Here is a 144179-nt window from a genome sequence, read left to right as displayed (position 1 = left end):
TTCAGTTTAAGAGGCCATGATAGAATGTTGATGAAAATGTATTCTGTTATACCAGAGATCTGGGTTCTCAAACCATCTCTTCAAAAAGCACTTGTGTCTACTAGTACAGTTGTACCTTGGAAGTTGAGCAGAATCTGTTCCGTTCCGGAAGTCCATTTGGCTTCCAAAACGTTCGGAAACCAAAGATTGGCTACAGGAAGCTCTGCAGCCAATTGGAAGCCACGGAAGCCCTGTTGGACGTTCAGCTTCCAAAAGAACGTTTGAAAACTGGAACTCACTTCCAGGTTTGCAGCGTTCGGGAGCCAAAACATTCGAGAACTAAGCTGTTTGAAAACCAAGGTATGACTGTATATGAAATGTACAGCTTTGTTTAGGTCACACTAAAGAAAGAATTGTGTGATACATCACAGCAAACAGTGATGTTCAGTTCCCTTTTTCCTTATGGGAGTAAATAGGTTTTCTTTCTAGAGGGGAAGTCAGTTGGCTATGATAAGTTTAGGAAACCCTACTATTGCAGTATGGAAGGCCCACTCCAAAGCTAAGACTCCCACAAATCACACTTTTGTTTAGTAGCATTACGTAAGTGCCAAATAGTTTCTAGGGGCAATATAGATAATGGAAACACAACCACGTAATGCAAGGAAGGTGCAGCTACACAAGCAAGACTTTCTGGAATTTATCAGAACAGAATAGATGTCAAGAACGGATGCAAGCAGAATTATATGATCCAGAAACATAACACACACAAACATGCCAAAGTCCTGAAATAGCATTTTACTAAATTTCATCCTCGGGGAAAATAGCTGCAAACTTGACAGTACTTTCCCAGGAAAATTCTGAATTTCTGACAAATCGCTTTGTTTGTGCAGCTGCTCTTCTTCCGTGACCAAGAACTAGCACAGCCAAGCCAGAAGCATGAGAACCTAGTTGGTCCACAGTCAATGTAAAGTGCCACAAACCCAATCATACTGGGCTCAACATTAATGTCAAATATAAGATAAGGGCAGGGGTTCAAAATATATTACACAAGGAACAGACATTAAAGTTATCTGGATGCTCATACTTACATACTAAGGGGGAGGTAGGGCAACACTCCAATTTAATGCTATTTGGGGGAAAACAGGCACCAACTCTGCTGTAACAACAACAACAATGGCTTGGAAAAAATAGGCTAGTTTTAATGTTCAACAAACCAAGTACAGTAGAACCTCTACTTACAACCACCTCTACGTGGGCCCGATCCAAGTTGCGACTGCGGCAAATCTGGAAGTAAATACCGGGTTTGCCGTGATTCATGCATGCACAGAAGAGGCTGCTGTTGTCTGCACATGCGCAAAAGCGTGCTACCGCCAAATGCGCCTGTGCACAACAGCGCTTCTACCAGCAACCCAGATCAACTTACAGACAGACCTCCGTAACTGATTACATCCCTAATTAGAGGTTTCACTGTACAGTGGTACCTCTGGTTGCGAACAGGATCTGTTCCGGAACCCCGTTCGCAACATGAGCAGGACGCAACCCGCTTCTACGCACGCGCGGGTAACGATTCAGCGCATTTGCGCATGCGCGAACCCGGAAGTAACCCATTCCATTACTTCCGGGTTCGGCACATTCGTAACCTGTGTTGTACGCAACCCGCAGCATTCGTATCCAGAGGTATGACAGTATGTGCTTGCCAGGGATAGAAGGTAAACTATATTGTTTCGTTTATTTGAAGAAAGAAATGAGTGAATGAAACACTCCATCTTCATGTGTGGAAGAAAACCATGCACTTGTAACATATCAAGTTAAACAGCAGGGCCGTCTTACCCATAGGCGCTAGGGGTGTGGGGCATGTGGGCGCCAAGTCAAGACAAGTTGAGTCTGGGGGAGAGCCTGCCCGTTGGTCGGAGCGCCACAGTGGGCTCTTCTGCTGCGGCAGCTCTGCACCGCGAGTTTGGGGGCAACCGAGCCAGCCGGCCGGCTCCACCCTCCTGCGAGCCTGGGAATGGGAAACCGGGGGGGGGGTTGCCGGGGGGATCTTTGCACCTCAGCGCTGCATATGCTTAAGACAGCCCTGTTAAACAGGACCAATGTAACCTAACAACAATGAAGGTGGACCACTGGATAAAATGTAAACCAGGGGTCAGCAAACTTTTTCAGCAGGGGGCCGGTCCACTGTCCCTCAGACCTGTGGGGGGCCGGACTATATTTTGAAAAAAATATGAACAAATTCCTATGCCCCACAAATAACCCAGAGATGCATTTTAAATAAAAGGACACTTTCTACTCATGTAAAAATGCCGGGCAGGCCCCACAAATAACCCAGAGATGCATTTTAAAGAAAAGGACACATTCTACTCATGTAAAAACATGCTGATTCCCGGACTGTCCGCGGGCCGGATTTAGAAGGCAATTGGGCCGCATCCAGCCCCCGGGCCTTAGTTTGGGGACCCCTGATGTAAACGATTCTCAGCTGGTATTTCAGCATCCCAAAGGTTTGAGTCATCGCTGAATGCACGTAGTAAGGAGTTCACTATTATGCATCAAATTGAGTGGGCTATAGTTTTGTGCATTTAAAAATTCAGATTATACTCTCATGCTTCAGTAATAGGCCACAGGGAAGTTACCTTACACAAATAATGCACTGAGCCATAACAGCCTGTGCATTTTGTAGCCATGATTTTACTTGCAAAAACAAGTTATTTTTAGAAGGAGCTTGTTAGGTTTTTTACCTTCCTAATGTTCTAACTCTGAATGCAAGTTTTAATCAGCTGAGTCTGTTGATAAATCAAAGTTGGGGGGGGAGGAGACAATTTTAATCAGCGAGTCTGAATGTTAAGGACACTTACGTTTATTTTTCAAGGCACCTTGGGTTCTGATACGTTACTGTAAGGGGAACCATTTTTCAGCTATTAAAAGACCCTTCTTAAGTAGTATCTCTTGTTCGTCAAGTCATACATTATATTAACACATCCTTTAGTATCTCAAAAGGCACCTTTGTGGAGGGTTTGTTAATACAAAGCAACTGGCAACAAAATGTTGCAGTGTAGCCTTACCTCCGAATAGGAGTGCTCCTGTTCAGCTAGGCAGCCACCCTCCTTTGGGATACTCTATTCCATTCCCTACCCCATCTTCCCATCCCACTCCCCAAATTTTTAGGTACAGTGGTGTCTCGACTTGCGAATTTAATCCATTCCGAAGGCACCTCTGTAGGTCGAAAAATTCGTAGGCCGAAAAGCGCCATTGGAAACGCGATTTCCCATAGGAATACATTGGAACCGGAAAAATTTGTAAGTCAAAGCAACCCCATCTAAAAATTCGCAAGTTGAAAAAACCCTATCTAAAACTGCTGCGGTTTCCGTTCGGATGTCGAGTAATTCGTAAACATGCGGCCATTTGCCCCATTCGTAAGTCGAAAAATTCGGTTGTTGAGTCGTTCGTAAGTCAAGGTACCACTGTAATCGACAAACTGGCAAACACAAAAATGATAAATCAGTTTTTAAAAAACCTTTAGCTGGCTGGCAACCCCAGCTGAAAGCATTCCCATGGTGAAAAGGGTTCACATGCTATGAAATGTGTTCCTGTAGAATTTGTTGGGTATTTATTATCATATTACCAAATACAAATATAAATATTAGATTTATTATGACATGGTGCAGCACTCTGAATATATTAAAGAATTTTTAGATACTGAACTACATTGCTTGTTTTGGGAAAACATATACTAAAGGTAGACGACGATAGATCTGGCCAAAAAGAGGGAAATGTCATTCTTAAGCTACCTAAAGCCATACCTTTCTACGTTACGTTATCCATCTTTAATCTCTATGTCTGCTCACAGAGCTGAGCAAAGTGGGAAGGCTTAAAATCTAACTCATTATTATTCAGGAGACGAAACAATAATGCTGTAACCAGGCAACCAGAGAGTCTTTTGAAGAGATTTTCTGGTGTGTTGCAGATAAGAATGGAAAATACTTACCGGGAAAGCACACGCATGCATACGCCCTGACAGACTGGACTGACAGTGGAGCAGGGTCACAACTACAGATTACTAATTGCCATGCAGATAGCTAATCCAGGTTCTGCCATTTTGCAATGCGGTAGTATTGGCACTGACGGGCCCCAGGTGGCGCTGTGGTTAAACCACTGAGCCTAGGGCTTGCTGATCAGAAGGTCAGCGGTTCGAATCCCTGTGACGGGGTGAGCTCCCGTTGCTCGGTCCCAGCTCCTGCCAACCTAGCAGTTCGAAAGCATGTCAAAATGCAAGTAGATAAATAGGAACCGCTACAGCGGGAAGGTAAACGGCGTTTCCATGTGCTGCTCTGGTTTGCCAGAAGCGGCTTTGTCATGCTGGCCACATGATCTGGAAGCTATACGCCGGCTCCCTCGGCCAATAATGCGAGATGAGCGCGCAACCCCAGAGTCGGTCACGACTGGACCTAATGGTCAGGGGTCCCTTTACCTTTACCTTAGTATTGGCACTAAATTCCTAAAAAGGCTGCTATGCATAAAAATGCACCAGGGCAACTAGCAATCCTGGCCCGACTGCACTGGCCGTCGACTAGTTTCAATGTGCTGGTGTTGACCTATAAAGGTAAAAGGGGTACCCCTGGATGGTTAAGTCCAGTCAAAGGTGACTATGGGGTGCAGCACTCATCTCGCTTCAGGCCGAGGGAGCTGGCATTTGCCCACAGTTTTCTGGGTCATGTGCCCAGCATGACTAAACCGCTTCTGGCACAACGGGACACCGTGAGGAGTGCCACAGCGCAGCGAAATGCCGTTTACCTTCCCACCGCAGTGGTACCTATTTATCTACTTGCTCTGGTGTGCTTTTGAGCTGCTAGGTTGGCAGGAGCCAGGGCAGATCAACGGGAGCTCACTTTGTCGCGTGGATTTGAACCGCCAACCTTGCAATTGGCAAGCCCAAAAGGCTCAGTAGTTTAGACCACAATGCCACCCACTCCACTATAAAGCCTTACGCAGCTCAGGACCTCAATACTTTATAAAGACCGCCTCTCCCCATATGAGCCATCCTGGATCCTGTGCTTGTCACCCGAGGCCCTTCTCTAAGTCCCCAGGAGATTCAGAGGGTGGCAACATGAGAATGGGCCTTTTCTGTGGTGGCTCCATGTCTGTGGAATGCTTTCCCTAGAGAGGCTCACCTGACACCTTCATTACATGTCTTTCAGTGTCAGGCAAAACATTCCTCTTTACCCATGATGTTGACCATTAAATAATCTATGGCTTGTTAAAACTTGGGGGGGGGAGTGTTTTTATGGTTATTTTATTATTATTATTGTATTATGCTTTTTATTATGTTTTTAGTATTATGCTCTGTAAAATGTCTTTTTAATGTTGTACATTGCCCTGGAATCTTTTGATTTGAACAGCTAAAAAAAAACCACCGTATTTCAGACAGAAGCTGTACTATTTTTGCTTGCTCAGATTCAACTTCTTATGGAACTCTCACCCGACATTTCTAGTTTGTGATGGTCACAAATCTAATTTAAATGGTTATGATCAGAGTTCTAGTACTATTGTTATTTACTGCATTCACAAAAGAAAAGGAACGCTAATTAGTAATGAATCAGGTGCACCACTTCATAGCTGAATGGTGACTAAAAATAGGGCCTTTTTCACAGTGGTGCCCTGCCTTATCTCCAGAATGCTCCATGGGAAAAAAGAATTTCCACTCCATGGGAAAAAAGAATTTCCACTCCATGGGAAAAAAGAATTACTGTATTGAATTAGGTTTCACTGGAAGAAATGTAAACACTTGCTTAACTTTCTCACTGAAATAAACAGGTCTTCAGAACCAACCCTGGCTGGATTGCGCACTGCATGTAATAATAATAATAATAATAATAATAATAATAATATAATAATAATAATAATTATTATTATTATTATTTATACCCGGCCCGTCTGGCTGGGTTTCCCAAGCCACTCTGGGCGACTTACAGCACATATAAAAGCATAGTAAAACGCCAAACATTAAAAACCTCCTGATACAGGGATGCCTTCAGATGTCTTCTAAAAGTTGTGTAGTTCTTTACACCTGAAGGGAGGGCGTTCCACAGGGAGGGGGCCACTTGCCAAGAAGGCCCTCTGCCTGGTTCCCTGTAACTTCACTTCATGCAATGAGGGAACCGCCAGAAGTCCCTCGGAAGAGGACCTCACCTCAGTTAACGATGAGGATGGAGACACTCCTTCAGGTATACTTGGCCAAGGCTATTTGGGCTTTAAAGGTCAGCACCAGCACTTTGAATTGTGCTCGGAAGAGCCAGTGAAGATCCTTTAGGACCAGTGATATGGTCCTGGGGGCTGCTCCCAGTCACCAGACTAGCTGCTGCATTCTGTTCATGAAACAAAGGCATCCTACCTCCGATAAAAACTTTTGTAAATAATAATGGGGCGGAATAACTTTCGGCACAGAATCTCTTTTGAATAAGAGTCCATTTGCACAGTTGTTCAAGGAAAGTCTGCCACATCTACATTTGGATAATAATCAACATCTTATGTTTTCAATTTCAATTAAAGAAGAACAGCCTTCAGAAACAAGGGCCCACATCACGACCATTTGTTTCCAATTTAGAATTCAAACTAGTAGAGCACCCAGACAGCTTGCCAAGTTTCTAAATATAGTCATTTAGGTAACTAAATCTTCATTTGGCCGTGCACAATTACATAGTTTCCCACTGCAGAAGATAATCAAGCCATTTAAACAACTTTCTTCAGCTTCCAAATCAAGGAATTCCCTCTAGATACCTTGCTGCATCGTGTTACAACGGAATTGTCCTTGACTGGAATATGGAATACACATTACTCATTTCTTCAGAGAGAAAAAAGTCAGGCAAATTCACAAAACCTTTGTCTCCTAGCCACTCGGATATTGTGAAGATGAGCGTTTATACATACCGCTCAATGAAGCTGCACTCAGGACATGAGTATTGATGTGAAAAGAACAACAATAGTTGCTTATAATAAGAAGGAAAGTTAGCCTTTAGAACAGTTAGCTGTAGTCAAGGGAGGAAGTAAACAGAACAAACTGTTTCCCCTTTTAAATCAACATTGGCTACTTTAATCATAAACAACAGCTGATAACTTGATGTATCCATATGTATCTAGGATTGGAATGGATAACTACAAACAAAAACAAAAAACCCACAATGGGATCAGGTCCTGTTTGCAACTGAATGCAGCACTATCTAGGTAAGAAGAACTGAGGCTCAGATCCAGAACTTTCTGAGAATCAAGACTGTTCCCCATTATTTATCTTGGAATTACCGATTTTTCTTTACTAGCTTCTAAGACATGACTGAAGTAAAAATAGAGCACATTGGCATACATCCCAAATTACTACCATTTCAGAAGAAACTACAAACCCAGGTTACTTGAAAGCTGATAGGTGAAGTCTTTTTAAAAAATGCATATATAGTAGACCAGTTAACACCAAAGATTAAGATATGCATATACTTAAAACAGTTGTCGCTTTTTACCTACGAACCCCAGCACAGAAAATAATAAATGTAAGCAGATTACTTGTTTACACTGTTCATGGAAAAGAGGCTTAAAATATATCGGTTAAGTTCCATTTGGAAAGGTTCACAGCCAAAAGGCCACTCACTAAACGGGTAGAGAAAACTAAACTAAAATTTTCTCGCGCAGTAGACCCACTGAAATTAATCAATGTTACTATGTTGTCCAATCATTTCAATGGGTCAAATAATTCGATTCTATGCTTTGCTGTGCATATTAAAGGACTGGGTCTCCAGAATCTATTACAAGATTCATTGCCGATCTTCTATGCCTCTACATAAAACTAGCAGAAGTCTTCACCACTACTGTTTAGACTCAAGGGGAGGCTGTCTCCATGCAGTACTTTACAGGGCCGTCTTAAGCGCCCCTGGTGCCGTGGTGCGACGGATCCCTCCAGCACACACTCCCCCGCCCCATTTCCCAGCGCGGTGGGCGGGCGCAGCGCGGCTGCCACAGGCACTGCTGCGCAGCAGGCGGGCAGGCACAGCGTGGTTGCCGTGGGCGCAGCTGCGCGGCGGACCAGCGGGCCAGTGCAGTCGCGGCGCCCCCCTGGCGGGCCGGCGCCGTGGTTCCCTGCGCCACCCAGCCTGGCCGTAGGGCCGGCCCTGGTACTTTAGTGCTGCAGAAGTGTTTCTTCCAGAGTAGGGACACTGCTTGGTGCCTCTTAGAACTCACCCAAAAGCCCCAGGAGGAACATGTCTACAGTTCCCAGTACATGCAACGGGAACTGGCTTTAAAAACTAGAGCAACAGGATTTCCCCTTGGTTTCCCAAAGGGGGACCGTGGTGTCTACCCACAAATTAAAATGAAGATAGTAGAGGAAAATGCTGACGTTTCTTTGATGTTTGCACCACATGCTGATGGAAGCATGCACACAAAAACCCAGAGCTTGCCTCTTCAGCAATACAAAGCAGCTTCAGTGGATGCAGCAAACCAATTCTGGATGGAGTATACTTACTCCTTTACACACAGATAAGCTTTACAGCCTTAAAAGAAAATAAGGGGATGCTCGAATTTTAATTCAGAGGTTTTTAGAGCACCATTCCCCATAGCAACCATAATGGAAGAAATGTGAGCCACAGGACCAGTCCACAGTGTAACAGTGTTAAGGGGGTTTCTCCATTCAATGCATACAGTATTGATCAAGAGAGAGAGTCCATCTCTGCTTTGCTTGCTTTGCAAAGCATGCTATGCTACTTGCAAGCTTGTGTTTGCTTGTGCTGAATGACAAACATGTCTCTGTGTTTGCCGCAACTGGGGGATAAAAAATCATGTTGCCAGTGAATCTGTAGTAAGGGGTAAGCAATTCAGATGGAAAATAAAAAGTGATTTTAGCTACGTGGATCAAGTATGGCTATTCTTCCAGGACAACATTTGCTTATTCAGTTTCTCCTACAGTATGGAAACTATTTTTAACTAAAAACATAATTAGGAAATGAAAAAAACAAAACAAAACAGTTTAAAAGGTAATAGAAGTTTGAAGGGTAATGGAACTTGTAAAATAAAGCTTACCTCAATTGCTTTGCATAATTCTGTTCAATCTCTATCCTTTCTTTAACGAACTTTGCGTATTTTTCCAGGAAGTCTATACCCCACTGTGTGTGCTTGTCTAAATTGTCGAACTGATCCTGTAAAACACAAGCCAGGAAAAAAAATCTAAATTGAACAGGATGACACGCACCAATATTGTTTTTAGATACTACGTTCTGTCTTCTACACATTTAGAGAATTGAAAATACTGTATCACACAAAGGAAGAAAACAGACACTAGGATACGGTACTTCAATACAGAAGGTTCTTTTTTGTTTTTAGAAAGACACATTCATAAGAGCAGTCCTGCTGAATGAGATTGACAGTCTATCTAGTTCAGCATCTTTTGAAAACGAGGTCCAGCTGGGGTTGGGGGTCAAGATTTAAGGAGCTGAACTGTGGAGCTTGCAGTATGTATTTGAATCCCAGGCTCTGTTACTCTTTTGCTGCCGACTTAGCTCCCCTGTTCCCCGGAAGAGCCATATTCTTTTCCCACCCCCTTGCTAGAGACTAAATTCTCATCTCTAGTTCAGCAACCCAATGTCCATCCTACACTAGGATGTAGTCACTGGAGGTTTCTGTACCAAGTGTATCTATTTATTTTATTCTATTTATTGATCAATTTTCTATACTGCCCTTCATCCAAGGATCAGAGGGCAGTTTACAAAATAAAAACACAAAAAATATGTAACATGCTTAGAAACAAAAACAGAAACACACACACCCCAACACAGTTTTAAAGGCCATAGATTGTTTAAGTAGCCAAAGGCCTGGGAGAAGAGGAGTGTTTTTGCCTGGCACCTAAAGATACGTAACAAAGGCACCAGGTGGGCCTCTCTGGGGTGAGCATTCCACAAGTGAGGAGCCACCACAGAAAAGGCCTCTTCTCATGTTGCTTCCCTCTGGGCCTCTCATGAAGGAGGCACATGAAGAAGGGCCTCAGATGATGATGACAGGGTCCAGGTCTGTTTATATGGGGAGAGGTGGTCCTTGAGGTATTGTGGTCCTGAGCCATTTTAGGCTTTATAGGGGAGCGGGGAGCATTTTAATCGGGCCTGGAAACTAACTGGCAGCCAGCGCAGTCAGGCCAGGATGGGCGTTATATGCTCAAACCTTCTCACCCTGGTGAGCAACCTGGCTCCCACACAGCACTTACATATCTATATATTATATAGAATTACTACAGATTATAGTACATCTTTGAAACATACTCTAGGATTCAGATAGCTGAGCAAGAAGGAAGCTTCTATTGTGGTGTTCCCCAAACCTAGGTTTCAAGCTGTTTTCGGACTACAATTCCCATCACCCCTGACCACTGGTCTTGCTAGCTAGGGGTGATGGGAGTTGTAGTCCACAAACAGCTGGAGACCCAAGTTTGGGAAACACTGTTGTAGTGCTTTCTGAGCTCAGACAAAGTCCCTACTGGATTTTCTCCTTAGTAATGGCGGTGGAGTTCACTTTGGCAGATAACTCCTTACCTGTGTCCCCCACTTTAGAAAAAAAACACCCAGGCCCTACAGTTTTGGGAGAGTTGTGGCTGCTGGCTCCCTCAAACTCTACTCATGCTTATCTCCTGGCCTCAATGTGCCCCCAACTGTTCTAGTTTTAAACACGCCACAGTGTGGTGAAGCTGAGCGGGCTCAACAGAGAGGAGCAAACCGTATACAGTACATGAAGTAAATAAACCATGGCTCTGCAGCTACTGTTTGGGCCACAGAGAAGAGGAAGATGAGACAGTGGGAAACCTCAACGCTTCAATGCACAGAGACTACACTTGAACTGTTCAGGATCGGCAAGAGGCTTAGTTCTAAAAGCATGCCCATAATTGAAACTTGCGCTTCAGGCTGATTTCATTTTTATTAGTTTGCCTTGTTTAAGACAATTGCTTCAACTGCAACTTTAGCTTTAATGTTCAACAAACCTGGTAATTAACTGTTTGATATTCAAAACATGCGCATAGTCTCAGACTGCCATTAAAGGCATTTTACATTACATGCAATATATTTGAGGATATATATAACACCTGAAGATTAGACGATACATAAAAATTAATGGCAATGGTAGATGGTAAAGCGATATGAGACAGCAAATGGAAGCCAAAACTCAGCCTTAAAAAGAATGAAGGCTATCAGGTTTCTATTATTATCCTCTCGGTCATATCCAGCTTACTGGGTAAATATTGCCATATATTACATCCCAACCACATTATAATTCATCTACTTCTTCATTGCAACCCAGTATGTAGACTAACACTGCATCAATGAGAAGGAAAGTGAAGATGTGCTGCTGACAAACTCAAAACACTGGATCCTTAAAGACCAGCTTGGCCACTGTAGTGATCCACTCTTCAATAATATTAAGCATTTCTAACATGAAGAGGTTAATAATCCATGAACCTTGTTCTTTGCAAACAATGAAGCATTTTGGGGGTGGGGGAGGAACAACAACATAGCATCTCCATAAATCCATAGCCTCAACCACACAGAGATGTGATACATCTGCATCACACAATGTAAGCGAAAACCTAGCTTGAAATATAGCCATATTTCTGCTAGAGAGCCATCCATTCTTGGACAACAGCCTTGTCTGTGCTGTGTGAAACGGTACTAGCACATCACTATGGATCTTAAATCATGAGTCCCAGTATGCGCTGGGAAGTAGGCAAGGCAATGTTTGGGTGGGGAAAAGTGTAACGTCGCATGTACAGCTTTGAAATAACTATCTCATCCATTCATCATCATGCATTTAATTAAGTTAATAGTTACTAGAATCTGGCTATTCTCCATTTTGTTCTGCTTTATCCATTTGCTTTGACTATTTCACCCTTGCACTGAAACTCCAATAAGGTGCTCTGGAACTGAACCAACAGTTAAGAGACATTAGAAAAAGCTTCCTGCCGTGAACACAAGAACAATGCTTTTGCTGTCCTAGTTTGGGCTTCTTAGTTCACTGTTCTGACACACTGCCAGATCTGTGGAAAACTAGTCAAGTGCCATTTTTAAAAACATTGCTAGATTTCCTCACAAACAGAACTCAAGCAAATTGGAGGGGGGGGGAGGCAATGTAAGCAATTAATTTCCTACCACTGGATCCCAAAGTGCAACTTGATCAAGACAAATTTGATTAATGGAGTAAAATCTTATACCTCGTAACTCTCAGAATCCAGGAGAATTCTCATCTCATGTCTTTTCCTCTGAATACCAGTTGTTGGGGGACAGCAAGAGAGGGCTATTGCCCTCGAGTCCTGTTTTGGGGCTCTCCAGAGGCAACTTGTTAGCCACCGTGAGAAAGAGGATGCTGGACCAGATAGCTGTTTAGTCTGATCCAGCACTGCTCATTTTACATTCTTTTTGTTAAAAGTTGACGTCACCAGGCTCACTTGGCAGCAAAGCAAAGATCAATCTACACTGCACCATGCCGAAGGTAACTACTGAGATAATATTATCACAAGATGAAATATGTATAGTGGCTTCGTCATTTGTTAGGGTTCACTTCCTACTCTCAGAACTGGTGTTCAGTTTTATCCCCAAACAGATTCCATGTTCCCTTGTGATTAGAGATATTAGATCAGGAGCAGCTAACCTGTGGTCTTCTAGATGCTGTCTTACTACAGCTCCCATTAACCTAGACCGTTGGCCATGCAGCTGGGGCTGATGGGAGTTGAAGTCCAGCAGCATCTTGAGGACCACAGGTTGGCCACCACCAGATGAGACTGAAGGAGGACTGGGTATACACATATTAGAGTTGAGACACCGGCAATAGAAAACATGTTTTAGAATTTCTACAGCCAAACATGGCATTCATTACCATCGAGCAGAAGAGGGTGGCATCTTATCACAGTTTTCTACTGCGTAGGAAATAAGCATGGCAAAGTAGAAGTAGAATATACCCATTATCAATATTACAACCACAAACTGAAATAGAATATAAAAGCAAAGTCAACAGGGATTGGCATATTTTCCAACTGCAAGTACAGAGTATTGCTTTAATGCATGTAGGAAGACTAGAGGTTCTCAAACTATCAGAGAGTGCCACAGGGCCATCCTATATGAAAATTGAATATTAAGAGCTTCCCTGTGAGTTTCAAAAGGAAGTACTATAATTGCAAGGCTTTCTGTTTTTATTCTTAACCAGGATGTAGGAGTTCAGCCTGTGCTGAACAATGCTGCGTTTTGCCTTTCTGGTGGTGGTGATCAATCTTTGTCTATAGCAGTGATGGCCAAACTTGGCCCTCCAGCTGTTTTGGGACTACAACTCCCATCATCCCTAGCTAACAGGACCAGTGGTCAGGGATGATGGTAATTGTAGTCCCAAAACAACTGGAGGGCCAAGTTTGGTCACCACTGGTCTATAGCTACCCAAGTGGTATCTGTAGTACAAAGCAGCTTCCATCAACCCTATTATGGATAAGGATGATCTTGCTGCAACGATTCATGTTCTTGTAAGTCAATGTTAGGTTGCCATTATGTATAATATGTAGCGCTGCCTTCAAAAAGGATCTCAACCTTCACTTGATGCCAAAAAAAGAAAAGAAAAAAGGCAGCAAGGTAATGAACAGTAACCAAGTATAGCCATCGTATTACAATAATATAAAAATATTTGCAGTGGTAACCTGTTTGTACACATCCCTAAGATGCTAGTTAGGCCAAGGTACACACAATATAAGTATTTACCACTCTCCATAGAACCTAATAATGAGGCTAAACCCAAGATGGTTAGGAACTCAAGCTTGGATATTTTATTTCTGGAAGAATTTCTCATTGGGTTTATCTAATTCTAACTCTTATCCAACTAGGTCTATCTAACCTACTAGGCCTGATCCTTGTAATCTTTTCCATTGTGTACCTCAGTTGTCACAGATACGGTAAAAGAAAGGACTCATAAAGAATGACAGGGATATGCACACCTGCAGAGTATTTATGATCCTGGATGGCTGATAACCTCTGCAGGTGTGGCTTTTGGCCCCCCTTTTTAGGTCGTCCCCAACATTAATCCTCAAGGAATTTAAGACTTAAAAGACAATCATGTTCTCTTGGGAACTAAGTTAAATGAGCACAGAAGAAGCGGTCCATTCACCTGTAATACTTTCTTGAGTGCTGGAGCAAACAGCAACCGGCAATTCACTAACTCTGACAACACATAGTGACTGAAGTATCTATTTTCCAAGAACTTAAATCAGCATGAGGCATGTGAAGGGTGCCTTTCATGAGCACCAAAGAGAGGGTGGGGGGGGGGAGAGAGAGAGAAAATGTGGAAAATATTGCTAAGATTAATTATACAGTGGTACCTCGGGTTAAGAACTTAATTCGTTCTGGAGGTCCGTTCTTAACCTGAAACTGTTCTTAACCTGAGGTGCCACTTTAGCTAATGGGGCTTCCCGCTGCTGCCACGATGCTGGAGCAATTTCTGTTCTCATCCTGAAGCAAAGTTCTTAACCTGAGGTACTATTTCTGGGTTAGCGGAGTCTGTAACCTGAAGCATTTGTAACCCAAGGTACCACTGTACTTGTCTGCTATTGCCAGAGTTAGAGCACAGCACCTCCCCAGCTAATACAACACTTATTCTTAACAATAAAACTATAAATTGTATGACTTGTTAATTAATGTTGCATTTATTATTATTAAGTCACTTGGGCTATGATGATGAGCCCTAGCAGATATTTAACTTCAGTTTAAAAGCAGAATAAAGCTCAACGCTTCCATACCAGAAGAGAGAGTCATAGTCTACTAAGGCCTATAATGAATCGCAGAGGAGCATTCAGAAGGGAGTACTTTAACTCAGAATTTACATTTCTGCAGCTGTTTAATCGTTTTTGGAAAGGACACGCTTAACTGTCACTGTTCCACAATTTAGACTGTTTGAAAATGTACACATGGAACTAATATGCACAGTCCCTTTATGGCTCACTTGTTGTCATAGGGAGTAACTATGTTGAAAGTGTTCCAAAATACCAACATCTGCCCATCCAAGAAGACACCCCTTTCAGGAGATACTATGAACAGAATACAGTGTCACCACCAAAAACGGTATTCCTATTATCATAAGTTAGTATACTTGATCATGTGTCCCAGCATTACTATGTGTGCCTTCCCTACATGTCATTGGCTGAAAGATGCCCACCTTAAATGACACCAAATATAACCAGTAAGTTATATCAGCACTCCACACAGGGCTGCCACTCTTGCCTTATGTAGTTCCATCTTATTTCAAAAACATCTATACGAAGTACCCCGTGCTTAAGTTTTCCAGAAAAGAAAAACATTTTAGTTTTGCAAATCACTTTTTGATAATTGTGTTTTTCTTGAAGCTCAGATCTGGACTATCCAATGCATAGGTCGCTTGGATGCTCCAGAAAACGTTTTATGGGTGCTCCTGTTCAAGATGACCAATCCAGAAAAAGTGTGCGGTAGCCCAAGTACTGACTTCTTAAATATCTAAGATAGGTTTCTAGATCTGTCCTGTTCCTTGACTTCAATAAAACATTCAAAGTGTGGTAATTAAAGGCCCTGACACCTTCTTCCCTAGTGGCCTTTAAATTTGCATCTAACTATATATACTATATGTAGGGGACCCAGGTGGTGCTGTGGTTAAACCACTGAGCCTAGGGCTTGCTGATCAGAAGGTCGGCGGTTCGAATCCCTGTGACGGGGTGAGCTCCCGTTGCTTGGTTCCAGCTCCTGCCAACCTAGCAGTTTGAAAGCACGTCAAAATGCAAGTAGATAAATAGGAACCGCTACAGCGGGAAGGTAAACGGCGTTTCCATGTGCTGCTCTGGTTTGCCAGAAGCGGCTTTGTCATGCTGGCCACATGACCTGGAAGCTATACGCCGGCTCCCTTGGCCAATAATGCGAGATGAGCGCGCAACCCCAGAGTCGGTCACGACTGGACCTAATGGTCAGGGGTCCCTTTACCTTTTTATATATACTATATATGTTGGGAAATGGTTTGTGCTCTGTCTGTTTGGGTGACTGCCAGGATATCATCACCAAACTCAACATAGGGATTTCCGAGGCATATGACTTCAGTGTCATATGGACACTAGGCACCATGCTGAATCAATATTGTGGAGTGAAATGTCACTTTGGCATGACTTCACCTGTTTTCTGGCATAGGTTCAACTGCCGAATTTGGCATGAACTGAGATGGGGAGTGCCAGGTGCCATTCTGAATCAAGATGGTAGACCAAGCGTTACCTGTGTGTAACTTGACCTGATTTTTTACATTACCACTACTATTATTATTTATTGAATTTATATACTGCCCTTCATCACAAAATCACAGAATAAAATACAAGATAAAAACACATTACTTGAAAAGGTAAAAATTCACAAACTATATTATCCCTTTAAAAACCACAACTTTGAGGCTTCTAAGAATACCCTGGCAGCACTGGGCACTCAGTCCCTGCTAGTATTCAATATTAGTTAAAACTTTTCTAATTGTACAATCATTCTGTACCGTACCAGCTCTCATGAGTCAAATCCTACTTTTCTAGATCTAAGACACAACAAATGAAACCTCGCTGCCAGATTCACTCTCTTTCTTTGTACACTAAGTGCTTGAAACATCCAGAAGTCACTAGTGTAAACAACTGTATTATGTAGGCTTCTCAAAGTTCAGATAGTTATATGTTTAAGCGGAATCCCTCCAGGTCTGCCTGTTTAAACTTGCACTCTCTAAAAAGCCAAATGTAAGTCATTGTCAAGCACTTATGTAAAACCTTCTATTATGGAAAGCCAGCTGAATTCACATTTTGTTTTCCTCTGAAATCTGCTGACTGACCCCCCAATGACACCACCTCTGTTACAGAATATGTGAACCACAGCCTTGCCAGCTGAAAACCAGGTCAGCTACACAGAGTTCTGGTCCTATAAAGTTGTCTAGTAGGGGGAAAAAATATTCTTTTTGAGAGACTGTGATGATCATTGTGTTGTCATTTTATACATTACGTTGAAGTGAGTAAGATCTGTAAACTCCTTCCAAAATGTCATCTTTGGAAAGAAGACCTAAATCAGGGATAGCTTCTTATGCTGGCTGTTTGCTCATAGTTTCTCAGTTCATTAATCACAATTTTCCTTCACGTTGTTCAGAGGATAGCTATCGCTACGGAAAATTACGCAAGTTATATTGTTTAGTGGTAAAACTCCTGGAGTCAGCTCCCCCCCCCCCGCCCGCTGAACAATATAACTTACTCTGAGAAATCATATCTCAATAAAAAAGGTGCCACAATACAACAATTACTCGGTCAGAAACTTGTTAAAACGATCCATATCAGCGCTGCGACTGCTGACAACTAATCTTGCATAACAGAGTTTGTTTTGAGACATACCGTAGTTAATGGTGGCTTGGATTTATTCTCAAAAGTATTAAGTTTTTAGGGCTTGTTCAGATATTACCTGGCTCTCCAAGGTGAGAAGTGTGCATCTTGTTTTATGCTCCGTTCATAGGGGTGGGAGGGAAGAAAGCAACACATTCAAACAAACACAGGATGCCTGTACTGTATTTAAACAAAACACAGAACCTTCCATCTGACCTGTAACCTTCTTTCCAGAATGAGTCAAGAGTGAGAAGGGATTATAAAGAACCACTGAGGTCCACTCTCAATTTTACCTCCAGGCAGAATACTGGGGGTCAGTATCTGAACGTGCCTTCAACATCTTAGCCACAATGTGGTGAAAACGGAAAATCATCATTGCCCTTAATGCGTACTGAGAAATTCATAACCTATTTATACATGCTAATCTTCTTAATACCAATGCCAAGAGTGAAGAGAAAACACCCTTTGAATCACCTGTGGGAATTACAGCACTTACAATAGAGTGTAAGAATCTGTTATGTCAATTTTAATGTTGTTGTTTTTCTCTCCCTAAGTGGCAAAGAAGCTTTACTAGCCGGGAATAAGAGCAAATACACCAATTCCTGAGCGGTCTGAAAGTTAAAAGAGAAAGTGAACAACAAAATCATTTTTAAAAAAAAACAAATTGCAAAAATGCTGATGTAAACTCTGCTAAAAGGATAAGGGCTGCAAATGGTCGAAATATTACATTCATCAACCCATTGTACTAAGAAAAGCTGGTGTGCTTGTAAATCCCAGTCAAGCATTTAATACAATCTTTGGTTCAAGGAATTAGAAGTGCCGCTTCCACACTTGCAGAGCTCCACTTCTTCTCTTTCCTCCAGCAAAAAAATTGGCAGAGTTATTTCAGTGTTTCTTTCCTTTCCCCCCCCAAGTACCCTTGGGTTCTGCTTTACTGGACTGAGGTGTTGTTCTCTGTGCCACAGTTAGCATTGCCGCAATTACACCATATCAAAGAGAAAGAAGGGAATTGGCAGAGGCATATTGGATAATCTTTCGTAATATAGCGCCCTATGTAAGGCCAAAATTTGGCGCCCCCCCCAAATGCATCTTCTTAATTAAGGATCTTCTCGATTTTGCACCCCCCTCAGCTCAGCACCCTGAGTGGGAGAACTACTACCCTCCTGGCCTTAAATCAGCTGTTTCTGTATCAGCTGCTAAGCAGTTGGAGGTGGGGAGATTTAATCCCTGCAGCTCAGTTGTTTGGGAAGAAGCTGAGCAATGGCAAAGTGGGAACACACACACACACAGCCTGACCAAGGGGTGAGTTTCAGTGGGCGTGCAATGCTTTACCTTGCATGCTTTTCTGTAACTTCCTCTCTCTCACCCCACTGCTTGGTTGGGGAAGGCAGAAGAGATTCTGATTTGCATTTCCAGCAAGCTAAGGGGAATGTGTCAGAGCAGTTCCGGACATGTTAATTGTTCTGTCCGTACCAATAGCCCTAATAATGCAAACAGGAAAAAAACACCCGTATTTCCCCAAGTATGACTCTGCTTATGCTGAGTCATTTGAAATGCTTCAGCCCTCCCCCACCACCACCCACACCCCAACAACATCCCTCCATCTCACCCACAAAATTTTGCACAGCCCTAACCAGCATTCCTATATTTAGCAGTTTCCTTTCCAACAGCTGGTGCTTTAGCAAACACTCTTCACCCGTTGCTCCGTTTTGCTTGCAAACTTAGTAGGGATATTTCTGGCATTTCTACTTTTTGAACAATTACGTTTCCAAAATATCTTGCAGACTTCCTTGTCTGCAGCAGAAGTTGCAGGAAACTAGCAAGGGGAATAGAAGCTGAAGCACCCAAGTTTTAGCAACAGGGCCAAGGAAGCCAGGGCAGTAATCACCCCACCTCTTACAAACCCCAGCTTGCCAACAGGAACAAGCTCAGCAACATAAACTAAAAGCAAAAGCAAAAAAGCAAATTGTGACCAAAATGATTGGGGAAGTTGACGGAACCAAGGAAAATTAAAATGTTTAGGGGCTTTTTCGCTGAGCAAAAAAAAAAAGGATGAGTAAGGAAAGGCATAACAGATTTATTTATAACATTATGCATGTTGTGAAGGAAGCTGATAAAAAAAGTACCATTCGATGTTACTGAATGGTAGGATATTCAAGACAGATTAAAAAGAAGTGCTTTCTTTACACACAGCACGTAGTTAAAAGTGTAGAATTTGCTTCCAATAAGATGAAGTGTCTGCCTCAAGTTTAGATGGCTTTAAAAGGGAATCAATATGAATTCATGGAGAATAAGGCTATTGAAGTGCTACATTCAGGATCAGAGGTAATATTTCACTGAACGCAAGTTGATGGGAGACCACAAAGGGAGAGGGCCATTGCCCTAATGTGCTGCTTGAGGACTTTCCATAGCCCCGTTGATTGTGAACTCTGAGAGCAGGATGAAGAACTAGTCCAAGCCAGCAGCACTTTTCTTACATCCTTTTTTTTTTTTAAAAAAAGAACCCTATCTGCACTTTTCTTCCCAACATCAAAGTAGCTGACAGCAGCATTTCTTAATTAGAACGTTGACTACAAGTTCTACTTATTCTTAGCCACATGGCAAACTTTCCATAGAGTTTACACTTGCACACATCAAGTAACGAAAATTCTTACTACCACCACTTTGAATGCCAAAATATTATGACGATACAATGTACAGCATGAAAGAAAACATGGGCAGGCCCAGTGACAACAACTACATCACTGAGGATGAAGCCCTGTTAAGCAAAGGAAAGTAAATAACAACCGAAAGAAAAGTAAATGACAACCTGTATTGTATGATGTAACATTCTCTTTAGCTATTGTCATACTACTCAGAAGCGAAGTTTTGTACTTTGTATTATCACCTTGCATTGTTTTCACAACACTGGTTGTTATGAAAAAGGCTAGCATCTACCATAAAGACATTCCCAGATAGGGCAGTCAAGCAAGCGTATCGATTTACTAACTTTTTCACAGCAAGGACAAGTCTGTTGTAGAAATCAGAACAATAGGTTAAGAATATTTAGTAGACAATGAAAAGACTAACCCACGTTGGCAGCTGTCAAATTCTGAATTGTTTGTCGACCAAGATTTTCCAGTTATTTCAGAAACTGAAATAAATTACTAAAGCTAGTCATCTATTTAATCAGCCATATTTCATAAGATGCTTCCGTTCATGAAACTATCCATTGGTAGGTGTCACGGAGCACATAAATTATACAAGACAGTCTGGCTGATGTGTCCAAAACTTTACCAGCCTACTGGTATATTATATATCTGGACAGAAAAGGGATGTTTGAGGGGTGGAAAGGTGTTTGACATAGCAAGCAGCTCACTTGAAGTAATTGTTATTTGGTCCGTCTGGGCTCCATTCAGCTTATATACAGTCCTAGTTTGGAGCAAACATAACTGAAAAATTTAGCGTCACTCACTATTCCATGACACTTTCCAAGAGAGATAAACTCTCAGCACCAACTTAGGTATGTCTACTCATAAGTAAGTTCCACTGAGTTAAACAGAAATCACAGTGCAAGCCGAATCATGTCTACTCAGAAGTAAGACCTACACAATTCAATGGAGCCTACTCACGGGTAAATGGATTAGTATTGCAGCCTTACTCCTAGGTAAATGCATTTGGCTTGCAGGACGGCATTCCTGGTCAATTTGACATCATGACTGAAAGCATCTACATAAATATTAGAGGTATCCCCACTTACAAAGCAATCCAGAAGTGTTAAACTCATTTTTATCCCAGCGGTTAGGGACAGGGTGGGTCACTTTAACAGCTGCAATGGTGTTCTATCCTCCCTGGGCCACAAAGTTAAGGAAGTGCCTAATATTTCTTAGTCTCTGGGACTAAATACAGCAATGCATCTTCCACATTCCTTAGTCTGCTGATTTTAAAGCATTCAGTAAGCCTTAAAAAACAACAAAGCCAGTAAGTTTGCTCTCCCAACTCCACTTGAGCATGGTCTCTTAACTTAAAAAAATAAAGCTCTTTAGAATGGATGCAGGTGGGAACTCTCATTTTTCCATCCTAAAAAAGCAATGACTTTATATGCAATGCATATAACAGTGTGGTGTGTTGTAGACTTGAATGTGTGAAGTTTGAATCCACTTAGTTTCACATCCCACTGGGTGGCCTTATCTGAACCTTACCCAAATGTTGCAAACCATTTCATGCCCGACGTTCCAGGCACACAAGCAGAATATTACTATATTATGGTGGCCTGCCTAGCGATACTCCCATCATAATCTATAGGTGGAGTGAGGAGTACAATGGGCAGGACTTTGGTGTGTGTACACACTAACCAAGCTACCATGTAGTGCAACCAGGCAATGCCATTTCTCCATATTGGCCTAAATGACTCCAGTGCTGCTGTTTTCATCCCAGTGCTATTGAAGTTGCTTAATATACCGGTATCAGGAGTAGAACAGAGCAGACATGTTGCCCAACTCCTCCTGTGTCTTACATCAGGCTTTGAAACTTGTAACCCACCAAGCTAGTGAATCACTAGTCAACGTATGCCAGCCTCCTAAGTTCACAAAAGCATTATTATTATTACTAGTGTAATTCAGCCCGTTGAGTAAACGGGCGCTAGAACATCCCGGGGTTCGGAGAAGCGTTTGCTTTCTCCTCCTTCCTTCCTCTCCCCCAGCCGCCGACAGGAAGGAGACATCCCGGGGTTCGGAGAAGCGCTTGCACAGCGCTTCTCCGAACCCCAAGACCTACGCCGGGGAGGAGAGGCTCCTTCCCTGCCCTGGCGGCATTGGGCTCCGGGGCCGCGGCGGCGGTGGGAGCCGGACTGGGCTCCTCAAAGGCACCCTTCCTCCCCCCATTCACCTCTGTCGGCCTCCACCCTCGCTTCCCCGACGTGCCCTGCAGTGAGGCGGTGTCCAGCCGGGAGCGGCGGGTGGAGGAGGCAGGGGGGGGGAGCACACGTGCATGCAGTCTCTGCGCTCCAATCCCTGTGTCCGTGGGGCACATGCACAGTAGTGCGGACACAGGGACTACTGGACGCAGAGACAACTGGACGCAGAGACACTTGCACTTTATTATATAGGATGGCTGCTCATGTAATATTGCAAAAAGTTGGAGTACTGTAACTTATACCAATCATATTTTATAGCCAGATGTCTTAGTTGGCTTCTTTAGCTGCAGTCCTACCCATTTCTTTCCCAACCAGTCTCTCCCACAAGCACATGGTAGGCTAGCAGGCTTCTGACCCACTGGGCCAAATGATAACCTATCTTAGATCCCCACCCCCACCCCAATTTGGACATCAACAGCTATGTCAAACACAGATGACATGTGGTGTCATTACCGGGTAGTAGTCCCAAGGATCTCTTCCTTTCTTCATTCTTCAAAAAAGCAAGGTGGGAAAATACTGCTACCAAAATCAACATTCGCCCAGAGACTATAAACAGTTCCTTAAAATATAAATTAAGATTATGCTTTGGATTAGAAACAGCAACATGACATTATCTTCCTTACCAGTCCCATATCCAAATAGAGTGCTAAGGTGCAATCATTCACTCCTATCCATAATTTAAGGAGATTCAAATACCTTTCCTTAAACTACAACAAATTAATAATAATCACATTAATATATAAAAATGATATAATTAAAATAGGTACCAGGTACAAAACTAAAACTGGCCAACTGTTGAACAGGGTACCTGACCAGGAGTACATAGAGACCAGGGCTATGCTTCCTCAATTTTAACTTGGTGCTATATCTTGAAACCTGGTGGACACAATTGATACAGGCTTAATTTCCCATCTAACAGATTTCAGTAATACATGGGAGAGCAGAGACTTCTAATGCTCACAGTTAACTATCAATTTTTCCACTTTATCTAAATGTGTTAAGACTTTCCTGGTTCACAGTGGGAGTTCTCATCTGCCTCTCTTTGGCAGCCCATCTTAACATTGTTTTGGAAGATGTCTACAAGTCTGACAGAGAAGGAAGTGGTACGTTAATCCACGTTGAGCAAATTTGTATCGATCATGTTTTTTGAACAGTAGATCCATTTCTTAATGTGGAGCTAAGTCAGCATACATAATGCTTGAACCAGAAGTTCCATTTAATATTTAATCAACTGCTGTGATATTAACTATGCTGCCACCAATTAAACCCAACAACAACAACTGTAGGATGAGTTGCTTACATTTAACATATTTGTACAATTGATTAAAACAGGCTTAAGCTTGTCGGAACAGGAACACAGGTGGTGTTCTAGTCAAGAATTTATTAATAGCACAATGTAAAACTCTGTAGGGGTTCTGAGACTCAAACATTACAAGTACAACACACACAAACACAAATACATGTGTGATTCCCATTTTCATATGTTTGTCCCCACAGCACACAGAGGATTTCCCTGGCTCATAGAACAGACTAAAGGGACCCTACAAGCGCAGAGGCTGTATGTGCTCATTGCAGCCAATGTGTCCATTTTTGAATGTGGTCTTCAAGTGCACACCGACAAATAAACCCAAACCCATGAAATGCATGCCCTGAAATTACCGGTGCTGGCAGGACCATCTAAGGGTAAGCTTTGCTTTGCCAGGAACACATTTACACCTCCAGTGAAAAGACTCCCAAGACCTATATTCTCTTCCTCTTATGTTGCCCTCTCCCACTGAGCAGCAGAAAGCTGTATACTGTACAGTACTTGTAGCTGCTGATCTCTGTGCTCTTTCCGCTCAGTAATGGGGGCGCAATCAGCATGCAACACTGTGCTCAACTACCAGCGATAGAACCTCCCAGGATTGTGGAACTACCTAGCAGTGTAAATTGCGGTTTCTGCAGCTATTGCAATGATGTAGACTCCGCTGCTGGCTGAACAGCCCTGTGATTACATTATGCCAGCATCAGAACTGGGTAGCAGCTGCCAAGAGTACAAAGACCTCAGAGTTAGTCTTATTACTTATGTAATAGTTAATGCTATAAATATGTTCGAGAGTGCTTTATATATCTATAATTTAGTTATCAATGGCCTCCTCTATTAGCAGTTGGCAATTTGCCTCACAATGGTGGAAACATGCAAATCCATTAGAATCTGAATGGAACATTCACGAAGCGTTATTTGTTGCGCCCCAACCTCTGCCATATTCCCTCTCTCTTCAGCAAATATCTGATAAGCATAAGTGTTAAAAGAGCAAACACTATGTACCAAAAAACAAACCAGTTTATTGAAACAGATGATATTTTCAATGGCTGGTGTTTTACAATGTGTCTTTTACGAGAGTATCATACAAAGCAAGTGTTTGATTCGTAGAACAATAATACCCAGTGTGATTTCACAGCACACAAAACAACAGCAAGCAAGCAAGCAAGCAAGCAAGCAAGCAAGCAAGCAAGCAAGCAAGCAAGCAGTGTTTTGGAACAGAGATCCAGGGGTCTGAAGTTCTTCATATGTTGGACTCTTAACTCCCATCAGTCCCAATCAGCATAGCCCACAGTCAGAGGGATGGATTTGCAATCCAATAACGTCTGGAGGACTGCAGATTCCACATTTCAAAGTTAAGGAAAATCTATGCATTTGAGTAACGTCTTTCATTCACCAAACTTTTGATTTTTATTTTTTAAATGAGGTACCATTTTGGTGATTGGACATGTGAGGAACCCTCTGCCTAATACTGCTGTTTGACAGCCTTCATTTCATCAAGGATCATCCAGCTGCTGCTGAGCCACGCTTATTATAGATGGAACTACAGCTACAAAGATCAGCCAAGATTCTGTACTTTGGGGGGGACCAATTGCACTTTGGGGCAATAAAAGTCAGTACGGAGGGAGAGCATTTAATTACTGTGTACACCCTTCTGCTTCCTCCCCTCCTTTTCAAGTTTTTATAGAGCTGGGAAAAAATGACAATTGCCTGAAAGGATGAGTACACAAACTTTTTGCAAAGGCACCAACAGAGCTCACTGATAAACAGCATGTGACTCTGCAAAAATCTGGTGCCATTCAAATGTTTTGGACCATAATTCCCATTTGCTCCAGCCAGTGTGAACAGCATGGGCTATACTGCATAAGCCTGCTGCTTCACCTCATGCATACTGCAGAGCTCAGAAGGGGGGAAACTTTGGTGACTGAAACTGGATAAAGGGTACTATGCACTAAAAGAGAGCATTCTGTACAAACAGCATAATACAAACATTAAGAGAACAGTGCAAACTCCAAACCACTTCAAGTGTACTGTCAGACACGAGTCCCCAATAGCATCTCCCTACATCTATGGAAAGGAGGACGAAGCACTCCACACAAGTAAGCAAGGTAGCTCCCATGCCTTCCTCTCTCTGCAGTGTATGAAATCTGCATTGCCACCATCACTAAACTGTTCAGTTCCATGTTTCCAGGCTTTGATTCTGCAGTTGTGAGTATGTGGCCAGCAGTAGCAGTGGTTGGAATAGTGTGTGTGCATATTACCTGCTTGTGAAACTTCACATGTCCATCAGCTTCCCCTCCCCTCCTTCTGCACCTTGCATGTTTACCTTTGCACTATCTCTGTGGGAGGCATTGGTACTAGCTGTTAGAATCATAGAGTTGGAAGGGGCCATGAGGCTCATCAAGTCCCTGCAACGGAGGAATGTTTTGCCCAGTGTGGGGCTCGAACCCATGACTCTGAGATTAAGAGTCTCTGTCTCAGCAGAGCTATCTATCCCAGTGAGAGAGGATTGTCCCACCACTGCACAGAGTTTCATTGCACACAAAAGGAGGAGAGCTAAAGTCTCTCCACCGCCACCAATGGCCACATTCTCCCAGGGGAAAGTGGTTGGAGGCTGCTTACCTCAAAGTGGGTGAAGCCGAAGCTCGCATCCCATTCTCACACAGAGAAACTTGGTTCCCCTTTAGTCGACACACAGCTCAGAAATACTAGGCAGACCATGGAGGAAGAGAACCGTGTACTTGCCCCCGGTCAGCTTCTTTGCTGTGCAATGCTGAAACGGATATCGCTGCGCAGCATGGAACTGCAACAAGGTCCCTCTAACCCACTGTTCACCTCCAGTTAGCTGATCCATGCCATGACAAAGTTCTCAAAGGTATTTGCATAGCCTGGGTAGCTCAGCTGGCTAAAGTATGGCGCTGATAACACCAAGGTTGCAGGTTCGATCTCAGTATGGGACAACTGCATAATTCTGCATTGCAGGGGACGGGGGACGACGACTAGATGATTCTCAGGGTCCCTTTCTAACATTACAATGATCCCATGAACCAGAACAGCCACCTAGGTGCTCAACCTCCATCAAGCTGCTTTGTGCCTACAGGAAATACTCTGTTGTTGCTGCTGCTGCTAGTTTAAGCATTTATAATTTTACTTGATGAACTGGCTTTAATCCAGTAAACCATTCTGTGATTTTTAATGGGGCATAAATAAATGGAATAGTAGCCATTACAACCACCACCTAGGCCACTCCTTTTCTCACTACATACACATGAAGGGATGGCTTATTTCCCCCTCTTCAGGATGCAACTTTTCGCAACGCAATGGAAACCACTCAGGTGGGTTGCCTGGCATTCAGAACCGACTTTTCAGAGCATACAAAGAGCTTTGGTGATCATGGTGGGGGGAAGAGTTTGAAAAGCTTCAGTGCACATCCAGAACACTTTGTGTGGCACTTTGGACCCCAGCCAACGTTCACAAATCCCGCTGTCAGGATGTGTTATTTGTGTTTCTGCTATACCATGGTTTCAAGCTTAATTTGATATTAGCCTCCCTCATTCTTTCACCCCCAGCTGTGATGGAATAATTGCACTTCAGTGGTCTCAAATATGCCAGATATTTTGACAGGTAGGTTCTTATCAGAAATCTTTTAATTCCTAAGAAGCAGGGGGTTGTTAAGTGTAGACAATCTAACTTAAAAAAAGAAGAAGCAAAAAATGAAGCTACGTGGTTTTTGTAAAGTAAAAAAATGGAGACAGATGGTATTATTTTGAAAAATAATACCATGTCCACTTTGCAAATAGTTCTGGGAACTACTGAGCTAGATAAACTATAATTGAAGAGTTTTTACTTCAGCAGATAAGTTAGAATAATTTGGTTGAAAACCACTGGAATATCCCTGTCAATCTGGAAGATTTAACTAATGGAGAAAAACAAAAACCCTCAGGATCAGTGATTCATGTTCCCTGGAAACACATGTCCATGGACTCAAGACTACTGCTGGAAAAATATTGACTAACAGGGTGAAGAAAAGCAAAATTCAGTTGGAACAGCAATTGGCCCAGCAAGTTGCTTTCCCCCCATTACATTTTCATGCGTCAACAAACTTTGCCATTCTAGAGTAAGATAGCATTACAGTTAGCCAACTCACCTGTGGGAAATAGCAATTCCTTCCAGGCAAGTAGTAACTCACCTAACCTGTCACTCCAGCTGCCTCTACCGTATGAGCAGGAAAACTGGTAACATTTCTGTGGGCTTTTTGTTATCTATCCATGACAATGAAGCTAAGGGAGTCCGTTCCATTATGGAACTTGCAGAGGAAAAGCCCTTATCTAAGAATCGGCTCAAGTCCGAAAGCACCCACATGAAATAAATAAATAAGAAACACGGTTGAAAAGGTAAAGCACTCACTCAAGAGCACACACACAAACTTGCATCATAGTCCAGAGTCATAACGTTTTGCAATACGTGGCCGAGAAATCTATCTGCCACAACCACATTCCATTACAGCTTCCTACTCTTAAGCACAAGAGAGCATTCCAAAAGAAATTAATAGATAGAGTTACAGTTGCTGCATTTTTCTTTTCCAAACACACTGTCGGAGGGGACGGGACGGGACTAGTGAAATGTAAGTTAAGCTACAAGTCAAGGATGAATTCCTTAGGGGTCTCTTCAGGACCCTTTCAGATGCCCCATCATGGAGGCAATTTATTTACAGTGGTACCTCTACTTACGAATGTTTCTACTTACGAATGGAGCTCCGTCCGCCATCTTGGATGTGGTTTAGATAGGATTTTTTTCTACTTATGAATTTTTAGATAGGATTTTTTCTACTTACGAATTTTTTCTCCCAATGCATTCCAATGGGATTATACTTACAATTTTTTTCTACTTAGAAATCTGCGTTCGGAACGCATTAAATTCGTAAGTAGAGGTACCACTGTATTTACAAAGGATGCTGGGTCACCTTAAGCCTAGGTTAAGGTCCCTGCAATAGAATGTCTAGGAAGGTGCCTTTTTTGCAATGGCATTTATTATTATTTTTCATTTCATTTCTACAGTACACTGCTTTATATTTTAAAGGGGGGGGATCTCAAAGCTGTTTGCAACACATTGGAACATCAAATAGAATAATACAGAATAAAACCAATTCAGGCTTCAAGAAAAATATTTCAGATCATTCTCTAAGTGACATTTTGCTTTCACCCTATTTATTTACTTACTTACTTAATTTATATAGCTGCCTCATAGCAGAATAACTCTAGGAAGCCAGTGTGGTGCAATGGTTAGAGTGTCGGACTAGGACCCGGCGAGGTCAGGGTTCAAATCCCCATTCAGTCGTGAAGCTTACAGGGTGACCCTGGTTACAGTCACAGCCTCTGAACCTACCTCACAGGGGTATTATAGGGATTAACTGGGGTGGGGTGGGGTTGAACCATGTACTCCTTGGAGAAAAAGGTGGGAATCTACATGCAGTACTGTAAAGAAGCTGTTCTGCAGACCTTCTTAAGATAGATGGAGGAACCAACTGGCGGAAAGTCCACCTTGACAAATGTTGAATTCCTCCCAAAATAAGGTAGTCAAATCGAGGTAATGAATATACATCATTTGATGGTACCAAAAAAACCAAAAATAAAAACATGGTCCGTTGGGGGGGGGGCGAGTGTGTACAACACACCAGAGATTAAGCCATTTCAAGGAGTGCCTATAATCTGCAGGCACACACATCTCAAAAGAAGCCTTGAAGCCATTTCCCTCCACTATAAAGCAAAAGAAACAGATTTATCGCTTTCCAAAGGTCAGCTGCGAAGTGTATTATCATCATTTTTGGAACATACCAGACTCCAATTCTGTATCAAAAGATACAAAAAATATCTTAAGTATTATGAGCACAGTGTAAATCCTTACACATGAAACAGTTGTTTTATAAGTAATGTTATGAGGCACAAAGAATAGCCAGAAGAACAAATTCATAAAGTGCTTTTTAAACAACCCCCCCACTAATCTACAATAGATATACAATAGCATATACTAATAGAAATACAGATACAAATTGAAATTTATCCGTTCTCATTGCAATTCTATCCTAGACAGTTATTTAAAGACAAGCCAGGTTAAAAGCTTGTCTGCCACGGGAATTCATGACATGTCTTCCTTTGCCTTCAATCTTATCAAAATCTGCAATCCTTCAAATGTCTAATTCATCATTATTTGTGCAAACAGGAGCTAATCCTAAATCTCAGGTGCACAGTGGGCTTTTTCTCGTTCATCTCCCATAAAAGTGTTGGAACAGCAAAAGAGCCCCGCGTTGGGCAAAAGAGAGCCCCATGTTGCAGGGGGTTGGACTAGATGACCCCCGTGGTCCCTTCCAACTCCACAATTCTACAATTTTCATAGCAAGACTTGAGAAAAGCTATTTCTTTTACATACTAGTTCTCTTCTTTACTCTGCAGAGGGCCTTTAATGCTGCCCCCAGATACACATGCTTATCCCCATCAAAAATCAATGAGACACACCTGCTCATGCAACTGTCTTCAGAGCTAAAGACTTAAAGTTACCATGATATAAATTAGATCAAAGATGACATGTTTTGCCAGAAACCTCAATCTTTTGCCAACACACAAGGGCTCAGTGAGGGGGTTACTACAACTCCCCTGTGCTAGAAGAACATGGAAGGAACAGGCTAGGAACCCGGGGATATTCCTTGTTCCAAAATTGCCACTCGAGGCACAAGTATTTCCAGCTAAGGCCAGTACTCCATACTCTAGTAGCTTCCAGAGAGTGGATTACTGCAATAACCTACATGGATTACCTACATGGAGCTGCCCTTGAAGACAACTCAAGAACTCTGATTGGTTCAAGATGCAGTGTCTAGATTACTGGGTGGTGTTGCTTTTTAGAACTCATGAAACCCCTGTCCTAAAGCAGCTGTGTTGGTCACAGCTCATTTACGAGCCCAATTCAAGATGCTCACGTTAAGGTGTATAAAACTTTAAATGACATAGGCCCCAAATTTCTGAGACTGCCTTTCTTACAGACCCTCTCTCTCTCATGTGTTAAGATCAGCAATGGGGTGGGGGTTGGGTCCACTTGGTAGTTCTACTGCCCTCAGAAGTTCAACCCAGGAAAGGACATTCTCTGCAACAGTCCTTAAGCTGTGGAACACCCTCCCCAAAGAGATGCATTGCTATAGAGCAGGCACATCCAAGAGGTAGATCAGGATCTACTGTTAGATCACTGGACATCTGTGGCAGATCACCGGCTCCCCCCAAAGAAGCTAAACAACTTTAGCTCCCCTAAAAAAGTCCTGCTTTCCTCCTCCCTAAAAAAAATCCCAAAACAGGCTTTCCTCCTCCCTAAAAAAATAGCTCAACAACTTTGACCTTAAACCCCCCCCCCCCGGGCTTTCCTTCCCAAGAAAAGCTCAACAACTTTGACCTGAACCCCCCCCAAAATTCATTCATTTAACTTTTAATGGCATCATTTCCAAACATTTAAAATACATAATCCAGTGCGATCTTGTCGCCAGCTTATCGGAACAGTCACTTGCCAAAGGGGAAAGAAGGCCAGCAATTTATTTCACCTCTATGGGTATCCAATGGGGGCAGGATCCTGTAGTGTACTTTGATGGCAAAAGATCAAATAGAGGAATTTAGCTACAATCTTGAACCCCCCAAAAGGGGGTAGATCACTGCCAGTTTTTAACTCTGCAAGTAGATCGCAGTCTCTTGGGAGTTGACCACCGCTCCTATAGAGCTTTCAGCAAATGCTGCATAGGCTCCACTTCGCCCTGACATTTGACACCTGAGCTGTGTGCATTTGGCACCCTATTCTTGGTACTGCAATCCATTTTAACTGTTTTTAACACTTAGTACCTCTTTTTCAATGCTGGATTTTAAATTGCTCCAACGTTCCCAAGAACCTGGCTGAAGAAAGGGCAGGTACAGTAATGAAGTAATACTAATCCATTCCTACCAGCTTTTGCCACTAGTCCAAAGCATAAGCTTCCTGGGCTGCTAGATGGTCACAGTAGCAATCTAACAGTTAACATCCAAGGAAAACATAGGTAGTTCCCCAGGAAGTCACACCTTGGTTTGCAAAAAGCCTTGCGAGTCGAACATTTTGGCTCCCAAACGCCGCAAACCCGGAAGTGAGTGTTCCGGTTTGCGAACGTTCTTTGGAACCCGAAAATCTGACGAGGCTTCTGACTGGCTGCAGGAGCTTTCTGCAGCCAATCAGAAGCCGCACCATGGTTTCCGAACGTTTTGGAAGTTGAACGGACTTCTGGAACGGATTCCGTTTGACTGCCAAGGTACCACTGTACACAAAAGCAGCTGTGGCACTGGCAGCAGGAGAATCTGCATTCGGCGGGTGATATTACAGATGCTAAACTCACCTAGCAGATTCAATACTGCTTTCTATTAGAATGGTTTCATTTACCCTGGCCTCTGGCACTTGAGGTACCGGTATATATATATATATATATATTCAGGACCCACCCTATTTTTTGTGATTGCATTTTTAACTGTAAGTTTTAAAACTGTTGCTAATGATGCATTTTAAAATGTTGTGATCTACCCTGGGACCATAACAGGTGAAGAGTAGGTGATAAATAAAAATTATACAAGCGTAAATATACGCCCATTTCTACTGGCTGTGCAGAAGTATGCTTTGTTGCCTTTGCATAAATATTTTTTATCTGGTTCCAATTAATACTGCATATGCCAGAATGGTAGTGCTACTTATGATCGATTTCCAAAGCAACTACTCTATTCTGAACTTAAAAATGGAAAGCGTAACGCTGGTGGTCAACAAAAGAGGTTTAAAGCAGGCATCCCCAAACTGCAGCCCTCCAGATGTTTTGGCCTACAACTCCCATGATCCCTAGCTAACAGGACCAGTGTCCGGGGAAGATGGGAATTGTAGTCCAAAATATCTGGAGGGCCGAAGTTTGGGGATGCCTGCTTTAAAGACTGTCTCAAGGAAAATCTTTTAAAATGTAGTATAAACACTGACAACTGGGAAACGCTGGCCTGTGAGTGCTCCAGTTGGAGAACAGCCTTTACCAAAGGTGTCATGGGCTTTGAAGACACTCGAACTCAGGACGCAAGGGAGAAACGTGCTAAGAGGAAGGCACGCTTGGCAAATCCACACTGTGATCAACTCCCACCAGAAACCCCCCGGTGGAAGGACGTGTGGATCCAGAATTGGCCTCCACAGTCACTTACGGACTCTTTGTTAAAACTGTGTTTATGGAAGACAATCTTACTTGGCTATGAGTGATTGCCAAAGAAGAAGAAGCTACTTGCACAACTGCCCAATAGCAATATATATTGATAGAGAAATGGCACATTTTCCCCTTCAGAAGCTGTTACGACTCAGGAGGCATAGAACAAGACAGGACAGGGTTTTAGAAAGGAACAAATCAGCAGATCATGTACACAGGTCAAGAGGGTCTGACAACCTGAAACAAATGGCGCCAAGTCAGCAGGAGGAATGGTAAGCATTGTTTTTTCGGCAATTTAAAAGACACAGGCTTAGGTTTATTTCATACAGAAAGTCAAGGAATAAATGTAGGCCTAATTTTAAGAATAAACCAAGTGTTTTAGAATGCACTGAAAGTTCAGGCTTTTTATTTGTATCTTCAGAGGATTTTCCAGGTCAGCTTTAAATCCAGAAAAACAAGAAAATGAGAAGAAATCCTGAAAAATCTGGTAAATGACATATTAAAGAGCATTGTTTCTTCTGAATAAAGCCTGCCACTATGTACTATACTGCAGTCAGGTACACACGAAGACACACAGTAAAAAAGATGAACTTTTACCTAGGGCTACTTCAAGTAGCATATTATGGCAGAATCCACTCAATCAGACTGTAATCAATCAGAAGCAACTTCTATTGAGTTCATTGCAGCTAACTCCCAGACAGGGTTAGGATTGCAGATTTGCTTGTCATACTCTAAATGCTTAGCCTGATTCCTTTACCTATCCCTCAAAAAGAGGGGTTATGAACAGACACATTAAAAACTTTATTGATGCTTTCCGCATTCACATAAAATATGTATTTTATTTTCAAACCAACAGGTTCGAAAATACTATAACCTGGCATGACACCAACAGGCTATAAAATGTTAAGAAGCTTACTCTTCGGAAACATGAATTCCTTTTGTAGCTAATGTAGTTTTGTGAACAAATGCATGTACAGTTGCACCTTGGATCCCAAACGCCTTGAGACTCGAACGTTTTCGTTCCCGAATGCCACAAACCCGGAAGTGAGTGTTCCAGCTTGCAAACGTTCTTTGGAACCCAAATGTCAGGTGTTGCTTCTGATTGGCTGCAGGAGCTTCCTAGAGCCAACAGGAAGTCACGCCTTGGTTTCCGAACGTTTTGGAAGTCGAACTGACTTCCGGAACAGATTCCATTTGACTTCCGAGGTACGACTGTACAGTATTTCTGTGTCTGTATTTTGCTAACAGTATGTATAAACACTTGACATACTACTAAATTTTGTAAAAATGCTTATTGGAATTTTGTAAAAATGCTTATTGGAATATAATGCACATGGTGACGGGAAAATCTCTGTAGTCTACTGAAACCAACATCAAAGTACCACTTAAGCTAGAGCCAAGCATAAAGCACTGTATGACAGGGCTTGCTGATAGCCCATACACACAACAAAAACATATTTTTAATCGCTCTGTCATTTTTATTAGCAAAGACTGTCATGCACCAGCAACTATATGGTTCAGAATTGGGCCTCAAAATTATTTCTCCAACCTCAAAACTTCACCATGACCCTCCTCCCATTTATTGAACCAACAGAGGGAACGCTCATCTGTACAACGGACCAGTGGCGGCTGGTGCCTTAGGCACTATGTCATGTTGCTGGCTCCATGGAGCTGTTTTTACTGGTACCTTGGCTTTCCTCCCCTTGTTGCAATCAGCAAGCTCTAAGTAATGAGATTTTCAAGAAAGGAAACTGCGTGCTCCTGAACAGCAAAATGAACTGCTTGCCTGCTTTTCGACCCACCCAAGGATTTGTCAGAAAGCACTGTAGTGCTGTGCACAAAATTTTCTGCACCAAGGAGCAGCGTCTTAGAATGTTAATATATGGGTTTCCCAGTGACTCAGACTTGCCTGCCTGACCTGCATCAACAATAATACTGCAATTCCTCTTACTTTAGCCTTAGAGTTCGAATGAACGCAAATAAAGGCTGGATCTGCAACTTGTCTTCCAAACGGGGCTTGCAGAGCCCTCAGCAAAAGCCCCTCGCCTCGTCTTTTTCGACTCCGCCAGCACATCGCTTTCTCGTCGTAGCCCTTCCCTAGTGGCCCAGTATTGTCTGAAACTCTTTAAGCAGGATCCAAGGCGCAGCTGACTCACACCAAAGGGAAGCAATCAAACCTGAAAGTCATTTTCACCTTTATTTTCTTAAGCGGGGAGAGGGGAGGAGAGGGGTTCGCTACATACACAAACTGCGTGCAGAGCCACCGGCTTCTCTCACCAAGCCGTGCATTCAATGTGCCACTGCTAGCTTGTGTCCGAACACCTTTCCTTTGTTTAAGAAAGAAGATAGAGAAAGGGGGGGGGGAACGACCCTGCATGGCAAGTAAACCAGAGCAAGCCACGCACCGCCCATGGAGGAGGGGGGCGCTGATGCGGGGTCTCCCCGGCTTTCACCGCTCCCAGGGTCCTGAAATGAGGGGCACCCCGCTTTCTACGCCAGCAGGGGAGATTGGGGTGGAAGAGGAATAAGGGGGTCGCCTCCACCAGGATGATTGCAAATGAGGATTTGTGTGTGTGTGTGTGTCCCCCTTCCCCAGCCCTCTGCTCGCCTATGCAGGGGAAATTCCCCGACACCCCCCTCCAAAAAAGACTAGCCTCCCCTCGTAGCCACCCCCCTTTGGGCGCTTCCACACAACACTTCCTCCAACAAAGGCGACCCGACCACCCGCGAGCATCCCCGGGCACGGCGCGCTCCGAAGGGCGCCTCCCCAAAGAAGCTTCCCCCCCCCCGAAGCCGGCCTCCCTCTTTTTTTCCTTCCCTCGGAGGGAGGACCCGACCTCCCCCCCCCCCAGCCACAATGAAAGGGCAGACTACTCACCCACAGCTCCGTGCCCCAGCTCATGGCGACTCCGCAGGCGGCGCAAAGCTCCGCCGCCGCTGGCGCTCCTTTGTGGCGCTTCTCGTCAGGGCGCTTCTGCGGCTTCGGCTGTTTCTTCGCCGGAGAAAGCGCGACCCCCGCCGCTCCTTGTTTGTTGCCCCCGCGTCGCCCCCTCGAAAGAAGCACCGGGAGGGAAGGGGGTGGCAATCTTGCTTTGGGCGCCTGGACGGAGAGGTGGCGGTGGTGGCAGCCAAAGGTTCAATCTCCAGCTCCGCCTTGCTTGGGGATAGGAATTGGGAGAGGAGGAGGAGGAAGGAGGGGGAGGAGGAAGGCGGGCAGCCGCGATGGAGGCTGGGAGAGGGGCGGGCTCGGCCACCGCCACCGCCGCTCCTCAGGGAGGCCCTGGGACAAGACGCGAGCCGAGGCGGCGGCTCCGTCGGGGGTGGCTTGGGTGGCACGCTTCCTGTTCCCGCCCGAGGGACGCGCCCTCCGCGCGCAAAGCAGCGCACGGGGGAGGCGCGGCAGTCGGAGGTAAGAGGAGGAGGAGGCGGCGGCAGCAGCTGGGTCGCTTCAGGTTGCAGGTGAGCGCAGGCGAGGCGCAGATTGCTCTCCTGCTGCGAGCAAACCGCTCTTTGAGCATAGGAACTTAGCGCGTCCAGCAGCTGATGCCTAGTTAGCCTAATGATGGTACTGGGTGTCACATCCAGGTTCTAGCACACAGACGGTTCCCTGCCCTGCTACTTCCCTAGTTAGGTGGTTTGGGGTTCTTGTTTTTAATTAAAGGGGGCATTCCAAACATTGAGTGGTAAAATCCACACTACGACCACTTTAAACTTGGCCACCACGTTTTATTTGAGCACAGCCAGGGACTTCAGTAATGCCTCAAGGTTGAAGGCAGGCAGCCCTTTTCAACCAAGCTCTTGGCCGAATTTCAGAACAGGAAGTACAGGTTCTAGCCATTCTTGGAGGGTAATGCATCTGTTGTTGTTGTTTTTTTTTAAAAAAAAGACAGAAGCTGGTAATCTTCCATTTCAGAAAGAAAAGTCACTCTGCACATGCTTAGAAGCACTCGGTCTAGAATTGTTTCCAGCAAAAGTTGCCAAGCTCAAGCTCAAGGAGGAAGGAGACGGCCAGGAATTTTTTGTAGCTGATGGAGCAAAGTGAAGAAGCAAAATGTTGGCTGCTAATTATTGTTTTGAGTGTGGAACCACTATCTCCAATGAAATCTAAAATTCAGTGCACTCAGTGCATTGCTTAAGATAAGCAGGGTCCCTGTTCAAAGTGGCTTCTCATCTAATAGCCGTAATACCAGAGATGAAGTCCCACTTTGAAAAACACTCCATCATCGTATACCTTATAAACCACCTCACAAATTACTAGAGTTTGCTTTTGATTGCAGTGAAACATTGTTATTCCAGCAATAACTGTTTGAGAGAAAGTAGATCCTCCTGCCTTCCCCCGGTCAACATTCGTACTTGTGAATGAGGGAAGATTGTAGGAGCGCACACTTCTTGGTTTGCACTCATTATACTCCCAGGTCTGACCAGTTCTTCTGTTCAAGGAATGAACAGAATAGGAAGCGGTTTCTTTATGCTACTCACTACACATCTGCACTATTTTAGTAATGTCGAAGGCAGCCCATCTTCCTGTCCAATGAGCATGAGCAGTCCAACTGAACATTAGCAGTCAGTTGTGTGACCCTGACTCCATGCAGTTGCATTTCAAGTGGTCACTCGGACCACTGATTGAATGCATGGAATGACTTGGTGGCTCATGAGAATTAGAGCGTTAAACAGCATAACTGTTTGTGTGAATGTAACCTTATTCTGTAAACATCAACATTCAGTTCCACAGAGGTCAGATTCAAGGTGCTCCAGGACTAGATACTGTATAGTAATCCTATCCTATATAATAAAGTCCAAGTGTCCCTGTGTCCAAGTTTTCCCGTGTGTCCCTGGGTCACTGCGCATGGGCCCCAGGGACACAGGGATTGGACAGCAGAGACTGCACGCATGCTCTCTCTCTCCACCCCCCTCTGCCTCCTCCAACCGCCGCTCCCGGCCGGACACCGCCTCACTGCAGGGCACGTCAGGGAAGCGAGGGTGGAGGCCGGCGGAGGCCTCCTCCTCACAACCCTTCCTGGCCCGTAAGAGGAGCGGCAGGAGGCCGCGAAGCAGCGGCGGCGAGGTAGGCATTTGTGTCCCCCGTCCTTCCTGTCGGCGGCTGGAGGAGAGGAAGGAAGGAGGAGAAAGCACCGCTTTCTCCTCCTCCGTTCCTGTCCCCCTGTCGCCGACAGCAAGGACAGGTCCCAGGGTTCGGAGAAGCGCTGCGCAAGCGCTTCTCCGGACCCTGGGATGTCTCCTTGCTGTCGGCGGCTGCGGGAGAGGAACAGAGGAGGAGAAAGCAGCGCTTTCTCCTCCTCCGTTCCTGCCCCCCTGCCGCCGACAACAAGGACAGGTCCCAGGCTTCGGAGAAGCGCTGTGCAAGCGCTTCTCCGAACCCCAGGATTCTAGCGCCCGTTATTGAACGGGCTGAAATCCACTAGTGAGTGAATAAAAGGCCCCTCCAGATGTGTTGCATTCTTGATACAATAGCATATTAGTGGTGGGTTTATTCTGCTTTATTAGTTGTTCTGTGATGCTTCCCCAATTTTACCTTTTCACTGTCTGAAGAGACTATTGTGCAATGAAAGCAGGGCAACACACCCACAGCACATTTGTAGTATGAAAAGTTACAGGATTTCAGCATTAAAAGTTATAGGATATGCACTGATTGGAAGTGAAGCAGTATGATAACTTGAAAACTTTGCATTTGCACAACCATCCTGTGCAATGGTTAGTCTAAGACAGGCATCCCCAAACTTCGGCCCTCCAGATGTTTTGGCCTACAACTCCCATGATCCCTAGCTAACAGGACCAGTGGTCAGGGATGATGGGAATTGTAGTCCAAAACATCTGGAGGGCCGAAGTTTGGGGATGCCTGGTCTAAGAAATAGCAACTGATGCAGGGTCTCTAATGAACTTCATGGCTGAATGGGGATTTGAACCTGTAGCCCACAGTCGTCCAGTTTTAAAGATTGGTCTTGAGGTTGATATTGGTCATTCATTTTTATGGCCTGTGTTCTCAATTTTATTTCTGGTTTAGGCAAGTTATCTGAAATAATTTGTTGTGGATTTATAAGGATTTTATACCCTTTCTGGACACTCTTAAATCTTGTCACAAACTCTTATCCCCAAATGCTCAGTTTATCTAAATGTGGTACACGCGAGGGGAATTGTAACATCTAATACAAAAGTAAGTAAAAACAAATCAAAGCTGACATTGTATGAGCCACACAAGGCACAGTTAGCACCCCTAGATTTTTTTATTATTACTTTTAACCACCGGAAACACAAAGCATGAAGAGCAGAAATACAGTAATGGTTTTAACTGTTAGTGGAAATTCTTTACATGGCACTTCTTCAGGGAAAAAAAATCAAAATACTAAGTAGTATGGATTGTCTTCTACAGGTGAGTTAATGGGCACTTCCATTTTCTTATAACAAAAAAGGAACAGTGTAGTAGTGAGATTCTTTAATGAATAAATTAGAAAATACAGCAATTGGGAGCCATGTGAACAGACTGGTAATTAAGTAGAACGTGCTTAGGTGCTGTATCTTAAAACAGCCATATTTAAACAGCCTATTAGCAATGGCCATGACTCGAATTAACCACGTTTGTTACGATACTGCCCTGGCATTGACTTAAATGTAGAGGAATGTATCCTGGGCCTCTTGTGACCTTTTGAAGAGAAGTGGGACACTTCTAGCCTCCAGAAAATTGAGATACCAGAGGGTAATACAAACATTAGAAAGGGTTGGCAAACTATAGGACATTATCTATCTATCTATCTATCTATCTATCTATCTATCTATCTCTATCCATAAAGAAACTCTTTTGGTTGTGCCCAAAAGTTGGTCCTACTTAGAGTAGACCTATTGAAAATAGCAGACATGACTACCTTAGGTCCATTAATTTCAGTGGGTCCTTTCCCATGTTGGATTTCTGAAAGAAAAATAACAAGATTTGTCTGAAGAAAGTTCTGTTGGCTTTCGTGGAGTTAACTTTCAAGCAGTAGCGTAGAGGTTAAATCCTGGAACGCGGGCACTTCTTGAGAACCCCTGCAGCTATCCAAAAGGGAATGGAAGGGAAAGGTGTTGCCAATGGCAAGAGGAAAGCAAAAGCAACTTGTCTGCCCAGCACCACCTCTGGCAAACTGGTAGAAAATATATTGAAAGGAAAATCCTCTCAAATGAAAATTTTACAAGAAAAACGTCTTCAGCGTTATCAGTAACATCTTTTCATTGCTAGGCGTCCATAAGCAAAAACATAGTTCTCATATCATTTTCTCCAAACTGTTGCTAGGCTGAGAAAAGATGCCACCTTGCTTACTCTGTGCATTTAAACGAGGGGTAGATTGCAAAACAGGAAAACAAACGACAGGTAGGTTGAGTCATAACAGAAACTTGTGAACTACTCAAGCATGAGTAGATAATTAGATGATGATGAGTCAATAGCTAAAATTAAGTTGTGTGATTTGCTCCAGTGGGGCATATCTGGGTCATATAGCTTAATGGCTCAAGTAAAATATGCCCATCCCCCATCCTGAACTCTTATGACTGGCTGTCCTCTTTTCAAGACAAGTCACGTATTTCCAACAGGCCCAATGTGTGCCACAATTTGGCCTACTTGTAGCTGTGCCGCAAACTTCAAGCCTATCCATCACCCAACCGCTTTCCAAGCCCCTTGTTTTGCCTTGCTGGATATCTTGGGAGAAGAAAAGGCTAAGGAGTAAACCCTACACAAATCCAGAGTGGAGTCCCTAAGACAGCTAGATGACGCCTTATTCACCTCCTTTTGCCAACTGCTGCAACCCAGGACCTCTGATTTTCTTTGAACGGCATTCGTGAGGCCAAGATGTGGGTCTTGTTGTCTGGGCAGCCCAGGACCTTCATACACACTTCCCGGGCTTGTGCCTAGGAGAGATCACGACATGCTGCTAACGCAGCAGTTTGACTTCACTCCCGGAGGAGCACTCCATTGTCTCTTGAGGCAGACGGATGCCAACAAATGTTCTTATAGGCTTTCTTCTCGAAACCCACTTCTTCTGTGGTCATTGGTTTATTCCCTTCATCCACATTCTGAATGGCAACTAAACGTCAGCTGCTATATTTGCTCATTTTCATTCATCCTTACCAGTATCACTACTTTTCTTCCTTTCCCCCCCCTCCCCATCACCTATTAGATTTTAAGCTCCTTGGGGGACAGGAACCAGGGGCATTGTTGGGGGTTGCCCAATGGGGCCCAAGCCCAAAGTCTTTTGTTCTGGACACCAGATCTTACGGTCTCTTCCTCCCCCTTTTCAGCCACTGCTTACAAGGTGGCTGGGCACACTACAAAGCACCATGCCAATGAGATCCCAGCCACCTGAATCTTCCCAGAGGTAAAACTTTGTCCTGTGCCATCCCAGATCTTTTAATTACCTAGCAGCACCCCTGGTAGAAACCCCTGTAACTCTGTACGGTGCCACTTTATAGGCTTGGACAGATAAAACATAATCATAAAACAAAGCAAGACACATCATGTTTTTAAAGAGAATAAATAATACCGGTAGATGCAATGAGGGAGAAGTGAATGGTAAAAAAGAATCATGAGTCTTGTGTGAAATTTAGCACCCTTAAAAAAAAGGAAAGTTGCATTTTTGTACAGCATCTCCGTGGAGGGCTGGATCAAATCTCATAAAGTAAGGAATGTGAAAACAAGGACATTGCTAACTTGGGAGGAAGACCTCTAAGAAAAACAACACATTGTGCAGACTAATTAAAGGAAATATGCATTGGGGAAGCTAATCCCTTGGAAACATGCCACAGATTCAAGCACACCTACACTGGAAGAATATTTTTTTAAATAGGAAAAGATCAGAAAAATCAGTACCACAACAATACTTTTGTAAAATAGGAAAAAAGGAGAATAACTGAAGCCCCTGCTGTGACATTGTAGAAGTGCATTAAAAAAAAAGTGTTAGCTGTGTCAATTCTAAAGAGGTGCTGTCTCCCTTTGGTCTTCAAAGTGTTCTTAAACAAGGGGTCTTTGCTCACACAACCTCTCTCTTGCTTACTCTTGCTCCTTCCTGCTGCTGAGGCTGGCGGGTTGTGCTCAATCTTCATTTCTTCCGAGTCTTGTCCCTCACCTTTCTGCTTGAACCGTTTTCTTCTGGGACTGAACAAATTGGCTGTTCTAACCCCTTGCAAACGAAAACTCTGGAAAGTTCTGGCACATCTGAACGTTGGCAGCTTTTCAGGGGCAAGTTATCACCAGGATACACACTGATTATTCTTTCTGCGAGGCTGCCATTATTTGGCAACCTTTTGTTTACAGTGGAACATTGCTCAGGAGCACAGGCGATGCGGACAGCTCCTGTTGTTTGCAGAGAAAAGGAAGCAGGGCGAGAGCACAGCCACCTCAACCCTTTCCCATGCAAGGAGGAAAAATGAGGGGTGTGGGGTGCCATGCTTCTTTTCAGTTCTTCTTCACAACCCATATACCACACCATTAAAACAGATAGAGTAGCATACAGTAGAAAGGTGCCATTTTACGCGGAGGGGGGAGCTGAAAATGCACCTCATCTTCCCATAACAATCTGATGATTCATAACAAGGGAATCTCAAAATCCTGATGATACAATTTAAGTATGCTTCCTGCTGATAAGATATAATTCTCTGAGAATCAAGGAACTGGAAGTACATTGTTTATGTGCCTGGATATTGCTGTCATTACTGGATTAGAAGCCTGCTCTGATGAAATTAAACTGTTTTTGCTGCTTTATTTTTTGTTTCATGTTGGCGTTTTAAGGTTTTAATAGTGTAACCCGCTCTGCAGTGCCATTTTGGTCATGAATAATGGCCTGCAAATATTTTAAATAAAATGTATGGAACCGCTGAAAGTGGGAAAAATATATAACTTCTTCCTCCTTTTCTTAGATCTAGCTCTACTCCCAGGTTTCTCAAGCAAAAGCACATACACAACACTCGCTTTGAAATGCACAATCCCCTTTTAAACTGTTCTTTTAACACTGGTTCGCATATGGAGCATGACATCAGCTGTCATGCTTTGTAATTGCCATGTTTGATGTAGATGTATGGATGAGGAGTTCAGAGGCCAAGATGTCAATCGCAACATTGGATTAGCATAATCGGCGCACATTTCTTGCTATGATTTGCTTATAGCTTTGTGCCAGAAAGCAGGGATTTGCATGTGGTATGGTTATAAGAAATCTCTCCAGGAGATGATGGAAATCCCCAGTTGCCGAGGCAAAGTTCAGGAAAATGCATTAATGAGAAGCAGGCAATTATAGATCAGTAAGTAAATAGATCACAGTAGTTTGGCTGGCAAAGGACGTCCAGTATAAGCCATGCATGTTTTTGCAGTGCTGCCAAAGACACAGAATGTGTCCAATATGTTGACACCCTAAGAATCTGTTCTGGGGGTTTGGTGCAGCCTCCGGAAAAGATTTTGGGAGTGCATGGGGGGAGGGGTTCCAGGGGAGAGGAGAGGAAGGTGAAGTTCTATTGTGCTAGCGGAAGCCTACTTTTGCAGTACTGTATCCTGTCCCATAAGCTATGCTAGCCATATATCTGATTCTTCATTATTAGAAAAAAATTATTTGATAATCAAAATGTATTTAAAACACATAGGCTAGGGGCCAAAGATGTCTGTGCATAGGTGCAAAGATATTCTGCAAATGTACGGGGAAACAGCTAACCACTAATCCTTTGTCGAATTTTTGATTTATTTAATTTTTATACCCCGTCCTGTATTGTAGATCTCGGATCAAGAAACCAAATAAAGTGAGTGCCACTCTGGGGTAAGAATAGCCAGATCAGTCAAATTCTAGGCTGTGTCATTTTCCTATGGACTCACCCATAAGTCTGTTCCATTGCACCTTCATATTAATTTGCAAAATAATAATAGAATCATAGAATTGTAGAGTTGGAAGGGACCCTTCAGGGGTCCATCTAGTCCAACCCCCTGCAATGCAGGAAAAAGAGTAGTGTGCCTGAAGATTCATATGTACAGGTAAAACTCAGAAAATTAGAATATTGTCGAAAAGTGCATTTATTTCAGTAATGCAACTTAAAAGGTGAAACCAATATATGAGATAGGTGCATGACATGCAAAGCAAGATATGTCAAGCCTTTATTTGTTGTAAATGTAATTATTCGTCGTTAGGCGGGTCAATTATATTAGATGCATATTTGTAAACATGTTTTCACTACCAAATATATATATTTCATTTCATTTCCTCTGTGACTGTTCTTCCTTTTTACCCTCTTTGCCTAAACTAAGGGGCATAGGATTTGGCAAGCCATTCCACCAACACAGCAGTGCTATTTCTCTGCACTGGTGAACGCCAAGTATAAGATTGCTCAACCCACAATCCCCTGGACTTTGTTCAGTGTTTCTGATGCAGATTTCAGCTTTAAAGAAGTATCAAAATGCATTTAGAGAGGATGGGTGGCAGTGACATAGCTCCAAACCTCTAATGAACAATAAATATATAATTGCTTATTTCAGTGATGGGCAACCTTTTGAGCTTGGTGTGTCAAAATTCGCCAAAAAACCGAGCATAACTCGGGTGGTGTGTCACTTCGAGAACCCCCCCCCATAAATTCATGATATTTATAGTTTAAATAACAAAAATGTATAATTGTAATATATAACCGTATTTAATAAACCAAAAACCAATTATTTAACCAAACCAAACCAAAAAACCCTTATTTATCACAAAGTGCCCAGAGTTGTTGAGCTTTTTGGGGGGAGCTGCTGACCAAAGTTTTGGAGGTTTTTTTGGGGGGTGCAAAAGTTGCTTTGCTTTTTTAGGGGGATGCCCCAAAGCTGCTACGCTTTTTTGGGCGGGGGGAGAAGAGAACAGAAATAAATGACGAATAATACCTTCACTGGAACTAACACGCAGCACTGACATAGTCTGCCAAAGCGCCAAAAAACCCAGCACAGAACGGGTTAAAAAATGAACGCTGTTACACCCAATCATCGTCTGCCAAAGCGCCAGAAAAAACAGCACAGAAAGGGTCAAAAAACCAATCTCTGGCTACCAGCAATAACAAAAAAGGATCCGGGTTTTAACAGGGGAGACAATGGGTTTTAACAGGGGAGACAAGCTGTAGCGGAGACAAGCTGTAGAAGGAGCGGGAGAACAATTGGGGTGGGGGAAACAACAGCAGAGTGAATGGGCCGATGGGGCGCGTGCCAGCAGTGAGGGCTCTGTGTGTCACGTCTGACACGCGTGTCATAGGTTTGCCATCACTGGCTTATTTCATTATTGCATAGGATGTGGACGTGTGTATCAACCTGGCCTTCAGCTTATCACTGATTTTAATTATGTTTTAATAGTTGTTTTTAGCTTTTTTATTATTATTACTGCATTGACATTTTATTACCATCAAGCAGTATATAAATCTCATGAAGAAGTGTGCATGCACACGAAAGCTCATACCAAAATATAAACTTAGTTGGTCTTTAAGGTGCTACTGAAGGAATTTTTTTATTTTGCTTCGACTCAGACCAACACGGCTACCTACCTGTAAATAAATCTCATGAAATACAGATAAATTTCAATTTCTTACCCATCATTCAATGTGCAAAAAAATCAAGAGAACAAACTTAATAACTATAGGGCTTCCACCTCCATTTGCAACTAATTTAGTGGTGGAACTACCAATTGGGCCCACTCTGACTTTTAACACAAGGGCCTGTAGAAAACGAGTTGCTTTCGGATATCTGGGCCCTACATTGTTAAAATCAATGCTGCGATTAATGCACATAACATTTTAAAATACTCATACTTATTACGAAAAAATATCCCTGTTTTTCTTTAAAGTTAATCATCAAACCTTTGTAATAATTAAAGGAGAGTTTCCTTAAGATAGAAAGTTTCACTATGAAACGTCATTTCTCAGGCAGCTACAATAAATTATTGTGTTAAGCATGAGCACCACCTAGTGGTACCTAGTGGAGCAACATTCTTACAGCTGTCCACCCACCAACCCTCCCTCCCAAAAATAACTAAATTTGGAACACACAAAATAATTTTTCTCGCATGAGTAGATGACAGTAGTTATGAGTTAGTCTCTGGGGAGATTGGAGGCTCAGTTGTAACAACCAAATCACTTTTGCTGTGCAGCACATCCTGTAACTTTAAACTCTGCAGCAACAACACTGCAGCACGAAGTACTCCCAGCTCATTTCCTGGTTCTTTGTCGTCATCCTCGATCATTTTAGAATAACTGTGCATAGGGCCAATAGCTTTCGAGTGTTCGGTGGGAACTAATTGCACTCAAGACATCCACAAAACGACCCCAAACAATTTTGTCCTCCAGGAAGCTTGTGCGAGTCAAGATATTTCATGAAAGCGTTTGCTCTTTTCAACAGACATAGCAGCTACTTGAGCATTTCCCTCTGGAAAACTGCTAATCAAGTACTAGCAGCTCACTGAGTAGCACAGTGTTATTTGTATATTAATTATAGCAACGAACTTACAGCATGACGTTGTGGAATTAAATTTATGTGTAGCAGTGGTCGCAGGAAATTGCTCAAAGCAGGAAAGAAACGTATGCCCTAGTTTCACACTTACTTTCTAGTTCACCGCTTTTGAAAACACAGGCTGATCACTAGGTGGAGCCCCTTTGCTGAGTACTTTTAAAAGAAACAAGACAGGGGGAGGAGACACAGAAGCCAGTTAATAACATGTACCATATATTGAAGAACTAAATAAATTTAGGGGGACGCGGGTGGCGCTGTGGTCTACACCACTAAGCCTAGGGCTTGCTGATCGGAAGGTTGGCAGTTTGAATCCCCGCGATGGGGTGAGCTCCCGTTGCTCGGTCCCAGCTCCTGCCTACCTAGCAGTTCGAAAGCACGTCAAGGTGCAAGTACTGTAGATAAATAGGTACCGCTACAGCGGGAAGGTGAATGGCGTTTCTGTGCACTGCTCTGGTTTCGCCAGAAGCAGCTTAGTCATGCTGGCCACATGACCCAGAAGAACAGTCTGCGGAAGCGGACAAACGCCGGCTCCCTCAGCCAGTGAAGCGAGATGAGCACCGCAACCCCAGAGTCATCCGTGACTGGACTTAACGGTCAGGGATCCTTTACCTTTACCTTTAAATAAATTTAAATTTTATTTATTTTTAAATGCATGGATTTGAGTGTGATTTTCCTTGAGCCACCCTTGAGAAACTGAAAGCAGGGTAGGGGCTGCTTAACTCTTCCCCACCCCTCTTGCTGTTTGTGTGCTGAAAATTATTCACCCACCCTTACGCATAAAACAGCTGCTTTCTGCAAAGGAGATAAAGGAAGTCTACAGCATGTCTCGCTTGGTTCTTTGTGGTGAAATTTGTGCTGCAGAACACACAGCATTCCTTTGGTACAAATTTTTGGTCTTGCTAAGATTACACAAGCCATTATACTCTACTTCAGGAGAAATGGGGCCCACCGCTGCAGGAGACAGAAAACCAGATTGATCCAGCAAGGAATTTTTTATATTAAGTAAAAAATTCTGATCCTCGCTTCTGCCTGCCTGTCTCTGTACAAACTACCCCCTCAAGGCTTGGGCAGGGAACAGAAGGAAAACAAAAACAAATTAAATTGAGAATTCATCTCATCTAATTTGGGAATAAAGCTTTTTGTTGTTGTTAAAAGGCTGCTTGCTTGGTAATGCACATATTCCTACATTAAGCAGAGAAAATGCCCTCCTGTGGGAGAACAAGACAAGGGCTGGAATCCAAAGAGCTACTTCAGGCACACCCAAGGATTTCGGCACACCCAGTGGGATTGTTGCTGAGTTGTTTTTATTGCTTTCTTTGAACAGGAGCCTCCCATTGAAGACAAAAAGGAAACTGCTTCTGAAAGTCCTGAGTTTGCCATGTGGCAGGGAGAGGTTCTGTTTGAGGAGAGCGAGTCCAAAGGCCTCTCTGAGCCCGGAGGAAGTACTTGTGTAGCATTTTGGATCCCAGCCAAGGTCTTCTCCTATGCAAGGCAGCGTCATGCTTCCACACCTTCCCAGGCCCCAAGTTCTCCTTTCAAAGCATGCTTGAGAACATTTAATTATGCCATCACCACCCTGGGTCCGATCTTGCATTAACCTTTGCCTAGTGCGCTGCAGCCAGAAAAGCTGTTATACATGCCAAGCAGCAAATATTAAATGCACACCCAACTTGATTTATTAATATAGTAAACTGCTTTGGAGACGGATGTGGAAACAGCTACTAACCTGAGCCCAAACCACACAATAGCATTACTGCAATTATCACTAACATTACTTAAGATGGAAGTTCGGAGTAGTGTAGGAAAATAACTTCAGGACATTTTGTAATTTCTTACTTTGTGATGTCTGGGCCGTGCAGGTCTTTCTGTGCTCTTAGCATACTTCTAGTTCTTTTTCCAGTTGCAAGTGTTGGAATTCCACAACCAAAAAAGGCCAATCGTTTTCATACTTTAAACTCCAGAAGCTGAGAAATTTTAAAAAGCAGAGCAAATGAATACCAGAAAGGAAATTTTAAATAGGTGATCCAAACAGAACATTTGCACACAAATGTAAGGGGGCTGATTACTTTGGCGGAAACTGGAGATTTTAAAATCCTGACAGTCTCTTGCTTCTATTGTAATTTTCTTTTAACGCAAGGCTATACAGTAGCTGATATACTTGTTGAATTATTCACAAATCCAATATTTATTTGACATAATGTTGTATTTAACAGAAAACCATTAAAACTGACATGAAAAAAGTGATCTATCTTGCATTCTATACACAATGAATTTAATCCTGCTTGTGATGAAAATACAGCACATACATATTTCTGCATACCAGAAATTTATCATGGAGAAGAATGGAAGCTCCCATCAGGGGAAACCTCCATATATGTACTGGATTTTTGGATCACAGCCAATAACTCATATCAATAACACTTTCTCAAAATATCTAAATAGTCATCTCAAACTATAAAAGTAAATTAATGTGGTTCCTTAAACAGATTAAAATGTACTCACTTGGACAGATTTTTTTTTTTAAAAAAAAGCACACCATGTCTACTTGGAAGTCCTGTTGAGGCTGACACCCAGGTAAGTGTGTTTAGCGTGGTAGTCCAAAACGTGCTGAAATGGTACAGGATCTACGAGCAAACTGTATGTGGTGCGACTAGACAGAATACGTTCTGTCCCTGGAAGAAAATTATGCAAATTGCAAAGAACCAGCCCTAACACGAAGGACGATTATAGCCATCTCTTTGGTGAGAACATCTTGATCCCAGGAAGTTTGCAAAGTTGGTTCATGGCAGAACAAAATTAAATTTCTCTATTATATGACAAACCATGAAAGTTGGATATTGAAACATGGAATATAAAAACACAATTGAATTTTATTGCTTGAGGAATACAGCATATGAAAAAGCACAAGAATGTCCAAAGGAAAGGTCACAGGGATTCAAACATATTATGATACATACCAGATGCAGTAAAATATTAACCTGAATTCTGCATCAGAAAAGAAGTGTGAAAATGTATATCTTTCTTTAAAAGAAGAAGACTTATTTCAAATAGGAAGGGCAAGGGTGTTACAGTACAAATTAGAAAAGCCAACACTGCACATTAACATGGTTTTACTAGCCTAGTGTTTCTACCTTTGGTACTTCAACCTTCATGAAGACGATCTTTCACCAGATTTTGCCTCAATACTTTTCCTGCTGAACCCACAAATGTGTTTCAGCTCAACATTCAAACTTATTTATCTCTCAGCTACCAGTGTATAAATAAGGGTGCAAGTTATTTCAGGCGAAGCTCCACAAAACTCAACTAACTGCAATTCAAGATCGTAATTTGACTCTCAGTTTGGCTCTCTGCTTCAGAGACAAGACCTTCTCCATTCATTCTCATCTCTTGCATAATTTTCTATAGCCATCAAGGCTGTGCTAGAAAGTTAAAAAAAATGCAGTCTTGGTAATGCTGCATGGTGCATTAATATGCAATGCATGAGATTCTACCTCCCTGCAAGCAAGTACCAGAAAAATATGCTGATGTATCTTCAAGTATATTTTCAGATTCTAAAATGGACTCTACTGTTCCTTATTACCAACACAAATAACAATCTAAGCATTGTTATATATAAAAAATCCACACCCATAATACCCCAGAATAATTAGGTCTTGTTGGTCAGTCTTGGGGCTCAGTCAGTCACCAAACTGAACTTGGAATTGCAACACTTAGAACTAGTACCCTACTAGTTTTTAATGTAGAAGCAGCCAGTTTCACAGATAAAACTTCTCTATTGGTACACTAGTCTTGAAAACGTCGTGTTAATATTGTGCTGACAAAAAAAGTAAATTGGAGTTAAATGAAGATTCCTCTCATTGCAAGCATGCTGATTAGTTCCAATATTTGCTTTCATAGGCCTGACTATTTCAGCATTCTGAGTCAAAACAGAATTAAAACAACTCTGTTCCACCAAACTCCATTTGAACACTTGGAACATGCACGATGCATGTTAATACCACCTATAGTTAAAATTAAATGGCTGTGAAACAGGAACAGATTTAATTCTTCAAAGCGGACAATATTTGAAATGAAATATTAATGTTGCTCATGACACTGAATTGATGACATAATAAAGTATTGGGTTTGTTTTCACCTCTATACAAAAGAAATTCAATCTGTACAACTATTAAACATACATTTTGCTAGTTTGGCAAAAACGTATCATTTCTCAAGATTGGTGGTATATGAGGACAGAGTATATATTGCCAAATATATATCATTTTTGAAGACAAAGAATTCAATTATGCCAAACCCTTTGCTTGGCTGTTCCGTTCCACTAAACCAAACCAAAACCCAAATTAAAAATTTCTACATAAGATTCTATGGTTAAAAGGGAAGAGAAATGCAAATGTGAATTTAGAGCCTCTGTATAAATTTTGCTATATTTTATAAACTTTATTGTAACACTGTTTGTTGATCAAATAAGTGACACACTGCTATCTAAAATTTCCATAAACACCATTAAAAATCCAAAGTTGTATGATACTGAACCTTAAGTCTTCAAGAGTTCAAAGAGACAGTTTTGACATGTACAGCACACAACAGCAGACATCCCTAAAATACCAACGGCCGGTCCAAGATGCAGACAAAAGTTACGGGTAAGCATTCATGTCCTGCACAGCAAAACCAGCGAAAACTATTTCCTTGCGGGGACTGAAACTCAGGCCAAAAGATTTCAGATGTCGTCCTCATCATCTTCATCTTGAGAAGAGCCTGCCTGGTTGGATGCACTGGCCGAGGCAGCAGCAAGCTGTGCTTGTTGGGCCGCTTGCTGCATTTGTAGCCATTCCTGCTGGGCTAGCTCTGCCTGCTGCTGTCTAGCCTAGGGACACAAAACCATAAGTTCAGTGTCTATAGCATGACCTAACACAGTTGCGCACAGACAAATACATGCACACAGGGAGATCAGTGCAAGAGGTAAGCCAAGAACATTATGGCATCCTCTCGTGATCTGTTTTGAGAGAAGAAATTCCGAGCACTACTTCACAAGTGAAACAACAAAAACATCCGTGGGTTGCCTAACCCTGCTGCACACTTGAGAACTTCCCGTCGTGTTTAAAAAAAGATATTGCTGGGTTTGACACAAACTCCAAATGAGGGATGCTCATGAGAAAGTCTTTCCAAAGGTACAGAACTTTAGGAAGAGCTAAAATTCCCTAGAGCAGAGTTTCCCAAACTTGGGTCTCCAGCTGTTTTTGGACTACAATTCCCATCATTCCTGACCACTGGTCCTGTTAGCTAGGGATGATGGGAACTGTAGTCCAAAAACAGCTGGAGACCCAAGTTTGGGAAGACTGGCCTAGAGGGATGGAAGAGTGTCTTTCTTAGACAGTGCAGAGAGAATGGGAAAGAGATCATTTCCTCTGTCCCACTTCACTTTTCAGGTTGGTTGGAGGAATGGGTTTGTACTAGTCAGATTTGGTTCCCCCTCCACAACTTCTCTTTTGCTGTGGGGAGAAGAGGGAATGCACTCCTCTCCCTCTCGCCTCCTGCATCTTTCCCATTTCAACTTCCTTTATCAGTACAAGGAGGGCTTAAAAGCAGGAGGAGTTCTGTCAACTAAGGCTTCAGGCAGGTTCAACAAATGGACTTGAATTGGACCTGATGCCATCACATGAAACAGAATGTCTTGGAATACAGTGGATTTTCAGCCAACTCAGCCCCTCCCTCAGAACACACAATTTTAGAGATTTCCACTGGCAGGGATACAACTAACAGGGGCCATACCTGCCCACACGTGCAGCCAGCAAGAGGCCAGCTGAGCAAGGAGAGCAGGACATAGGGACACCTTCACCTAATCCAACCCTTACTCCCAGCCATTTGGATAGCTGTCAGGTATGCTTAATGTATAACTCCAGATAGATTCTGCAATCTGGAATTAATCAGAGAGAACCTAAATCCTATATCATTTCAATTACATTAACCCTTGTCAGAAATGGATTTTGGGAGACAGGCATTTAATGATATCCTGATTTTCAAGCGGAAAGGACACCAAGGAAGTCTGACTGAATCAAATTGTGTTTACTCCAAAATAAGTGTGCACAGGATTACAGCCCAAATTACTTCCCAAAAATTATCTGTACCTAGAAGAGACCCAACAAAATCAATGAGAATTAAGTTAGCCATAACCAACTGAAGTCCCATTGATTTCACTTGAGTATACTCTAAGCATGACTATGTCTGGATGCAACCCATTGACACATTATTTGATGTAGCTATTTCAAGCAAGTACGAACACATCCATTTATACCCAAGCTGAATAAATCAAGTTTTGCATATTCAAAGAATGAAAACTCAAGTCATTTCCGAAATTTAGATTTGTATGCAATATCCAAGTCTAGGATGCTTAGCTGATCCATCTTCACAAATTGTGTATCTTTCCACAATTAAATGTGGAAAGATAAGCACTGCACTCACTTACTTTTGCAAATAACTCTTGTTGCTGCCGTAGGAGCTCTTCTTCAGGAATGCCAAGATTTTCCAAACGATTATTAGCTTTTCTTCGCTTTAGTGCTACGGTTTTGCATTCTTGTAAAACTTCTTTTACCTCACTGATGTAGGAGCCAAAACCCAAGCTTTCAAGTGCTATGGTAAAAAGGTTTCTAGTTAGTAAAATTCAAGCATTTTAGGCAACAATACACCACTTTAACCTATCAGAAAAAGTTGCCACTACCACAAAATAACATACAATGATTGCTATATAATGTTGCCTTCTGAGGGAGGGAGTAGTTTTGGACTACAAAAACCCGCAGATTGACATATCTAAGCCAGGCCACTTCTTTTAAAAGGACAAAGAACATATGATCTGAAGCTTCACTTAAGCAAGCTTTACCTTTTATCAAAAACAATTCCTTATACTGGGCAGCACTCGCAAGTAAGTGACATATTAGTGACATCTATCTCTCTACAAGCTGAATAACAATCTGTTATAGACTCTGTATGGTGTGGATATATGCAAGTTGACAGGGAAGCCTTTTCTATTTTACCAGCAATTTGGTACAATGAAAATGGCAGACCAATGGTAGAACGGTTCTGAGTGAGAAGCAAGGAAGTGAACCCAAGGTGAGAGACAGAGAGCAAAGGAAAGCTCCCAGGTGAGAGCTGGGCTTCTCATTTTCTGAGGTTGGGCGTGGGGATTAACAGCTAGTTTTGTAAGGAGAGGGAAGCGGGTAGCGCTGTGGTCTAAACCACAGAGCCTAGGGATTGCCGATCAGGTCGGTGGATAAAATCCCTGCGACGGGGTGAGCTCCTGTTGTTTGGTCCCAGCTCCTGCCCGCCTAGCAGTTCAAAAGCACGTCAAAGTGCAAGTAGATAAATAGGTACCGCTCCAGCGGGAAGGTAAACGGCGTTTCCGTGTCGCCAGAAGCAGCTTAGTCATGCTGGCCACATGACCCGGAAGCTGTCTGCAGATAAACACCGGCTCCCTTGGCCTAGAGAGCGAGATGAGCGTGCAACCCCAGAGTCGTCTGCGAATGGACCTAACGGTCAGGGGTACCTTTACCATTTTGTACAGAGAAGTATATGCACTCGCATACTGTTTCTCTACTTTAGATATTCTGCTGCTGATTTCTCCATTTTTTCAGAAGGCTGTTGTTACTAGATATGCATTATGTTTCATAATTGCACCCAAGAAAAATAGGTAATAACTTATGCCATGAAACACTGCATTTTACAGGTGTTGTGGAGTTCAATGCTGGGATGACTAATAAGAAGTAATAATTATGTATTGTTTATTAGTATCTGTTCTGCTTTTCTTGTATGGATATTAGGTTATGTACTGACATATTTTGCTTATCATGTTGTATGCTATAAACTGCCCTTTGGTCTTTTCATGAAGGGTGGACTATCAATGTTAAAAAAATAAAATAAATGCTGACAAATGGAGGGGGCTGATATTCACCAGATCTCCCTTCCCTATGCAGCCCCCTAAAAATCTGCTCTGGAGGCTTGGGGAAATCCTCCAAAACAGTGGGATACGATGCTGACGGTTTGCAAGGGAAGTGGAAATCAGTGACAGCAGCGAATTGTCTTCCTCCAGCTGCAGCCTCCACTGGATCTAAGTCCCTTCCATGACAGTCTGGATTCAACTTACACACAACATGAAAAGGGTTTAACACTGTTTAACACTGTTTAACACTGGGAAACATGAAAAGGGCCTGAGAATGTCTGATGTGTTGAAGCTAAGCATGTGTGGATCCAAGAGAATGATTGTGAACTGCAGGATATAATAAATATTTATTTCTAAACCATGCAGTAGCAAACCTAAAGGAATGCACTGCTGAATGGGTGGATCACTCCATAGAAACACATTCACAAAATTGTAGAGCTGGAAGGGACCACATGCTCATCTAGTCAAATGCAGAAATCTTTCATCCAGCGTGGGGCTCGAACCCACAACCCTGATTTTAAGGGACTGTTAAGTCTCACACTCTACCAACTGAGGCTATCCCTCCTTCTTTCCATGGTGTGCAAATTATATCCAACATATAAAACGTTAAAAATTCTAATTTAAAGAGAAGAAAAATTAACAGCAGCGATTACATTGAGCACTGTCAGACTTAAGTTTACTGAAAAATGTAACTGTTGATAAATGCAAACAAAAATGACTAAGCTAGATACAAAGAACTTTCAGCAAAGATAGTAAGAATTCGACATGTGGTGGCAAGCATTTGAAAGGGAGGGCACATTAAGCTCCAAACCTACAGAAAGATACTGCACAGCTTCTGTCTTGGTGTTTTAAGCCAGGCACAGTGAATATAAAAAGTCAAAACCAAAACCGAAAGTGCAGTGGCCCAATTTACTCAGTTTGTGGTTTAGTGGTAACCATTGGAAAGAGTGAAAAACAGTTTACGGGACAGACATGTGCCGACACCCTAGTGCCAGCCATTCTCAGTTGATTGTCAGGGATTTGGCTGTGCATGGTTCTCTTCAAGCCTCAACAAGCACTGCACTTTGAGGCCCAACCAGCTGATAGTCAGGACTTCAAATAACCCTGCAAAGGGCTTTGCAGATGCCCCCAATCAGCTGCACCCACACACCCCTTTCCTTGGCCCAGTCAATTTACCTCTCCCACACCTGATGTCAGGTGTGCAGCAGATGGGCATGGCTTGGTCGAAAAGGTCTGGTGGGCTAAATGGGGAGGCCTTGGAGGGCTAATTATACTGCCACCATGGCATCAGTTATCCACTGGGGTGCTCTCTTAGGAGGTGGTAATTGTTATTTGCAAGACGATGTAAGATCTTAAAGGTGAATTAAATAAGTCAACAATTTTTAACCTTTTCAGACCTGGGATTCTGCTTTAACCGAACCATCATTGTGGAAGCCCTTTATATTTTTACCATGTATCTGTATGATGAATGATGGTACCACCTGTATGATGGCAGTGCTGTTGTTGCGACCCATTTTAGATCAAGCAGTGATCCAGTAGCAGGTGCTGACCCACCAACTGAAAAGCAGTGAAATAACCTATGGTGTATAGTGCACCTATATATGGAAACCTCGATTCTATTCTTCGATCATCCAACCCAGCACAAAATGATGAGTTGCAGACTTTACTTACTGAATGTGTGTGGGCCCTATGTAGTTTTCTACAAGCCCGTTAACTTTGTACTCAGAAGAAACCAAAGCTTTCTGTGTGTTCTACCAGGGGGGGAAATGCAAAATTTGATATCGGGTTCATATTTCAACATCCTGACTTTAGTTTTCATTTTTGGATATGTGTCTTCAGTTGCAAAGATAAGCATTCAAAAACAGATGAAACTCTACAGAGCAGCTTTCCCTAGCTGGTTGCCGTTCATCCCTCGCCACAGACCCTGCTGGCTGGGGGTGATGTTGGAATCCAACAACATCTGGTACAGCATCAGTTGGGAAAGGCTGCTCTACAACAGCCAGATGAAACTAAGCATCCTGACCAGTGGTCATAATTTCAGTGCCCATAATTTCTCATTGTTTCTCCCATAACAAGAGTTTGCAATTATGCAAAAGAACCTTAGAAATTAGCATAATTTACATGTCAGGGAATCCGTTTTTGCACTAGGGGCACACAACTCTCAATATAGGGTGATATCCAAATACTTCTAAGCCCACTATTTCAGTGGGTCTGCTCTTAGAATGACCTAACATTGTATATCATCCAAAGTATTTTCCCGTATTAGGGTCTTCCTATTACAATAAAAATAGTTTAAGAGCTCTTTCCTGTGCTACAGCTCTGTGCATGCAACAGACTTCTGTTCATGTAGCAGAACTTCCTCTCTCTCTCCTGCCCCCTTCAACCCTCCCTGTGTGACCTCAAAATCAGTTCCAGCGGGTTGAGGCCGATTTTGTGGGGGCTGCAAGAAGATCAAACCTATTCATTCTGAAGGAAATCAGCCCTGAGTGCTCACTGGAAGGACAGATCGTGAAGCTGAGGCTCCAATACTTTGGCCACCTCATGAGAAGAGAAGACTCCCTGGAAAAGACCCTGATGTTGGGAAAGATTGAGGGCACTAGGAGAAGAGGACGACAGAGGACGAGATGGTTGGACAGTGTTCTCGAAGCTACCAACATGAGTTTGACCAAACTGCGGGAGGCAGTGGAAGACAGGAGTGCCTGGCGTGCTATGGTCCATGGGGTCACGAAGAGTCGGACACGACTAAACAACAACAAAGCTGATACGAATGTGCCATTATGCAAACAGAACTTCAGTGGTGCAGCACTGCACGAAAGTCAAGATGAAGCAGTAATACCCCGAAAGGCTATAGCTATCAACAGCTACTAGCCTTGGGAACCATACATTACTTCCAGGCCCAGAGGCAGTATATCACTGAATACCAGTTGCTGTGAAATGACAATTATCTTCATATTCTGCTCAAGAGCTTCCCAAAGACGCTTGGAAACAGGATGCTGAACTTGACAGGCCCTTGCTCAAATCCAGCTGTACTGCTCTTACACTCTAAAAACAGGATTTTCATTTCAGGCATCTTACATTTCTTAATGCTGAAAGTAGTGTCATTAAGCAACAGCTGAATGAAACCAAGATTCCGGTTACTTTCACTTTTGCTGTTCTGAATGCTGAGCTGAACATAATTATCATGAACACTCAAGTTCTGACAGACAAGAGCAACGTGAATTTTAAAGGGAAAGTAACATAAAACAAAGTAATAGCCTAATGAAATTTTTTGTAGGAAAGAGCAACTATATATATTTGACTAAAATCATCTTGTTATATAAAATGGAAACAATTAGATAAGGAAATAAAGAGAGGAAAAAGTTGTTTCCAACAAACTGCAAGGAATCTATAGTAATGTTGGCTATAACTGATGTCATTGACGTCCTATGCCTTTTAAAATGTGTTGGAGGGGGTTATTGGGTTTTAGTTTTTATTTTGATTATGTATTTTGTGTTACAGGTAGGTAGCCGTGTTGGTCTGAGTCGAAGCAAAATAAAAAAATTCCTTCAGTAGCACCTTAAAGACCAACTAAGTTTATATTTTGGTATGAGCTTTCGTGTGCATGCACACTTCTTCAGATACATCTGATGTATCTGAAGAAGTGTGCATGCACATCTGATGTGTGCATGCACATCTGATGTATCTGAAGAAGTGTGCATGCACACGAAAGCTCATACCAAAATATGTATTTTGTGGTTTTGTATTCTTATTTTATCCTGTGAACTGCCCTGAGACCTGTGGGTATAGGGCGGTATACAAATTCAATAAAGAATAATTTAAATTTTTTAATATTGTCTGGGATTTTAACATATTTTATTGTATTTTATTGTTTTGATGTAATTGTTATAAACTACCCTGGGATCTTACGGTTCAATCCTAACCATGTCTACAAAGAAGTAAGTCCTATTGAGGTAAATGGGGTTAGGATTGCAGCCTTAATTGATGAACAGTGGTTTAGAAATCTAGCTAAATGAAAAGTAATGAAAAAAATGAACACGTGTGAGAACAATTACATAATGGCAAACTCCCCTCATAACACTCTTTAAACTCTTACATCCTGTTTCTAAAAAAAACAAAACCCAAAAAACAAGAGGCTTTTTACTTCAACTCAGATTCATGTAGCTAAACACAAAAAGTGTTCACTTTACTAAACCTATAGCTATAATTTGCAAGTTTTAAATAACTCTACTTGGAAGTTCAACTGACATCAGCAAGTTTATGACACAAACAAAGAGCTTCTGCGTTTCTAGCCCTTAATGAGGCTGTAGCTCTCAGCAAATGTTACCCAGTTGCCTGAAGGGGTGAAATGTTTATCTAACATAGTCTACAGCTCACCAGAGTCCTCCAGGCAATGCACCCTCTTGTATTCTCTCCTACACAGCACACATAAGAGTGCAGTGGTGGGGGTGGTTGGATGCACCGCTTAACCAATTCTTAAGTTGTAGCAACAGAAAGCCTACGGAGAATCACAGAATCGGGGAGTTGGAAGGGACCCAAAGGTCACCCAGCTCAACCCCCTGCAATGCAGGAACCTTTTGCCCAAATGCGGAGCTCGAACCCACAACCCTGAGATCGAGATGCTCTACCGATTGAGCTACCCCACAGCAGGAGACCAGAGGGTGGCAAGTGAAGGGCTTTCCTCCGGTTGGGCATTAAAGAGGTAAGAGAGCCCCCGTATAGGGCCGTCCGCAGGTTGCCCCTTGCCTTGGATGACGTGCTCCGGAGAGATGGTTTTCTTCTCCGACTTGTTGCAGATCTCGTTGGCCTCCGAGGAGATGAGGTGGATGAACTCGGTGCAGCAATTGACCACCAGCTCCCGGGCGTCGTTGGCAACCCGCACGTTGGGCAGCGTCTCCTTGATCATCTTGTTGATGGCCGCGCGGGGGATGGTCAGGTCGTCGTCGTTCCCGGAGGAAGAAGCCATGGCGGGGAAGCCCCGTCAAAGGCCGTCCAGGCAGGGCCTCCTCGAAGGCCAAGGCGGGAAGAAGGGGAAGGGGAACGGGTCCGGGCCGGAGACGGCTGGGGCGGCCCAACTGCCGCCCCGCGCCGAGGTTGCCAGGAACGGGACCGAGAACGATACGGGAGGCGGGAAGCGGTCACTCCCTGGTCGTCCCGTCCCGGGCGGCTCCTCCACAGCCGCGGGCGTCACTACAGCAACGGCGACCACCGGCGCCGCCTCCGCCACAACATCCCTTCAGGCTCCCGGAGGCGTCCCGTCAGCGCTGCCGCCTCAGAGAGCGGGTCGGGGGGGAGGGGCGCCGGGATGACAACCCGCCGCGAAGAAGGAGGTGGCTCGGCGGCGCGAGCTTCTCCGCGTACTGCTGGCAGCGGCTCCGACTTCTTGCTCCCTCCCTCCCTCCCCACGCGCCGCGCGACGGTTGCGGCGGCGAACGAGGCTGCTGAAAGGCTCGCGAGGGACAGCCAACACACAGGCTGCGGCGCGCGGCACTTCCGCCGGAAGCGCTTTCCTTGCGCTTTTGCTCACCCGCTCTCCCCCTCACGCACGCCGCCAGTTCCGCTTCCGGTCTAGCTCGGAAGCGGCTTTGAGGTACGCGGACGGGTTGTGAGTCTGCGCGCGGTTGTTGGACCCCTGTCTGTCCCCTCACTGGAGCTTTAGGCTGCTTAGCCCAGTGTGACCCCCCCCACACAACTTGGATCTCCAGGGCTTTTTTTTTTGACAACTACTCCCATCAGCCCTACCGGTAGCTAGCAGGACCAAGTGGTATGGGATGATGGGAATTGTAGTCCAATAACGGCGCTGGGGAAACACTGGCCGAAACAGCTGGAGTGTAGTTTTCAGCCATCTCGTCGCAAAGGCGCTCCGTCGAGGGCGGTAGAGCTGCGCGTGCGCCTAAGCCCTTCCGGATCGCCTCCTCGGTGGTGCTGGAAGTCCCGGACGACGGGTTGCCGTCGGAATTTCGCAGGCGCAGAAACACAGATCCGGGACTGCTGCGCTACCGGTAGCTAGGAAAGAACCGTTAAAGGCCACAACGCTGCCGTCTGCGATTACGTCGCCTAGGAGTAAACCCCATTGAAACTATAACATTGCTCTGTATGGTGTATCCTTTTAGTTGTGTGATTTATTTTTAAGTCAGTATTTCTATTCAGTCGGCAGAACGTGAGACTCTTAATGCTCAGGGTCGTAGTTTCGAGCCCCAGGTTGGGCGAAAGATTAATGCTTTGCACAGGGTTGGATTAGATGACCCTCCTGGCTCCTTCCACCTCTACAGTTCTATGATTTTTGTGATTTCTGTTGTGGAAATCTAAACGGGAAAAGGAGGTGGACCTAGACTAGTGAAGCCCTGCATGTGCCCATTAAGAATTACGTATGGCTGTTACCAAGATTTAAAGCCATGAACTTTTAACTAAGATAAGTATGGGCTGGGCATCCTCTCAGCCTAATCTACCCCACTATGTTGTTAGGAGAAAATGGGCGGGCAGAAAACTATTATGCATTTGTTGGAGAAAGTGGCATTTGGTGGTGGGTTAAAGTGGCATTTAATAATGGTACAATAAAATACTGTATGTCATGTTCTCTGTTGGTTGTGTTTGTTCCTTCCCCACATGTGTGCATTTAATAAATAATAATAAAGTATAAAATCTTTTATAGATTTATCTTTTATAGAAGCAATGCATGTGAATATTATTACCATTAAAAGTAGAGTCAAATCATTAGGCAAACTGTAGTCTTTAATTCTTTTAGAGCTAGCAGTGCAAACAGTTTTCTTCCTTGAATTATAAGCCCATACACTGCACTGTGCAACACAGTTTACATGTTTGGTACATACATTGCCAGCTCGCCAGCTGTTTTTCCTTCTGAATGCTAATTTATTCAGGATTAATAATCTAATAACTATTAACAATTAGAAATATTTCAAAAGCATAAATGTCTTCAGTACAAAAATGGTTACATTTGATATTTATTAACTTGGTGGATAAGATTATTCTAAATCCAGTTTAAGGAAAGCCACATGAAAAAAACACTGCATCAAGAATCACAGGTGAAACCTAGTTACAGGTAGGTAGTCGTGTTGGTCTGCCGCAGTCGAAAAAAAATAATAAAAAATCCTTCCAGTAGCATCTTAGAGACCAACTAAGTTTGTCACTGGTATGAGCTTTCGTGTGCATGCACACTTCTTCAGACGTTCAAGAGTACATTACATCTCTTTCAGTTGAATGTACATTTCTAGCCACATTCTGATGCCACAAGTAACATGTAAATGCTTTTAAAATGTGTGAATACAGCTGGATTAGGTTACAAACCACTACAACATTTCTTGCAATCTCTGCTGAAGCAATTTGTCTTCTACCCATTTTACATATACACAGTAAATTATATACAGTTAGGATCCTGGGTACATACCAATTCCAAAATAGCTAAGAAGTTTGTTATGTGAATTGACCTTTATTATAAGTGCCACCAGCAAACAGTAAGTTGTACTTTCTGTAGAGGCAGCATCTAGAAAATCCTCACAAAGAGATGAGAATATGGTATGTTGTGTGGAAGGTATATTTAGGATAGAGTAGGAGAGAAGCTTGAAAGAAGAAACTGAAAATCAGTTGGAGCAAAGCATATGAGACGGAGAGCAATGTAGTTTGCTGTGCATGAGAGGGTTATATGTAGTAAGCAGGTAAAAGGTATGTTAGGATCCAAAAGGCTTTATTTAAAGTTGCTTACTATGTGTGCTTGGGGGCTTTTAACTTCTTCTTTTTGGTAGCTTCATCCTTCCTCTGGATAAGCTGCCTTGACAGCTCTGGAACAGCATGTTGGAACTTGATCTGATCCAGCTGAGCTCTTCTTATGTGTAAATTGTAAAGCTTTTCTTTGAATACTTCTCTAATTAAAACACAGAAACCATTTCACATAGAAAAATAGTCTGTTAGGGAGACTGTGAGGCATGATAAACCATTTCCCCTGACATGCTACTTTTCCATGTAAATCCCCCCCACATGGGGAAACATTAAAAGTACAACATGTACACACCCATTGCTACCCTAAAGTGGTATATGTTGCCCTTAGGCAGATCATTTACACAAAAGCGCTATTTGTTCTTTCAATAAATTTCACATTACTCCTACCTAATTTTTCAGGTAAATGAAAGTATGTGTGTTGGAAAAACATTGAGGTGGTCAGAATAGTACATTTATGTTCAGAACAGGAGCTGCCAGGCTAAGGAGGGGCTAGGGATCAGAACCAATGTATTTGGGTGGGGTAACATCTCAGAACATAATACCTCTATTGTGCTCCACCTGAAGACAATCAGTTTCACAGCATAAATATGTGGATGTCCTCAGAAGTAAGCCCCACCAACTTCAGTTGGGCTTGCCCCCAAGTAAGGATTGTGTATAGGACTCTAGCTTCAGTCAGGGCTATTTCAAATATCTCCCACCCCACACAGAAAGCATTTCCATATAGGAAACATGGAAGTGTGTGAAATAGCCCACATGGCAGCTGAAACCACCCATTTGCTCATTGGGAGGATCTTCCTTCTCCCAAGTCAAAGCTTTTTCTGCTTTTCCACCGCAGCATTTTAATGAAGTTAAGACTCGCATTTTGTAGAAGGTATCAATAGGCAGGTCTCCATTTGGATCGGCGTATTTCAGTGTTGTAATTGGAGTGTATAATGTGTTGGTCTGGTGGCGAAAAGGAGGATTTTCGGCCAGAATTATCTTCACTGTATGCTGTAAGAATGAGAAAAGAAGGCATGATAACATTCTGGAATTGCACCAGACTCTGTGTGTGCGCACGCAAATATATTTGGAAGTGGGTGGAGAACACAAGGAGGAGAAAAAACACAGGGGAATAAAACCAGCACTTTAACTCAATATTGCTATTTGGGTTGCTTATGTTGTTCCAGCGATGATGTTTTGAAAGTGATCTAACTGAAACACACCCACCCACACCCCTCCCTGACTATTTTTAATCTGAAACTGCTGTATCAGTGACACTCTCAGAACATACCCTCAAGATAAGTGTCCCCTACCAGTAATAGAGTACTCCTAGTTTCAAATGTGTTATTTGTTTCTGGAAAAATTGGGACCGAAGAAATAGAATGAAGCTTCCACTATCACCCGCCCACTCACCACCAATTGTGTGCTCACCGCAGGTGTTGCTAACATGTTATTGCCCATCGCCAATCTCCTGTCCACTCACCACCACAGCTGCCAATCCCCCGCACGCTCACTTGCCGCCAATTGCGCTTTTGCCACAGCCATCGCCAACAATCACTAAAGTTATTGAGCTTGGGGAGGGGGCACAACCGATCTCCCCGCCCACTTGCCGCAGACAATTGCCCCCATGCCCCACTATGCATTCAGTATCCATGTATAAGAAGACCCCCAATTTTTGCCTAACATTTTTTTGGCAAAAAACATCATCTTATACACAGAAAAATATGGTACATAACATAGTAACAAAAACACACACCACCGTTTAAAAAGGTCATAGACTGTTAATTAGTCAAAAACCTGGGAGAAGAGGAATGTTTTTGCCTGACGCCTAAAGATATGCAATGAAGATATTATCCACTTGAGCTCATCCTGAACATGCAAGTGATTTCGGTAGGTAAGATGCTCAGACAAAGGTTTGTTGGCGCATTGCCTAGTTACATTTAGCATTGGCTAGACTCCTGCTGCCTAAAATGTTATTACTCACATTAACAGAGCCTTGTGAGTACAGATATTTTTAGACTTGGCTATCACTTCCCCCCACTTTCATTGGATTGTAATTTCATCAGAAGCTGATGCTCAGCAATTGCCAGTGGCATAATGTCTCAATGTCTCAAGGCTGGTGAACCATAATTATGTAACCCAGTCTTAAATTCCAAAAAACCTTCTAATGCATTACCTCTGCTATCTCTTCAGCTGTTTGTCCCAGGGTCTGGAAAATTTGCTTGTAATTTTTCAGGTAAATATTTACAAACATGTCTGCTGTTTCTTTATCTGCAGCTGAAAGATCCATGTTCATCCCATCTTCAAACACTTTTCTTTCAAACTCTGTAACTACAGGCCCTGGTTCTATTAAACTTAGACTGTTTGGGAAAATAAAGAAACAGGATATATTGTGTAAGTCATCTACTATACGCAGAAGATGGTAGATGCAAACCCTTAGTTACTGTGCATAAATTGGCAAAGAATAAAGCCATGCAACATAGTGCTTGATTTTAGCATTAATTTTAATCCATATCCAGAAGTGAACATTCAAAATCAAGGGTTTGTTTTCTTGCATTTGCATCTTGCATTTCACCCTCGCCTTAGTAAAAGGCAAAAGATTTATACAATCTGGGGTCAGCAACCTAAGGCCCATGGGCCACAAGCGGCCCATGGGGGTCGTTTAACCGGCCCATGAGCCACCCCTGAATCGAGCTGCCTGCTCGGCGAGTCCCCGCGTACTATGCTAAACCGGCACAGTGCGGTGTGGGGACTCGCTTCCACTGCATCAGAAATTGCGTCTGTATAAACGCAGACGCCAGAAATCGCATTTGTGATCCAGTCCATGGAGGAATGTTCGTTGGAGTGAACCAGCCCAGGCGGGGTAAACCTTGCTGACCCCTGTTCTAGACACTCTGCCAGTCAACATCCGTCTGTCTCAAGAGACAATGGAGTGCACCTCCTGGGGTGAAGTCAAAACTGCTGCTTTAGCAGCACCTAAGTAAATTTAAATTAAAGTAATCAATGAGCCAGGCTGATACTTACTTAACTTTAAACTTGAGCGCTTGTATGGCTAAACTTTCACAGAATCCTTCCACCGCAAATTTAGATGCAGCATAAACATCATTGAACAAAATCCCTATAGATTTAAAAAAATGATGATGAAACCGTCATGTAAGAGGCTCCTGTGTATCATACAGAACATCAGATCAACATCATTTTATGCTGTCAGCATTACAAATGGTTTTTTATTTAATTAGAGTGAATCACTGTCAAGGCCAAGAACAAGGAACAACGGACGTACATTTATTTTGCCCCTCTTTCACCTCTTGCCCAAAAGATTTTACAACAAAGCTCATTTACTAAATGGGATGAATGCACATGCCATCCTTCTTTCAAATCACCTCCAGTTTTCAGGAAAGGGGATGGAAAAGACACCAGATGGTTCCCATTCCTTAGGTTAGGCAAATGTTTCTAAGTCCATGCAAACCAAAAGCGTTTCAGATAACATTTTGGATAACACGCATCTTGCCGTTGCTTCACCATAAATCTCCAGCCCAGTCCTTTCCTTCAGAAGGGCTTGATGCAACACTTCTGTGCAGTCTTTGCTGTTGCTACGTCACTGTGGCACAACTCCACTGACACAACGTTCTGGGTTACAATGCCACAAATAAGGGCATTGTGTTGCAAGAGCAGACTTTGCTCTTTAGCTGCAGATTGCAGCTCAGTTGCCTATCGGACTAAAATCATCGTCATCATTGATCTTGTTTCTAGTATTTCTTGCCTGAAAACCACAAGCCAGCTATCTGACATTCCTTTACTTGAATAAGGGAGGAAGGAAAAGCCACAAAAATCACTTTCTGCTGAATCAGGAGCAGAGGTAACCAGGGCTGAGATGTTTCAGCGTTCGCAAAACTTCAACTGATGCCAGCGTTAAAAACTGAGGTATGAAAGCTAGGAGCTAAATGGCATCTTAAATCTAGCTTATGGGTGTAATAATGGAATGTCTAGGCACATTTTTGTAACAAGAATACAAAGCTGAAAATGAATGAACTGCAGCTAAAATATTATGTTCATTTTTCACATGATCTAGCCCACCCCCACCCCCTAATATTCTACGAGGGTCTTTTCTCCAGTCTTCAGTGAGTAGCTGGAAGTGGGGAGACAGAAAAAAGTCCTCCTTCCCTTACACTCTGCAGTTTTAATCTGAAATCTTAGGTGCAGTACTGCACCCAGAGCTCAGAAACTGCTTGTGCTAATGAAATTCCTTGATGCAAAATGCACCACCCTAGAACAATGGGAATTTCGAACACTGGCTGATGCAGAATTAATTCTGGGGAAGCACAAAGGCTAAAGGTAGTGTTGCCACTTAAAATGGGATAAAAATGTAGGATGAGATGGCTCTTGAAGAATATGGGAACGTAAGAGCCTTCTGGATCATTGAGCCCAGCATCCTGTTCTCACTGTGGCTAACCAGATGCCTATGTTAGATGCCCATAACCGGGAGCCTATTGCAAGAGTCCTCCTCCTGCGGTTTTCAGCAACTGACATTCAGAAGCATATCTACCTCCAGCCGTGGGATCAGAGCATAGCCATCATTAAACTGCAATACACGCTGCAGTAACTAATTAGATGCAATATTACTTTGCCTTGTACTCCCATGACACTGCTAATAATCACAATATGGCCACTTTTTCTCTTCTTCATGTCGGGAAAAATCTCCTTCAGCAGTCGGACCAACCCAAAGAAGTTTGTATCCATCACGTTTTGCATCTCTTTGATGGTCTGGCATTCAATAGGTCCAACGAGTCCCATGCCGGCATTGCTAACTGTATAAATACAAAACAACAACAACAACAACAACAACAACAACAATAAGCCATCATTTGCCACTCAAGTTGCTCTTATTTTTTTCGTGTGCAACAAACGTGTGGGACCACCCATTAACTCGGGTCTCTGGCCAGTTTACAACACTAAAACACAACCTACAATAAAAAATGTAAACCATTGCAAATCTGCATCTAAAAGCTAGTAGGAACCCAGCAGCATAAAATCAGTTTAAAACAAGCAAGGGGTGGAAATTAAAAGCACGAAATGTGTAACTTGAAAGGGGAATAAAAAATCTTTTCCTTGGCCTTTATGGGGAGGGTATTCCATAAACTAGGCACCACCACCAAAGAGGCCTTCCCCCTTGTCACTACCCATCTCAGCCCATTAAGCAGAGGAACCAGGACAAAGGCTCTTATGATGTCCATCTCAAGGACCAGGCAGGTGCCTATGGGAGACCGGATCCCAACATACCAGTGCTTTGCCATTCGCACCGGCTTCCAGCCTGTTCCCAGGCCTGATTCAAAGTACTTGTTCTAAGGTTTGAAGCCTTAAATGCCCGGGGACCAGATGACTTGAAGGGTCACCATCACCTAGCTTTGGACCAGCTGAAATTTCCAGATCATTTGCATCAACCTAGGGCAGTAATAGGGACCCAGGTGGCGCTGTGGTTAAACCACTGAGCCTAGAGCTTGCTGATCAGAAGGTTGGCGGTTCGAATCCCTGTGACGGGGTGAGCTCCCGTTGCTCGGTCCCAGCTCCTGCCAACCTAGCAGTTCGAAAGCACGTCAAAAATGCAAGTAGATAAATAGGAACCGCTACAGCGGGAAGGTAAACGGCGTTTCCATGTGCTGCTCTGGTTTGCCAGAAGCGGCTTTGTCATGCTGGCCACATGACCTGGAAGCTATACGCCGGCTCCCTCGGCCAATAATGCGAGATGAGTGCGCAACCCCAGAGTCGGTCACGACTGGACCTAATGGTCAGGGGTCCCTTTACCTTTACCTAGGGCAGTAATACAACCAGGAGTTACCAGAACGGCCAGTTATTGAGGATGAAATGAGTGGAACTACCTTGAGCTCCTGGGAGGATTGGTGGGATATAAATGTAACAAATAAATATAAATTTTTACATTTAGCATTATATATACATAAAATGAATGCACCATTGGTATTCATTACTTGCCTAGGATATCAATCCGTCTTCCTGGGATGCTACTGACACACATTTTAATAGATTCTTCACTGCACACATCCAGCTGTTTAATCTCTAAGATGTTTCCAACAGTATTGCCTGCAGCTTCTATCAGTTTATCCTGTTTGGCCAGATCCCGCATTGTAGCATAAACTGCAAAAAAAGGGAAAATAAATATCACAAACAGCAGTATTTAGCCTTTCATTTCAGAAAGGTTATGAAAATTAGAACACCGATTACATAAACCTTCAGCTCCAGATTCTAAGGTACTAGAAACACGAATATATTTCCATTTTTAAGAAAAGGCTTACTTCCATACAAGTGGATAGAGGATTGTGACCGTTTTTTTAAAAAAAAAAGAGAGAGAGAGAAATAATCAGCCAACATTAAAAATAGAAATATTCCATCAATTCTAATTTAAACATATAGATTAAAATAAACAGCTCCTGTGTAGCTTTGTTTTAAGAGCAAGCCCCACTAAACTGAGTGGGACTTACTTCTTAATAAGCATAGGACCAGGCTGTAAAATAATGGAGGCTAGTGACATTTGGCTTCTCCAAGAAAGAAAAACCCTTACACTTTTGTTTCTAAAATTAAATTGCAGAGACTGCAAGGATGCAAAGTTGCATCAATCATGCTATGTAAAGCTTTACTACTCAACATAGCTCACACTAGGTAATGTTCAGCAACACAGGTGAGCAAATTAAAGAGAGGAGGTGTTGTTACCTTTGAATCGTTTCTGTTCATCAGTGGCCATTTTTACAGCCAACGCCAGCCCAATTCCTGAGGAGCAACCTGTGATGAGCACAGTTTTTTGAGCCATTGTGGATGGTAGCAGATGCGCTGCAACGTTTCCCTTAGACAGTCTGTGGATAGTCTGGTAGCTTTGCAGGACAAAAGTTTAATACTCCCCTGGATGCTTTTATTCACAGGACTTTAGGCGTCAGCAAATCTAAAGGTGCATACCTGTGCATTACAGAGCTAAGAAGATAATCTCCGTATGGACAGCAATAAACAAAAATAGATGTTTGGGCATGGTTATATATAAAGGTTGCATAATCTGATGATGCATTGTAGGGAAGTTAGGCTTCAAGGTTTCAGCAGTTTTTAAACTGAAAATTTGAACAACAAAATATGAAGGGTGGGTTATCAGAATTTAAACAGGTAACAGGACTGGAGATCAACTATACCAAAACCTAGAGGACAAGTTGCAAGTTATATTTGCAAATTGCATGCATCCTTCAAATAGGTGCTTTAATTTCAAAAGATCTGAGGCAACTCAAATACAGTTGCCTCCTTAAAAGAAACTCAGTTGGGGTCTTCAGTCTTGGCAATCCCTATAACTATTATTGTTGGGCACAATCATTGTGGCCAAATTACATTATTGCTGAAGCTATCCTTTTTTTTTTTAGCCAGGTGTTGATGGCTGCTTGGACACTGAAGGACTAGCAGAAACATATCAAGGGGTTCCACAGCAGGGACACACCATCAAGGCTATCAAAGAATGTATGGTGGAGGCAGGCCAGGCTGGGGGTTCCTGGTCTTCCCAATTTAAACATGCCACTATGTAACACTTCACATTCAGCATCTAGAAAAGGAAACAACTTCCCTTCTGTTATGTGCTGCAATATCCGTTTTCTGTTAGATTTTCCTGCTGACATTTTTTTAAAACGCCATGTATTTTAAAAAAAGATTCATCATGAGTAAAGGCGGCTTGTTAAGAGCAAAAGGACATATGTAATAGCCCTTGATCTGAATGTTATTGCTAAGGGAGAGGCAGACATGAGAGGCTTATAGAATTATGAATAGCATGGCTTGCCCAGAGATACATTCCTCTGATCTCTTTCTCGTAACTGTGGGTCACCCAATAATATTAATTTGCATTGGGTTCAGAAAAACAAAAGGAAGGACTTATTCACACAACACAACCCCAAAATTCAATACCACAAGGTAAGCTGGTGCCTTTCAGTTTTTTTAAAAAATTAAAATTGGACAAATTTATGGATTTCCACCCTCCCCTCACATGGTAACTAGTGGGTATGTAATAGAAAAAGCAAGTGATACAATGTGTATTGTTTGTTTATTAATTCAATAATAATACATTAGCTGAAATATTCAAGTATCAGGAAAATAGTTTTAAATAAACCCAGATTCTTCAAATTTCTCTTTATGAGAACCCCCTACTGTACAAATTACTTCAAAACAGTAATAAAAAAATAGAATTGGGGTAAATAGGAAGGGATTATGAGTCACTATGTTTCTCAAATATGTACAGGGTTTGTATAAAATGGCACATCATTATATTCATGAAGACAACAAATCCAACAGCACACTGTTACTTCACAACTTTGTTCCTGAAACAGATATTAACATAGGCATTAACAAATGTGAAATTTATTCAGACCTCAAGTTCTAGTTAAAATGAATTACTGGTCTCATACTAATGACTTGAACAAGCATAATAATCACCCCACTGCCCTCCCCTCACTTGATGCAGAGAAGGCCTTTGATAGGATCTTATTGTCTTCCTGGGTAATTTACAAATAGGATACTCTCCCCCCCCCCATTCCTGGTAGTGAGATCAGCAGTATCCATGCAGCTGGTAGGGAACAAGAGATAATCTTATTTGTGGATGACAGTCTACTCACTATCACAAACCCAGAGAGATCCATCCCTACCTTGACAGCTCTCATAAATGATTTTGGACACCTCTTGGGACACAGCATTAACTGGTCTAAATCAGAACTTATGCACTTGATGTTAATATCTATCAAAAGCATTGAATTACATTATTCATAATGCTCTATTTGCAATTACAATCAGGTAAAAACTAATCCTGAAGAAAATTCCTCAAAATGGCTTTCAGGTTTAGGCTGCGCTCCTATGCACACTCACCTGATAGGTAAGCATTGACCAATGGAACTTACTTCTGCAAAGGATCATGCTTTTTATTTTTGATCAAGCTAGTGTCCTTTTTTAAAAAAGGGGGACCCTATATGCACTCTTGATACATTTGTAAAGTCTGTCCTAGAGGAACATTAATTAGTTAATACATCTTAGTAGTCATGCTTGCTCCACAAAATGTAACTCAAAGAGGGAACAATATTATCATTTCCCTGCCCCATCTCCAGACAAAGTGCACTGTGTCCTATTTGCCTAAGAAATACTATGGTACAGAAATACCTACTTGAATTGTCGTTTACATCAGGTGAAAATTATGGACAATTTTCAGAACTCATCTCTTTGTTGATATATTTTAGCATGCCACTAAGAGTTTGGAAGTCACTGCTATCACAAGTCTCATCGTCCTCTACAATGTGTGTCAAAGGATCAAAGGAGGATTCATTTGGACTTTTTGGTGAGTCGTGAATTGTGTCTGTTGGCTTCCTACAAATTAGCAAACAATCGGATGTAAAAATGTTTTTCGGTTTTAATAAATTTCCATCATCTTTAAAACCTGGATCATTAGTGCTCGCAGATTTTCTCTGACAATGCCTGTCAAAGTCTGGCTCTTGATCTAACCATTGATGAGTGGATATGTTTTGTGGGGCTGATAGTTGCTTGATGCTTTCTGTTCTTTCATGACCTGCAATTCTAGCTTGTAGCCTTGTTAATTCAGATTCCTAAAAATGTAAAGAAACAAATAACTCAACACTTTAAGATAATATTATGCCTTTCACATTAGCTTAGCAATATTTTCACACTACATTCGGTGACAATGTTTTCAGCATTTCCCTGTCCCACTTCATCAGCTGCTATCTACAGAGGGCAGGAAGACACTGAACATGATTGGGCTTCCTATTTCTTATTCTATCTAGATATTATCCAGGAAATGGGAAGACACAGGTCAACAACAGTCACCCCCCAAAAAAAATGTCTAGTCAGGCTCCAAACCAGGAGTGGGGACATTTTAAAGTCCCATAGTTGCATTCCATGGGGGTTGAACACCCATCACAAGTGCAACTAGAGGCAAAAGTGTGTGTGTGGTCCAAGATAGAACTAAGCACAGCAATGGATGGGACTCTTAGCTTTGGATTCCATCATGCAAAAGACAGGTTTCCACACACCCCTACCTTTCCATCTAGCCAAGCAAGAGGCATCATCAAGGACACATTCCAGCCAAGCAAAGACACTCTAGGATGATACAGAGTACAGCCAGTGAGAGGCAGGTTCTGGGGAGACGGGATGTGGTCTGGGGAGTATCAATGGCCAAATAGGCTTGGAGGACCATCTTTGGCCCCCAAGTCTCACAAAAGCCTAATTGCTAAAAATCTTTGTTAGTAAGTATCAGTGAAGGTGGATAATTTTATTAATTTCTCCTTGTACAGGGGATTTTTGTTATGCTGCCTTGTATGTCAAGAAAACACATTCTTGTGCTTACTCACTTTGAGAAGCAGAGCTTCGTTTGCTGCATCAATCATGTCATTTCTGGACTTAAGCTGTTCTTGTAGATTACAGACAGTGCCTTGTGCATCTTCCAGGTCTAGCTTCAGCTGTTGCAATTGCCCATAAAGATGATGAGATTTAGATATCGACTCCTTCCGTTTTGTTTCCTCTGTTTCATGTAAGAGTTTCTGAAGAGATAAAGGTAAGACAACAAATTATATTCAAAACTTTATGATCTGTTTATACTCTAATCTTATAATAGAGGCCTAGAACAAATAGCCTTATTAAGCTAATGTCCCAAATGATACATAACTGCGGAATTTCTTGTTCAAATGACAGTCTCCAAAATCAAATGTTCTGCATCAGTGTTGATTTAGTAATTTGATGAAGGTGCCTGAACTTACGTTTGGGAAGGGATGACAAAGATGAATGGTCCTGAAACATTTGGGGAAGGCCTATTACTGAGTAGTACAGCATCTGCTTTGCATGCAGAAGGTCACCGGTTCAATCCCCAGCATCTCTGGGTAGGGCTGGGAGAGAACGCTGCCTAAAATCCTGGAGAGCCACTGCCAATCACTGTAGGTTGGCCAATGGACTGATGGTATAGGGCACCTTCCTATGTTCTCCCTTATTTGCAATGCCAGAATCTAAAGTTTTCCTTTTAAACAAAGGTGCCAAGTAACGCCTATGGCCAGTCTCTAAAATTCCAAGATAAATATTAACTGTTCAGTTCTCATACATCCAAAAAAATACAACACATGTTGGTAAGAGCAATTTTGTTTTTACCTCTGATGTATAAGACTGCTTTAGTGAGTGTATTTCTGCTGAGAGCCTCCTAATCTCCGTTTGCATTCTTGCTTCTAACTGGGCTTCCCGTGCCTGAGCTGCCCCTAGTTGTTCTGCCAAATGATTTGTACGACTTTCCTAAAAGGCAATTATAAAATGAATAATATCAGCAACAATATTTTTATGCATACAGTGGTACCTCGGTTTAAGGACGCAATTGGTTCCAGGGAGCCGTTTGCTCCCCGAGCAGTACTTAAACGGAGTACCTCTTCCGTGCGTGCACAAAGTGCCGATAGAGCACTTCTGCACATGCGAGCGCCGCAGAAGTAAACACTTCCGGGTCTGTGGAGTACTGTACTCAAACCAAGAGTTCTCAAACTGCAGCGGACTTAAACCGAGGTATGACTGTATAGCATTGTCCTCCTTCCTCTATTCCCTTTCTGCTTTCAGGGAACCAATGAACCCCCATTAAAGTGAGGAAGCCATTGTTGCCCAATACACATTCAATTTGGTACAGGAACACTCCTGTATCGGGCCAATTCTGTTGACAGGAAGAACTATGAAAAACGGTTACTTTTTCATGCGAGAGGTGGTTCACTTCTTCCAGTTCAAGAGAGAGCCTATCCACATCTCTCTGAGCTTGAGCCTGTTGACGGCGACTTTCCAGTAGCTCCAAATGGACCTTTTTCATCTGTTCACGTTCTAGTCTCAGCTGCTGACCCAAATCAAGTATTTCTTTTTGCTGTTCTGCCATGAACTTTTCCTGTTCCTCCACCTTCTAAAAGGGGTAAACAATGAGCATTAACAAAACATAAGCATTTTTACACCCTTTTTTCCATTTTTAACAGACCATTCTGCTGCCATGCCTTATCAGATCCATTATCTGTGTAGCCTTCTGTCCTCACTATGATAAATAATCAGTAGCATATTATGAGACTTAAAAGACCACCATGAGATGAAGGGAAACAAGCAATGAGACCACAATCCTATAGACACTGTCAAATTGATGGATTCAGAGTACAAAAAGCTGCTTGCATGGGAAGGAATATTTGCTAATTACTTCTCTCTCCCTCCCCCCCATCACAGCCCTTGCACCTATAAAAATCTGCTATGAAGCATGGGAGGAGATAAATGAAAATTCAGACACCCCTTGCTTCCTCCAGCAGGAGCCTTCTGTTTACAGAAGAGCAAATCTGGACTCAACCCCTTCCATGAACTGGATATATTTCTTTCCCACCCTTTAAGGCTGATGAAAAATCAGATAGTGACTATAGTCACAGACAAAAACTATTATGCAAATAAAACTTACTTTCTCAATATCTGTTACTTTTTCCTGTTTTCTTCCAGTTTCCTTTTTAAGGCGATTGATCTCTTGATCTTGTTGAAGGATGTTCAACTCTTTCTCCTTAAGTTCACCTTTGGAATGCTGTAGCTTGCTCTCTAAACTCTCAATCTGGCAACAGGGTGTAGGACAGGATTACTTACTAAGAGAATTATCTGTTTTAGGAATTGTAACAACAGCCCCACAGCACATCTTATATACACTATGTGAATTAAACTCTGCAACTTCTGTTTAAAATCTACAGTTGGTCAGTTGCGCAGATTCTGTGACAGTATTTAGCTCTTCCAGTTTAGTTAATGCAATAGTATGCTTCATTAATTGTGGTTCAAATTGGCTCCTTCCCTTCCATTTTTTACCCTCATACATATGCAGTTTCAGGAAAGGCATCCTCAGAATGGGCAGGGCCTATAACTGCTGACACCAATAAAAGAAGGGGGTCACCTATGTGGTTGGTACAAAATTATGTTGCAACACCAATGTGTTTCATGTAACTGTTTTGTCTGTCCCACTAATGCAGTGGTAAAATGTACTGATTGTATATAGGCTGTCCAGGTAACATGTGTTGTGAGACTTCTTGTAATTCACTTGTGATTATGGCACTGTTCTACTTGTGCAACTGTTATAATTTTATGTACATTAATGGCACAACATGTATTGCTATGTTTAAAAAACTATGTTGTTAGTTAACACACACAGCCCATATACTGTTTCATGCTTCAAAACTTCCACAAGCTATTATATTAGTAAGGGTTACATTTGACTTCAATACAATATTTTTCACCCAACAATATATAATCAAAGTACCTGTCGGTTGGATTCCTTGATCTGCAACTCTGCTTTTTCCAAATTTCCTTCTAATTTAATTATTTTTTGTTCCAATTCTCCCCTATGCTCACGAACTGACATATCCAACTGTGTAACCTAAAAAGGGGAGAGAGAGAAGGCAAAAACACAAAACAAGTATTAGAAGATGCTTATCATGTATGAAATTATGCACCACAGAGTTGTGGTTATCACTTAGGCTCCCAAAATATGTATGAAGCTTATCAAAATTCATAAATTATACTGATAAAGTTCTAACCTGTGCTGCTCTTTGTTTCAAATCCCAATTCCTTTCTTTTAGTATCTTTTCCATCTCAAGGAGTTCTTGCCTTTTGTTCTCAAGTTCATCCTTGCAGTCTCTGCAATTTAAAATAAAAAATAAAGCATAAGGGTTTCCAATGTAATAGTTCGCAATGGTGATGCAGCTCAGTAACAAGGGTTCAGCCTACCTTAGTTCTTCTGTTAAATTCTCGATAGCAGCATACTTCTCCTCCAGAGCCAACTGTGCTTCCTGTAGCATATTCCGAAGTTCTTGCAGTTGTCTCAAACTAGTTTTTAGCTTCTTAGTGGCATTCTGCAGGTCATGCTCCAGCGTTTCTATTTTCTGCACAGAATCCTTTTGCTGTGTCTCAGCTTGAAGCAGTTTATCTTCTAACTGTTTCACTGTAGTGCATATGGAAAGCAGAAAAGAAAAGGAAGTGTGTGAGTATGTGTGTGTGTAGACTGAGGACTACATACTGAATTCACAGCTGGGTTCTAGCAGTGAAAAGGCTAGCATCTGTTCTAGTCATACATATTAGACAGCTCTACAAAGATTCTACAGCAGGCATCCCCAAACTTCGGCCCTCCAGATGTTTTGGACTACAATTCCCATCATCCCTGACCACTGGTCCTGTTAGCTAGGGATCATGGGAGTTGTAGGCCAAAACATCTGGAGGGCCGCAGTTTGGGGGTGCCTGTTCGACAGCCTTGTTCCCTGTGGCTTTCTTTCCTGTAGGCTTACCATTCCAATGTATATTATCCCTGAGAAACACATCACATTCATTTCAAAGTAGTTATTGAAAAAGCACAGTAAAGAGACTACCTTGCTGCGTCTTTTTCTGCAATTCTTCATGTTTCTCCTCCAAAGACATTTCCAAGTGGTCCAGCTGTGTTGCTTTAGCGTGACCATCTCGTCTTAAGTGAACTAACTCTTTCTCCATGTCTATTAGCTCATCTTTACATTGATCCATCTCTATCTTAATTTGCCTAAACAAGCAGAATTAGAAAATCTCAATCAGTAACTGAAATATGTGTGTTCTTAATGCTATTCTGAGCAAAATTTGGATCTATGGCACACTGAGTTTGAACTTGAGTATTTAAGAAGTTGGAACTATGTATCTGTCTCCAAGTGAGATGGGTCTGCAACAGCACAATAACCTATACCAGCCTTCCCCAAACTGTTGCCCTCTATATGTTTTGGACCATAACTCCCATCAGCCCCAGCCTGCACAGCTGATGGGAGTTGTAGTCCTTGATGTCTGGAGGGCAGCAAGTTGAGGAAGGTGGGCTTAAGCTACCAGGCCCTTAATGCTTGAACTAACATGCTTAAAAAGTTCTGTTCTAGAAAACTCTTCTTTCAAAAATGATAATTCAGAAAAAGAATTTAAAAGTAATGATATATGCAGTATAGAGATTTAAAAGGACCCATCCACAGAAGAGTATTCTGAACCTACCTGATTGTGCCTGTGAGTTCTGCTATTTTTTGTCTTTTCGAATCAGCTTCTTCAGAGACTACATGGAGATTCTCGGTAGTTTTTCTCAACTCTTCCTCCAAAATTTCCTTCTGTTTTTGAAGTGCTTGCTCTAATTTTAATACCTATTTTTAAAAGGATTTAATAGAGGTAAGTGTGTAGACATACACAGAAAAGCACTGTTGGGCTTCATTTGCAGGTATACATCCCCTGAAACCACAAACACATATACACGTGTGCAAGTTTGTGTATCTAGCTTTATCTTAAAGGCCTTTGATTACTGTTTGCCCAATGGTTATTGTTCCTCTCCTTTGGAAATAATTGTTTTCAAGATACATGTATAATAACAAAAAATAAATGTCTGTTCACCTTCTAATTCACAGGAAAGAGCATAATTCTCCAATCAAAAGCCAACTAAGGCATAAAACTACTGAAGAATTACCAAAAAACAGTTCCAACAGAGAAGTTAATTTTAATGTAACAAGATTGCTGTGGAAATGATGGCTTAGAGACTGCTCAAGTGGTACTACTACCCTAAAGTCGATTTTTATTGGTATCAATGAAAATTGTAAAGCTTCCATATAATGGACAAAATGCATTATATGGATTTTAAAACATCACTCAAACATAATGAAACTAAAACAGGGAAGTGCATATTTGCACATTCCTAAACACCCTTAACTAAGGAATAAGCGGCAACGAACACAGTGGGACTTCTAAATAATCATGCATAAGATTGTACCTATAGCAACTGCCTATTAATATGCAAATAAGCTTTTACAAACTTCAGAAGAAGAAAAAAGTTGTGCCATTTGCATAATCCTGTGTACGTGAATTTTGCAAATCTGACTGCAGGATATAATGTGTACAGACCTATGCTGCACTTGCGCCTTTACAGAGCACATCCAGTGGCAAATACAGGGTGAGTCCTTTAAAAGAGGCCCCGTGGATACAGAGTACACATGTTCCACAGGGGCTCTTTTAAAAGACTCACCCTGTATATAAATAAACTAATTCTATATGGCCAACAGGGCTTTAGGCACGTGTTCCTCAAATAGTAGCCCCTCACACTTCACAGTAAACTATTTTGATAGAGAAAGCATTTTCAAGAGCAGCATATGGCATAACATAATTTTGTTTCCCAAATATACATGGTACATGAAAGTGTATCAAATAGTAACATGGACAATATAAATCCTTTACTGATCATTAACATTTATCACGAAGCCTGTACCTGCTGTTGGAGCTTAATTTGGCTATCTTCTAATTCACAATTCCTAATGCTTTCCTGGTTTAACATTTGCTGCTGCTGCTGCAGTGTTTGCTGCAGAATGAAGTTTTGTTCACTAGTTGACTGAAGATTGTTATTTTTCAACTTTATTTCTTTGTGCAACCGCTGTATCTGGAAACAAATAAAAATGATGAAGGACTAATACTTTTGAGATATGTTCTCAGCTTGCTCCCATTTCATCATTTATAGGAGAGCGGCCTGACAACATACATAAGCTACTGCTAAAACACACATCACAGAATTTCATTATAATATAAAATCAAATTCGCATAGTATGGTCTATATTTGAAAATATGCTTCTATCTAAAAAAAAAGGAGTAACTTTGGGAAAGACCTACTTCTATTTTAAGATGAATCCTCCTAAATTATTATATCTGCATACTACTGGTACACTTTCTATCCTAAGCTACACTGAAGATTTTAATGCTTCTGTATTTCCTTACATTTCCTACGAGTAAAATATTTACCACAATTAAGCCAATTCTCAAGTAAAACTTTTTTCTGAACAAAGATTCTAATGCCACCACATGGAGCTACCATGATTATGGGCAACTACATGTCTGCCACCTTTAGGCGGGATATAAATATAAATGTGTGTGTGTGTGTGTGTGTGTAAATTTATTATACACTTACTACTAAAATAGTTTTGAGGGGACTTACGATATAAAAACACAATATATAAAACACAATTAAAACCAAACAAATTGTAATGTACAATTCTAAGAAGCAAAGCAACCCCACCTCCTCTGCAAAATGTTAAGATAATGAGAACCATCTGAAGGGGGGGGGTGTGGCAGTTAAAATGTCCAGAAGAACACAAAGTTGTTAACAATCTAAGAGGAATGTCTTTGTCTTGTGCATAAACAAATACCCATGTGCACACCCACAATGGACCTCAGGTTTCCTGAACTCGCAGAGGGTGGGAAAGTACTAAGCGAGGGGGGGAAACAGCAGATAGCATGAATACACCCCAGCAAGCACCTCTCACTAATTTGAATGAGAAACATTATGACAGATTTTGGAAACATAAAATTGAAAGCACTCACAGGTGGATGAACCTGCACAAATGTGCTCACATAAAAATGGCCCCTGCACACATTCAAGCTCTTTTGTAGGCATTAATGACGTAGGCATCAAAAAAGTTTACCTCGTCATTTTTCTTCGCCAGCTGTTTTTCAAATAACACTTTACTTTCTTCGAGATTACTTAAATATACCGCTAGATCTTCCTTGCAGTCATCTAGCGCTGCTTGTAGCTGTCTGACCTAATGAGAATCAAAGGCAGATAAAATTTGGGAAAGAATTGCACTTCTGAAACACCCCCAGAACCCAAAATTGCAATAAAATATGCTACTTTTTGTTATGGGTACAAAGCCAATGTAATTTTAGTTACTATACTGGCAGAAATGTATACCAGTTCTTTAAAATAACAATATCTCAGCATATCTTTGAACTGCACAACATTTTAAAATGAAGCGATAAGAAATTATTTGCAAGTTTGCATACCCACACAAGTGTTTTTCACAAATTAAAGTTAAATGTAGTGCAGTACTTATTAATTTATTATACCTCAGAGAAAGAGAAACATTTCAGCTGTAGCTCATATGTACCTCTAATAGCTATGCAGCAGAAGGAATTCATCAGGAGTAGTTTTTCACAATGCAGTATCCCAGGGACTCAAAAAAAAAAACAAAACCAATCCCTGGCATAATCTCATCAATGCAATGAATTAAAATTACAAGAACCCTAATGTTGTGATTCTTTCTGTAGGTTATACAGATAGAATGTTATTGGATGTCTCATTCTCTCCCTCAAACATACTTTTCTGTGGGTTGTGGGGAATGGGGCAAACTTCATTTTAAAGTATCATGTGATTATGTTTGGAACTCTCCCCCTGATCTACATGGTGCTACCTCTGTCTTTTCTTTCAAAATCATCCTTAAATCCATCTTTCCTCAAGAACCCTATTGGTTATTTAGCCCTCACCCATAAAGGAAAATAAATGTATGTGTACATTTGTTCATATTCATTCTTAATCACCCTTGCCTTTCTTCCCTCCCCGTTTTTTTGTTGCCAGCTCCATGACTCAAAATCTGGATTGTAAGCTCTTCAGAGCAGAGGCTTGTCTGTGATGATTGTTAGCATGTAAAGTGTTTTTTTGTGCTGTGATCATGCTATATAAATAATAATATTAAGGATTAATTTAATAAACCATAACAGATATAAGTATAAACATAGAATCACAAAGGGTTTTTCTTTACAAATTTAAATAGCTCAAACATTATTTGTATGTTAACTTTTGCAGGTTTCAAAATGCATTAGCAAACTTTTCTTGAATTTATTGCTTTAACTTCTTGTAAAACATTTTGAGGGTTTTTTTTTAGGATCAGAGGTGTATAAATTTTATGAAATAAAATATTGCAAGACATGAGAAGTCACAAGAAGTCAAAAAAGAAAAGGAAATGCACATACCTTGATTGTTTCCTCAGTAAATTGGCTCTGTAATATCCTTAATGCTTCCTCTTTCTTGGCTTTCTGATTTTCCACTTCCTGTTTGAATACAGTATCAAAAGAAGAAAAAATACCATCTTAGAACTTGATTTTAGAGTTCACTTTTAAAAAATACTAGTCCACCAAGAAAAATAAACTCAACAGGAGTGATGGAACTAATAAATCCTGACAGCAAGAGCCCCGCGCAAGGTCTGTGCAAACTCATCTCCCCTCTGAGAGGAAATGTTAAGATTTTGCTGCTGCCACAGAGCATGCCAGCAGCACTTTTTGAAGCAACAACACACAGCACTGGGAATGACCATATGAAAAAAAAACCCCGGTATTTTGCAAGCAGCCCTCAAAATAAAAATTGATACCTCTTTGCTTTCTATTAGCAGTAGATCTAGTGATTCAATCTGACGTTGTTTACATAATATATCTTGCTGTAAAAGTGACATTGTGTTCTCCTGCTCATGGAATTGCTGGCATCTCGTTTCTAGTCGAGACTCAAGCTATTAAAAAGAAGAATTAGTTATTGATCCATAAAGTATTTGTTAGAGAATGACAAATAATACAGCTGCAACAATTGGTTACATTTATTGGCTACATTTACATGATACTCATTATAACAGTGTCGCCAACAATATATTTATGGGTGGCATTCAAGTAAGTTTTATTTTGAGTAGACCTGTTGAAACTAATGGGCGTAACCTATTCATTAAATTCAATAAGTCTACTCTGAGTAAAACTATATGTCTGGAGGTACTTACTAAAGAATGTTTTGCAGCTATAAGTTCTAGGTCATGTGGTATACTGAATTTAGGGAGAGCTGAAAGTCCAACTTGACACTTTCATTTTTTGATGGAGTTGCTTCTTGAAAGTGCAGGAGAGATAACAAAATATCCATCAATGGAAATAGGTTTGTGCCTTTATGAACATTTTGGGGAAGGCTTTCCCTTCACCCAGCTCAATGTCCGCAGCCTATTGCTGCTTCAGAATTGTTTTTGTAGCTGGAAAGAACACCATGGCAAAATCTGAGCTAACTCTCAGAAACAACTTGCCACCTGAAGCAACTTCCTTACACTTAAATTTCAAGTGGCCTCTTACATGTGACTGGTCTTATATGGATGCATCGAGCACAAAGGCAGCATGGGAGAGATACTGAATCTTTTATTAAGAGATCACCAAAATATTTAGGAACGGGGGGGGGGGGAATACTATACAAATTAGAAGCTTACCAATTCAATCTGCTTTTCCAATTCTTTCTGGTGCTCATGATGAATCATCTTTGTTTTTTTAAGCACTGTGGCTAGGTGCCCATGTTCCTCATTGAAGTTTCTTTCTAAGCTGTGAAGCTGAGCATTCACTTCCTAGGAAAAATAACCTCATTATTGAGCTGTATAAATTAATGCTTCAGTGGAAAATTATATGGATCTTTCAGTGCCACGTTATGTCATATTACAAACCAAAGTGCAGCTAGAAAACAGTATAAACAGAAATATGTGCTAAACTGTTTGCAAGCACTTAAGGAAAAACAATTTGCTTGTTAAAAATCATGTTAGAAGTAAACTCTGAAAACAGTAATGCCTAATGCCTAGAAAACACTAATAATATAACATTACATATGTAAATACATCTCCTTCCACCCCAAGAAGCTGTGAATAGGTAATAGGAGTTTTACCACTAATTCCCGTTCCAGCTCAGTATTTTTTTCAGCAACAGTTGTGTAAGCAAGAGTCTTTTCTTCCAACTGTTTTTCAAGGGCTGAGAGCCTAGAGGATTTCCTTGCTGCCTACAAAGAAATATATAAACTGAGAACACACAGTCTAAAAAAGAAAGATTTTAGCATAAACAATGGTGAAATTATTGAAAGTGTTTCCATGAATGCCACATGCACTTCATAAAATGTCAATGATAATACAACTCCTTTTGCCCACATCTTAAAGAAAAAACTTTGTGCAATGCACATTCACAAGTCACCTCATCACCCAGTAACACTCTATTGTTTCACACTAGACATTTTCCATTTCCCACAATCAAGTACAGTGGTGCCTCAACTTACGAATTTAATCCGTTTCGAAGGCACCTTCGTAAGTCGAAAAATGCCATTGGAAATGTGATTTCCCATAGGAATGCATTGAAAACGGAAAAATTCGTTAAGACGAAAAATCCCTAAAACCGCCACGATTTTTTTCAGATGTCGAGACATTCTTAAGCACGTGGCCATTACTCCCATTCGTAAGTCGAAAAATTCGGTTGTTGAGTCGTTCGTAAGTCGTACCACTGTATCATGCATGAAATGGATTGCACCCCACTCCCTGGCATTATATGCGAACAAAATATATTGCTACTGTACTGCATTGGGTCTTGTGGGACTATGCCACAAACACTACAATGTACTTTGGGCATTCTTTGTCAAGAATGCATCAAGTTAGCTGCTAGCTGGATTGCAGGTGCCAACCTCAGCAATCCAATTCCAAGAGGAACTATCACTGTGAAAGAAGGAATGTTCCATAAGGATAGGATCTCTAGATGAATTACTGATGAAAAAGAGATTTATAGAAGGCATGTTTCTATAATAACAATGGAGCCCTTTAGGGTGTTGCAGAGGCGCTTTTCCTGTAACAATCAAAGAGGTGCCACTATATGATTAGGGCCTTAAAAATATTTTTATTAAAGGATTTTCATGGCTACCAAAGGTACGTATATCATATGTGTTTCAATTCAGAGTCCTTTCTACGGGTTGTTTACATTTGGTGTGAAACACTGCTATTGTGAGGTTAGGGAGAGAAATGGGGAGAGAGGTGGGAGAAAGAAGGGGGATAGTCATTTTTCATTCCATTGCATAGTGTATGTGTGGAGTTTTTGTGTCAGCATCACATAAATAGGTTGATTGGTTTTGTTGGTGGTGCAAGAGATTGGAGGGCCCAGATCATGGTTGGTTGCATACAGTTGATTGCAGTGACTTTTATTTGTTGGGGGGGGGATGTTGGGTCAAATTAGCCATATTTATTTGTATGCTGTCATTTCCTCCAATGATATTTCCTCCAGAAATAGCAGCATAGCCTTTCACAGTAGGAACTATATAAAATTAAAAACTGAGGGTTGTACCTAAGGCTTTGTACGTGCAGAGGGCCTTCTCAATAGTGGCACCCACCCTGTGGAACACCCTTCCATCAGATGTCAAATAAATGAGTAACTTTATAACCATTAGAAGACATCCCTGTATAGGGAAGTTTTTTAATGTGTCATGTTTTATTTTTATATATATGTTGGAAGCCGCCCAAAGCAGCTGTGACCACCCAGTCAGATGGGTGGAGTACAAATAAATTGTTATTACAGTATTATAGTTCCACTAGCAAAATTGTTGTTGTTGATGATGATGATGATGATAACAACAACAACATCTATTAAATTTGTATACCACCCTCCATCTGTAGATCTCAGGGCAGTTCACAACATAAAAAGAACTTGTTTTCCCACATGCACCTCCAGAATCTCTGGAAAGTCTCCGCACCCTCCAGCGCTGATTTTAAGGGTGTATGGTTGGCTGGAAGGGACAGCAGAGGAAGAGGTAACACATGGCTGCAGCACTGGATAAGGCTCTATAGAGCTCCTAGGAATACAGACTTTTTCATTTCTACTTACTTCTCGTTCCAAGGTACTGGATTTTGCAGCTTTCTCCAACAGTTCATCCTGTATTGTTTGAAACTGACTAGTTCGCTGGGCCATGGTCTCCTTTAAAAATGAATTCTCAGCTTCACATTTTTCCAGTTTAGTACGTAGTTCTTCTAACTGTTCATGTAATCTTTGCTTCACCTTTTCAAATTGCTTAGTGACAAGTTCCAGTTGTTGGTGTTTTCTCTCTTACAAAAGAAATAATGTGTCTAAGGGTACTGATTTATAAAATATTTAAATAACAGGAGCAGGCGTGCATGCTCTTATTGCTCAGTGGATTGTTCTGAAGAAACTATCCATACCAGAAGAAACTGTAGAGTTTCTTTTTTTTTAAACATACTTTTTATTAATTTTACAAAATACAAAAAAACAAAAAAAGGTACATACATAAATACCTTTTCCACCTCCTTCCTACCCACCCACATGGGTCCTCCCCTGCCACAGAAGTATCCCATGTATGTGAACAGTCAGAGATGGTCCATTTTATGCTTGGATTTCTGTCCTCCTCCCCCTCCCCTGACCCCAAAGCCCCCCCCTGCCACCAGGGAGCTCCAGCAAACCAGGGCAGTACGCAGGAGGACATCCATCCAACCATCTATTGTCATACCAAAAAAAGAGAAAAATAGAAATAGGAAAAAAGAGAAAAAAGAAAGGGCAAAAAAAGAGAAAAAAACAATACAAAACAGAAAATTTTTTCTTACATTCATAATTATAAAACCATATTTTGTGGGCTTCCCCTCCCCCCCCTTCCCCGGTTTTCATCCCTTTTTTATCATCTGCAACAGTTTCTTACTTTATAAAAATACACCTTTGTATCTTATACAACTTATAAATCAATTGTTAACATTTTCATCTAATATTCAAATCACTGAAAAATCAAACTCCCATTTTATCTTCCCGTGCCTAATTTTTTCTCCCTCTATAAGCCTCCATATTTTCACATTTTCCAAAATCCATTCACTTTTAAAACTATAACTATTCTCAATTTAACCTTACATCCCCGATTACCGGCTCCACCCCCCCAATCCAGCAAATTCCATAATCAGCAGACCAGTTATAAACCTGTTAATCCATCCTTATAATCACAACATCACTTTCCCTTCACCCCACCCCCTGTTTACAGTCTTTTGCCATCCACGCCACCATACAGGACCCCTGAATTTCTTCTCTTCTCTGCATATTTTTTCCTTCTTCCCTGTGGGCGTTCTGGAGTTCCAATAATACCAATCGTGCCCCCCTCAAAGGCAGGGCACTCCATCCAACTTTTTGTAGAGTAAAGTCATCATTTTTTTTCGTGGTGTGCTTCATTTTGTGTTGAATCATCACAGTCCTCATCTTCATCTTTTCCTTCCAAATCACAGTCACCATCATTGTCATTCTCACATTCATCTTTTTCAGTGTCAAAAGCTTCATCTTCTAAAAAATCATATTCTGCCATCACCATCTGAAATTTTTGCTGTAACTCTTGCCGTTGTGTCTCCTCTTGACATAGCTCTATTCTTGTTTCCCACATTAAGGTCAAAACAGACCGCTGGAACTCAGGGGAACACTTTTTTGTTGACATAATTCAATCCTGCCAAGGTCAAAACTTGTCACGTGGGGTGGAATATGATCACAGTTTATTTTCTCGACTCCATTTTAACAAGCTGGCTGCATTCTTCAAGTCTTATTAACAATAAAGTTCGAACTCACATTTCACAAACATTTAAACCAAAAAAGAAATTCCACAAAGTCCAGAAATACAAAGTGAAATAAAAATTGACTTATAAATCCTGATCAACTCACTGGGTTGTCTGGGCTGCCGGCTCCCGAGGAAAAGAAAGGTTTTTCTTAGTCTTTACCTCTTGCTGCAGGGCAGTCATAAACCACAGTCTCTCTCCCCTTTCACCCTGCATCAAAGGGGAGATTCTCTTTGATGCCTTTGAGGGATCCTTTTGAATTGCAAATCTTCTGTTTACGGCTTCGGGTTTCTATTTACTGTCTCTTTTGTTGCCGTGGGGGGGGGTGGCTTCCTCTTTTCTCCCCTCTCTCCCAGATCCAAATTGTTTTATAATCCAAATCGTGAGGTTACTTACAGTCTTTTCCAATCGTTTTATTTTTGGAAGAATCCAGCGCTCTCCGCCTTCGGCTTGAAGCTTCTCCCTGCTAGAATAACGTTGCCGCTCAAAATGGCCCCCGCGACTTCTACCCTCCTCGCTCCGGAGCTCTTATTAGAGCTAGCCGAAGAGTTGGGGAGTCCGGATTGGGGCTGTGCCGAGCAAATTTGCCCCCGGGACGCCCTTCCCGAGGTTCTAAGGGGCGCAGCGTCGCTCTCGCTGCCCTCCCCACTCCTAGCAGGGACGGGCCGTCTCGGAGACGAGACGAAACCCCGCCGATCGGCGCTGGCGCTGAACCCGGAAGCCAGAAACTGTAGAGTTTCAACTATTGTATATTATAGTGTGCATACCTGTTTGGTTTCCTGTCAATTTTACTGGTTCAATTTCTAGGCCATTCAATTCTTGTCTCTCACTTTCATCAAAGAGATCTTGACATGCATTACTGGTCATAGTTTCTTCCTGAAATTGCTTAATCAATGCTTCTTTCATTGTCAGCTTTAATCTAGGAAAAACAAAGAAGGGAGAGCAGTTGTATTCTTCCTTTCTTTTTTGATGTTCGTTACAAATGCACGCAATTACTTCTGCTTAAAATATAATACCTTAGCTCTTCTATCAGGGATCTACTTAAATCACAGCAATTGGGACATGATGCTTCTTTAGAATGATGCATGGAATGATTAGCCTGCAAGTTGGGGGGGGGGGGAAAAGACACATAAAAATGTTGTTTATGGCACAATTGATCATTATTTGAGGAACTTTAATCTCTACCATCCAACCCAAACTAAAAATGTTTAAATTCTCCTTATCTCAACAGAGTTAGGGGTAAGCACATGCTCTTCCACTGAACCTGGCAGGAATTAAAAGTGCTTAACTCTAGTGAAGATCCAAGGTTATGCAACAGGCCATCAAATTGCAAGCAACTTTTCAGTACTGCAAAACTTTGGGGATGTTTCAAAATTAACATAAAATGTGACGGGATGGGAAAAGAAAACAATGTTATGCATAGAAAATTGCTTAGCTTTCTCCATCATTGTCATTTCTGATCTACTTCCCCCATTATTAGCTTTTGTGCTTATGCCAATCAACATCTGTGTGACCAAGGGACTGGGATTGTGGTTGATATTCCATCATCTCTGCCTCTTGATTAGCAGATTGGCTTTTCAGACAGTTGCATCAGTTGCAACCACTGATGTAATGCATCCTAAGAACTTGTTCAGGATGCACTGCACTATTGGAGAGTTATAGAAGCCCTATTCAATTAAGGGAAGGATGTGTAGCACACAAAGCTAGGTAAAAAAAGAGAAATGTGGGGATTTTTCCTTTCAGGCAAACCTTTCAGAGGACAATAAGAGTTACTCAACAGGAGTATGTGAAGTATCATAAGCAACCCTCCTTCAAGGAAGAAATTGTGGTCTATTCTGGAGACCAGTCATTGCTCAATTATCGCTTCCTAGACTATACTGTACAGTCATACCTCGGTTTGCGACCGCTGTGGTTTCCGACTGATCGGTTTGCGACCGCTGTGGACCTGGAAGTGTTTACATCCAGGTTCCGCGGCACACGCATGCGCAGAAGCGCCTCTCGATTTACGACCTGCTTGGGGAGCGACTGTCTCCCCGGAACGAATTGTGGTTGAAAACAGAGGTACGACTGTATAACCAAAATCCAAACTAACAAACCAATTCTGACATCAATGTGTTTACTATGTAGACAGATTGCAGTGCTTGAAACAACCCTTAATAAGAGTAGAATTCAATGAACACTGTCCCAGTGCAAGTTCCAATAAAACAGGTCACTCTAGATTCTTTTAACACAGCAATAGTCAGTTCACTGCTTGGAATTTAGATGAATGTTCTGTTCAAGCAGAGGTTCCCTTTAAACTTTATTCTTCTTCTTCAATAATAAACTATAAAAACTTTAATAAACACTGGAGTACTGATGTTCTTGTATGCAGAGGTGCTTGTAAAGCTTCCCCTTTAAGAAGCTGCCTTATGTATCCCCGCACAGTTCACTTCCAAGTTTGAGGACCCTGTGAAATGCCTTGCATAAATTACAGGCGGGTTACCATTAGAAGACATTTTTGCACCTTCCTCTGTGCATAAATAGAAATGCTCCTCCCTTGCACACACAAGCTTTGCATTTCATCCAGTGTATATTTAGTCTGCTGACAGTAACAAAAAACAAAAAGGTTACTGTACCTCTCTTGGTGAAATTTGAGACAACTGGGAAATAATATTTTCTAAGGTTTTTAGTTCAGTTCTTGAATTCTCAATTTCTTGATGATACAACTTGAGGTGATCATTTTGCTGTGCAACAAGAGCTTTTAAGCTAGCAATTTCATGCAATAGGGTATTTTTTTCTTCAAGTACTGTGTCTTGGACCTGAAATTTATTTTCGAGCTTCAGGATATTCTGCTGAGAGTGCTTCAGTTGCACTTCCATTTCAGCACATTTGGCTTCCACACCTCTGAGATTTTCTTTTCCAATACTATTCATTTCAGTTAATTGTCTAAACAAATACAAAAGTAGAAAGGATTCAGGGGGGAAATTCCAAGAAAATCTACTGCACCAGAAATACTTTATTAAAAAAAAACTAGCTAGCATGTTTCTGGATTTAATTCTGCCTATTTTCTAACTGCAAACACCATGGATTTAAAAACTAAAATTTAAAACAAAAATATAGGGTAATAAAAATCCCATGGAAAATTTGTGTATAAATAAAAAAGCGAAGTGGATAATGAGCTGGAGCATCTCAATAATATTAGGTTCAGCTTCCATAAGCACATTTTTAATGTGTTTCAGTTTCTTGTTTCAAATGTTGAAATCTGTGGGGTTTCAATTATTTTTGCATTTGTCGTCTTACAGAATGGATTAAAAAAAAAGCTTTTGAGAACTAGGCCAGACTTTTACTTTCTTTAGGACAATATGAAGATGGTGTGCCTTGTGCTGCACTGGTGGAAGCATCAAGCCACCATTGGATATAATCTGTGATTTCTTATTAAAATTCTGAAACCTATAATTTCTATCGGAAGATAAAGGAAGCATCAAGCTGTTTAGGGGGTGGGTAGTATCACTGTAGAGAAGGGTCAATCAGAGGTTCCATGGATTGATTATGTTTCCTGCCTCAAGCAACAGACAAACTTATTACCCACTTGAGAGTGACCTTGTGGCTGCTGCTTAGCGGCAGAAGATACAAGAACTGAGAAAACAAATCACTTCTAGTAAAAATACATGCCGACTGTTGGACTAAACAGTCATCCAATTGTTCCACTGTGAACTGATCCCTCCCAATGCGAGATGGGTTCAGAAAACTTTGTTTGGAAAAATCAATCACATTACAGCTTTGCTGCTTTGTCATCTGTCACATGGATCGAGCTGGTCACACAGTGTTGTGCCATTAACTCAAGGTCAGAGTACTTCATGATCCAAATACCCATTAAAAAAAATGATCATGTATCAATGTTTTCCATGTGGAGGTGTCAAAGGTGAAACGTTTTACCTCACTTGTTCCTTTGTGCTTTCAAGCTCACTCTTATAGCTATTGCATTTTGCATGCAATTTTTCCTTCTCTTTCAGACAATTCATTAAATTTCTTTCTAAAGTTTGCTCTTCTTCCTGAACCTGAGTAAAAAGAAGACAGTTAGCAGCAATACTTAATCTGTTATTAGAGGGGGAAAAGTTAAGGCTAGTCCTGTTTTCAGCATCTTCTTCAGGGAAAATCTACACTGGTGTGGGAGGGAATAGAAATGTTTGGTCCCAATGTTCCCACTACCCACCACCTCAATTATATAACTACAACTGAAACCTAAGATGTGCAAAGATCTCTGTGTTTGTCGAGGTCAGGAGACAGCAACCAGATAATTTGACCTTTTGCCACTTTGCTATTGATTGCATCAGAATGGAATCTTGGCAACACATTTGAATTAGTATAATCCAAAGCCTGCACAAAAAGTTTTCAGGTGCTGCATGATGTTATTTTGCTATTTGATGTAAATGAAAGATTCCCCCCACCCCGACCGCCAAGATATCACTGCAGCAGGCACAGGATTGCCTTTGCCTATAAATACAATTTTGCTTTTGTAGCTATGACATAATATTGATTCAAATTTTATTGGTACTAAGACTCAAAAGGTTGTGTCAGCACTGAATCTGCTCAGCAATAATTAAAGTCACAAGCTGTCTAAAACTAACTATTCATAATATGTGTAAAGAAAACTATTCCTTCCAATGCAACTGAATGGGCTGTTTTAGCTAGAGTTGCTTCCCTCTAGGACAGGCATCCCCAAACTGCGGCCCTCCAGATGTTTTGGCCTACAACTCCCATGATCCCTAGCTAACAGGGCCAGTGGTCGGGGAAGATGGGAATTGTAGTCCAAAACATCTGGAGGGCCGAAGTCTGGGGATGCCTGCTCTAGGACTAGGTTGTGCTCCTGTGCCCTTAACAGTGAACCTGGTGGTTAAATTAATGGAATTATGCTCTTCTAGGCACAAATATGATTTCTGCTAGTCAGGCTATAGTTAAAGACATAGGAGCATGCTAGAAGAACATGATCAATCATAGCACTGAGACATGATCTTAACACTGAGAAAAATACACATAAAACGCTATTAAAATGATTGACATTTTCTAGTCAAATCTTACCTTTTCCAGTTTCTCACTTATTTTCTCTTTGTATTTTTTAAAAGTTCTTGTCAGCTCCTCAGCATTAAACAAAGCTTCATTTCTTTGACATTCAGTTCTTTAAATGAAAAAGGTATGTCAGTTTTAAACAAACCAAGTGAAAATTAGTATTTGCTGAGCATTTATTTCCTTCATAGGAACAGTTAAGCATTTGAATGTCATGAAGCACAACAGCATTCTCCAGTATTAACGCTGAGAAAAACATCTGATCCACTCTGGGTTCTGGCTGTGGTGAACATTGGGCCACAGCCCTACACTCATCTCCCTAACTCCTTCTGGGCTCCCCACCCAGTCTGCCCATTGGCACAACTTGTCCCTCAGCCTATAGCATCTGGGAAGCCAAGAGTGGGCTGAAGGCCAAGCAACAACTCTAGCTAAGGAACAATTTGGCTGGCATGCTTCATTTGGCACACTGGAGGGCACAAAAGGCAAAGCAGCAAGTGGAACTCAAATTGCAGAAAATGTAGAAAGGCAAGAGTAATTTCTATTGCCTGTCATTAAACTGTAGCTAATTCTACAAAGAGAAGGAGGAGGGAGCTTCCCCACTTACCTTGACTGCAATCTCCTGTGCACACACAGAGCACAAATTAAGTATTCTTGTAAACCACCCACTTTTGGCCCTGTCTCTTTCTACTACTGGCTCCAACCCAATTGACTTTTCCCATGACTCAATAGCCATTCACATAAAAAAGGCTTCCCACCTCTGCTCTAAGGTTTTGTTCTGACATGATTTATTTCCTGGAAATTGGGAGTGGGCTTCAGGAAGATGCTTATGCATTCCCTTCCTTGCTCCTGACACAAGAAGAAACCAGGAGATGATAGCTTTAACTTGGTATCTCCCTGATCCATTCATGTTGCACTGTAAGGGAGACTCAATGGTCAACTCATTCGCTTCTCCCCACAGGGGAGGGGTGTACTCAAAAGTAGTGCTAAGTAACTTCTTGCACCAGTGGAATGACCTCAGCTTGTGCAAGGAGTCTTTTCTCCCCTCCCCACATGCCTCTTAAATTTGTTCTGGGGGAGGGGTCTACCAAGCCTCCAGAATAGGTTTTGGGATAGCATGCAGCACCTGTGAGAGGGGTGGGAGTCCCATTGTGCAAGTGAAGTAGTTCCACTTGTACAATTATTTATTTGTATACCACTCATATACTACAGACTACTTCCAATATCTCTCCAGGAGGAAATGACCTCTTAATAGCCTAGGCAACTATATTTCAGTTCAGGACTTTTTGGATCAAGGTTTGAAATGCTTAAACTAGGATTTACTAAATGTTATATATAATTGAGAACGTATTCTTGCAAATACTAATTACCATTCAATCTGAGAAGTTGTTTTAATCTGTTCCAAAAGCAACCAGCCTTAAAATTTGTTTAATGGTTAAAAAAAAAAGTCATATGACATGGTACCAGTACTGCCAGTCATTCCATTTTCTTTCTTATTTAATTAGGATTAATTATGAAAGAATGTTGTGGGTTTTGTTCAACATAAGACAAAGCATCTTAAAACAAATAATTTGGAGCAAGGAAATATGTCATCAAGCTATCAGAATAAAAATCAAGCTCTTGTGTAATTTGTCACCTCTTTCCTTGTTTGCTTTGTTCAATTAAATCAAATCTAATTTCTTTATATTCCTCCTTCAGCTGTTGGAAAGAATATTCTTTTTCCATTAGCATTTTCTGGCTTTCCTCTAATTTATCTTCTGCTTGTCTAAAAACAAATCAGAAAACAGCATTTTAAACAACACATAATACTGATAGATGTGTATGCATAATTGTGTGTGTGTAAACACACACAAATAACATGAAAGTACAGTATATGGTTAAGATCATCAGGTAATGGAGAGCGCTTTTCCCTGCCTCTAGCACACAAATTTGAGAGAAGTGGCCAGTCCAGTATCCTACAGATCAGGTTTTTTTAAAATTCAAACTAGTATTTTGGTGGGTATATATGGAGATAGATGGTTTGGATCTTGTTAGCTATACCAAGTGCTTGCCTGAATGAACAAACAAGTTTTACTAAGCATTTTGCCCAAAGCAAGCAAGTCACAAACTTTCTCCTTTATTCCTCCAAACAAGTGATTAAAAAAATCGAAAAACCTGATCAAAACTAATAACTATAGAACTTTATTTCTATTGGAACACCAGTAAGTTCAAGATGCAATCAATTTGCATACATTATTGGGGAAAACAGGAATATAACAAATATCAATTTAGTTGTTTGGTGTGATAGAGTAGAATGATAGCATAGTATACTCCTGCGTACCGTGTTTCTCATATTTTAAGGCATCCCTAAAAAATAAGGCATGGCAGTATTTTCATGACCTGGCGAAATATAAGGCATACCCCGAAAATAAGACGTACCAGTACCAGGTTGTGGTGGGAGCAGGTCTGTGCAAAATATGGTACCGTAAGAAAAGGAAGATGCCTCCTCAGAACCGGATGCCGCTGCCACGTGGAGCTCCGTCCGAGTGGGAGCCAGCAAGAGCTGCAGCACGCACAGCAAGAGCTGCAGCAGGAGCCTCAGTGCGAAGCCCGGCTAAGGTAGAGCCTCAGCGAAGGCTCAGCAGGAGCCGCGGCGGGCAAAGAAGAAAGGATCGGGACCCTGCTAAGCAGCCGGCAGGAGCCTTAGTGCGCAGCGCGCGAAGCCCGGGAGCTGGCTGGAGGCGCAGCTCAAAGCGCGCGATCGGTAAGCCCCAGCAGCCAGCAGGAGCCTTAGCGGGCAGCGCGCGAAGCCCGGGAGCTGGCTGCAGCCGCAGCTCAAAGCGCGCGATCTGATAAGCCCCGGCAGTTTTTGCAATTTGATCTGCTCTACAATTCTCTTTAATTACTAACTCTAACACGGTTGTGTGTGTGGGTTTTTTTCCTTTCTAAACTGCCTTATGGATATTTCTGCTTAAGACATGCTAGACATACAATGAACTCTCTCTCACACACACACATTACACATTCTAGATCATTAGCAGCTAATGACTGCTGTCAAAATCTGGGTGTCCAACTGTTGCTTCTAGAATAGCTATAAATCAGAACACAATCACACCACACTCTCAGCCTAGCATACCAGGTGGGTTTTTTTTTGGGGGGGGGGGGACAATGTAAGCAACATTTCTCCTTAAGATCAAAACTGTTGGTTTGTGATTCTGGTTTAAGAATGAACTTTCATGAAGACGTTTGCCAAATTAAATTGCTGTGGTGTTTTTAAAGATGCAAGAAACAGAGAACATAACCCAGTAATATTGCAGCTACGCTGCCTTTGGAACAGATTCTCCCCTTCTTGTTTTAGCTTAGCTGCAAATCATAAATTGTTCTGCAACATCAGCAGTACAAGGGATTATCTCATAATCCATCCTGATGCTATTCTGCTTCTTTCTTTTTTTAAAAGCAACCTCTTAAAAAAACACCACACACATTCTCAAAAGCAAAGCTTCATTTTCTATAAGGCTGGCTATGCAAATGCTTTCAGATGAGTTTTGCTCTTTTGAGTAACTTCCTTAACAAGTTGAGGTTATTTGCAAAGAGAGAGTGAGTAAGAGTACACAACAGTGGCAGGGTATTGAAATCTTCAGAATGGCACTGTGCCCCAGAGTGACGACTCTATGATGCTGCATGCATACAATGCCTACCGGTAGTTTGCTTTACCATACTTAATTAAAAAATAAGACATCCCTTGAAAATAAGACATGGTGTGTTTTTTTGAGAAAAAAATATAAGACATGTCTTATAATATGAGAAACACGGTATAAGACTACTTTTTAACCCAGGAAAAACTTCTCAAAAGTCGGGGGTCATCTTATACGCCGGGTCGTATTTCTTATACAGCGAGTATATCCCAAACTCTATATTTTAACTGGAAAAGTTGGAGGCCGTCTTATACGCCGGAATATACGGTAAATACGATGGGTTTAAGGGAATATCATTGTATTATTTATTAAATATCAAGGAGCTTTGTGAGTAGTTATTACAATTTAGAATTTTGCTATGTTAATTTAAAGCTGTGCTGAGTAGCCAGCTAAAACTATCATGCTATGTCGAATGCTTTTAAGCCATTGTGGTGTTTTATGTCCTACTATGGAAAGTATGGGGAGGACCTTTTTAAATAACAATAATTAACAGGAGAAAAAAGAATAATCAGAGCAACACAGCAGATGTTTCTGATCTCCTCCTCTGGACTGTGAAAGAGGTTATATAGAGTACACAAGCCTGCAGCTCACCATGGTTTTGGTGAGCTACAAACCATGTGTAGCCAAAAACCATGGTTTGCCATTATGTCTTTACTGGACCTAATTGCATTTGCCTGCCTAACACCATGACCCTGTTTGCAATGAGTTGGAAGTAAATGTCACTGGGGTCAATAGAGTTATAAGTCAGAGGTTGGAGATAAGTATACAAGTAATTCTGATTTTGCTGTGAGTTTTCCAAATTTGAAAAAATAATAGCATAAACACTCCTGTTTTTTAGGAGATAAATCACATGAAATCCAAAACTCTTTACTCATCCTCACTATGAGGTATAATAAGTGAGCTAAGGTATCTATTTTAGAATGAGGTTACCACATTCAAACAAGCATTATATAGCCCCATTCTCTCAATACTTCCCGTCGCAAGGAAAAGGATCATGTGTGCATCTGAGACCCATGTCAAAAAAATGGATGAATCAACCCTGAATATTAGAAAAAAACAAATAAAAAACAAAGGGTTCACTACTTTAGAGCTTTATCTTGTGCTTGAACTTCTGCTTCCAAACTTGCTATCTGTTCTTCTAACATTGGAATGCTGACAGAGTGTGTACTCAAAGTAGATTCAAGGAAAGATATCTAAAATATAAATACAATAAGGAGAATCCATTAATGAGTTGCCTATTGACTTCTGAACATCATGGTCACACACACAGCCTTTTAAATAGGAGTTTCTTTTGAAGAAGACTATTCCTTCATTAGTTCCCAAAAAGATCTCTCTTTTTTTAAATAATATTTATTCATTTTATAAGAAACAAAAGAAAATACAACAGTACAAACAAAACAAACAAACAAACATATAAAACATATACAAACTTTTCTTATATAAACCTATTTTCATTCACATCATCAAATGACTTCCCTCAATCCCTTCTTTCTGAAATTCATTATAATACATCTTTAGCAGTTTATTCACCATTATCTAATAACCAAATGTTGATTTAGGTGTCAGAAGTGGGATTTGAACCCACCCAAAAAGCTCTCTTTACTGTGGGTTTTTTTTAATTAAAGAAAATTACAAATATTCCAATCATTGAAATTAACACTGTTCAATTATATGTAATTGACTAGAATGCAAATACTTTTCTGTATTTTATTCTCACTTCATTGCATCTATCCAGTAAATTAGTAATTAGTAATCACTCACAACATTCCTTCAAAACCATGAGCCAGAGATCTGAAATTTGGTATCTACATAGTCCAAGACACACATAACTACTAGGAAGGGGTTGGGAAGTAATTTGACAACAGGATATTTATACATTTCTTCCCCAAAACTGAGGAGTCCAACTGTCCCCAAAAATGATAGTGTTACTCTAATGTTAGCTAGAAAGCTAATATTTGATAAGCCTGAGGGAAGGGGGGTTATCTAAGAATTTGGATATCTGAAGCTCTTTCCCTCAAACAGTAGGTCTCGAAGTATGCCTTCACATGCTCAAAATATTTCTAGGGTGGTGGATGATGCTTGAGCAACATTATATCATTTCTTAACATATGCAGTCCTTTTTGCTATGCAGGGAAAGCAACACTTAATTGCCATACCTTAAAACAAAACTGTAACAATTCACAAGTTATTATTTCTTCACAGATTTCTTAGGCACATACCTAAGATTTAAATGTAAGCCTAAAATAAAAGCTGTGAATGAGATGAACATGTAACATACAAATCCCAATCACGTATACATAATGCTGCAAATTCACATATGCATAATTGCCTCCTAACTTCGTGCAATACAACTTTTGGGTAACACCCCTGAAGTAATAATTTCAAGATCTCAACATATGGCTCACAGGTTTAGTTTCATAACATGTTTTAATGATTGTCACCCCCATACCCCTGATCCTGTAAGCAAGCATAGAAATATAGAACTACCATAGCTCCTTAACTCAAGTTAAATTAGAATAGTATCTTTAGCAAATCAGAATGCCTCAAAATTTTATCTTATTCAAATACCTACCCGTGCTCTTGCCTGATTCAGTTCATAGTTAATTGTTTCAATTTTATTCCTTAGATGATGGTTCTGAGAAGTCAAGGATGCATTTTTTTCTCGGACTATATTCAATTTATCCCTTAGTATTTCATTTTCTTCTTCCATGGTTTTATCCAAAGACAGCGAGTAACACTAAAAGGCAGAGAACAATATTTGCAACAAATACCAACCAAAGTGATCCGTTCATGTTACAGTGGTGCCTTGGTTTATGAACACAATTGGTTCCGGAAGTCTGTTCATAAACTGAAGCGAACTTTCCCATTGAAAGTAATGGAAAGTGAATTAATCCGTTCCTGGTGGGTCCGCGGCGTTCGTAAACCGAAAATTCATAAACCGAGGTTCCACTGTATTTTTTTATGGTAAGTGTAGAATAGTGGGTAAGAAGGATGAAGACACAACTCTCAAAACAACCAGCTCTTTATTCTAGCTCTGAGTCCCAGACTGAACAGTAGCTTAGCCAACTGGCTTATACAGTACAGTATAGTACTCAGTAACTTGCAACAGTAACAAACTTCCCCTAGCTACCCAATCTGTGAACAGCACTCTCAATCCTTCATTTGCATGCTGTGGACGTGAGTGAGAACTGCAGCCACAGTGGGCAGGGTAAGAACTGCAGCCACGGTGGCCAGAAGGAGTACTGCAGTTAACTTAATACATAACAATAAACATTATGAACTGACCTATAAAAGTAACTCCATAAGAATATTATATACAAACTGCCAGAAAGAACAAACAAATGTCCATCAAATTCTGAATAATTACTTTGTTCCTGTGTTTCCTTGAAGAATCCCTGTTATGCCAAGGCATTCTGCTCACAGAAGATTGAGTTGAACCATTATGTAATTCACTTGGATCAATGAGATCTTCCATGGTTAAAATCTCAAGCGTGTCATCAAAATCATCATATGAATTGGTACTAGAGGAAAACAAAACAAATATCAACACTCCCAATGCCTCAACAAATGAAACCGATTTGCAAAAATGTTATGAGAGAGAGACATTGCAGATATTTCTGTAAATCAAACAAAAAACAAATATCAACACCTTCCCTTGATTTTTGCAGCAATTTTCCCAACAGACTATCCAAATTAGGACAATTTGCAGCAAATATATTTGTAAACAAACACAGTAAGTTTTACCTTTGGGGATATACATAAAGCTCTTCACCTAAGTCTTGTAAATTTCTTTCCGTTTTCTTTAGCTGACTCCTTAATGACACAACATTTGCAAACACGTCTTCCTCATCCGTATCGTGATCATGAGAAGTCCATAAGTTATGTTCCATTGATATTATACATTTGTCTAATGTAAAAGATAACTAAGAAAAACATATCAATAAAAGCACCTTCCACCTTCTGAAGAAGAAACCCTTTAAAAAGACAGAGAAAATAGCCCTGTTTCAGATTTTGGCTTTATATTATGACACAATGGTGATATAATGCTTCCTGCAACTAGAGTTTGCATATTTGGAGTTGGCCTCTTGAATGTGTGCTTCCCTAACACTCCCCCTTCCTGGCATTCACAATGGCCAGAGCAAATTAGGTTTCCTCCAACACCGCTTGTCTACTGTCATTTTGGTTATTTTACTTTCACGTAATTACCACTGCCCTTTTTATATTTCATTTCAGACCTCACTCCTCTTCATTTGCACCACAGTGTGTCGATATACACCAATTTAAGATTACACTTTTGACATCTGATGAAAACACTATTTGCAAACAAGCTTCGGACAAGATTACTATGTTTAGTTTGTAAAGGAACTGTGGTTTGTGCTTCTACATTCCAAACACAAATGAAAGTAAGGTTAACTTTGGAAATGGCATTGTTCTGGGAGAAGGCAAGGGGTGAGAATTAAATTCACCAAACAAATTTGCAAACTGTATTTTGCAGAAAGCCATAGCAGCACTCAAGTAAGGTTTTGTTTGTTTGTTTTTTGCTTGCTGATCTGTATGCCAATGCAGCATGACTTAGCTGCTCCTTGCTCTTCTGAAAAGGGCATTTTAAATCCAAATTTTAAAATGACATTTTTGAGGATGCATTTCCATAAACAAAGGTGTTGGGAGACCAAGAACACCAGGGTGACAACAGGCTCCCCGCTACCCTACCACCCAATGGGGACCCAATCTTTTGCTGACTGGAACAGTTCATCTGTTCCCATCTGGAACAGTTCATTTCTTATACCCAGCTCTTCAGCGGTCTGCTGCGACCCTTACAAAGTATTCTCTGGCATCTCCAAGGCAAAGTATTGCCATGTGTGGTGTGCTATTCCAGTACTCCCTTTTGCCTAGTTGAGGCTGACCCGTTACTAGCAACGTTTTCTCAAGCTTGGGTCCCCAGCTGCTGTTGGGACTACAAATCCCATCATCGCTAGCTAGCAGGGACCAGGGATGATGGGAGCTGTTGTCCAACAACAGCTGGGGGACCCAAGCTTGAGAAGCACTAAAGCTGTACCTCTCCCTCATGATGTTTTACTGGACTGCAACTCCCATCACCCCTGACCCAACGCTGGTCGTGCTGGCTGGAGCTCATGGGAGCTGGAGTCCAGAATCACTACCAACCAGCCTCAGGCTGCCCTCACCTACTTATTTACAGCCATTCAATCTTGTTTCCCGGCCTCCACCTGCTGCTGCTCCTCTCCACCCTGCCAGTCCCTGAGAGCACCAGCCCTGCACAGCTTCTGCCCCGGGAGGCAGGCTGACAATTTCGCCTCAGGGGCCACCCTCCCCTCTAGCAGGCGGCGGCGGCATTTTCCAAGGAACCGCCTCAGCCGCGCGGGTTCCAGGCCAGAGCGCTTCGCGTTGCTTAGCAACGCCGCCTCCACGCATCTCCCCCTCAAGCATATAGGCCTCACGCCGTCCCACAAAGCGAAGGCGCGTCCTCTTGATTTCCCCATTATAACCAGCCCTAACCGTTTAGCTACTGGACTCCGCTCCGGACTCAATCCGTTCAGCCAGAGCGGCAGCCCTTGCTTACCAGGCCCTCTCTGAGGAAACGCCTCTTTCAATCAGTGCGGCCCTGGCCCTTCGCGCGTTCCGAATCACGACCCTCGGGGCTTCCCGTCTCTCCTGCGTTCGAACTGCGCGGGCCGTAACCTGACAGGTGGGGGGGAGGAGACGGTTGCGGGAGAAGCGGCTGCTTAAATCCTTCCGCGCTAAAGCTCTCGGGAGCCGTAGTCCCTCCTCCCCGCCCTCCCCGCTTCGCCCCTTCCGCTTCCTTCCCTGTCCTCAACTACATTTCCCGCAGTGCCTTGCGGTATCGAGGCACCTCCTGGCGGCGGCGGGCACGCGTTTTTTTCAAAGCGAGGGGAAGTCGCTCCCCTCGCGCTCTTTTCTCCCCTAGGCGGAGCTGCGGAGCGCCGTGCATTGTGGGTACCCAGCCTCGTTCTTCGCGTTCTGCTCGGCTTCGCCTCAGAAGAGCTGAGTCGAGCGAGCGAGAACGGACGGCGAGGGGGTGTCGCCTGCTCCGGAATTTCCCGCTTCCTGGGTATTGAGGGCTCGGCGGCGATGGAGGCGGAGATGCGGCGGTGCCTGCTGGCCTCCCTCCTGCCGCTGCTCTCGTTGCTGCTGCCTCCGCCGGGCGCCTCGGCTTTCGCCGCTGCCTTAGACAGCGACTTCACTTTCACCCTGCCCGCCGGCCGTAAGGAGTGCTTCTTCCAGACCATGCAGAAGGAGGCCTCTCTGGAGATCGAGTATCAGGTGAGGGAGGGAACCGTTGCCCTTCCGAGTTTCCTCAACTACTTGGGGTAGGAGCGCACGTGTGAACGCGGGCACCCGCGCCCAACATGCATTCTCGTGCCCAGGAGAGGACCAGCTCGCGTGTTCGAGTCGTGGGAAATCCATTCCCTCGGCTGTAGTCGGGGTTGCCTCCTGCAAAGCGAGTGGAAACGCACACAAACACCCTGCATGTCAGAACGGGAAAACTCTTTAATGTGTTTGCCTTTTCTGAACCTCCCTTACTTGCTGCACAGCCACATAGAATCATAGAGTTGGAAAGGGGACCCCGAGGGTCATCAAGACCACCCCCTTGCAATGCGAGAATCTCATACGTGACAGATGGCGAGCCAACCTCTGCTTTAAAATCACCAAGGAAGGATACCCGTCCACCATCGCTCCTGGGAGGTATTGTTTGGGGTTCCAATATGCAGACCTGTGTCTGTTAACACTGTACGCAGAGGCTTATGTCCAGGGAAGCGTGCTTCGGATTGTAATTTACGTTTTGTTTTTCCATAGCTCGGTAGAGGTAGTAATGCTGAGTCCTTAAGAGGAACAGGCATATGCTGTGTTTTCTGTTGCCATGAAGTAAAACGGCCCCTTAACTATAAAAGATGGGGTGGGATGGCATGAAAGTCACCTTTAGCTTCAAAGTACCAACCTGAATATTTGGATATACCTGCAGGATCATAACATTAGGGTATAGTTCTGAAGGGCCAGATAGAAAGCCATGTGAGTATTACTTCCCTCTAGCTTCAGAATGACAGTTCTTTTCTTTCTTTTTTTACACGGAGGAAACAGGCTAGATAAATGTCATGAAAGGCTGGGTCAAACTGGTTTGGTAGCTTGATCTGATGACCTTAGCCAAACAGAGGACTTCTGAAATTTATTTAGAGCCACGTAAGCCAAATATGTTGAAATAGTACTGAATGGAGGTTTGAGACAAGGTGGAAATGAGCAGCATTTCTGCTCTAGTTGCATGGATTGCAACTGGTACATGTTCCTGTGGTGGTATTTAATGGAGCATGATGTATGGATGTAGAAATTAAGGGTGTGGGGAGGGGGCATGCCTTGGAGAGAGGCCCAAGGGCAAAATAGAAAAGCGTGGAGGGCTGCATTCAGAGGAGCCTGAGGTTTCCACCATCACATTGGAAAGTAAATAATAATAATAAATAATAATAATGCATTTATTTTTACTTGCTTTTCATCCTTTTTGTCAGCATATCTTCCAAAGTCAAATAATGTTTATAAAAAAAATTGAAGGTCTTCAAACTGTAATCTAGAAACTGTGTTAAATGTTCCAGGAGAGGTCTTACGTATGTACACTGACACACTGTCTTAAAACATCTTGTCTATGAATGCAGCAGTTTGTTCTTTAGTGGTGTGGTTGATAGTGAGTACTGAAGTACCAAGCACTATCTGAATGCATTGAATAAAATTACAATATAGAGAAATGGGAAGCAGCTCTCAATCAGCTATGCTAAGACCACCCACCTCCTTTTGACTCATGTTCCTGAACTGTTTCCATTCCAGCTGGTTTGCTGTTTTGCTCCTCCCCATCCTTTTTCCTTTTGTGTCATAGCTTTTTAGATTGTAAGCTTGAGGGCAGGGATTCTCCTGATTTTTATTGATCTCTAAGCTGCTGTGGGATACTTTTAAGCCAAAGAGCAGGGTAAAAAAATCTTTAAACAAACTACTTTTGGCAACTATATTTATAGTTTCCTAAGAAGCTAAATCCTGCCAACCTAGCAGTTCGAAAGCACGTCAGAATGCAAGTAGATAAATAGGAACCGCTACAGCAGGAAGGTAAACGGCATTTCCATGCGCTGCTCTGGTTTGCCAGAAGCGGCTTTGTCATGTTGGCCACATGACCTGGAAGCTATACGCCGGCTCCCTTGGCCAATAATGCGAGATGAGCGCGCAACCCCAGAGTCGGTCACGACTGGACCTAATGGTCAGGGGTCCCTTTACCTTTACCTTTAAGAAGCTAAAATACAGGGGGACGCAGGTGGCGCTGTGGGTTAAACCACAGAGCCTAGAGCTTGCCGATCAGAAGGTTGGCGGTTCGAATCCCTGCGACGGGGTGAGCTCCCGTTGCCCGTTCCCAGCTCCAGCTGTTCGAAAGCACATCAAAGTGCAAGTAGATAAATAGGTCGCATTAGCTTCCCAACAGCGGGAAGGTAAACGGCGTTTCCGTGTGCTGCTCTGGTTCGCCAGAAGTGGTTTTGTCATGCTGGCCACATGACCTGGAAGCTGTACACTGCTCCTTCGGCCAATAATGCGAGATGAGCACCGCAACCCCAGAGTCGGTCACAACTGGACCTAATGGTCAGGGGTCCCTTTACCTTTACCTTTAAGAAGCTAAAATACAAAGTAGGAGTCTTAGATAACATCTCAGTGTTCATATAGATTCATGTGGATTTGTCTTCAAGTAAGATTTTAATATTAAACAGGATTCATTTTAGGTTTGCTTTTTTCAGCAGAAATTACACTTTGCTCATATATGCTGTTTGTTGACTTTTCAGGTTCTCGATGGAGCAGGTTTAGATATCGATTTCCATCTATTATCACCAAAAGGTGAAGCACTAGTTTTTGAACAGAAAAAATCGGATGGAGTCCATACGTAAGTTTTTTAATGATTTCATTAAACCATTTTTAATGGCATTCTAAGAGCTTAGTAATTAAGTCTTCATTCCTTCATTTAAGTTTTCAGAAAGTGGGGGGGGGCAGTTTTCCTTCTAAATGGTATAAAATGAAGCACGGGGCAGGACAGTGTTAGAAGAATCTCCCGAAGTCCACCTTTATGTGTATGAAATATGTTAGTTTACAGCTATATCATAATGAGATTAGAAAACAAGTTACAGACTGCATATTAAAGTGTAATGTATTTTGTGTTTACAGGGTGGAAACAGAGGATGGTGACTATATGTTCTGCTTTGATAACACATTCAGCACTCTGTCAGATAAGGTGATTTTCTTTGAACTGATATTGGATAACATGGGAGATGAAGAGGAGGACTGGAAGAATTATATCATTGGCACAGATCTTTTGGATATGAAGCTAGAAGATATTCTGGTATGTAGATACAATCCTTTTAAAAAAAGCTATGAAGTGAATGGCTCTGTACGCCTGGAATTTACTTGTTCTCCCCTCTGCTACTATTATCTGGTAAGGATCACCCTATTGAAAGCTGCACAACTATCTCTAGTGGCCTTAAATTGTGACCAAGTGTGTTGTTGTTGTTGTTGTTTAGTCGTTTAGTCGTGTCCGACTCTTCGTGACCCCATGGACCATAGCACGCCAGGCACTCCTGTCTTGCACTGCCTCCCGCAATTTGGTCAAACTCATGTTCGTAGCTTCGAGAACACTGTCCAACCATCTTGTCCTCTGTCGTCCCCTTCTCCTAGTGCCCTCAATCTTTCCCAACATCAGCGTCTTTTCCAAGGATTCTTCTCTTCTCATGAGGTGGCCAAAGTATTGGAGCCTGAGCTTCACGATCTGTCCTTCCAGGGAGCACTCAGGGCTGATTTCCTTAAGAATGGATAGGTTTGATCTTCTTGCAGTCCATGGGACTCTCAAGAGTCTCCTCCAGCACCATAATTCAAAAGCATCAATTCTTCGGCGATCAGCCTTCTTTATGGTCCAGCTCTCACTTCCATACATCACTACTGGGATGTATGGAAGTGTGACCAAGTGTATTATTAATTAAATATATATCCTGAATTCTGTAGCATGTGAAAAGAAAGGGAAGTGTACATACCTCAGCTTTGGAAGAGGCAAAGTTCTCATTTTGAGGCTTTGGAACTAAGCACGGTGGCACGGAGTTGGGGCTCACAATGTCATTGCTATATTTTGTAGATGAGTCTGCTGTGTTGAATTTTGTGCTTCTCTTCTATTTTTCTAAAACTAGTGTTTTGATCTTTATTAGGAATCTGTCAACAGTGTGAAATCCAGGCTAAGCAAAAGTATCCATATTCAGACCCTGCTCAAAGCATTTGAAGCTCGTGATAGAAACATACAAGAAAGCAACTTTGACAGGGTAAACTTCTGGTCCATGGTCAACCTGGCAATAATGGTGGTGGTGTCAGCTGTTCAAGTTTACATGCTGAGGAGTCTTTTTGAAGATAAAAGGAAAACTAGAACTTAACATCAGTGTCTTAACAGCATTAAACAGGGGGAAATGCAATACACTACTAAAGAAAAAGGAGATCAATGTTTCTTCCCAGCTTGTTTTGAATGAACAGTTTTTAACATTCGTATGTGACTTTTTAGTATGAGCAGAATGTTTTTCTTTGCTCCAATAAATTGCAATAACTTGGTTTATTAAGATGGTGGATAACTTAAAACTTGCCTGAATCTCCTTAGCCATCTATACTGCACAATTTTTTTGCAACAAATTCAGATTTTATATTTACCAATATTTGATACTATGTCTTAATGACTGCTAGCCTAAAGGTAATATTTTAAAAAGAAAAAAGATTCACGAAGTGTGAATTGAATTGTGTATTCAGTGAGTCCTGCCTTGGATATGTCAGTTAAATGGAATATTCGCTACAGCAAACTCTGCTGTTATTTAGACAGTGTTTTTAATGGGTGTAAGTGAAGACTCTTGTGCCTTATTTGTACTAATTAACAAACTTATTCAACAAAAATTAACTGGCATCTAAAATATATATTGCTTCCAAATTCTTTTATTTTCCTCACTTTGTGAATTAATTTTAAGTTCAGATCAGGGTTTGTTTGTTGTAGCTAGTCTTCATTATTCAGAACTGCAAAAACAGAAACTCAAGAGTGCTGAAAGGCACCAGCTTTTTCCTCTGGATTATTTACGTAACATGATCCCTGCAAGTGCCTAAGCATATTAGCAACCAGTTTTGAGGCCATGTAGCCACTTACATGCTTGTAAAAGGACTCATTATACCCAATTTGGGGAACTTTGTGAATTGCTTTTATTCTACCACACAAATTAATAACATTTGAGTTTTTTTATACACAGGGACATCTAATGTGTTTCGAACCAGGTTTACTATAATAGCACATTCCCCTCATACATCAGAGGGGTGGTCAACTTGTTGCTTTGCCAATGTCTCGCTCCCATTAGCTACAGCCAGTATAACCCATTGTTAGGGATAACAGGAGTTTTCATTCAGCAACATTTAGAAGGCCGCTTCTGCCCTAAATACTGTAATTCTGAATATGTGAGAGAGGATGGAGATAGAATGCTCCAGTTTTTATGGTTACTGGGTAGCTGAAATTGACTTACAGCTAAAAGCCCAGTTTCCTTTATTGTGGTTTTTTTTTAAAAAAAATAAGTTTTCATTTTTAAATTTTAGCTTGAAAATTTGAATTTAAAACTTAAAAATGGCTTGAAAACTTCCACTGTGATTTATTAAAACATACTCAAAAGCAAATCCTATTATGCAGTGGAACTTGGTTCCCAGTTAATGGGCTAAGGGTTACAGTGTGAGTTTCCAAACTTTGATTAAAGCAGTTAACAGTTGCTCATCAAAATGCCGTGCATGTTTGGAGAAGCAATAGCACACAACCTCTGTGTCCTTGTTTGCATGCTGAGATGGCTCCCATGGCTGTAATACAGCAAACCTGGATGTCCCAAACAGATTTCTGAACATTCGTGTGTGTGTATATTCCATGTTTAGCATGGTTAACATGCTTTTTTTTTTGCTTGAAACTACACAAATAACATGTCATCTGCTGAAGTTGATAAGCTGCTTAGCATAATGGGAATTGAATTAATATCTGCATATGTGGGGGTAAGTGTAGAAATGGATCTCAAACATAGCTCAAGGTTTTGAACCACCAGGTAATAATTCTTGTGCACTTGAACCTATTTTTCAGCAGTATTAGATGCCACATACTTTTGCCATAAAGTTAATACTGGTGTGGCTAATGATACATAAATGGTTACCAGTTTATAAATGTATAAATTATTATGTGAACATATAAGCATATTAAGTTACAGGTAGCAGACCAAGTAGTTATTTACAGCTGCTACAGTGGTAGCATCTATGCTTATTCTCTTCTGTCCATATTCATATTTTTTGTATACCAATGGATCAAATAATTGGGCTGATTTAAATGAGTCTTAGTACTAGTGACCTATAGCTATACATTTTGAGGCTGCAGCAATGGGATCTCTAGCGGGCTGTAGTTATCTACTAAACACAGCAGAAACGAAGTCTTAAAGTCAATTATATGAGAATTATTCCCAATTTGAGGCAACATAGTATTAAATATGCCATGCAAATGTGGATGCTAAGCTTTCAAAATATATGATCTTTTAGCACTAGTGTTAAAAAGTATCTTCACCAAAAAGCTGTGACTAAGCCAGAATTCTACCTCTCAGTTTATGCTAATACCAATTGCTCTGTCCTTTATAGTTCTGGTTTCCAATAAAACTTTACATGTATATAAAATAGGGTGATAGCCAACTGCATCGTACCCATTCTCAGTCATCCTCAGTAGACCTATTGGACTTAAGTTAGTCGGATACCATCCACACTGCTGGGGACTTAACAAGTTGCTTACCATGGCACTCATGGTTGTGCTGTACATTTTCATAATGTTGCAGAATAGTGTGCAATTCCACAGGTAAGAATGAACACAGCATTAAAAATGAACACCATGGTAAATGGATAAATTTCTGGCTGTGAAATGGATTTAATAAAGGAATTCTAAACTTAATGTGTATTCAGTGTTTATTATTTGATTTCTTACCCATTTCACCTAAAGTCCCAGGGCAGGTCATAACAACTTAGTGGTAAGATATGCAACATTCAAATGCATCTTTTGCCTACAGGAGAGAGATATCCCTGCCACTGCCGCAGACACTAAAGTGAGCACCCTATTCATTAGTATGCATTGGGCAGATGTATAGAAGTGGGAAACCTTTTTGGCTCCACGGCACAGATCCTTATCAGAATCTGCCTCAAGGGCAAATCTCCCCCCACCAAATAAGATTACAGCAAGATTGCTCACCTCCTTTTAAATCCTGCTGCCTGGGATGCACAATCCTGTTCCTGCAGGATTAAACCATGTCTTGCCACCCCATTTACTGCTGTAAGCAGGTGGGCATGGTTTAGTATAAATTGCCTGGCAGGCCAAATTGGGGATACAATATTGGCTCTCAGGCCATAGATTACATATCCCTGCTGTGTATATTATCAATTCATCCCAATTACTCAGACTGCAAAATTTAGTACGTTTTATCAAGCTAAAATTCAACAACGCACAATCATTTTATACTCCTGAAGCAACAAGACTTATTTTAACTACTGACGAGTAAGGAAGCATAGCAGTACTTGGCAACAGAATCTGATTAATGATTTTTACATTCCCATTTTTTTACAAGTGGAATAACTGATGTAAAGCAAGAAGGTAAGCTGCAAGCAGAAATGCTATATAGATAAATCATTTTTCCATTTAGTCTTTGAAGTTAGGGCAAATAATACAAAACAGGCTGCTACAAAATAAAGTATTACACAAGTATGGCTTAGTTTTCAAACGGTGATTGTGGGCTGTGCCATCTCCAATTTCAGGTTGGGACTCATGACGATATTTCCTACCCTCAAAAATCTGCACTAAATGGGATATTCTGCTCTTAATTCTGAAGCACTATACAGTCCAGCAACTACCGGTAGGTTTCTAGCATGGTGTAGTAAGCTATCAACAGCATAGTTTAATTTGTTAGTAGACAAAACAAACTGTGAGTAATGACTGTATCTCGTATGAGGAGTTCCATCTGAAATAGGAGAAATGTTGAACAGCCATAGCAGCCAGGCAAGATTAGTACTAACTAATGTCTCTGAATTATTAACAAAGCTGTTCTTGTGACCCCTGGCAATATAAAATTCCTGTGCCATTTCCCCTCTCACCTCAATTTGTTCATATGGCCTCTGCCGGTGGAGTGGGCACTCTGGGTTACATCTATTTCATGGAAAGGCAATTCCCTTGCTCCAATGCTATGACCTCAAAACAACAAAGTATAGCAGCTGCCTCCATAAAAACCGATACTGGGTGACTTAGTTCTGTCTGCTTGCTAAATGCGGGGTCACTATTTTTAGCACTGCAAACTTATGCAGACCATTGAAAATTACAGTAGTAATTTGGAAGCTACTGAAAATACCTAATTAATGAATCAAAACTATGCAAAGATAACATCTGTAAGAATACAACTGTATGAAAACGCAAACAAGCATTCAAACTTTGTACAGTAGAATATAATTCACAAGTTTGTTTTAAGAGAGTCTCACTAGAGATTCTGAACTAATAATAGAAATGGATCCAATTAATGTGATCTCAACTATGCCATACATATTGCTAAAACCAATACTGCATTGTGGACTACTCAATCTAAAGATTAGATTGAAAAATAACAATAATCACCATCCACATTTCTGACTCAGTTGCTTAGAATGGGCTGTTATTTAATGGTTTTCAGTTTTCTCACATTTGTAACCTACACTGCCAAATTTTATGTCCTGCAGTTGATAAAAGCTTAAGAAGGTTATATAGTAGTCAACACGCAAGAACGCTCTTTCAGGCACTAGAAAGGGAGGCGCAATTTTCAGATAATTAGCCTCATTCCCATAATTATGCCAAAATCAATCCCACTGAGTTAAAGGAAACTGTATTGCCAAGCTGCTGTCTTCTGCATCTGCACTTGTCTGAACATGCCTAGGATTGTGCTGTTGCCTAAATCACTTGGAAGAAAGCTGCACTGAAGATTGGAGTAGGAAACCTTGGGACTGGGCTACAATCCACATTGCTTAAATCCAGAACATGTTTATAAAGTCCCATTGAATTTACTTAAGGAAACATACTTAAATGAGGCTTTAAGATATAACTAGAGTTCACACCTGTATAACAAAAATAGGGACAACTTCTTAAAAATACACACATTTAATGTTGATTTTTAAAACATGAGAACAGTTTCATCAATACAAACATGTCAACCACTGTGACAAAATGAGAACAAAAACAGCTAAAAATATGTTGATAGTTTGTCAATTTCTCTCTCCAACTAAATTCCAACTGCTGTCTTTGTATGGAAGCTCTACTGCAAATACTGCTGGTGTTTGATGTGAATTACAAAGATTGTGAAAAAGAAAATTAATGAAAATCTGGTTGTTAACATCACAACTACAATTTGCATTGTCCCAAGAGACCAACATTCAAAAAGTAACCTGGGTCTTATCAAAATATTGCAGCTATAGGCAAGGCAACTTTAACTTAATAGCCAAGACTGTGAGAAGGAAGAGATTCATGTTTCTAGTGAAGGCAAAGAAAAGTATACTTAAATTATCACCTTTGTAAAGGTTGCAAGTTTACTGGCCAGCCACAAGCACAGAACACCATATTTTGTCTGTTTCCTTTGGCTATATGAGGTGGTGACAATTATTTCCCTTAACAATCATAACAGCATTTTGTTTTTAAGTCAGTTTTAGTACAATTCAATTACGCTTAGCCATATAGCTTCTCACTATGAAATTATTTAAAGACACATTTTTTGTTTTGTTGGCAAGCTCATGTCTGACAGTAAACCATTAGGCAGTAAAATGAGAAACCATCAGAAAAAGTAGTTGTTTACACTCTTTGGCAAAACAAAAACAAAAAAACAAAAAACAACTCAAAACCGATAAAGAAAATACATCTAGCCCCAACAAAAACACTTGCTATTTTACAAGTAAAATAAAGTTACTCATTTAAAACTTGATTCATATTTATAAGAACAGAAGAGGTAATATTGTAATAAAAGCAGTATTGTTACTTCAAGTGGCAACATACTGTTTGTTGACCCTGTGCAATTAAACACTTTGCTCCAACTATGTTTATCAAACATGACTACAAAACATTACATACAAAAGGAATCTTGTGATTCCTGCAGACTTTAATTAACTGGGAGACAAAATTTACAATCAATGTGTCACAAATCCTTAGAATTTTTCTCCTAGCCAGAGTTTATGTTCAAATTTTCAAGTTCAGATTTGTGTCAGACAGCTAACTTTCTCCAACATCAACTGAGGCTGCAATACTGTGCAGCCAGGCTGCTTAGATCAAGAAGATTTACATCACAATCTTCAACGTGTCTGCTCAGCAGTATGTTCCATGGAGCTCCACAGGGCTTACTCCCAGGTAAGTGAGTATAGGATTGCAGCCTCAAAGCAACCTGATCCACAATAGATGAAATTATTTCCATATTTCTTAACCTTGGCTAAGATATAGCAAAAGTACTCCCTCCTGATAATCCCTTCTCTTTCTAGTGGTGTACATTACATCTGCATCAAGATAAACACTAACCACTGTTCACTGTAACTAACTCTGGTTTGATGCAACTATACATGGATCTTTAGCACTATGTAGATGTAGTGCTGAAACATATCTTAATGCTGAAAGGAAGGGGAATCTGCACAGGAGAGATGGAGGGAGCATGTGAACCTGAAAGGTATATCAAATCTTTTCATCACTGGGCCTCTATGTGGAGGATTGCAGCCTGAATTATTTTCTGAAGGCATATGACATTAACGACTGCACTCACTGCCAAAACACACAGCACTCATTTTACACATAGTCTGTAGTATGTGGCAAACAACAGCACCCATTAAAGCCTGAGAAGAAATGCTGCTGTGTAAATACTGCAACTATTCCTGATAAAAGAATTATGGGATATATAGTCAAAAGCTGCCCAATCCCATAATTTATATTGCATAGGTCACAATCACACACATATATACACATGCACACGTATGTGTATATACACACATGCAAAGAATATATTAAAAAGACAACGAAGTCTAGTCACAGAGCAATTTACAAGCTCAATATATTTTTTTACACTTTGCTTGAAAGATTTCAATATTTTATAGTCCTCAGTAGGAATTATATACACTGCACCTTATGAAAATCTAGGGTTGTCAAAGTAGAAATACACTTTTGCAAACATTTGCGTAAGAAAAGATTAAGAAATCTTACTAAAAATTTGTTCTAGCTACAGAAAATATTCTCTACCCACATGGAATGTTCTCTAGACAAGTCTCTTCTGAAGTCGTGCACATTTAAAAGTAACTGAAATCCCAGATTCCCGCCCTAAACAATCTAAATCCTTATCTTAAAAAAATCCAGCCTCATTTAAAAAATGGTAGAATTTTCAGCACAATGTTTTGTACTGTTAAGAAAGAAATGTTAAGGCTAACTTGGTTTCTATTTTTAGAAATGTTAAAAGAAGTTTCCTTCTGCACTCCTGATTTATATAAACAGTGCCTATAAATAAACAGTGCAGCAAACATGTTCAGTACTAAAGTCAGGAGGCAGTTGCTCCTTCCCACTCCACAAGATACTGCACTTTTCCATCGAGTGTCACTCGACGTGCCAAAACACGGTATTTTTCACCACAAGCTATCCTACCTGCTGCACCAAAGTAACTGGTAATGGAGTTTTTAAGATGATTAAGTTGTAACTCCTGATCTGCCAAGTTATTAAGTATTTCTGTATTAAGTTCATCATACTGGTAATCATCTTTGCCTTCGTCATCTTTCACAATTTCGGAATTCTGAATCTGGAGTGCTTTACGTGGAAGGCGCCCTCTTCTCCTTAAGTGTGGGATTGCAGCTGGCCAAGTTCTTCCTGTTCGTGTCCTTTTCCTGGAGTCAGACAAACTACGGAAGATAAGAAACAATAATTTAAGGTTGAGGGTTGTATTCAACATAGCGTATAAGTGAACTTTCCTTCAGAGCAACTATTTCTCCTTACATAACATTCTTCCCCTGTGCACCCCCAAAATCTGTTCCAGGGGTTCCCCATACCCCATGACAAGGTGGGATTGTGGGCAAATGTCCTGTTGCACCAGTGGAAATCCTTGGAGGATAGCAATATTTGATTACCGCCCGCATAATATAATTTGCATCCATGGCCTAGTAGTTTTCCAGTTGGATTATAGCAATACATCTGTTGTATTGCTATCCTCCAAGGGGTTATCCTTGAAGGTGATCCAAGCTTCAGTTTGTGCAAAATAAAGCGTCGCTGTACACATATCACTGCTGCTTATTTGCTTCCAGGCCCAATTCAAGATGCTGGTAATTACCAATAAAACCCTGAACCCTTTGTATATCCCTTTCCTTCTTCTTGTTTGTATTTTTCTATTTTCTCTTGTTTTCTGTACAGTGGTACCTCGGTTTATGAACACAATTGGTTCCGGAAGTCTGTTCATAAACCGAAGTGTTCATAAACCGAAGCAAACTTTCCCATTGAAAATAATGGAAAGAGGATTAATCCGTTCCACACGATGAAAAACACCCCCTAAAGCAGCAATTTAACAAAAATTTACTGTCTACCAAGAGGTTTCCTAGGCCTATGGAGGCCTCCACGGAGGCATCGGAGCGTCCGTGATTGGGACGCAGCCATGGAAGCGCTCTGATGCCTTCACGGAGGCAAACTGTGCAGAAAGAAGCCTTTCCCCGATGCAAGTGCCCTGCGCTGCGGCCGCGTCTCAGTCAAGGCGGCTGAGTAAAGCGCGGGAAACCGGGAGGGGTTCCCCTTTGGAAGCTCTTACCGCGCGTTTAGGAAAGGGCTCCCAGCAGCAGCAGCAGTGAGAGGCTTGGCGAGTCGTTTCGCTGCACGGGGGTGGCGGCGCTCGCAGCTCTCCTTCCCTCTCTTCGCGGTGCCGGCCAGGCGACCTTCCTGAAGCCTCCTCAGAGCAGCCGCCGCCACCACCAGACGCCAGGACTGGCCGGGGTGGCTCGCGGTGCGTCTGGCTTTGGTTGGAGCGGCGGCGGCGATGGCGGCTTCTCTCAACCGCAAGCCTCTCCACTCCGCAGGGGCGCAATGGTGAAGGCCCGGCCTCGCTTCTCTTGACCCCTCCGCGAGGCCGGGCCTTCGCCGTCGCGCTCCTGCGACGTCTCTCCAACTTCGCCGTCGCTCTCCTGCAGCAGGGCTCAAGAGAAGCGGACCTTCGCGCTCCTGCAACGCCTCTCCACAGGAGTGCTACGGCGAAGGTGGAGAGACGTCGCAGGAGCGCGACGCGAAAGCCCGCTTCTCTTGAGCCGGCCTCGCGGAGAGCTCAAGAGAAGCGGACCTTCGCGCTCCTGCGACGCCTCTCCACCTTCGTCGTAGCACTCCTGTGGAGAGGCGTTGCAGGAGCGCGAAGGTTGAGAGAAGCCGCCATCGCCGCCGCCGCTCCAACCAAAGCCAGACGCACCGCGAGCCACCCCGGCCAGTCCTGGCGTCTGGTGGCGGCGGCGGCTGCTCTGAGGAGGCTTCAGGAAGGTTGCCCGGCCAGCACCGCAGAGAGAGGGAAGGAGAGCTGCGAGCACCGCCACCGCCGTGCAGTGAAACGACTCGCCAAGCCTCTCACTGCTGCTGCTGCTGCTGGGAGCCCTTTTCTAAACGCGCGGTAAGAGCTTCCAAAGGGAACCCCCCCCCCGGTTTCCCGCGCTTTACTCAGCCGCCTTGACTGAGACGCGGCCGCAGTGCAGGGCACTTGCATCGGGAAAAGGCTTCTTTCTGCGCAGTTTGCCTCCGTGAAGGCATCAGAGCGCTTCCTTGGCTGCGTCCCAGTCGCGGACGCTCCGATGCCTCCGTGGAGGCCTTCATGGGCCTCGGAAACCTCGGGTTACTTACTTCCGGGTTTCGATGGTTCGTAAACCGAAAGTTCGTAACCCGAGGTGTTCGTAAACCGAGGTACCACTGTATATGTGTGGGCATATATCTAAATCCTGCACAACTTGAGACCCAAACACAAAGCAATCTGTATGTGTTTTAAGATCTTTTTCCCTCCATGTGCCTTCTTTATCTGAGATCTGGTACTCAAAAAACAACACGGCACTTACAGTGCTGACACCCCCAACCTTTGAGGCCGTCTCTAGAACAGCCTAATTGGTGGCAACCATTGCAATTCTTCTGTTATCAGGTAGTTTGCTACGCTGCTTCAAGTCAGTTTTGATTGATTGCATTGGTTGTTCTATTACTGTATTTGTATTATGACTGTATACTACCTTGAAACCCTGAAAATAATGAAGGGTGGTAAAAGAATTTTAACAAAATGACAAATGGTGGGTGTGGAACAGGGGACTGTGACCTTTCTAATTTCTCAGGACCCTATTTTGGGCAATTACCTCCTCTTTCTCTAACAGCCCCCCCATGGTCATGACTTGCCAACCTTCCAGAGAGAAGTTATCTTAGAATCCAAGCCAACGTGTTTCATATGGTTTGGTCACCTTTCCAGTAACAGCTGCAATCCACCATTTCACACACACGTACACGGCATAAAGCAAATGGCAGTGTACCTGTAATGCTTGGAAATACTGTTTGAGGTAGTTTCTTTTGTACTGGCAGCACCTGTGGATTCCACATCTGAGGTATTGGATGAATGTGCAGTTCCATCAGATCTGAGCCATTTCATGTTGCCATGTGATAAAAGTAATCAAATATTAAAATCCGATCAGACATTAGCCAAGCAAGAACAATACAAAGTTATTTCCTCTACTCACCCAGTAGTGCTAGGTAAATCCAAAGGAGGAGATTCTTGCACTACAACAGGTTCCTTTTCCCAAAGGGAAGGGGAGGAAAAAGAACAGAACTTTTCAGGCTGTGCAAATACTTGCCTTTTCAAGGAGATATAGCTTTTTTATTATTGTTTTTAAATACAGTTTAACATATTGGCCATTTTTAGTCAATAAAGTAATCAGCGAGTAAATGAAAATCCCACTTACTAAAAGAGATGGCTCAGACATCTTCTGGATCATTTTTCTGGTATATGGGCCCGGTGGACGGCCTACAGATTTTTTCTTCCCCTTTCGTTCTACACCATTAGTAACTTCCCTAGAAGGAATCCCAGTTTTTTTTAAAAAAGATACCCCAAAGAATGTATGTTTGAGGATTATTTATGTTTTTTTTACCATTATCATTTATTAAACATGATTACTACCCTGAGTATATATTCACTGAACCTATATAGTTCTTTCTCTATAAGAAACTCACTGTGTAACTTTTTGTTACACACTAATAGGACCCAGAAGATAACCACTGCAGGAATGCATGCATGTCTTTGAATAGAGCACTTAAAGACATACTGGCCCTATTAACATGCAAAACTGAACTATGGGCTAATGCCTTGTGAGACGTTCAAGCACAGCCAGGCTCTTCCTCTTGCATAGCCAGGATGAGGACTTCTGCTGAGTTTAGTTTTCCTTTCAAAATCATCTTGGCTTAGCATTACATACAAACTAGGGACTCTGTTTTACCACAAACATGGTTAGCTGCTAAATAAGCCAACTTCTAACAACCAGTTATGGAGCTGGCTTTTCTATCTACAACAAAAAATGGTTAAACCAGGATCCCTGGTTTGTAACACTACGCCAAGATATTATTATTAGTCTGAGACTTTGCTTGGCTGCACAGAGACTTGTTCATGTAGTCCTAAACTATGTTCTTTCTTTATGTATGGATATGGCCATTGCCAAAGAGAAGCATCCCCATTAGCTGTGCTACCACTTATCCAAGCAAAGAAAGAAGAGGCTTTCTTAATGGTCTTGCCCTATGTAAGCAGTAGAAATGCTGAGATTGCTGCTCCTGTTAGTTGTGAACTATGGGGAAAGAATTTTAGCATGGGGACCAGGAGGATGTTGTTGGAGCCCTTCATCCTCATCATACTGATATACTTTTAGGCTAGCACAATGTGATAAAGGCCATAACTCACATGGGGAAACATTCTAGAAATATATGATGTAGTACCCAATCTGGGTCAGACTTTAAGCTTTATTTATATGGTACTTTTATATCCTGCCCTTCTTCCAATCTGAAGTTCAGAGTGGCTGAGAAAGAATAAAATTAGACATCAATAAATCATCATTAAAACCACAAAGTCATAGTAAAACAGAAAAACAACACCATAATTTACTCAATGGTCAATAAGCCTGGACAAATAAAATTGCCTTTAATCTTCTAGAGTGGAGGAAGACTGAATCTCACTTGGGAAGGAGTTTCATAGGCAAGTTGCCACCACTAAAAATGCTATGTCTCATGTCACTTTGCTCAAGAAATGGAAATCTAAGACTGGGCAACTGTTGTCTAATCCTGCAGATTCGACGGAGGACATCTCCATGAGGGACATTTTGTTCTCTGAACAGATATCAATCCAACCAATTGATTTTAAAAGTAATGGTGGGGATTTAATTTGCTTATTATACAGGTGAAACTAAGAAAATTAGAATATCTTCAAAAAGTGCATTTATTTCAGTAATGCAACTTAAAAGGTGAAACCAATATATGAGATAGATGCATGGCATGCAAAGCAAGATATGTCAAGCCTTTATTTGTTGCAATTGTAATTATTTGTCGTTAGGAGGGTCAATTATAAATGGAATGTAATTAATGAAATGTAATAGCGATGTTTATTTTTGTATTATTGTAACTATTTGTTTTATTACTGTGGAATTTCCAAAAGAAAGCATTTGTAAAAATTAAAAGAAAAGGAAAAATATTAAGCTGCATTTTAGAAATAAATGCACTTTTCGACGATATTCTAATTTTCCAAGTTTCACCTGTATAACGATTATTACTATAAAGCACCATTTTATTTAATTAGCTTATGCACAACAGTAATATTCTAGGCTTAAACTAATTCTATTAAGCAAAACTTCAGATTCAAGGAGAAAGCGTAACATATTAACCAGTGCTATTTGAAGATACCCTACAGAAACAAAAAGCAAAAACAAAAAACACCCTACATAATTCCTGCAAACTGCCACTGAAATCAGTGGTAATTAATCTGGCATTAATAAATACTTGCCTATCTGGATACTTAAAGTATCAGGAAATGCATTTACCAGTTATTTGTCAAATAATTTATTTACTCCAGAAAACAAATCATGATTTACCTCTGATCAGGCACAGGTTTAGATGACTTTCTGCCTTTAATTTTGAACTCATGTGAAGTTCCCTCAGGCTCTTTCTCAGCCTTAAAAGCAGCATTTGGTGGGCAGGGGGGGACACGAATTCTCAAACCAAACAAATGCTTTTTCTTCTTTATTTCCTTTCCAGACATAAACCTAAATTGTTAAACATTAAACACAGAACATGAAGCTACAAAATGTTTCTCTGGGTATACACATAAACCCCAATTTAACTTACCAGTACCAATATTATGTCCCTTCTTTAATTCCCTTCAAATGCAGGGAAAGGACAGCTAAACACCTAACTTGTATCTCAATAACTACAAGTTTGACTTTAAACAATTTTGCAATGCCTCTTCCTGCTGCTACCATGGACATGTTTTTAGGGTATCGTTCAAAGAAACCTCAGGACAAAATTAAGAAGAGAAAAGTGTATAAAAAACCCTATCAACTTACATAGTCTTGTAATCATTTAATGCCTCCAGAACATGCTCATATCTTTCAGATTTTGGTGTGTCTGCCAGCTGTAAAGCATTAAGAAGTGATTTAACCTACTAAAAGTTACAGTAAAACTTCTAATCACAATTATTACCTTCAACCATTCAAAGAGACAAAGTGTATTTGTATTCTAGAGTTCCTACATGCATTAGGAATTCTACAGTAATATTCTAGAATACCTACTGCATTTGACTATTAAGACAATGAAATCTGAAAAAGTAGTATGCTGAATAACTTCAACACCCTAACAAGATAGTACGGAAATTGTAGGGGGGATTCCTAAATTCCACATCTGTTTAAACAACTGAGCATAGCATTCATGTTTAGGAGTGTTTTATTAATAAAATAACATGCTTTATTCTATTTACATATTACCAACAGGCTACTTCTGTATCAGGTACAATGAATAGCTTTGACAGAACTAGGCTTAGAATTCCTTGCATTTTAATGAAATGCTGGAACTGAACATGACAGGAGTATGAAAGGGATACATTTAGAATATGATTGCTTTTTAAAAATCAGCTATAATCCTATGCTGACTATCAAACAAAGCGGCTAAATAACAGAACTGTTATATTGGAGTGTGATGGGCTATAGAGGGAGGAGAGGAGAATGAAGTCTCATTGGGATTGTATGCATAGTGCATTATTCTATCTCAGTGTTTTTAATGGAACATTTATGAATTTTTAAAACATTGCTATTAAAAATAATTTTGAAATCCTCAATCTTTTGTAGATTAGGTGCTATCAGAGAAAAGTAATCACCTACCAGCTGTTATTTTTGGTACTGAATTTACTTCAACTATTATTATACTGACAGGAAAACAAGCATTTTACAAATAGATTTAACAATTTATATTAGAGATAAGTGCACACAAGGACGCAGGTGGCACTGTGGTCTAAACCACTGAGCCTAGGGCTTGCTGATCAGAAGGTTGGCAGTTCAAATCTCTGCAACGGGGTGAGCTCCTGTTGTTCGGTCCCTGCTCCTGCCAACCTAGCAGTTCGAAAGCATGTCAAACTGCAAGTAGATAAATAAGTACCATGCCGGCGGGAAGGTAAACGGCGTTTCTGTGCACTGTTCTGGTTGACCAGAAGCGGCTTAGTCATGCTGGCCACATGACCCGGAAGCTGTACGCCGGCTCCTTCGGGCCGGTAAAGTGAGATGAGCGCTACAGCCCCAGAGTCGGTCATGACTGGACCTAATGGTCAGGGGTCCCTTTACCCTTTAAGTGCACAGAAAATGATGCCAGATTTGTGTGGCACACTTTTTACACAAATAAATGCAATAAAGCGGTTTAGGTTTTTTCTAATAGTGCAGTGGGATCTCTGTCATCTTGTGCAATAGAGTTGACCATTTTGCATGGGGTTTTCACAGTCCCCACACGTTGGCAGCGGGGGGGCCCTTTTAGTGGTATGTTTAGCAACATTTTCAGATCACTTCTGAGTTTGGCGCTGTCAATCAGGAGCACATTTATCGGTTGATGCCTGTACATAAAATTATGTTTCAGGCCACTGTCATGGTTTCCATTGAATTTTGTGCATAAAGGAAATCAGACTGTACCTGCAAAAAAAACCCCTATGATTCTATGGGGCTGCCACCAACTCATGCACTGACTTTCTTGAATTCTCCTCACTCTTTTCTGTAACCGGTATTACAACTTTTTCCATGACTTGATAGTGTTCATAAACCTTATCCTCCTTCTTATTATTCTTATACCCCACCCTTCCTTTCATGACAGCTCAGGATAGCTAACAGAAATTTAACATTAAAAACAAAATTAGAACCACATTGCAAAAAACCAACATTACACAATACAACAAGAGCAGCCAGTGATGTGGCGCAATGATGGGAAAGCACATTGGGCAACAGTGCTTGATCAACTGGTAAATTACAATAGAGGGAAAGGTGGGGGTGGAATTAGGCCATGATGCAGTCCACAAGTTGTACTAAGAGCTTCTTACTGGCCTGGATCACATTCCATATGAAACCACAACCAGTTTAAACCAACTGCTTAAAACTGTGGCTTACTATGAATGAGCAGTGCAAAACTCCCCCAGTGTTTGGCTTGTAATGTTGTCTGCCATTCTTGATTTGTTGAAGAAAAACAAATCACACCCTTTGTCTGTAGTGCAGCAACCACAATGGAGGAGTACCACAGAAACTCTCAGGAAGTGTGCACCAACATAGTGCTCATTTACATTAAATCATTGTTTGTTTTAAACTATAGCTTAATGTGCTAAATGACAGCCTTTTGTAGCTACTGGTGTGCATGTTCAAGTCCCTCACTTACAACCCTAACATAATCCTCTGAAAACCAGCTATCATTTCATTAGAACAGGAATTTTACACACTTGATATACTTATTCTGTAAATGGACTAACCCATTTTTTAAAAGTCTACTGATCACAATAGTTTGACCTGATGACCAATAGCATTTCAACAACTTACCTCACCAGGGTGGAGTCGATCCCAGTTTTCATTAATGTATGTCATGAGTTCAAGCTCCGAATCAAAGTATTTCTTTTTGTGAATAACACTTAGGTTGTAAAGGCATAGGTGTGCTATATCTACCCTAGAATTCAAAAGGTTTTAATAAAAAGAATTAGGATATTTAAAAAAATCATAGGTATGAACCCCACTTGGCTAAAGTAGTGATGTGGTTCTTCATAAATCAGCCAGGCCTACCTCCCGCTCCCTTGACAACCCCCCTTCTCCAATCCCTGCTCTCTCCTCCCCTGCTCATACTGCCTGCTTCACACCAATAACACTGTTTGAGATTCAGCAGAAGAGGTGGGAAGTGAGGGCAACAGAAGAACAGGACTACAGCTGGAGAGCCTTGCTCTCTCTCCACCACATCCCTTCTCGTCACCCTCCAACACTGAAATGATGGCCTAGAGCAGGCACCCCCAAACTTTGGCCCTCCAGATGTTTTGGACTACAATTCCCATCATCCCTGACCACTGGTCCTGTTAGCTAGGGATGATGGGAGTTGTAGGCCAAAACATCTGGAGGGCCGCAGTTTGGGGATGCCTGGCCTAGAGCTTGCAGAAGTCTGTTGTCATGCTATATTTCACAGAACTACCTGTTGGTGACCAAGAAAACTGCAGAATGACAACAGCCTTACCTTTTTATTATATTTACAGGTAGGTAGCCGTGTTGGTCTGACGTAGTCGAAACAAAATAAAAAGATTCCTTCCAGCAGCACCTTAGAGACCAACTAAGTTTGTCATTGGATACGCCTCCCCACCCTCTCACTATATATAAGCATCTGGTGACTTCTGTTTCAGTGTATCTGAAGAAGTGTGCATGCACACGAAAGCTCATACCAATGACAAACCTAGTTGGTCTCTATGGTGCTGCTGGAAGGAATCTTTTTATTATATGTCAAGAATGACCACTTACTAGACATTTTATTTCTGTTTCTCAATATGAAGCCAGAGAGGAAGAATACACTAATTATAGTAATTGTTCACAAACTTACTAGAGGACTATGTGTGCTTTGTTTACAGCAGGGGAAGCTAATCTGTGCCCTGCTGTGATACCCAGTAATTGGTCATCCTTCAACGTCACCCCCCTTAACCCATTTTTTAAAAAAGAATCATAACTGACCACTCTCATGTGCCCCCTACTACAATTCTGTGCTCCCAAATATGTCCCTTAGAAAAAACCTTAAAACTAGTTTCACCTTCCTCGGCCATGCTAACTTTGACGTGACCCCTAGAAGCCTGATCATGAGTTAATGGGACCTTTGCCCCAGAAACATTAGCAAAAGGCACATTATGAGAACCAACTAAAAACAACTTACTGAATTATTAGGTTACTGAATTATTTCCTCCAGTGCAGTATTGTACTTACCATTGCAAGGGTAAACGTTTGAGGTATTCTGGTCCAGAACTACAAACTGAACAAATGAATGTATAAAACCTAAAAAAAAAAATAACCAAAAAAGTAATTGCTGAGAAGGTACTTACTTGTAGCAACATATTCACTTTGCACGGTGTCTATGACTTCAAAGCCCAAAGGAGTCAATACATGCTACTTAGTAGCATATCCAATAATTAATAAAGTTATCTAGATTTATGAACTTAAAATACTTCCTTTGTTTTATATACATGCTAGTCCTGGTTACCAAACACAATGCATTGCCTGACAATTGTTTGTTAAGTGAGCATTCACAAAACAAGTCCATGATTCATATTGATTCTTATGGGAACATTTCTAATCTGTAATTTGTGTGACCTCTTCACCTACCCTCTATTGTTTCTTCCCGAAATGCCTGCAGCCAACCAGCAAAAGAGAGACAAAGGAAAAACTGATTTGTCCAATCTCTCCTGCTCTCTCATTTGTCTCATTCCTCACTCCCTCCATAGTTTCTGCCCAAAAATGGCTGGTCAAGCAACAAAGCACAGACAAGGTTGTTCAGATATCTGAATCTGTGGCATGTATAGTGAGGTTTGGGCATAATTATTTATGTTTAGATGACTGAATTTTTGCATAATGAGCAGTTATCCTATATAATAAAGTGCAAGTGTCTCTGCGTCCAGTACTCAGTGTCCCTGGGTTTGCGCTACTGCGCATGTGCCCCACGGACACAGGGACTGGACGAAGAGACTGCACGCACGCGCTCTCTCGCCCCCCCTGCCTCCTCCAACCACCGCTCCCGGCCAGACACCACCTCACTGCAGGGCACGTCGGGGAAGCGAGGGTGGAGGCTGGCAGAGGTGAATGGGGGGGGAGGAAGGGCACCTTTGAGGAGCCCGGTCCGGCTCCCGCAGCCGTCGCCGCAGCGGCTCCGGAGCCCGATGCTGCCGTCTTGGTCCTCCTCCGCCTCCTCCTCACAACCCTCCCTGGCCTGTGAGAGGAGCGGTGGGGCCGCAGTGGCGGGAGGCCGCGAAGCAGCGGCGGCGAGGTAGTCGTTTGTGTCCCACGGAGAAACGGGGCTTCCCGCCTTGCCAACGCAGGGCTCGCGGCCGGCCCCAGTGCCACCTCCAGCCAAGCCAGGCCAGGCCAGGGAGGGAGCCTCTCCTCCCCAGTGTAGGTCCCGGGGTTCGGAGAAGCGCTGCGCAAGTGCTTCTCAGAACCCCGGGATGTCTCCTTCCTGTCGGCGGCTGGGGGAGAGGAAGGAAGGAGGAGAAAGGGCTGCTTTCTCCTCCTTCGTACCTGTCCCCCTGCCACCGACAGGAAGGACAGGTCCCAGTGTTCGGAGAAGCGCTGCGCAAGTGCTTCTCCGAACCCCGGGATGTTCTAGCGCCCGTTTACTCAACGGGCTAAATTACACTAGTTATAAATATAATTGTTAAGATAACTGAATCTTTATCTAAGTAACTTTATTTATACAAGCTAACTAAATAAATACATAGCTAGGTAAATGGGGACAGTTATATTCTGTCTTTCTGTAACAAATTACAAATAAAAATATAGACTAAAGACTAATACAATCCTAATAAAGAACAGCAATAAGAACATCACATGTCATAACTGCAAGCGTGCAGAAAATAATAGTATTATGATGCTATAGGTATAAATGCATTATTTCCTTGTATCTCCCCCTGCCGTGCCCCCCAGAATAAAACCCTGACAAACACAAGTTGAAGCAAGAAAATACACCTTACCTGTCACCAAACAGCATTGGCTTTTGGAGGCACTGCACACAAGCCTCATGAAACCACTGTTTACATTTGCAGCACTGTAGCATCTTTAAATACCAGCTTCATTAACAGAAAGGAAGAAAGGAAAGGAAAGAATTGAATTGGAATGTGTTACATGTTCCCTACTGAAGTGCAAACACATGGGACAGAATCCAAATTTGTGCAAACAGACTTCTGCTCATGGAACTTGATTTCACCTTTCTCTCCTTCTCACTGCAGCCCTTCCCCCCAAAAAACTTGCTCTGGAGAATCGCCCAACCTCCCGTAGGACATTTTGAGGGCCCATAGGAGGCTGTAGGTGGGAAGAAAGAAAGGTGATGAGTGGAAGCCTGTTCTGCATGGCAGATCTGGATGCAATCCATTCCATTTCAGTAAATGGAAAAGTGACACTTAGGCAAAAAGCTGAAGGAAATTTTATCATAATTTTACTCCAACTGAAAATGTGTGGCTTAATATTATTGTGCATGTTTACTTGAAAGCAACTCCCACTGGGTGCTATTCAATGCTAGTCCTATTCAGAGTAGACTCACTTAAGGTAATGAACATAACCCTAGGTTCATTAATTTCTCTGGGTCTGCTCTACTCCAAGTAGGACTTAGTTGAATACAACCCAATGTGTTTAATGAAGCTTACCGTACTCCCAAGTTAAATGTGTAGAAACGTGAGCTTAACAATTTTTATGAATGCAGACTTTAAAACTGAACAGAAAGTGTAATGAAAGCCTAGTGTCACTGATACAATGGCCATTACTGTAGTAAAATTGCCTTATAAATATATACATAATATTTCTGGAACAGAACACAGCATTCAGCTTTCATACAGATTACTGGCATTTAATAGAATATACAGCAATAAATGTGAGAAAATCTTTTCATAAGAGTTTCAACATGCTTACTCTCCAGGACCTCCACAGTAGCAATAACACTGTTGGGCATTTGTTTTATGGCCTGCATCCCATTCAAGGTCGGATACATTGTAAGGCAATGTCTGCTTCATGACTTGCAGTGCTTTGGCATTTGGTCCTTTCTTAAGTGCGCCACCTCTCTGGAATAAAACAGATTGAAGCAGCGACCACTACTATACAAAATCAAGTTCAATTTCAAACTGTAGTCACTTCACTAAGTGGATAACTTACCTTTGTTGTTGTTGCAAAGACACACTGCCGGCAAAGCCATTTATCATCTGAATTTATCACGCTGGAATCTATATTTGGCGTGTGACACAGCTGGTGATAACCTGAATTCAAAAAGATTTTTTTATTCTTTATTACTCTAAAGTTTACTAAATACCCTTGCCATCTTAACGTTTATGGCACGTGACAATAAAGAAAACCCAATCCATCTTCTGATTTACATTATAATTCAAATGTATTTTTTTATGTCAAGAGGTACAATACATATCCCATATGTACACAACTGTATCAATAGGACGACATGTAGCAGTGCCAGCCTGCTTATGTAACGGACCTACAAGAGAACTTCCAATTCCTCTCCTACACACCACACACACACACCTACCATCCAAATCTGCTCTGAAGGGCTGGAGGACCGTCTAGCTGGAGGAAGGAAGGAGAGTCTGAGGAAGACGTGTCAGTTCCGCTGGCACAACACTCGATCTCACCCCATGTACTTAAAGTGGACACAACACTAACTTAACTGTGTCACTCAGCTGATGGCAAGGGTTCCATCAGCAAAACAGGAAGGGGAGCAATTTTCTGCAAGCCCCTGCCTCCAGCAATCTGCTCCAGAATATTAAGGGAACGTGTGGAGTAGCTTCAAGAGCAAATGACAGGCTGCAGAGGAAATAGTGAATTTGCTAAATAAACAGATACATAGATAAATAAATAAATAAAATCCCCTTCCTGTTTTGCTGATGGAACCCTTGCCATCAGCTGAGTGCAATGCTAATTTTTTTTAAAAAAAAATCTGCATATTAAGTTCACTTTACCTTGACCACACTTATCACAAATAACCATTTCATTGGGTGCTTCTGAATATTCTTCCTGACATATTGTACAGACCATTTCCCCACTTTCCGTAGCTCCTAAAAAGATAAAAGGTTATGGTTTACATTAAATAAATAAAATACATACACTAATTGGATACGTTATATTATTTCAAAAATGGCTGCAACACATAAGAATAAAACTACATGTTATTATTAAATTCATTTTTATATCACCCTCTTCACCTCTTTCCTATAAAAGCTCAGGATGATGAACAGTGTAAAAAAAATATGATTGCAGTAGCTAATCATGTTTTAGGGGCCAGCTGTTTACATCTAAACAGCAACAGATGCACTTCCCTAGAGTTCCTCAAACAGGACATTGCCATACAGATGGCTCAGCCAGGTCTTGCTTCCAGCATAGACATAAGTAGTCGAAGGAGATAAGACTTTAAGGCCAATGCTTGATAAATGTTGCCCATCCAAGATTAATGCAGAGTTGTCAAAAAGGGACCTAAATAGTCTATTAATGGAAACTCCCTGACCAGGCCTTTAACTTTATTCTGTTCCCTCCAATGGGGTCTCTCACTGGAAATAGATGAGGTCTGAAATTTCATAGTATCAATAAAAATAAAGTAAGGTTCTTGCCTGTTTGTATGTCCTTCCAGAGAACCCAGGATTTGGAACTGTCTTCAAATATAATGAAGCAGCTCTGCTTAAGTTTGTTTATCTGAAAAGGAGAATAAATGTCAGTGTTTAGATGGCACAGCCTCAGAAGTATAATTTTGCAATGCTGTTGGACACAAATTACCTTTTTGATAGTTCCAAGATAAAACAAGCCATCTGACCATCTAGCTAGGACATCTTGACCTTCTTCAAATTTGCACACTGGCTTTTTGGTTTTCTGTCCATCCCGCGAGGACAGTTTGGTCAAGGATGTTGGTGGTTTTTGGTTTCGACGTAAAGGAGACCGCTTGTGGACCACTGAATTACCCACCCCCGTAGAGTCTCTACAGTAAGAACAAAAACAAATGTAGAATTAAGATAAATAATTTGTCACTTGCTCTTCTTGTAATAAAAATATAAAGCCCTCTTTGCACCTTCCAACCCTCCAGTTAAAATCCATCTGAAAACTACAAGCCATGTGACACTAAAATGCAAATAAATTCAATCTAATTAAGTTGATATACTTAAAAAAGCCATGGGGTCACGAAGAGTCGGACACGACTAAACGACTAAACAACAACAACTTAAAAAAGAGTACTCAAAATAGGAGTGGGACTGAAAGCAGAACTTATCAGAAGAAAAATCTGAGATATGAATATGAAAGGTGAAGTTAGCCTTTCTCCTGGGGAATTGCAGCTAGTGCAATATCAAAATACTGGGCTGGGGAAATAGGTCATATTCCTGGATGTCAAGATTGAGTTGTAAACATCAGTTCTGCCATTTCTACTGCCAATATAATCCTCTGGAATTACCTTTACAACCTGTATCTTTGCAGTACTTTCTGAATAGACTCAAGTAGTACTGATCAGTAAGCAGTGAAACTTGCACATGCTAAGCCTATATTTTAGGGGGTCATCTGAATTACTTGCACAACTAACAAGTAAAATGGTCTTTTGGTGCCATTTGTAAGAATAAAATCAATGTCATTTTTAATTTTCTATTTACAGTATAGCAACAAATGCAAAACGCTTCCTTTCACTCTGCAAGTGCGATGTTGTACTTGTTCAATGGGTATTTGCATAACACATCGGAACACCAAATCATATCCAAGGCACTTACAAAAAGCTGTAAGGAAATACAGCAAACACAGCTCTTGGCTTCTAAATCTTGGAATGGATGCAGTGCCAGGTAAATCATGAATTCCAACTTTCCACACACAGTAAAAAGGAGAATGTGGTATTAATGAAAGGGTGGTCCCCTGCACCCAATAATTTATCTACCAAATTTTAACAAGTGAATTACACTAGCCTCATCTTCCCTATCACTGGAGAACACTGGGATGGAGGGATGGAACTTATCCATTGAAAATGTCTACTGGTAGAAGAACCCCCCAAACCAGCTGTATACAACACAGCAACTTAATCTTGAGAAGTACATAATTGTGTTAAAAGCGAACATAATGTTCTGTTATGTTATTATATATGCTGGAAGCCACCCAGAGTGGCTGAGGCAACCCAGTCAGATGGGTATGCTACAAATAATAAAATTAGTTTATCTGCATGTGGACTGCCTCGCCAGAGTGGTGCATGCTCTAGTTATCTCTCGCTTGGACTACTGCAATGCGCTCTATGTGGGGCTACCTTTGAAGGTGACCCGGAAACTACAACTAATCTAGAATGCGGCCGCTAGACTGGTGATTGGGAGCAGCCACCAAGACCACACAACACCGGTCTTGAAAGACCTACATTAGCTCCCAGTACATTTCTGAGCACAATTCAAAGTGTTGGTGCTGACCTTTAAAGCCCTAAACAGCCTCGGTCCAGTATACCTGAAGGAGCATCTCCACCCCCATTGTTCTGCCTGGACACTGAGGTCCAGTGCCGAGGGCCTTCTGGCAGTTCCCTGAGAGAAGCCAAGTTACAGGGAACCAGGCAGAGGGCCTTCTTGGTAGTGGCACCTGCCCTGTGGAACACCCTCCCACCAGATGTCAAAGAGAAAAACAACTACCAGACTTTTAGAAGACATCTGAAGGCAGCCCTGTTTGGGAAAGCTTTTAATGTTTGACAGACTATTACAGTATATTTTAATATTTTGTTGGAAGCCACCCAGAGTGGCTGGGGAAACCCAGCCAGATGGGCGGGGTATAAAAAAGTATTACTATTATTATTATTTTGATCATCATCATCCTACTCATGTTCACTACAAAGTCCCACTGTGTTCCAATGCGGCTTGCTCCACAGTAAATAAGCTTATGTTTGCAGTCTTACAGATACTGTAACCCATTTCCCAGAAACATAGCCACTGATTCCAATGAGACTTACTCCAAAGCACAAACAAGATGACAACCTTAAAATCCGTTGTAACAGTAGCAGTAGACCTTTTGTTTTGGTTGGTTACAGTTACTTTGAAGACAATGAAGTCCATTAGGATTCTTGTTTCTGGTGTAATATGCATCCCTACAGCAACACCTATTTATTCTCCAATTGATTTTCAGAGGTTCTTAAATAGTAATTTACAAAATCTTGAGATTAAATGCCCAATATACAATTGAAAGACAAAACTGGACCAGAACTATTAGATCTGGTTATGATAGTCTACCCAACACTTACAATTTCAACATTTAAAACAAAAAATATTCACAAGCTTTATAGCAGTGACTTCGGGCTATCTTATGAAGTCCACCTTAAAGGTGCCAACGGAATGCTGATCAATGAACTTGGTGATACCCAACATTAGTCAAACTCTGAGCAGACACACTGAAATAGGTCTATATCTTGAGTAACATTGTAGGAAAAATATTTTAAGCAGTCCACATAAAAATGCAAACTTCAATTTATAAATTCCTTAGAACTAGATAAAAAAGCAAACCATGTATCACAAATAAAACTCAGCAGTGTAGAAAACCCTATAGCACACTATATGTTTACCCAAGCTTTCCTGGACTCTGATTCTTAAAAAAAAAATAACTTTTTTTTTTATAAAAATAATCAGAGTCCAGGAAAGCTTGGATAAACTTATAGGGTGGTATTCAGCTAAGTTTTATTCAGAACAAATACACTGAAATTAATGGGTCCACTTTTGAGTAAAAGTTTGCTGAATATGTTTTATAGATCATTGCTGCTTCCATCCCAATTACCTGGGAGACAGTATTATAGAGAGTGGGTGCTATCACCAAGAAGGCCCATTTTTACTTTTTTACCAAGTGACAATCCACTAGTCACGGCTACTTAGAATATTCAAACTGCCATTCTAAATTTATCTCTAAATCTAAGTCAATACACCACTTATACTTGTATAATCATTTTCTAAAATAAGCAAATTATGACAACCTTTTGTGTTCCTCAACTGTTATGGTTATGAAAACAGTAGTAAAAAAGGTCATCTTCCCTCACACCAGCGACAACATGAGAGAATAATATTTTCCTTTTAATACGCAATTACTTTCTTAATGATGGAAGGAAAACTATGGGGAATCCACATAGGGAAGTGGGCTTCTGCACCCACAGTTGATATATACCTGCATTCATCTAGACCGCAAATAATTGGCTGAACACACCAACTTTCTCCAAACAAAAACACAAAGCTGGTTACATCTGTTTCTAAATACATATGATTTCTAAACGTACATGGAACTAGAAGTGCATCAGGATCAGGTTGGTAGCTTGTGAGCAGGGCATAAGGAGTAGATGTTCACAGCTGCACTGCTATCTAGCTCTCAGCTCAGTGCAAACAAAACACCAGAGCAAGAGTGCAACACTGAGGCGAAGTGGTAAAATACTGCAGGGGTACGATAGCTGGACAAGACTAAACTGGGGGCAGAAACAGAGCTGGCAAAGTCTAGAGCAGATCATGGCAATAGAAGCGGTCTTTCCCCCCACCTCCATTTCCTCCTATTCTGCCACCAACTGATGCTGGTAATTCAGAACGTGGTACTTCCCCTTTCTGCACACCACAACTATCAGAAAACATCACACACAGATGCAGCAGACTGAGACTTACACATGCTCCCAATGCGCACACAAGCTGATGAAGCGCCGCTGCACAAAGTAAGTTGAGCTTGTTCCCACATGTTTTCTTCTGCTCTAACAAGTTGGTGAGCAGGAAAAGGTTAGAATTCTGTGAGTTGCTGCTGCTCTGAGAAGGGATTGCTGCAAGTGACCCTCATGGGACTCCAAGTAGACCTACAGGATGCCACAGCCCTGCTTCCAGAGTAGGGCTAGCTCAGAGTCCCACTTCAGCTGCTTAATAACGAGGACCCAGCAATGAAGCCGCTCTATATGCTGTATGATACAGAAGTGATGGGGACTCAACTTGTCTGCCATGCAAATGGTCGCTGGCTACAGCAGGAGGTAGATGAGATGTTAACTGGCCACCAATGACCAGGAGGCAGCTGTGAGGTAATGAGTAATGGGACATGGCAATCACCAATCCTTTTCTTCTGCAGAAGGAAGTCAATGGCTCAATGAAGAGGGGGAAGGCTTAGATAAGAGGTGGAGACCCTCTCCTTTAGATAAGAAGCACAAGGGGTTTTGAGGATTGGGACAACCTGCCCACTAGTCTTCAAGTTAAAATAAAAAAAACATACAGAAAACAGAGTATAGCTTTTCTTTTTTTCTTTTCCAAAGTTTGGACTGAAACGTGAGGTGCATTCATATGTAATGTAGTCTACCCCCGATTTGCACAGGGGTTGTTTTCTAGGTTATTGTGCATGTTAGCAGAGTGAGCATAAGCCTCCCTCTTCCGGGTCTGAAAGCGGACATTCTTTAAATGTACGTAAAAAGGCAGTTGCCTATATTACATTTCATGTTTTTGCATGCAAGGTAACATGTTCAGTCCCAGGCAGTTCTAGTTCTAACAACTGTGTGTATTCTAGCTAGGAAAAGCCTTCCAACTAGCACCCTGAGGGTGGACAACAAGGACAGTGTGGGCGTAGTTATAAAGTGATATAGTAACTAAATAGAGCAGATAAGGAACTGTGTGCTGTGCAATGAACTTTGTAGGAAGTGACTACCTTACTTTTTTACACAGAAGTTTAGGCTGCTATTCTTCCCCTGGTTTGTGGGCTTCACAAACAACAAAGCTCCCGTGTGTTGATTTTATTACTGTCACTGAATCCACAATTTATTTCATTTGTTGTGCAAACGTGCAGAAAGACGATGCAGGGGTGCACTTGGCTTGAATATACCAATATATCAGAAAAAACATGCTTCCCCAATACACAGTCCCATGCTAATGTGCCCTCAGTAAGCCTGCAGTCCCTGCAACCTCTTGTTAAATCAAGTGAGATTAATTACCAAAATATTCCAGTAGATAAATAACACCTACCTGGAATCAATTAATTATAATTAATTATTCTTGCAAGGAGCTCAAGGCACCCTACATGGCTCTCCTTTATCCTCTCAACGATCTTGTGAGGAAATTAGGCAAAGACTAAGCCCATGGGAACCCAGTAATCTTCACAGCTGAAGAAGCGCTTGAATCCAATTCTCCAAAGTCCTACTACTCTTAACCTCTAACCAGCCTTTCTCAACCTTAGGTCCCCAGAAGTTGTTGGGACTACAACTCCCATCATCCCTGACCACTGGTCTTGCTAGCTATGGATGATGGGAGTTGTCGTCCAACATCTGGGGACCCAAGGTTGAGAAATGTTGCTCTTTCACAATATTGGCTCTCTCTTTTTCTTCACCAAAGATTGTTGACATTTTTCATTGTATAGTGTTAGTGGAGGCTTGCTTATTGGGCTGTCACAATGACTGCCTGTACAGGTAACCTGCAACTTACACACATTTAACATACGCAATTTCAGCTTTATGCAGTTGAAGGCCAGCTGGTTGAAATCATACAAATTAAGCTGAAGAGCTTAAAGCAGGGGTCCCCAGACTTACCCGGCTTTGGGCAAGTGCCCGCCGCGCCGATCACGCGGCGGGCCAGAGGAGTGCGTGCCCGTGCGCATGCGCACACACACTTACTGACGCAGTGGCGCGCTTCCAGGTCGGAAAAAGCGCCGGAAATCGTTTGTGCGCATGCGTATGGGCCTCCCCCGACCTGGAAGTGCACCGGAAATGACCTCTTCTGGGTCGGGAGAGGTCCATATGCACAAACGCACAAACGATTTTCGGCGCTTTTTTCCGACCTGGAAGAGCGCCGCCACGCTGTGCGCCGTAAGAGCGGGTGGCGGCAGCGGGCGGTGGGGGTCGACGCGGGCTGGATTGGGAGGCCAATTGGGCCGCATCTGGCCCGCGGGCCGTAGTCTGGGGACCCCTGGCTTAAAGGCTCTTCTTGCAGAGGGTTTTCCCAGGGTGGAAAGTTTTTTAGCTCTTAGTCTTGCTTACCTGGCTATGGGTGCCTCTCACAAGATCTCTGAGAGCCTCCCAGAGTCTGGTAAGGAAGACTGACAACTTAAAAGCTCTCTACCTTGCTTGTTGTAGTAAGACCCATTTGGTGCATCAGCTCCAGAAGGTAAGATTGCTTGCATGGAAGCAGTTCCAAGGGGGTTGTCAAAGTATATGTATTTTTGTGTCTGCGCACCATCCCCAAAACGTACCCACTGTACAAGATGCGATCACACTGTACTCAGCCTAACCATCTTCAAGGTTACTGCAAGGATAAAAGGGTGCGGATAAGCTCCTCAGAGAAAGGGTGGGATATGTTGTTGTTGTTTAGTCGTTTCCAACTCTTCGTGACCCCATGGACCAGAGCACGCCAGGCACTCCTGTCTTCCATTGCCTCCCACAGTTTGGTCAGACTCATGTTAGTAGCTTCGAGAACACTGTCCAACCATCCCGTCCTCTGTCGTGCCCTTCTCCTTGTGCCCTCAATCTTTCCCAGCATCAGGGTCTTTTCCAGGGAGTCTTATCTTCTCATGAGGTAGCCAAAGTATTGGAGCCTCAGCTTCACGATCTGTCCTTCCAGTGAGCACTCAGGGCTGATTTCCTTCAGAATGGAGAAGTTTGATCTTCTTGCAGTCCATGGGACTCTTCAAGAGTCTCCTCCAGCACCATAATTCAAAAGCATCAATTCTTTGGCAATCAGCCTTCTTTATGGTCCAGCTCTCACTTCCATACATCACTACTGGGAAAACCATAGCTTTAACTATACGGACCTTTGTCAGCAAGGGTATGTCTCTGCTTTTTAAGATGCTGTCTAGGTTTGTCATTGCTTTTCTCCCAAGAAGCAGGATGGGATATATATACACCTATTACCTTTGTTCACCAGGAGGATTGCCATGCCCCACTTATCTGGATTTTCTCAAAAGAGAGTTTTCTTACATACTGCTCCTCCAATTCCACCATACTGCCGCAGAGCACCTGGAGTTCAGGAATTCTAAAGAGAGGCTGGCAGTCATAGTGGAGAATTTAGCATCCCAGAAAAGAGTTAAAAGCTTGTGAAACTGATCCCCCCCCCAAAAAAGAGGACACCCTCAATTTAATTCATGAACTGAATCTACTTTTCACATAAGGAACAAACAACCAAAACATTGAGATGAGTGGCACAGTAACATTTGAAAACCAGAATAATGTAATCTGTGCTATCCACATGGAAGGGAAAAAATAACATAAAATGTATTGCAATAGCGGTTAAGTGGCAATGGAAGGACATCAACGAAGACCACTAAGTAAACAGCAGCTGGACAGAAATTGCAATTAATCATGAGTAGGAAGGGACCACAACCCCCTGCAATGTAGGAATCTTTTGCCCATCATGAGGATGGAACCTATGACCCTGAGATTAAAAGTCTCATGCTCTACCAACCTATACAGCTATCAACCTATATGGCCACAGTTAATTATTTAAGGCATGAAATTTTGTGCATGATCAGAAGTGTGTGTGTATATATACACACTCTCTCTCTCTCTCTCTCTCACACACACACACCCTTTAAAAGAGGCCCCATGGATACAGAGTATACATGTTCCACGGGCCTGTTTTAGAAGACTCACAGTGTGTGTTTTGCTCTAACATACCAAGAATGTGTTAAAACTAAAAACATGAGATGAAGAGAAGGAGGAGAGTACCGAGCACCCTTTGAAATAATACGTAATACCATCTTTATTTTTTGGGGGGGTTTGCAAATCCAGAGTCTAAAATTACCGGACCCCCTCCTTTTCTAAACACCGCATAAACATCTACACATGCAAAGAGCGACGATCACGACAAAAAACGCCGCGGCTCGTTCATAGGTACGGATCAACAAAGCCAGGAAACTTCCCCGTTCCCTGAGAGTCGAGGTCGCCACGAGCTATCAAAGTGCCACACTCTTCCCCACCCCCACCCGGGAGGCCCTTGCCTTTGTTTTGGTTTCCAGGTTGGAAGGTGGGGAGGGGGGATACAACTAGAAGCCCCTTCAAACCCACAAATACAGCTTTACGTCGCCAGTAATATTACACAAATACGCCCCTCCCCGCCTTCTTTTAACAAAGCACAATTAAAAATAAGGTCAGAGTGGAGGGTGTGTGTGGAAGAGAGAGAGGCCTTCGTGATGTCGGTTCCCTCCACCCAACCTAACCGGATTTGCGGAGAACAGAGAAAGGAAATCCAGCCAGCAGAGGAAACTGATGGCGCGGAGGGGAGGGGAGACGGAGCCGAGCTCTTTCTCCCGCTCTCTGCGCCAGCCATGGGGGGCTTTCCTTTCCCTCCCTCCCGGGACCCCCCCTCCCCCCTCCCCTCCCCGCTCCCTTCACCCACCTCATTCGGTCTCTCCGGTGGGGCCACCAGCTTCATACAGGGAAATCAAGTGAGCTCAATGCGCTCCTCCCGAGAGAAGCCTCCCGCCGCCCGGGCTCCTCGCGAACCAACCACCTCACAGGGGGTGGGGTGGGGTGGGGTGGGGGCTCTACAGGGTCGTTGGACCCGGGGAGGGGGGTGGACTGGACGAGGACGAAGCTCAAGGAAGCCTCACGGGCAGTCCTTCGCCTCCACCGCAGCCCTTCGCCATTTTGCTTTCCCGCGGAGGAGGAGGCGCTGGTGCATTGTGGGGGGAAACACAAAAGGAGCCGCTTTTCCAACGGCGACGGCAGCCCCGCCCTCGTGCCGAATCACCACTACCCCCATCGGCGAGGGGCGGGGCGAGGGAGCGCGAGAGCAAGAGGCAGCCAGCCAACCCACCAACTTCTAGATGAGTGCGGAAGGACACGGGGCCGCGAGAGTGCCTTGTCTGCGGGTGAACAAAGAGGAACTATTTTAAGAGAGAGACACGACTCTCTCTCTCTCTCCTCCTCCGCGTCTTCTTTTTAGCGAACCCTCCAGCGCGGGTAGAGAGCGTTGGAAGGAAATCGGGAAGGTGTTAGGGAACAAGACGCAGGTGGAACCTTTTGCTAGCTTCGAGACCGAAGTGGACGACTTCTGCTCTTTCCTAACAGCGATATACTTAGTGCTTTTTTTCTTTTAAAAAAATGGAAACGTACTGGGAGCCAGTGTAGGTGTTTCGGGACCGGTGTTATATGGTCTTGGATGGATAGATAAATAGATCTGTAGTAAACAAAACCTGCCCTCATTCCCTTATGGGGTATGCAAGAGCCCTCATAGAGTCCTTCTTAGGTTCTCCATGGGTAGGAGAAAATAACAGAGGCCAACCAGAGAATATTGAGAAACAAAGCAGCTAATAATCTTTACTGACTGTTGCAACAGGGTGTTCCCTCTCACACAGGAGAAAAGAGAAGGACCCAGAACCAAGGTGTGCCCGCCCTTACATAGATATTTTGAAATTCCCTGCCCTGGAGCTCAAGTCAAGACCACCCCTCCATACATCCTACATACAGTACATCACAAAAGAGGTGGTCCCCAGCAGGAATTTGGGAGTGATGTTTCTCTCCTGTCTGCCAGGATACCTGATAATGCCTTATCTGATTGCATTTCCTGGGTAGCCTGGCCATTCCTTTGAGATGGTAAATATATAGTTCCTGAATCTCTTACGCATATTGATAGTGTGCTCAGCTTAACAGATCCTTGCCAGACTGTATTTACAGGGAGGTGTAAGCCCCTACAGTCCAAAGACAATTGGAAAGTTTTTCCCATTTCCTTCCTCCTTGCAGAGAAATATTTGAGGTCAATTTGGGAGAGTCAAAATGGTTTCAGAACTTTTTTCTGTACTGTTTCCAGTCATTGGTTTATATATCATTATGAAAAATTGCCCCTAAAATGCGCAGCCTTTTAGGAAGGACAGACGCGGGTCGGAAGCTCCAAAATTTGCACTAAATTCAGCTCCGCCGGGAAATGACAGAGACCACAGGATGCTGTCAGGAAAAACAAACTGATCCTTTTATTACAGAAAAGAAAGAACTACAGCTGTAGGGTCCCTGCCTCAAAGAATGTAGGAAGGAACCCCGGGAAATGGTGCATCTCCCCTTTATACCTTTCTGTCCTCACATGGAAATCCCTGGACTGGGAGGGACGGGAAAGACAAGGAAAATGGGTGCTGATGGGATTAACTGGGTGTTGATATGACTATTTCTTCATATGGTGAAATGTCAATTGTTCTCCTCCGTTGCTGATGGGTTTCCCTTTGTTTGATCAGTCTAGATGGGAGTTGAGGTGGGGCTGTTCCTGGCGATTGCCGAGGGGTTGGGGTCCATCCGGCAGGTGTTTTCCCCCAGGTCACGCAAGGATGATCCCTGGGATTATGTAAAAGGTGACACTTCTGGAGGTTTGAATAAACTGTCCCAGTTAATCCATCTTTGTCCATGTGTGTCTTTTGAATCAGGATGGTGATGGGGCAAGGTTCAGGTGGGCTGGGGTCATGCACGGGTTATGCAGCATTTCCTTTTACAGGAGATATATCTAATACAGAGAATTCTATGCAAAAGGTAGTAGTCCTGATATATAAAGGTTCTGAGACATAAAACAGCAATTCTAATACAGAGAGATCCTAGCATACGTCATGAATAAGACAGCAATTCTAATACAGAGAGAATCTAGCATAACTTAAGGCAAAAGGTTCTGTAGTGATAATCTAAAGGAGTCTGGGGCAAAGGGGAAGGTGGAGAAGGGAAATGTGTGAGCTTATGCTAACTGTTGTGCATATGCAGATCCTTAAGCCTTCCTTAAGGCAGGGTTGTGTCCAAGCAGGAGGGATGAAGGTCTTTGAAGCAGAGCGGAGACTGGGAAGATGGCGTTGAACAGGATTCTGGGTATTGCAGCTGTCAAATTCTGTCACCCCTCTCTGTTCATTAATAATGGTGTCCTGCTTCCCCCCCATATAATTTTCTATAACAATATTTATGTACATGTTCGCCTTGTACATTTATGAACATTTATTAAATGTTATTTATTAAATATTATTAAAATTCTTATAACAGATCCACAGATAAAAAATGTTTAGGGGTACTCTCATTTTGACTCAAGAAAATAACAATTTTATAGTTCAAATCAGAAAAAATGAATACAGTAAATGGGCAAAAGTAGAAAGATTCACAAAATGTTTAGGGGTATGCCTGCATACCCCCAGAAAAAAACAATGGATATACTCTATACTGTATATTTTTCTGAAATATAAAAATGCATTCCTAGCGAAGGTGTTTTGCAGTTGTCTCCCTGCTGCTCTTTCACGTCCCTGCCTCAGCTCAGAGAGGCATAACAATAATAATACAGTCACACCTCGTGTTGCGTTCCACTCTTGTTACGGACTTTCAGCTTACGAGCGCGGCAAACTTGGAAGTGTTTACTTCCAGGTTCGCCGCCTGCGGATGCACAGAAGCGATCTGCGTGCTTCACGCATGCGCAGAAGCACTCGATCGCGCCGCACACATGCACAGAAGAGGCACTCTAGTTGCAGACTTTTCGGGGTGCGAACGGCACCCTGAAATGGATTAAGTCCACAACTAGAGGTACCACTGTAATAATAGTTACAGGTAGGTATCCGTGTTGGTCTGCCGTAGTCAAAACAAAACAAAAAAAATCCAATAGCACCTTAGAGACCAACTCAGTTTGTCATTGGCATGAGCTTTCAAGGTGCTACTGGAAGGATTTTTTTTATTTTGTTTCAATAATAATAATAACAATAATAATAATATTTATACCCCACCCATCTGGCTGGGTTTCCCCAGCCACTCTGGGCAGCGTCCAGAACAGGCTTCCTCAACCTCGGCCCTCCAGATGTTTTAAGACTACAATTCACATCATCCCTGACCACTGGTCCTGCTAGCTAGGGATCATGGGAGTTGTAGGCCAAAAACATCTGGAGGGCCGAGGTTGAGGAAGCCTGTTACAGCACATATAAGAAACCATATGTTTCTGCTCCCCTGCCCTATTGGATCAGGCCCAACAAGGTGCATTTGGTGATTCCCACATCATGGTTCCTAACACTGGCCGACTAGATGCCTCTGGGAAGCCTACAATAGGGGGCATGAGGGCATTGGCCCTCACTCCACTTCTACTACCAACTGGCCAAATGCAACTATTATGGAAACCCAAATAAAGATGGGGCAAGGTGGGCTGGGTGAGTGTCAGTGTGTTACCATGAACCAGACTCAGTCTGAATTAGGGGGAGTTTTTTACTGTGTTGCTTTCTATCTAGAGAAGGTCGCAATGTTGTTATCTTCCTTCATTGATAGAAGGAAATGAGAGAGTCCGATAGAGATGTTATGTTTGTGTGATGATTCTGCAATGTTATTCAAATAACAAAGAGAATAGTGGAAATGCTCCCAGACACAAAGGAGTGGGATTGAGCTCCTAGACCAGTTCTGGCAAGGAGACACAAACAGTCAGAGCTCAGGTGGTCCAATATATGCCCACATTATTATTGGTAAAATCCCATCAAAGAACACAGTGGCTTCAGTCCGCTGATGATATATAAGCAGTGCTTGTTCTATGCACTTAGAATATGGTTTGGTCTCATATCCAACTGTGCCACTATCTCAGTGCAATGAATCACTCAAAAGTGAGATTAGCCAGTTACACCTTCAGCATTGCAGGAGAATATGCTGATTTGCCTGATTAAAAATACGACGTGGCTTGTACTGCAGATCTGATTGGCTATTTTCACTTTGGAGCCATGCTATAGATAGCACAAAGGTTAATTATTTCAGCAGTGTTATCAATGCTTATCTGCAGAGCCAAATCATATTGTGTGGAGTTAAATCATATTGTGTGGAGTTTAGCTGAGGTTATACTGGCCACAGTTCAATACAGCGTTAGATGCATTTAAGCCAGTTGAAGTAAATGCACGTATCCCTCCACCTAACCTTGCGTAGGACTGTGGCCATTATTGGCTATAGCAGAGCTTTCCAAACCGTGTCTTGCAGCACGTTAGTGTGTCGGCTGCAGTGTGGTGTGTCACGCGAACGCTCCCTGCAATCCACCTGGGGTTGGAAAAGGATTAGTTTAACCTCCAGTTTGCAAGGAAAACTGAATTACTGTGTCGCGAAATGATGCATGTCTAAAACGTTTGTCACCAACTTGAAAAGTTTGGGAAGTTCTGGGTTATAGAAGCATGCAGATAGATTAGGAATAAATTCCATTACATCTGTATTGAGGGATATTTAATCTTTCAAGAGTTGATTATTTCATTTGTTCATGTTGGTGCTTTGAGAAGATGAAAAATCTAGGTGACCATAAGAGCTGAAATGTTATCTCACTATGTGCAAGTGCACTTGGAATACTGTGTACAATTCTAATTGCCACTTCTCAAACAGGGTATTGAAGAGCTGGAAAGGTTCTGATTAAGGAAACCACAGTGATCATGGGGCTGGAACAACTGCCATATGAAGAAAGATCCTAACATTTTCTGGCTTTTTATTTGGGCGGGGGGCGGGGGAAGGTGAGTAACGGGGGATGCACATGATAGATGTGTCTGAAACCAAGCATGTTGTGGATAAAGTGAATAGGGAGGCCTTTTCCCCCCTTTCTCAAAATACTAGAAGAAGCTGAATACTGGAAGATTCAGAACAGACAAAAGGAAGTAGCGCTTCACACAGCACATCGTCATAACTATGGAATTTGCTACCACAAACCAACTTGGATGGCTTTAAAAGGGGATTAGACAAATGTTGTTTATCCTTGGTGACTATGATCTCCCTCACTGGAGGCACCATGCATCTGAATACTACTTGCCATGGAGTCCAGGTTGGAGAGAGGGCTAATGCATTCACGTTCTGCTTGCAGGCTTCACATGGGCATGCGGTGCCCACAATGGGAACAGGCTGCTGGACTGGACAGGTTATTCTCATGCTCTTCCCTAATCCCTGTTGTTGCTCTATTGTTATTCATTTAAAAACAACAATAACCACCAAGCATATTGAAATACTTTCTCAAAAGTTGTCTGTTTTTGAGATTCCTAATTATGGGTAGCATCCAATGACGTCTCCCCACTTGTCCAATGGAATTCCACTTGTGCAATACGATTTCTGGTTTCTCTTCCCCGCACACCTTTACCCTACCCCTACAGGCCCAAAAGCCAATCCAGCAGCTTTCTCAATCCTCTAGAGCAGTGGTTCCCAACAGGTGGTCCGTGGACCACCAGGGGTCCGCAAGCTATGCCAGAGGGGTCCGCAAGATGCTATTAGAATAAAAAATATATTAAATATATTTCGTATGATAACAGATTTTTTGTTTTGGCCGCTTCCTGCATGAGCAGAGTCTAGTGCAAAACTAGAATTAGATAGAGGCAGTAGTTCTGCTGTATGCCGTTAGGTGGCGCTTTACAAACACTACTGTTTTGCAAAGAGGCAGCGCGCGCATTCTACTAACGCTCACCTCCCCAAGATGCTTTGCACGCGTCGGCTTCATTTGTGCGCTACTGCGCAGGTACCCTGTCTTCTCCATTCCCCTCCCTCCTCCCTGGCGTGCGCTGCCTCTTTGCAAAACAGTAGTGTTTGTAAACAAAGTGTTGTTTCTCGCGGAAGCTACAGTTCGCGTAGTTAAAAATGGACCGTTGGTTAAAAAGTGGTTCGTTAAAACGACAAAGGCCTACAGATGAAGAGGAATATAATGCATTTGATGTTCAAGCAAGTAAGTCAGTGACTCTCGAACCGATCTTGTCAGTGTCCATTGAACCTAAATCGTAACTGTAAAAAAATGTATAAATATAAAATATAAAAAGACTCTTAATTTGACTCTCACTTTTTAATTTTAGGATTAGGAATTAATGGGGGTCCTTGTCACAATAGTGGCTCGATGAGGGGTCCTCGAGAAAATTTTGTTGGGAACCCCTGCTCTAGAGCAGATTATGGGGGCTGCAGGAGGAAGGAGAAGTGTGAGATGCCTGCTCACACTATGCTGGATCTCACTCATGTATCAGATTTTCTTTAGGTTGTGCAATATACAGTTCTTTTTTTTAAAAAATAAAACCCAACCTCATTTATATTTGGGGGGGGGAAGAATCTGTTGATTCCCCCCCCCAACTCCTACACTTATATATAGAAATATTTTCATAACTAAATAAATACATTTATATACATGTATTTATATACATCTCTATACATCTACACACACACACACACACACACACACACACACACAATTTACTTGAATGTTAGGGCCAGTTGCAAGAGCAAATTTCTTCCTGACCAGGGCTTGCCAACTTTTGGCGGCACATTGGAAACATCTGCAAACTGTGATGCTCCACAACTGTGCACACATTGTAACCATGAGCACATGCAAGCATGCACAACTGAAGGCTTCTTTGGGCACATGGGAAGGCAGCTGTGTTGCTCACAGGAGCTGTGGTGGTCATCCATGCTTGTACTGAACCTCTTCAGGGAGCTATCATGGGAGAAGCAAACTAGCTGAGCAAATAACCATGCAGCTGATTCTGCGCCTTCCAAACGGACATCTCCCACACCAGAGAACAATTGAGAATTCTCACCTCAGAACATGTGTTCTCAGAGACTATGTTCGCAGTCCTATTTTACTATGCACTCATTGCGTTTCCAGTGCTAGGGTTTTTACTCCATGTTCATGTGACGTTATCCAAAATGCATATGTGTCCTTTAAAAGCCCCATTCTTTAAACTGCAAAAAGAAATCTCATCCCACATTTAGAAAGACTTAGAGGAGGTTCCAAACGCACAGCTGAGTGTAATTGTGGGCTATTTGTACTGCATTCATGGGTGTCCACAGGAATTCTTGGTGGGTGGATGAGGGTGGGGAGCAAAGTGAAACACTGAAAAGGGGGCTAGCTTCTTTAAGAGAGAGAGAGAGAGAGAGAGAGAGAGAGAGAGAGAGAGAGAGACTTGTAGTGCCTGTACATTTTGCCTCATCTTGAATTCTACAGGTGCTGAAAACTTACCTTTCCAAAAGAAATGAAAGCTGTGAACTTGGGGCTCTGGTTCTGGGGCAGGGAGCAATTTCCCCCCCTTGCCCACCACCCATGCCCATTCTAGTAGGATTTGGACAAACATCCTGATCTTGGAAGTACTGTAATTAGGCATATGGAAGGCTATATTACCTCACATTGGGCAGGACAAGGAAGCCTGAGGGTTGGGTAGAGAGGATAAAATGAATGGAATATTTCCCAACGCCACAGCAGTGGGACAAAACAAGCATATTGAAAGGGTAGGAGCAAATTGCACGAACCACAAAAGTTTTTGTGGGACTATTTGCCATTCACATATCAGTGTAGTGTGTACAACACAAGCCCAGGACAAACGTGTTTCCCCCTTGTTTATATTTTTCGTAACTTGGACAAGGTAACAGTGAACTTTATTGGGAATAGCAGTGGAAGTGCCCTACACAGAAAATCTCTGAGGCTCTCCACTGGCTACCACTAAAGGGAGAACTGCTGCGGCACTGGGACCTTCCTTCACCATGGTGAAGCCCCCTCCCCAACTGGTAGCATTCTTTGATGGAGATTGGCGTGGGGAGAAAACCATGTAGAAACCTCAAGGACCGCCTCTTTCCATATGAACCTACCCTGACCCTGAAATCATATTCTGAGGCCCTTCTTTGTGTGCCTCCTCGAGAAGTGTGGAGGGTGGCAACACGAGAACAGGCCTTCTCTGCAGTGGCTCCCCGTCTGTGGAATGCTCTCCCCAGGGAATTTCAATTGGCACCTTCATTATACACCTTAAGGCGCCAGGCAAAAACTCTTCTTTTTGATCTGATTTACATCCCATGCCCTTTTAAAATGTGGGTTTTGTGGGGGCTATTAGGTTGTTTTTATTTTTATTATGTATTTTGTGGATTTATATCTTGATTTTATTTTGTGAATCCCCTGCGTATAGCGCAGCATATAAATTCAATAAACAACAACAACACCCCACACCCACACGATGTGGGGGTTTAGGATTGCACCAAAAATTAATAAAACCTTCCAGTAGCACCTTAGAGACCAACTAAGTTTGTCATTGTTAACTGGAAGGAATTTTTTTAAAAAAATTGTTTCGACTACGGCAGACCAACACGGCTACCTACCTGTAACTAGGATTGCACCGTTAGCCTAGACGC

General features: G+C 42.0%; 6 protein-coding genes and 1 long non-coding RNA gene across 13 annotated transcripts in view; 2 read left to right on the top strand and 5 right to left on the bottom strand.

Moving 5' to 3' along the window:
• The window catches only part of FNBP1L (formin binding protein 1 like), a 75347-nt gene extending 39245 nt beyond the window's left edge, over positions 1–36102 (bottom strand). For 3 of the 5 annotated variants that reach the window (XR_009557875.1, XM_060276715.1, XM_035121717.2), the window contains exons 1-2: positions 35667–36091; positions 9034–9149 (exon numbers count right to left, since the gene is read on the bottom strand). Coding sequence is in view for 4 of the 5 variants with exons in the window: in XM_060276715.1 (XP_060132698.1) it covers positions 9034–9149; positions 35667–35690 (140 nt within the window). In the remaining variant the exon portion in view is untranslated. Of the gene's footprint in view, positions 1–9033; positions 9150–35666 lie in introns of all 5 variants that reach the window. The other 2 variants (XM_060276716.1, XM_060276714.1) reach the window with 2 other exon arrangements.
• Positions 36103–49117: 13015 nt separating this feature from the next.
• Positions 49118–59682, bottom strand: DR1 (down-regulator of transcription 1). Its single transcript, XM_035121723.2, has 3 exons — positions 58939–59682; positions 52729–52892; positions 49118–51129 (listed from the first exon to the last, which is right to left on the bottom strand). Exons 1-3 carry the CDS (start codon positions 59156–59158, stop codon positions 50983–50985), a joined length of 531 nt encoding a protein of 176 aa, XP_034977614.1. The 5' UTR covers positions 59159–59682; the 3' UTR covers positions 49118–50982.
• A 1246-nt stretch (positions 59683–60928) lies between these two features.
• On the bottom strand, positions 60929–69851 carry LOC118088289 (retinol dehydrogenase 8). The gene is given in 7 exon segments (XM_035121724.2): positions 60929–62790; positions 62793–62916; positions 64082–64265; positions 64930–65023; positions 66534–66713; positions 67894–68055; positions 68629–69851. Coding segments are annotated over 7 exon segments (927 nt in total). The 5' UTR covers positions 68726–69851; the 3' UTR covers positions 60929–62704.
• On the top strand, positions 65568–78209 carry LOC118088290 (uncharacterized). 2 transcript variants are annotated; one of them, XR_009557874.1, is made up of 4 exons: positions 65568–65829; positions 71163–71260; positions 72384–72490; positions 77355–78209. It is a non-coding gene; the product is annotated as an uncharacterized LOC118088290 (long non-coding RNA). The 2 variants fall into 2 exon arrangements; XR_004692975.2 differs by lacking the exon at positions 77355–78209 and having other exon boundaries at positions 72384–72518.
• CCDC18 (coiled-coil domain containing 18) lies at positions 69964–100593 on the bottom strand. Of its 2 annotated transcripts, none has more exons than XM_035121720.2 (28): positions 100401–100593; positions 98567–98796; positions 98190–98343; positions 97395–97559; positions 95906–96015; positions 92785–92913; positions 91167–91263; positions 90024–90145; positions 88724–89033; positions 87125–87207; positions 86876–87027; positions 84400–84617; positions 82433–82543; positions 81990–82121; positions 81129–81263; positions 80734–80811; positions 79410–79526; positions 78206–78373; positions 76954–77096; positions 76323–76486; positions 75688–75901; positions 75498–75597; positions 75221–75337; positions 74384–74527; positions 73649–73852; positions 73075–73212; positions 72288–72476; positions 69964–71525 (listed from the first exon to the last, which is right to left on the bottom strand). In XM_035121720.2, exons 2-28 carry the CDS (start codon positions 98710–98712, stop codon positions 71118–71120), a joined length of 4248 nt encoding a protein of 1415 aa, XP_034977611.2. In that variant the 5' UTR covers positions 98713–98796; positions 100401–100593; the 3' UTR covers positions 69964–71117. The 2 variants fall into 2 exon arrangements, with proteins under 2 accessions (XP_034977611.2, XP_034977613.2); XM_035121722.2 differs by having other exon boundaries at positions 98567–98745.
• A 208-nt stretch (positions 100594–100801) lies between these two features.
• Positions 100802–105827, top strand: TMED5 (transmembrane p24 trafficking protein 5). The gene is made up of 4 exons (XM_035122002.2): positions 100802–101122; positions 103663–103760; positions 104039–104213; positions 105067–105827. The coding sequence occupies exons 1-4, from the start codon at positions 100931–100933 to the stop codon at positions 105283–105285; spliced, it is 684 nt and encodes a 227-aa protein (XP_034977893.2). The 5' UTR covers positions 100802–100930; the 3' UTR covers positions 105286–105827.
• MTF2 (metal response element binding transcription factor 2) lies at positions 105536–135774 on the bottom strand. The gene is made up of 15 exons (XM_035122000.2): positions 135487–135774; positions 126947–127145; positions 126784–126865; positions 126139–126234; positions 125327–125427; positions 125087–125235; positions 124156–124251; positions 122399–122467; positions 120992–121115; positions 118499–118566; positions 118028–118198; positions 115862–115970; positions 115640–115692; positions 115436–115537; positions 105536–112810 (listed from the first exon to the last, which is right to left on the bottom strand). Exons 1-15 carry the CDS (start codon positions 135489–135491, stop codon positions 112456–112458), a joined length of 1779 nt encoding a protein of 592 aa, XP_034977891.1. The 5' UTR covers positions 135492–135774; the 3' UTR covers positions 105536–112455.
• Between the last annotated feature and the right edge of the window lie 8405 nt (positions 135775–144179).

The sequence above is a fragment of the Zootoca vivipara genome, chromosome 7, assembly GCF_963506605.1.
Source record: "Zootoca vivipara chromosome 7, rZooViv1.1, whole genome shotgun sequence".
In the NCBI taxonomy this organism is placed as follows: Eukaryota; Metazoa; Chordata; class Lepidosauria; order Squamata; family Lacertidae; genus Zootoca; species Zootoca vivipara.
The sequence above is the reverse complement of the archived record's forward strand: the minus strand, read 5'-3'. Positions and strand labels throughout refer to the sequence as shown.

Excerpts from the sequence above, each read along its gene's own strand:
- MTF2 (XM_035122000.2), bottom strand. Across the intron at positions 125,428-126,138 it reads TTGTGATAAGTGTGGTCAAG|GTTATCACCAGCTGTGTCAC; the intron begins GTAAAGTGAACT and ends TTTTGAATTCAG. Across the intron at positions 112,811-115,435 it reads AGTATTTCCAAGCATTACAG|TTTGTCTGACTCCAGGAAAA; the intron begins GTACACTGCCAT and ends TATCTTCCGTAG.
- DR1 (XM_035121723.2), bottom strand. The coding sequence starts at position 59,158 with ATGGCTTCTTCCTCCGGGAACGACGACGACCTGACCATCCCCCGCGCG. Across the intron at positions 52,893-58,938 it reads TCCGGAGCACGTCATCCAAG|CACTTGAAAGCTTGGGTTTT; the intron begins GCAAGGGGCAAC and ends TTTTTACCATAG. Across the intron at positions 51,130-52,728 it reads AACAAGAGTTATTTGCAAAA|GCTAGACAGCAGCAGGCAGA; the intron begins GTAAGTGAGTGC and ends TTGTGTCCCTAG.
- CCDC18 (XM_035121720.2), bottom strand. The coding sequence starts at position 98,712 with ATGGAACATAACTTATGGACTTCTCATGATCACGATACGGATGAGGAA. Across the intron at positions 92,914-95,905 it reads GCACAAGATAAAGCTCTAAA|ACAAGCAGAAGATAAATTAG; the intron begins GTAGTGAACCCT and ends ATTTGTTTTTAG. Across the intron at positions 76,487-76,953 it reads GAACTCACAGGCACAATCAG|GCAAATTAAGATAGAGATGG; the intron begins GTAGGTTCAGAA and ends CTGCTTGTTTAG.
- TMED5 (XM_035122002.2), top strand. The coding sequence starts at position 100,931 with ATGGAGGCGGAGATGCGGCGGTGCCTGCTGGCCTCCCTCCTGCCGCTG. Across the intron at positions 101,123-103,662 it reads CTCTGGAGATCGAGTATCAG|GTTCTCGATGGAGCAGGTTT; the intron begins GTGAGGGAGGGA and ends TTGACTTTTCAG. Across the intron at positions 103,761-104,038 it reads AAATCGGATGGAGTCCATAC|GGTGGAAACAGAGGATGGTG; the intron begins GTAAGTTTTTTA and ends TTGTGTTTACAG.